The 144179-nt window shown below is 42.2% G+C and overlaps 5 protein-coding genes across 12 annotated transcripts; 2 read left to right on the top strand and 3 right to left on the bottom strand.

Annotated features, from left to right (window-relative positions):
- Positions 1 to 29126: 29126 nt before the first annotated feature.
- LOC140733038 (uncharacterized) lies at positions 29127 to 39977 on the bottom strand. Of its 2 annotated transcripts, none has more exons than XM_073055826.1 (3): positions 39859 to 39977; positions 37830 to 37891; positions 29127 to 36344 (listed from the first exon to the last, which is right to left on the bottom strand). In XM_073055826.1, exon 3 carries the CDS (start codon positions 35871 to 35873, stop codon positions 34689 to 34691), a length of 1185 nt encoding a protein of 394 aa, XP_072911927.1. In that variant the 5' UTR covers positions 35874 to 36344; positions 37830 to 37891; positions 39859 to 39977; the 3' UTR covers positions 29127 to 34688. The 2 variants fall into 2 exon arrangements, with proteins under 2 accessions (XP_072911927.1, XP_072911928.1); XM_073055827.1 differs by having other exon boundaries at positions 39929 to 39977.
- A 13882-nt stretch (positions 39978 to 53859) lies between these two features.
- Positions 53860 to 59713, bottom strand: LOC140733039 (uncharacterized). 3 transcript variants are annotated; one of them, XM_073055829.1, is made up of 2 exons: positions 59678 to 59713; positions 53860 to 57432 (listed from the first exon to the last, which is right to left on the bottom strand). In XM_073055829.1, the coding sequence occupies exon 2, from the start codon at positions 56943 to 56945 to the stop codon at positions 55929 to 55931; it is 1017 nt and encodes a 338-aa protein (XP_072911930.1). In that variant the 5' UTR covers positions 56946 to 57432; positions 59678 to 59713; the 3' UTR covers positions 53860 to 55928. The 3 variants fall into 3 exon arrangements, with proteins under 3 accessions (XP_072911930.1, XP_072911929.1, XP_072911931.1); XM_073055828.1 differs by having other exon boundaries at positions 57546 to 59708; XM_073055830.1 differs by having other exon boundaries at positions 59274 to 59708.
- A 9555-nt stretch (positions 59714 to 69268) lies between these two features.
- Positions 69269 to 77274, top strand: LOC140733034 (uncharacterized). 4 transcript variants are annotated; one of them, XM_073055811.1, is made up of 2 exons: positions 69269 to 69390; positions 73703 to 77274. In XM_073055811.1, exon 2 carries the CDS (start codon positions 74172 to 74174, stop codon positions 75435 to 75437), a length of 1266 nt encoding a protein of 421 aa, XP_072911912.1. In that variant the 5' UTR covers positions 69269 to 69390; positions 73703 to 74171; the 3' UTR covers positions 75438 to 77274. The 4 variants fall into 4 exon arrangements, with proteins under 4 accessions (XP_072911912.1, XP_072911914.1, XP_072911913.1 ...); XM_073055813.1 differs by having other exon boundaries at positions 69298 to 69390; positions 71566 to 77274; XM_073055812.1 differs by lacking the exon at positions 69269 to 69390 and adding an exon at positions 69401 to 71179.
- A 21914-nt stretch (positions 77275 to 99188) lies between these two features.
- LOC140733031 (uncharacterized) lies at positions 99189 to 109086 on the top strand. 2 transcript variants are annotated; one of them, XM_073055807.1, is made up of 2 exons: positions 99189 to 99302; positions 102797 to 109086. In XM_073055807.1, the coding sequence occupies exon 2, from the start codon at positions 103270 to 103272 to the stop codon at positions 105460 to 105462; it is 2193 nt and encodes a 730-aa protein (XP_072911908.1). In that variant the 5' UTR covers positions 99189 to 99302; positions 102797 to 103269; the 3' UTR covers positions 105463 to 109086. The 2 variants fall into 2 exon arrangements, with proteins under 2 accessions (XP_072911908.1, XP_072911906.1); XM_073055805.1 differs by having other exon boundaries at positions 99195 to 99292.
- A 26333-nt stretch (positions 109087 to 135419) lies between these two features.
- Positions 135420 to 143526, bottom strand: LOC140733033 (uncharacterized). Its single transcript, XM_073055810.1, has 2 exons — positions 143432 to 143526; positions 135420 to 139868 (listed from the first exon to the last, which is right to left on the bottom strand). Exon 2 carries the CDS (start codon positions 139372 to 139374, stop codon positions 137938 to 137940), a length of 1437 nt encoding a protein of 478 aa, XP_072911911.1. The 5' UTR covers positions 139375 to 139868; positions 143432 to 143526; the 3' UTR covers positions 135420 to 137937.
- Positions 143527 to 144179: the final 653 nt, after the last annotated feature.

The following is a 144179-nucleotide window of genomic DNA, read 5'->3' as shown; positions in this document are numbered from 1 at the left end:
ACAAAACTACACACAATTTACACATATAGAAAGCACTGAATAAACTCAGCAGTTCAGGCAGTATTCATGGAGGACAATAAATAGTTGGCATTTTGGGCCGAGATCTTTCATCACCTGCTCTCTAGGTCTCCCTATTTCACCCTCCTCCCCTAATCCCCATCTCAGGATCGCTCCCTTCCCCCAGTCTCTGGGTCACTCCTCTTACAAGTCTTTGGGTTGCTCCACACTCATCTCCCCTCTGCTTTCTCTGGGTTGATTATTTTCTTCTCCCCAAGTCTGGGGCGCTCCCTCGACTCCCCCCCCCCCCCCCCCCCCATCTCTGGATTGCCTCCATTATCCCCAATGTCTCTGTCATCCCTTTAATCCCTCTCCCTTTTGCCCTCCCTTGTCTTTTGGGTGGCTTATTCTCATACCCAATCTGCCCTTTCCTCTCCCCACCCTCTCCACCTCTAGTCACCCACTTCCTCCCAATGCCACAAGCTCCATCACTGGTCACAACTATCCCCCTTCTAGATCCCTACTCACACCAGTGTCTCTGGGACACCCCTTGCTCATCCCTGTCAACCCACAATCGCCCCATTCCCCCTCTCTCTGTTATGGTCTCCCAATTCCCTAACCCCTTCTTAACATCACCCTTTACCCCCCCCCCCCCAGCCCTGCCAATTCTGTCACCCCACCCACTTGCCTGTAGATAGCCACTCTCTATCCTTTCCTTCCCCCTGTTCAGTGTTGGCCCCTTTCCCCTACTCCATGTCTTGGGGTCACCCCTTCCATCTCCAGATCTCCAGTTCCTCCTCTCCCATCTGAGGGTTGCCCCATTCCCTCGTCTCTTAACCTCCTCCTTCTCCATACCCTGTGTCTCCTTGTATCTTTGTCATCCTTACCACTGATACTGGGACTCCCCATACACCATCCTCATCTCCGGAGCGACCTCTCCCTGCCTGTGATGAAATGGCCCCTTCCTCCTCCTCTCATCTCCAACCGCTTCTCTGGACAGCCTCTCCCTCCAGTCTCTTGGACGTTTGCTGCTCATGTCTCAGAAAAGGTTATCCCACACTATTTTTTTTGGAGAAACCCTCCCTTCTTCAGACAATCAAATACTCCCCCCCCACTTCTTTTAGGGACATGACCCCCCACACACACACATTTTTGGGATACACCCTAAACTGTGTTTTGGCATGCATCATCATTCCATGTCTCTGGAATACCTGTGGATATGCCTTCTTTTCCCAGGATCAATAACTGATGCACTGGGGCTACAGTGGAAATATCTGTTCACCCCTTCAATGACTTGAAGACGATTTACAAGGTTTATCACCACGTTGTTTCATCCAAATCTCATTCCAACACTGAACAGGAGTCCAGGTTCTCCTTGCTATGACTGATGAGGCAGCTACCTAGCATCTCCAATAGCACATTCAAAGATCGATAGAATTTAAGTGCTAGTGAACTGACCACAGCAGAACTGCAGAGTTTTTGTTTCAGATTCAAGACACATATCCATTGCCTTTTCTACCCTGTGAAAAAGGTTACGAAAGACATCAATGCGTGAAGGTCAGCATTGCAGAGGAGAAGATTTTAGTCTCGAAGGTGAACTCTGACATCTCACTGTTATAGTGAAGCTCACAGACGTGAACAAATCCTCATCTTCTTATCTGGTCACATTTCAGACATCTGGACGCAGCTTCAAATTTCCAGACTATCCACCTGCCTGCATGAGAATGGGACAACCCTGCCCGTCATCTACCTGTGATATGGCTCACTGTATCTCTGTCCATTGTTATAACTTAACAGTTCTGGACATGTCCCTTTGCCCTACTAAGAGCACACGGTATTTACACTGCTGCTCTTGGAGACTTTCTGATCACTGTGACACTGACAGTGGTGAACTGAGCAAAGCTAGGCCAGTGAAGGTCAAGGGTAGGTGATTGGACTTCGTCATTGGAGATGATCAACATGTGGTACTTTTGTGGTGGTAAATCCTAGAGTTTAGATAGTAGGATCTCATCTATGCCTGGGAGGTCCATCGCAACCATTTCCAGAGCCTTTTTTTCTACTGAATTCACACAATTCTTTTGAGACAATTTTAAAATCTCAGCACCTGCACACTTGATTCACAGTAATAGTATATTCTGAAGCTCAGGTTTTGGGGTAAGAACAGTGCCATTGAAAGCATTTACAAACATTTTCTCCTCTCTGCTAAATGGTATCAACTAATATATATATGAGAATTTGATAGCCAGTTTAACACAGTAAGCTTTCACAAGCAATATACTCAACGCCAAAAGACATTGTGGATATCAACAGTCCATATCCAACCAATTTTTTCTCTGTCAATCAGCTTCCAAATGCTGCTAGTGTCATTCTTTGACGAGCGCACCCCTCGCCCCCTGCCGCTCTATTTCCCTATTCCTCATCATAGGCTCCTACCGCTACCACTGTCCAGAGCCCAAAGCTCTGCCCCATGCTGAACAGCCTCTGGTTTCTGACCCTGCTGCATTGAACATCCAACGAATGGTTCTCCATTCTGCTTTCGGACTTTAGAGGACAGTGGTTTATTCTAACCACCCAGCTGTGTGAGATACAGCCCTTTAGAAGCAGCGAAAATGGGCTATAACATTGAAATGAGCAGGCATTAAGGTTAACTACCAATGCCATACTTCTTCGGCCAAGAGATTTGATGATCAAGTCAGGCATAACTAAACAGCTTGTTGTCATCTTCAGTCTGTAGAAAGTCATGCAAGAAGTTCAAAGGAAACCTCTTCCCCACAGAGTGGTAACTATTTGGGATCCATCACAAAGAGAGTAAGGGGCGAACAGCAGGATGAACTTAAAAGGATTATCGTGGAACAGAAACATCAGAAGGGTCCAGTTGGACTGAGTTGACTTCCTCTTATATACAGGGTGAGTTGTAATTTCAGCAACTACCTATGACACAGATTAAAATAGAACTGATTTGTCAGTCACAGATCCAGAATATTAAACTCCAGTCCCATTAAAGATGAACATCAGCAGAAACTCCTCTCATGTCCTGTGGCCAGGGTGAAGGTGCAGAACTGGGTGTGATGAGCAGAGCTCAACACCTACAGTCTCTATTCAACATGCCCCCGTATTCAGCAACCATGATGGGTCAAATATCCAACATGCAACTTATTTAAACTCCCCTCCCTCCCATCCCCTGAGTGAACTCAGTAGTGTGTCACAAGGGTGGATGACTGAGTGAATTCCTTCCCACAGTTTGAGCAGGTGAACAGTTTCTCTCCAGTGGGAACTGACTATGTAGGTGGGATGACCAAGTGCATCAAAACTCTCAATCCACAAACACCAAAACTAACAGACCATCCACACGGAAAATAGCAGATAGAACATTAATCACCAAGCCCCCAACTCTTCCCTCGCACAAAAACAGATTGTACATGGAGAATGGCAACTAGAACATCAAACCCCAAACACCTTGCTCACAAAAAACAGCAACAATAACAACAAATCCCCAACCCTCTCCCTCACAAAAAAGAACAGCAACAGTGGCATCAAACCCCACCCCCTCACACAAAAAATAGCCCACACAGAAAAAGACCAACAAGAACAGCAAACCCCAAATGTTCAAACCCTCCCTCACACAGAAAGCAAGATATCACCCACCCGCCAATTGGCAACAACAAAGAAAAACAGAAGGGTATAAACTATAGTCCAATAATCAGATAAAACTCAGAATTTTGAAAACATCCTCCCGCCGACATCGAGAGCTCTCTAATGTGAACTGACTGGTGTGCAATCAGGTCAAGTGACTGAGAAAATCCCTTCCCACAGTCTGAGCAGGTGAATGACTTCTCCCCAGTGTGATCTGATTGATGTATCTGTAGGTGATATGAGCAAGTGAATCCTTTCCCACAGTCTGAGCAAGTAAATGATTTCTCCCCAGTGTGAACTCATTGATGTCTCTGTAGGTTGTGTGACTGAGTAAATCCCTTCCCACAGTCTGAGCAGGTAAACGGCCTCTCCCCAGTGTGAACTCGCTGGTGTTTCCGTAGGTGAGATGAACAAATGAATCCTTTCCCACAGTATGAGCAATTGAAGCGTCTATCTCCAGCGTGAACTCACCGACGTGCCTTCAGATCAGATGATGAAGTGAAGCCTTTCCCACAATCTGAACAGGTGAACAACCATTCCCCAGTGTGAACTGACTGATGTGCCAGTAGGCGAGATGACTGAGTGAATCCCTTCCCGCAGTTTGAGCAAGTGAATGGTTTCTTCCTCAAGTGAACAGACTGGTGTCACTGTAGGTGTGATAACCAAGCAAATACTTTCCCACAGTCAGAGCAGGTGAACATCTGCTCCCCAGTGTGAAATGACTGGTGTGCCATGAGAGAAATAGTGTGGTATCTCCCTGTTGTCAGTTCTCCAGCAATTCAGAACGTCAGGTGTCAGACATAGGGAATCACTCAATACAGCTGAAAACCAGATCTCTAGTGAACAAATGCTGGTATGTTCTCAGCACGTCTGTTCCGGTGGATTTTACTGAGTTACAACAAAAAACTTCATTTCAGACACAAAGCACGTATGAAATGATTCTTCAGCTCAAAATCAGCAACAAATATATTGGTGTTACAAAGGAAATATCTGGTCACTCCTTAAATATCTGCAGAGACTGCAAAAATGATGTGCTCTTGCATTTGAGATTCCCGTTCGCACATTCTTTGCCTCTTCTAACCTGTAAGATTTACAAAACGGGAGGTTCAACTGAAGTTGGTGGAATTACTGTACTCCACATCTTCTAACTGGGCACAGATCAGGCATCTGGACTGTCCATCAAATTCTCTGACTGCTTTCTTGTCTGTATCAGAATGGGCCATTTCTGTCTGTCTTCAACCTGTGACTTGGCTCAGTCCGTCTCCATTAGTATTATTTCACGTTCTGGTCATGTCCCAAAGCACAACAAAGAGCACATGATATTCAAAGGTTCATTTATTATCAAAGCATACTGTTCTGAAATTCTTCTTCTCCGGGTAGCCATTACACCAACAAAGAAAAGAAAGGCATCACATGGCTGATCCTGGACACTTTCTAATTATGCTGACCCCTCCCCCCCCATTTGATTGGTGGTGGTGAACATAGAACAGTACAGCACAGCATGGCACATGAAGAGGAAACTCGGCTCACAATGTTGTGCCGAACCAGCTAAAAAGTAAATCAAAAAGCACCCAAGCACTAACCCCTCCTACCTACACCATGTCCATATCCCTCCATTGTTCTTACATCCATGTGCCTATCAAAAAATCCTCATTACTCTGAGGAAAAAAAAACTTGCACTTCACATCCCCTTTGAGCTTACCTCATCTCAACTTCCATGCAGGTATGTCTAAATGTATTAGACATTTCAACCCTGGGAAACAGATATTCTCTGTCCACTCAATCTGTGCCTCTCATAATCTTGTAAACCCTCAGCCTCCACTGTTCCAAAGAAAACAACCCAAGTTTATCCAGCCTCTTGTGATAGCACATGCCCTCTAAACCAGGCAGCGTCCCGGTAAACCTCTTCTGCACCCTCTCCAAAACCCCAACATCCTTCCTATAGTGGGGCAACCAGAACTGTATGTAATTCTCCAGATGTGGCCTAACCAGTTTTATAAAGTTGCAATATAACCTTTTGACTTTTGAACTCAGTGCCTCGACTAATAAAAGCAAGCATTCCATAAGCCTTCTTAACCATCTTATCAGCCTGTGCAGCCACTTTCAAGAAGCTATGAACTTGGATCCCAAGTACTCTCTGCTCAGCAAAACTGTTGAGGATCTTCCCCTTAACAGTGTACTGTCTCCTTGCATTCACCCTACCAAGGTGCTACACCTCACAATTATCTGAGTTAAACTCTATCTGCCATTTCTCTGCCCATATCTGCAAATGGTCTACATTTTTCTGTATTCTTTGCCAGTCTTCTACACTATCCACAACCCCAATCTTGGCATCATCCGCAAATTTACTAACTCACCCATCTCCATTTTCATCCAGGTCATTTATACACATCACAAAAACAGCAAATGTTCCAGCACAGATCCCTGTGGAACTCCACATAGACCTCCAGGTTGAATAAGTCCCTTCAATCGCTACCTTCTGTCTTCTAAGTGCAAGCCTATTTTGAATCCAAACAGCCAATGCCTCACAAATCCCATGCATCTTAATCTTCTCGATTAGCCTTCCATGAGGGACTTTGTCAAGCTCCTTACTAAAATCCATCCACTGCCCTGCCCTCATCAATCTTTCTCATCACCTTGTCAAAAAACTCAATCAAATTGTTAAGTCACGACAAGCCACACACAAACCCATGCTGGCTTTCCTTAATCAGGCCATGGATTTCCAAATGCTCATATATCCTACCCCTAAGAATTTTCTTCAGCAATTTCCCTACAACCGACATGAGAGAGGCTTATCGTTCCCAGGATTTTCACTTGTTACCTCCTTATATAGAGGTACAACATTAACCACTCGCCAGTCCTCCAAGACCTCACCTGCGGCTAGGGAGGGCATGAAGACACTGGTTAAGGGCCCAGCAATCTTGTATCTTGCCTACTTCAATAACCTGGTTCAAATCCCCACTTTACAACTCATTAGGAGGCCCAATACTTCCTCCTCATCCTGACTTCCAAAAATCCTAACATACTTATACACTAAGTCTGATCTCTTGGCCCTCCATATCCTTTTCCTCGGTAAGTACTGAAACAAAGTACTCATCAAGTACCTCAGTCGCATTCTTCACATCCAGACAAATGTTCCCCCCATTTAAATAAACAGCTTGTTTTTCAATCAATCAGTTTCCAAATGTTTCTGATCTTTCATTTGTAGCCACGTCCTCCTGGTTTGATTTGCTCCTCCCCCTCTCAATACACTCTAGCCTCCACTGTGTTTCAGAGCTCCCCAAGCATGGCGTGTACTGGCTTCTCTTTGGACTCTCAACTTTCTACAGCAAACATTTACCTACCGTTCTGCTCAGCCTTTAGAGAGCGGTGTATTGCAACAACCCAGCTGCACGAGGCACAGCCCTTCAAAATCTGTGAAAGCGACCCAGGAAAGAAAGAGTTTAACCAGCCATGACATCCTCTGTTCACCGGGAGCCCTGAGGAACGAGGAATATATGGAACAAATTGCCAGTGAACCCATCTTCTATTGCCGTCTGCAGAAAGTCATAGAGGAGATTCAATGGAAACCCCTTCACTCACAGAGTGCTAACCAGTTACAAGACAGCAGCAGGGATGGATTTAAAAACACTGATGTGGAGCAGGAGCACAAGCAAAGACCAGCTGGACTGAATGGCCTCCCTACACTACATGGGCCGTGTGGCTAAGCAGCTGAGACAGAGGATTTGAAATAGAACTGATATATTGATCATAGATCCACAATATTAAACACCAGTCTCATATAAAGCTAACATCAACAGAAAAAACCCCTCCAGTGTACAGTGACCAGGGTTCAGTCCTGGCTGTGATGAGCAGCCACAACAACTCCAGCATCTCACAATAACAACCAGTTGAGAGCTTACAACTTGATTCAGTCACTATGCAAGTTAAAAATTTAACATACAGCTTTGTTGAACTTCCTTCCTGATGTGAAGTTGCTGTAGTTTCTACAAGTGGGATGACTGACTCACTCACTCAGGATAGAAGTGTGGCCTCTACTTATTGTGAACTTACCGGAGCCTCACAAGGAGGGTTAACTGAATTCAAACCTTTCTCACACTCACAACAACCATAGCTGCTCTCCTGCGTGAACTGGTAGGTGTTTCAGTAGCTTAGGTAGCTACAATGTGCAGGGTTAGATTACCTATCAGTCAAAAGCTGCTTCTACTGTGTCGGCCATCGATTGGCCCATTTGAAGGATGCTGCAGCTCGTTCCCATCGGTTGCTTTGTGTGCCATGGCACTGACGTCCACTTTCAGGGGCCTCTGGGGCTTTCTTTGTCTCTGGGCACTCATTTCACACTGAGATCGTAACTACCTCCGAAGAACCATTGGGAGAGTATGCTGCAGTTATAGGAGGGCCAAAGCTTACTCTGTCATAAGGTGGGCTTTGGGAATGGACCCAAATGCAAGACACAGACACTGAAGTACTAGGGAGAGGACTAGGTGTATCAAGAAAGCAAGAGAAGTGGGGAAGAAAGGACGCTGGACATGACACAGGCCCTGGGCGAGACAAGGATTCCGGGCCTGGGTTAGCAGAACCAGGACATGGAACTGGGAACTAGGAGCCTGGGCTTGGACTCCGTGCCAGAGACTGGACAAGGACCCAAAACCCGGGTCTTGACGGGCTCGGACTCCAGAAGTAGGCGAGGGACAAGACGTGGCTACAGAACGAGGACAGGCAACAGGACTGGATGTGAGACTCCTGGACAGGACAAGGGAACCCCAGCACCGGGCTGGACAAGGTACTCCTGGGCTGGGCGAGGCACATGCACAAGACAAGAACACAAAGCTGTGGCTTGGACAGGACGAGGTTCTTGGATGTGGCTAGGACTGGACCAGACCCCGAAGCCTTGACTTGGTCGAGGAGAGACAAGAACATGGAACACAGAGCTGGAATCCCTCCTTGGAAACAGGACGTAGGGCACAGAATGCAGAATACGACGCGACAGTTCCCAACACAAGGTAGTGGCAGACAGCTGGACCTACCTAGCAAAGGCATGGACACAGACAGTTCCCAACACTAGGTATCAGCAAACAACCGGACCTACCTAGTGATGGCAAGGACACAAAGACGGTTCCCAATACTAGATAGCGGCAAACAGCCAGACCTACCTAGCGAAGGCGTGGACACAGAGACAGTTCAAAACAACAAAAGACAGTTCCTTATCTTGCTCCGGTGGTTGAACTTGACAGCGGTGAAGACAAGGCTTCAGGCCAGGCGAGGCTCCAGGAAGAAGGTGTAGGGAAGGGATACAGACAGGCAGTTTGAACAGGAACAATCCAACAGCCAGAGGCTGAATCCTGAAGCTATTTATGAGGCCAGCCCAAACCAGAATCAGCTGCCTCAAAAGAAACAGGGGAAAACCAGAAAACCTGGAATAAGGAACTTGGACCGGACCGTGAACTGGAATGTGGATTTCACGGACCGGACCATGACATACTCTTAGCTGTTGAATGTTTCCTTTAGTAGTTGTGTCAGTTGGGGAGACCAAATGAGGCACCTGTTGAGTTTCAGTGTACTAAATGTTTAGTGTCATAGTTTCCATAACATAGGGTAGCTTACAGTAGATGTTTGGTTGAATGTTTTATTGTTTGTCTGTAAATAAATGGTTAATGTGATCTTTCATAATCAGTGTCTTCTGTCTCACTAAACCTGTGAACCTTTTTCCTTGTAACATTTAGATAAAGATGAATACCTTTAAAAGTTTGTTTAAGAGAGGACCCCTGGTTGCCTCCTCCACCCCCGTATGAGCAATGCCGAGTCCCGGGGAGGACTGACAACGGCATGCAATTTGGGAGTGTCACCAGCCTACTGATGGGTTACAGGGTGCTCATAGATTGGTCAGACCAGTTGGATTCCCCCAGGGTTGAAACTGGATGCCAGAACCTGTCCATACTTAACATGTAAGGATTCCCCAGAGGAAAGGAATGCTTTCTGGCCGTCGCAGCCATCACAAGGCACCAGCATGCTGGCCTTAAGAATGAGATGTGGGTGCTGCATGAGCACTGTGCCACAGTGGGGAAGGTCATCAGGTTGGCCAATGCCCGGGCTGCAAACCCAGAAGACAAGTGTATGGAGATGGCCAGTCCTCTAATGGATATGGCAATTATAGGCTGCCCGATAGGCTAATTGGCAATGGGATCCCATTAAGGTCTGAGCATCGATGCTGTGGGGTGGCGATCCCAAATTGTGGATGCGGAATGGGGATGTCTGGCTGGATGTTGAGGACTGGAAAGAGTGGGCAGAGAGTGGAGTCCTAGGGTTCTCCCTTGACAATCAATAGTTAGCAATGTTATGCATACATATGTGTGTAAATATAATTCCCAAACTCGTTTAAGCTCAGATGGCAGGGTTTAAAGTCTTACAATGATACTGTAAGAAAGTTCAGTTCAATGCATGGAGTTGGGGGTGGGGTGGGGGAAGAGAGAGATATCTGTAATCCAAGGTGAAATCCACAATAGAAGAAGAACGAATAAACAGGTGCCGTTGGTCTTCTGTCGTCGGACTCCAAATCCACTCTCGAGTTAACCAAAAGTAGCTGACCACAAAGGGTACCATCTTTGAGAGAAAACTACCACCCAGGTAAGGGTAAACACACCGGTAGCCTCCAGAGGGTCAGCACTTGTCCACAGCGTGAAGGACACTGATGGATTTCCCTGATCGATCCTCTAACCCTATTAGGCACTCGAAAGTTTCACCCAGTGACTCTTCTGTCACTGGTATCTTTCTGTGGTCGATTCCAGCTGTCACACTGCCTGTGTGCTGAAAGTGTCCTTGTATAAATCCAAACAAGCTGTAAGCTTATGTAAACATCAACTGTCCATCATATAACTCCACCTCTCTCTCTATAGCAACCCAGAAGCAGGCAGCAGTACTGTAGTCTCTCTCTCTCTCTCCCCCTCCCCCCCCTCTCTATTAAAGACACAGTCCATGTCCATCACACAGTCCTTCTGCAGCGTGGGGGATGGGGGGGTGGTGGTGGAGGGTTCAGCAATCTGACACGTTGGTTCTGTTTGCATATTCTTAGGCCATCCACAAGAACGTGTTATCGTACCTCCCACCTCAGGTCAACATCATTGCCACTGCTGCCAGCACCCGCCATTTTGTCATTCTGCAATGTAAGAAGACACAAACTCACTCTATGGTGGTTAGTCATTGGGTATTCAGACACGTTGTTCCTGGTTCCCCTGGTAATGCTACCCACCACGTATTCCCGAGACCAGGTGCCATACTCACCCACCTTAGTGGACTCTAGCTCCAGTAAAATTGCCAACCGACTCTCCGACAGGACACCATACACGAATCACAAACGCTGTAACCCTTTAATTGTTTTTTCCTGATGGTCACATGGCACTGCCACAAAGACAAGGAATACTGCTTTTTATTTTGTTGTGGCAGAGGCCCAATGGAATCGATCTGACTGGCTCCTGTAGCCCTCCAAATGTGTCCCAAGGGACCTGCTGGCCAACCCCTGGCCTTAACACTGGCAGATTGGGCAGTTGCTGCTTTGGCCTCGTCATAAGTTAATGCCACCCTTTGAGCTTCCATCCACCCCCAGATGCCCACTTTTCTAGTGCTCCCAGGTCACCAGGCAACCACAATCCTTTTCCTTGGAACACGCCGTGACCATACAGGTTTGTGATGCTCTATCTACTGCAGTGTTATATAAAGCCGCTGCAGTTTCCCGAGATGTGTTGGCATCTACATGGTGCATCTTAATCTGCTGCTGGTGTGTGGAATCACCCAACCCTCAGCTTATCCAACTTCTGGACCTGGCTGCGTGTACCCTTTTCCACATACTCCAACTCTTCCAGCATGAATGGAGTCCTCTATGGTTCTGCCAACTGCTGATCCCATTAAGCACCATTCCTTTCACATCAGGATCTACTGTCGTAACCAAATCCCCTACCATGGCAGGGGTTAGTTTAGAACCCTCTGGCAGGTTATTACTATCTGTACATCATATAAACCCATAACTAAAGCTCACTCTTGTCGGGACATAGTCCTGTTCTCTACTGTACACCACTCTACCTGGGCTGTAAATTCACTCAAGTAGAGAAGCGTACCACATCTTAACTGCCACTACCACCCGATCCCATAATGAAACATTGCCCCCAAGGGAATCATGTGGCATCTTCTGGGTGTTATTATTTGTGTTTTGGGATGACAGTCCTTCCAGGATTCCTAACTCTCTGTTAGACAGGCTCGCTCCAATACCCACCTCATCCCATTGCCTCACCAACCACAACTTCTGCCAGTACCTATCCCCCAATCCTGCCAGTTCCTTTGTAGAAAACTCCCCGACCTCTGCCATCTTAGATAGACGAGTTCAGCTCCTCACTTGTCCTTGTTCCTCTTCCTCGAGGGAAGGACGAATAGAGGCCCCATGCCAGGTTTGGGACTGCTTAGGCACTGGAGTGGCCTGTGCTGGTTCGTGGTAATGGGGAGGGGTTGCTCAACTGAAACACCGCTTTTCTTCCAATTCTACATCGTCACTATCAGGCGAGATAACCCCATTCCCCAGCCACGTGTTGGTGTCGGTTCTCCGCAGTGTCAGGGCTTGGACCTTAGCGGAATCTGGCTGGCAGATAGGCCGTCGAGCTGCTTCTAATGTCTGCACCTTTATTAGTTGGGAAGCTATCACTGTGTCCCTAGTTTCTAGACCCCTGGTCTGGGTCTGTACAGTACTGTTGCAGCACTTCCACTTCATTCTTTAAACTCGTTATCTCCTGCTCTCTCTGTACGATCATCTCATGCTGGTGCCATAAGAAGACCGCCAGCAACCAAAAAGCATCCCTTTGCTCCGCCCCCCCCCCCCCCCACCACCCTTACCATCTGGGAAGGCAGACATGGTTAGCAAAGTGATGCCCTATCTTCTCCCCATGAGAGTCCAAGCTGTTTGACTAATCCACTGGCTTACCATGATCTGTCAGGAGACAGGAGGGACTACCGAACCCAGCACTATCATCAGCCCATCCCAGAATTCGGGACTCCCTGCAGGTGGAACTCTTTTGCTTACACTTAACCATGAACAATGTGAGCTCCTGTTAAAATTACTGAACCCTGCTCACAGCACCGAATGTTGCACAAAAGCAGTTTTGTGGGTTTTGTAAGAGAAAGAGCAGACACTGGTTATTCACAACAGCAACTTTTATTCACAAGCAAGCAATGAAACACTACTCATGTGTAAGTCGGACAAGCACTCATCCAAGTCACTCAAATCCTCATTACTTCACACTAAACATTCAAAATACTTGTTAACTGTGTCCTGGGGATTCTGTTTCAGCTTCTCTTTGAAATCCATTGGATTCCAGGCCCTGAGAATCATCACTAGAGATTAGATGGTCAACTGCTTGAATTGTGAGAGGGATTCACTACATCATCTGACCTAATGAGACATCAAAGAATTCAGAGCAAGGAAAAATCATTCATCTCTTCTGATTGTGTGAAGAGATTCAGTTGTTCACCTAGACTGCAGACACACCGGCGAGTTCACAGTGGGGAAAGGTCATTCACCTGCTCAGTGTGTGGGAAGGAATATATTCACTCTTCCAAGCTGCAGAAACCCCAGTGAGTTCACACTGTGGAGAGGCTATTCCTTTGCTAGGTGTGCAGAATGGGGTAAACGTAGTCATTCAGTCTGAAGATACATCAGGGAGTTCACAGCACAGACAGTACACCTGTTCTGACTGTAGGATTAAATTCATTCAGTTGTCCAACTGAAGACACATCAGAAAATTCACACTGTAGAGAAGCCATTCACCTGTTCCATCTGTGGGATGGGATTCATTCATCTGAGCTACTAACACATCAGAGAGTTCACACTGGGGAGAGGCTGTTCATTTGCTGTTTATCCATGAGGGAATTTCCTGTCACGGTAGACCGTCAGGCTCCTGAACCAGAGAGGATGACTTTAGTCAATTTCACTTGCCCCAACACCGAAATTCCCACAACCTATGGACTCTCCTTCAAGGATTCTTCCTCTCATTTTCTCGATAATTATTGCTTTTTAAAAATTATTATTTTCTATTATTTTGTATTTGCAGTTTGTCATTTTCTGCACATTGATTGTTGTTCCATCCTGTTGGGTGTGGTCTTCCATTGATTGCACTGTGTTTGTTGGATTTACCGAGTATGCCCGGAAGAAAACAAATCTCAGGGCTGTATATGGTGACATACATGTACTTCAACAATAAATGTATGTTGAACTTTGTAGTCACATCAGAGGGTTTCCACTGGGGAGGGTCTATTCACCTGCTCCAGGTGGGATGGGATTCATTTGGAGATATGAGCTACTGACACATCAGAGAGCTCAAACTGGGGAGAGACCATTCACGTGCTCCATGTGTGGAACAGGACTCCCTCAGTCATATCATCTGCTTAAACATCAGTGAGTTCACACCCGGGAGAGGTCATTCGCCTACCCTTTGTGTGTCAGTGAATTTCCTTGGTCAGCCCATCTGCAGACACACCAGTGGTTTCACAACGGGAAGAGGCCATTCAGTGGCTGAGACTGTGAGAAAGGATTCATTCGGGTATCCAACACTGAGAGGCAATAGCGAGTCCTCTCCGATCCTATGTTTACTCAGTCATCCCACCAGCTCAAGCACCAGCAGGTTCACATCAGGGAGGAAGTTCAAATAGGCTGTGTGTTAGAATTTTAACCTTCATAGCTCTTGAATCCAGTTTCAAGTTCAGTAGTGACTGTTGGTGTCAGATTGTACAGTTTTTGCTGCTGTTCATCACACTGGAAACGTGATCCTGGTTTCTAGGCACGGGGGGGGGGGGGGCGGTTACTCTGATTACATTCGCCTTTAATTATACTGGAATGTAATAGTGCGGATCTGTCATAAATAAAGTTAGTTCTATTTTAAAACTTGTGTTTTGGATCCTTACTGACTCTGGAAAACACTCAATGCACAGTAGAGAGGCCATTCTGCCCTCTGGTCCCTGCCACTGTTTCTGTTCCATCTCCTCCCATCACCATGTAGTGATGTTCTTTTCTCTATCTCTGTTCATTCAGCTTTCCCTTCAATGCGTCCCTGCTGCTCGCCTTCCGGCTGTCCCTGTGGTGATGGGTTCTGAATAGTCATCACTGTGGGTGAGGAAGTGACGTCACTGATTAACTGGTCTCTGACAACTTGCACTCATTCTTCCTTCAAACTTAATTTACCAATCTTGCCTCCAAGGGCAACAGTCCAGCCCCTCTCACCAAAATACTCTGAAACTTCTGCTCAGAATTCTCAATTATATATGGATATTGATGAATTGAAAACTTGTGCACTCCCACTCCCCATCTCAGGGCCACTCCCTTCTTCCCAGTCTCTGCGTCACCCCTCTCACCATTTCTGTGGGTCATTCTATACTCATCTCCCCTGTCCCTTCTCCGGGTCTTTAACATTCCTCTCCACTGTATCTCTGGGATGTTCCCCTCAGCTCCCCCACTTCTGGACTACTCCCAATTTCCCCGATATCTCTGTCATCTATTTAAACCCTCTACCTTCACTAGGTCATTCCCTTTCACCCTCCCCTGTCTTATTGTATTCCCATGATCAATATCGGTCTCCACCTCTAGGTCACCATCTTCCCCTCAATTTCACAAGTTCCAGCACAGGTCACAACTATCTGCCTTTTCAATCCCCACTTATCCCAATGTCTCTGGGTCAGTCCTGGGCCTATTCCCCTCAATCTATTTCAAAGAAGCCCCAACTGCCCTCACCCACCGCTATGGTCTCCCAATTCACTACGCTCCCTTAAGGTCAGTTTTCCCTCACACCTGCTGTTCCTTGGTCATCCCACCCACTTGCCTTTGGATCTCAACTTTCTACCCATTCCCCTCCCCCTTCTCTGTGTTGGCCCGTTTTGCCTTCTCCGTGTCTTTGGGTCACCTCTTCCCACCTCCCCTCCCATCTCCAGATCACCTATTCCCCTCTCCTTCATCTATCGCCTATTCCCTTTCCTCGTCTCTGGATCTCCTTACCCCTATCCTGTCTCTGAGTCCCCCTCCTCACCACCCACCTGTTGTTGGTGCTCCTCCTCACCAGTCAATGGATCTCCCCTTCCCACCTCCCCTTGTCTCTGTGTCACCCCTACTACTGGGACCTGGACTCCTCGTACACCCTCATTCCCAATCCATAATTTATTTCACAAATTTAAATATTCATTCCTATTTTACATTATAAAACTTAGGTTTTAATTCATTCATTGCCCATCACCAATGGGATGAGGAGGTAAGCCCTAAAATACTGTAGTCCTTCTTGTGAAGGAGCTCCCAGAATGTGTTAAGGTAGGGAGTTCTAGAATTGAGATTTAGTAAAGATGGGTGAATGGCGACATATTTCAAAGACAAAGTCATCAGTGGATTGAATGACAGGCAGTATGCACTAGCTATGGTGGCAGAGATCATGTCTTCAGGAGATTATGTTGATAAGCCTCGGCAAATAACAAGTTTGTTTTGTAGGTAAGTCACGATGTAGTTTCGGTGTTCCAGTAGCCATTCTGTTTTGTTTTGCAAGCTGTTGATTTTCTTGTTGTTGTTAGATCTACACTTTTACAGGCAAGTGGAGAGAATTTGATTGGATTCCCAGCGTTGTCATGTAGGTGGTGGAATGCCAGGCAGTGAATCACTCAATGTAGGGTACCCAGCTTTTGACCTGCCCTTGTGTTAATTGCATAAATGTGTCTCTCATCAATGTGAACCCAAATTGATGCTGCTGTTCATGTTGATGCCATTAAATATCATTAGTAGCTCGTCAGATTTTTTTTCTTGTTGTCAGAGGTTGCTGCCAGAGAAGTTGCAAATGAGCTAAACATTACATTTGAAGATCTGAAGGTAGGTAAGTCATGCTGGACTAGATGCTGTACACCACAGGGTTCTGAAAGAGGTGGCTGAAGAGATGGTGGAAGTATTGGTAATGATCTTTCAAAAATCACTAGATTCTGGAATGGTTCCAGGAGGCAGCAAAATTGCAAATCTCACTCCATTCTTCAAGAAGGGAGAGAGGCAGAAGAAAGGAAATTACAGGCCAGTTAGTCTGACCTCAGTGGTTGGGAAGATTTTGGAGTCAATTATTAAGGATGAAGTTTCAGGGTACATGGATGCACATAATAGGATGTAGTCAGCATGGTTCAATGGTATTCAAGTATTGGTGAACTGTCATGCAGAGCAGAACTGATGAGTTGTTGTATTTAAGACTGCTGAACATAAATCCTTTGCCTTTTCTGCACAGAGGTTTAAAAAATGGGAACAATGTACGAAGAACACAATTTCAGATGAGACAGTTTTAGTCTCTAAAGTGATTTACATCCTTCTTGCAGGTAGGCGATGATACTCCAAATTAGGCCTCACCAACGTTATGTTCAACTTCAACGTAACATCCAGTACTCAATATTTTGATTTATGAAAGTTACAATGAGGCTCCACACAAGTTAAGTTATGAGAAGAAAACCTCATCTTCCATCTGGTTACAATTCAAACATCTTCACTCAGCATCAAGTTCCCTGACTGTTCACTTATGTGTTTCATAATGAGATAATCTTCCCCATCACCTGTCTGTGATTTGGTTCAGTGTGTCTGTCCATTGCTGCAGTGTTACAGTTCTGTTCATATCCCACTGCCCTCCAGGAAATGTGTGGTATTTCACAGCTGCTTAGGGAGATATTCTGATCACTGTGACCCTGAGGTGACTGATGGTTCTGAACTCAGCAATAGCAATGTCAATGAATGTGAAGAGTGGATGATTAGACTTTCTCGTTGGAAATCGTTAATGTGTGGAACTTTTATGGTGTGAATGCCATAGGTCACTTGATACCCAAAACAGAGATGTTTGTTATCGTTATAAACCTAGACAGAATAGAAGAAACTACAGTCTCACCTTGCAGAAGAATCCAGAACAGATGACGTCCAAAAAAGTGATCTGTTCAAGAACCAAAAGTGACGCAAGGAGTTTGTTTATCCCGTGGAGCTCTAATTGATATTTTAATTCACCAGAAGTTGGACGCAGTTCTTTCTTGTAGGTTTCAGTCGCAACTATTCCTATTATCTACCAAGGTATAGACATCAGCTGATTCAGAATATCAGATCTGATCTCAATGACCCACTTCAATTGGTGGAAAATCAAGAACAAGATCTCAGTTCTGTCTGGGAGTTCAATCGCATCGATTCCTGGAGCCTTTTTCCCCAATGAATTCAAACACACCTTTTCACACAACTTTAAACTCCCAATGCATGCGTATTCAATTCACAGTGATAGTAACTTCTGAAGTTCAGAGATTTCTGGGTAAGAACAGAGTCATTGAAAGTGTTTACAAGAATTGCCCTCACTCTGCCAAATGGCACCAATCAATGTTATGAGAACTCAGTAGCCAGTTTAACACGACAAGCACTGTACTCAATGTCAACAGGCATTATGTCAACAAAGTCAACCCATTTTTTTCCTGTCAATCAGCTTCCAAATGTTGCTCTATTATTCATTGCCACACACCCACTGCTTTATTTCCCTGCTCCCTATCATATGCTCTTACACCTGAACAGAGCCCAAAGCTGACCAGTCTCTGGTTTCTAACCCTACTCTATTGAACATCCAACTAATAATTCCCCATTTTGCTTTCAGACTTTGCGGAGTCTGTGCGGAGCTTTATAGGCTCATCCAGTGCTTATGCCAGTGTGAAGCGACTGAGAGTAGGAGACTCACCCCTCCACCCAGATAGAACACCAGTCTCTTGCGAGGTTAACCCCCAGCATTTTGCTGATACCCATTTTCAGGACTGGAGCAATGTATGGTTAAGTGCCTTGCTCAAGGTCACAACACGCTGCCTTGGCTGGGGCTCGAACTCATGACCTTCAGATCGCTAGTCTAACACCTTAACCATGCACCACACTTAGAGGACAGTGGTGTATTCTAACAACTCAGCTGTGTGAGATACAATCCTTTGGAAGCAGTGAAAATGACCCAATTCATTTAAATGAGCAGGGAATAATGAGAGTAGTATATGGCTGTACCCTTGTAATAATAATCAGAGAGGCACAGAGTGTATCTGTATTTCCCAACAAGTAACCTTTATCGTCTCAACTGAAAAGCACATGGGTTCACAAACTAATTAACTTGTGCACACCCACTAGAATTCCCTAATCCTCTATGAACAGTCAATGAAGAGAAAAGGTATTACATAGGAAAGGAATCCATGCTGACTGGGCTTTCCTTGTGATCCTAACCTCCAAGTATCTGTAGGGTCTTCCTCAGCCGTGATGGTTGGTCTCTGGTTGATGGAGTGTTATTGCTGTTATACATTTGGATCTCCAGACTCTTATCGTGTTCATCATCAGTTCAACTGATGGATCTTCATCCCCGTGGCTCAAGATCACCTAACCTACCTGGTTCATGTTCTTACTGGCTCTAGTCCAGGGCTACAACCAATGTTGTTCCATGGTTTCAGCCCCCCGCCTCCCCAGCCTTCTGTATATGTGCCTTTCAACCCCGACTGATCCAAACCAATTAAACTAGGCGACTCAGACACTCAGTCTAATGAGATTATAGATTGCTTCTTTGGTAGGTCTGGCACTTTACATAATAAATAGCTACTTGTCTGAGAATGGTCTCAGGTCTAGCAGGTCATTATCTGAAGCTACACACACAAAATACTGGCGGACCAAGACATCGACAGTGCTTCTTCCTAAAAATGCTGCCTGGCCTGCACTTTGTGTGTGTTGCTTGAATTTCCAGCATCTGCAGATTTCCTCGTGTTTGCATTATCTGAAGCTCCCTGTGTCCACATTCAATTGCTCTGGTTAGATTACCCCAGAGCAAAAATCAGTTCAGAGTTCACAAAATGAGGGAAACAAAGACAATTGGTTTGTCTGCTTCCCCTGTCCTTGATTCATCCGAATCCACTGATTTGTAGACTGCTGTTCCTTCTGGCCAAGATCTCCCTGCTCTTGATTTCAAGATACAGTATTTACCTTAGGATCGTTTCCTCCTCTCATTCAGTTGACTGCCATGGAACCCCAGTAGGTGTGCAACATTTACATTCTATAAATAATACTAACATTTACTTACTAAATTTACACACTTCATACTGACAATAGACTTTACTGTTTCATGAAAATATTATCCTCTAGTTTTTGCATTATTTCAGCCTTCACCTTCTCAGCTGATATTCATTAAGCATTACAATAATACAATTTGTATTACAGCAGCATGCAATGCTATTCTAAATCATGGATGTATTTGAACATTTGTTCCCCAATTCCAAAACTTACTCCAAAAGCCTGGGTCACACAATATTTCATTTGCCTTACCAGAATGTGTTTTAATTACTTTAGTGTGTTTAGTCCATTGATGGATCATCTCCCTTGCCCCCTCCACAACACTTGTCCAGTCTGTAGTCAAGTGAGGAATTGGTGGCAATTCAGTAACAACCTGGTCTCACAGATATTGATCTGCATCAGAGCATTGGATCTTGAAGTTCTCCTTCATTACTGTCTCCTGCTGACTGAGGCAAATTTCATCCTCCAATGGCCAGATCCAATGTTGCATTCCCAATGGTGACATTGTGACTTCCCAAAGGGCATGCTTCCATCACTTCATATAACTTGTGTCCACTGTTGCTATATAATGTCTGTCCCACCAATGCAGATTGTAAGAAAGACTGATTATTCAGAGGCAAAGTAGACAACGAACAATTTTCTTAAGTACTGAAACCACAATTTGTAAGTTTCTGCTTTGTCATTGCTTCTGGACAGCACCAGTGGTCTCTTGATAAATCTATCCTTTTCCCAGTACCATTCATAACAATAGCATGTGTTGGTGGGTTACTTAAGGATATCCATGTATTCTCATGGTTACTAACATTGTGAACCCTTTTCAATGGTAGGTTATTTCCATGTCGGGGAATGTGGAATACTGCACTGACATAAAACCTTCCTTTACCATCATCGCAGGTACCTAGTACCCTGTTGGGTATTGTGAGGCTTCTAGTATGACACAATGGTGCCCTTTCTCCAACCCATTCTTCGAGCTGCTCATCGGATACCCAATTTGGTACTTCATGTGCATCAATTTGTAATAAATTAGAGCCAATCATGGTAGCAACCAACTACTATATGTAGCACATATCTCAGTTTTATGCATTTCCTTAGACATTAGGCCTATGCGGTCAATAATCAGATTTGTTGTATTCTGAAGGGTGTTATGGACACGCAATGGTTTAAAAGATCCGGCAGCAATAGAATACACCTGGAGTCTGGTTTTGATGCTAAAAAAAACACCTTTTATTAGTAACTATTTTAATATAGTAACTTAAACCAGGTAAGTCAAAAGTCAGCAGTGTTATGCACATACATGTGTGTAAATATATTTCCCAAAGTAATTCAAGCTCGAGTGGCAAGATTTAAAGTCTTATGATGGTAATGTAAGAAAGTTCAGTTCAATGCATGGAGTTGGTGGGGGGGGGGGGGGGGGGGGGCGGGGGGTGCTGAAGAGAGAGGTATCTGTAAGCCAAGGTGAAATCCACAATAGAAGAATGAATAAACAGTCTTCTGTCATCGGACTCCAATTCCACTCACAAGTTAACCAAACGTAGCTGATCACAATGGGTACCGTCTTCGACGTAAAACTACCACCCAGGCAATGGTAAACACACTGGTAGCCTCCACAGGGTCAGCCCTTCTACACATCATGATAGCCCCTGATCGATCCTCAACCCACCCTTGTGGGCACTTGAAAGTTTCACCCAGTGACTTTTCTGTCCCTGGCTTCCTTTTCCTTGACTGACCGCTTTAACTGGTGTTCCACTCTCTGTCTCTCTGCAAGACTTTCTCTCTGACCTTGCTTAAACAAACACACTGTGAAGCATCTGTAAACATCAATTATCCATCATATAACTCCACCTCTCTCACCATAGCAACCCAGAAGCTGGCAGCAGTACTGTAGTATCTCTCTCTCTCTTTTAGAAAGGCACAGTCCATGTCCATCACACCTCCCTCCCAAAAGGAAAAATTTGAACAAGGAGCAAGATTTATAACTCTGGATGAGAGAATGCGAGGCATTGCGTATGTAACTACCAGGTAACAAATTACAGAAGTGTATAAATACTTTAACTTAACACCTGGATAAACAATCTGCGATAATGTTATCAGTGCCTTTTACATATTTTACCACCATGCCATATTCCTGCAAAATCAGACTCCAGTTTAACAATCTTCTATTTTTGTCTTTTATCTTACTCAGAAACACTGATGGATTATGATCAGTGTAAATGTTGCAAGGCCAAAATGAGTGACAACAATGCTTTCTCGATAGTGGAATAACTCTTCTGATGTTCATTAAATTTCCTTGAAAAGTAAGCTACTGGATGTTCAGCATCATCATCATCCTTTTGTAACAACACTGCCCCAGCAGCTTCGTCACTGGCGTCCACAGCTATAGAAAATGGCTTTGTAAAATCATGTGCTCTGAGCACAGGTTCATAACATAGAATAGTTTTCAATTGATCAAACACCTCCTGGCAAGGTTCAGTCAACACAAATTTTTCACCCTTTAGTAGATTCGTTAGGAGAAGAGCGATATCAAACAAAGTTTTTACAAAACTTACGATAATATCCAACCATTCCCAAAAACCTTCTTAAAGCCTTCTTACCCGTCAGAACAGGAACCTCAGCAATTGCCTGAACGTTGACCTGAACCGGAGCATATTGGCCTTGACCTAGAATGTAGCCAAGATAGGTAATAGTGACATGGCTGATTTCACTCTTAGCTAGGCTGACAGTAAGATGGGCCTTGGAGAGCCTGTCAAACAGTTTTTCTACTGCCGAGATGTCCTTCCCACGTGTCACTCCCTACAACTAAATCATCCATGTAGACATTTGTATTTTCTAACCCTCGAATCACAGAATTAATCATTCTTTGGAACGTTGCTACAGCATTTTTCATTCCAAAGGGTAAAACATTATACTCATACAGTCCAGAAGGTGTCACGAACACAGAGATTTCTCTGGCTCTTTCTGTCAACGGAACACACCAGTACCCTTTTAACAGGTCAATCATAAGGAATGTAGCCTTTCCAACCTTATCAATACAATCATCCACCCGAGGGATAGGGTAAGCATCTGTCTTTGTCACTCTATTTACTTTCCTATAATCGGTACAAAATCTCACACTACCGTCATGCTTGGGGACAATAACACAAGGTGAGACCCAATCAGATGTTGACGGACTAACAATACCATTTTTCAGCATGTATTCAATCTCTTGCTCAGCCAATTTACACTTTTCTAAATTCATCCGGTAGGGGTGCTGCTTAATTGGGTCAGCCTGACCTACATAAACATCATGCACAGCAGCAGTGGTTTGCTTGGGCACATTGGGAAATAAATCCGCATACTCAAGAAGCAACCTTTTCAATTGTTTTTGCTGCCCCGGCTCCAGATGGCTTAATTTGGTGTCAATGTTTTCCAAGATAACGGAATTCATGAGCCGCACTGAGACTGTGTTTGGCTTGTTAAAGTTTTCTGACATGTCAATGACCCTTTCCTCAGGCTCTCTAGTTTCATGTATTCTCACAATACTCACAGGTGCTGTTTCTGAGTCATAATAACGTTTTATCATATTGACGTGTACTATATAGGCTTTTTACAGTCGGGTGTTTTAATAACTAATTCAAAGAATCAATTTTAGAGATTATTTGGCACGGCCCACTAAACTTTGCTTGAAGGAGATTGGTCAACATTGGAAACAGCACCAGCACTTTGTCTCCCACGTGATGTCTGCTGTAAAGCTTGTTTAACATACTAGACCTTCATTTTATTTTGAGAACTTTGTAGGTTCTACACACCCCATTTCCAGAAAAGTTGGGATATTTTCCAAAATGCAATAAAAACAAAAAATCTGTGATATGTTAATTCATGCGAACCCTTATTTAACTGACAAAAGTACAAAGAAAAGATTTTCAATAGTTTTACTGACCAACTTAATTGTATTTTGTAAATATACACAAATTTAGAATTTGATGGCTGCAACACACTCAACAAAAGTTGGGACAGAGTTAAAATAAGATTGAAAAGTGCACAGAATATTCAAGTAACACCGGTTTGGAAGACTCCACATTAAGCAGGCTAATTGGTAGCAGGTGAGGTATCATGACTGAGTATAAAAGTAGCGTCCATCAAAGCTCAGTCTTTGCAAGCAAGGATGGGTCGTGGCTCACCCCTTTGTGCCAAAATTCGTGAGAGAATTGTTAGTCAGTTCAAAAGGAACATTTCTCAACGCAAGATTGCAGAGAATTTAGATCTTTCAACATCTACAGTACATAATATTGTGAAAAGATTCAGAGAATTCAGAGAAATCTCAGTGCGTAAAGGGCAAGGTCGGAAACCACTGCTGAATGCGCGTGATCTTCGAGCCCTCAGGTGACACTGCCTAAGAAACCGTCATGCTACTGTGACAATTATAGCCACCTGGGCTCGGGAGTACTTCGAAAAACCATTGTCACTTAACACAGTCCGTCGCTACATCCAGAAATGCAACTTGAAACTGTACTACGCAAGGAGGAAGCCATACATCAACTCTATGCAGAAACGCTGGCGAGTTCTCTGGGCCCGAGCTCATCTCAGATGGACCGAAAGACTGTGGAACCGTGTGCTGTAGTCAGATGAGTCCACATTTCAGCTAGTTTTCGGAAAAAACGGGTGTCGAGTTCTCGGTGCCAAAGATGAAAACGACCATCCTGATTGTTATCAGCAAAAGGTACAAAAGCCAGCATCTGTGATGGTATGGGGGTGCATCAGTGCCCACGGCATGGGTGAGTTGCATGTATGTGAAGGTACCATTGACTCTGAGGCGTATATTAGGATTTTAGAGAGACATATGTTGCCATCAAGGCGACGTCTCTTCCCGGGACATCCATGCTTATTTCAGCAGGACAATGCCAGACCACATTCTGCATGAGCTACAACAGCGTGGCTTTGTAGACACAAAGTGAGTGTGCTTGACTGGCCTGCTGCCAGTCCAGATCTATCTCCTATTGAAAATGTATGGCGCATCATGAAGAGGAGAATCAGACAACGGAGACCACGGACTGTTGAGCAGCTGAAGTCTTATATCAAGGAAGAGTGGACAAAATTTCCAATTGCAAATCTACTACAATTAGTATCCTCAGTTCTAAAACGATTAAAAAGTGTTATTAAAAGGAAAGGTGATGTAACACAATGGTAAACATGCCTCTGTCCCAACTTTTGTTGAGTGTGTTACAGCCATCAAATTCTAAATTTGTGTATATTTACAAAATACAATTAAGTTGGTCAGTAAAACTATTGAAAATCTTTTCTTTGTACTTTTGTCAGTTAAATTTGAACAGGAAAACAGATTATTATCTGAACGGTGGCCGATTAGGAAAAGGGGAGGTGCAACGAGACCTGGGTGTCATTGTACACCAGTCATTGAAGGTGGGCATGCAGGTACAGCAGGCGGTGAAAAAGGCAAATGGTATGTTGGCATTCATAGCAAAAGGATTTGAGTACAGGAGCAGGGAGGTTCTACTGCACTTGGTGAGACCGCACCTAGAGTATTGTGTGCAGTTTTGGTCCCCTAATCTGAGGAAAGACATTCTTGCCATAGAGGGAGTACAATGAAGGTTCACCCAATTGATTCCTGGGATGGCAGGACTTTCATATGAAGAAAGACTGCATCGACTAGGCTTATACTCACTGGAATTTAGAAGATTGAGGGGGGATCTTATTGAAACATATAAAATTCTAAAGGGATTGGACAGGCTAGATGCAGGAAGATTGTTTCCAATGTTGGGGAAGTCCAGAACGAGGGGTCACAGTTTAAGGATAAAGGGGAAGCCTTTTAGGACCTAAATGAGGAAAAACTTCTTCACACAGAGAGTGGTGAATCTGTGGAATTCTCTGCCACAGGAAACAGTTGAGGCCGGTTCATTGGCTATATTTAAGAGGAAGTTAGATATGGCCCTTGTGGCTAAAGGGATCAGGGGGTATGGAGAGAAAGCAGGTACAGGGTTCTGAGTTGGATGATCAGCCATGATCATACTGACTGGCAGTGCAGGCTCGAAGGGCCGAATGGCCTACTCCTGCACCTATTTTCTATGTTTCTATGTAAATAAAGGTTCATGTGAATTAACGTATCACAGATTTTTGTTTTTATTGCATTTTGGAAAATATCTCAACTTTTCTGGAAATGGGGTTTGTATTTTGCGAGGTTATTTTGCGGGGTTTGTATTTTGCCCTGTTGAGTCTATCCTTGGATTCCAAAACATCTCAGCAAGCTGACGTGCACCTGCTCATCAGACCACTGTTCACTGAGCAAGGTCAAAGGTCCTCTAGCTCGGTGACCAAATACGAGTTCAATGGACTAAACCCCCAACGATGCCTGTACTGAGTCCCTTGCAGCAAACAGGAGCAAATGTACTCCCTCATCCCAGTCTTTCCTATTCTTAATACAGTATGTCTTAATCATTGTTTTAAGGGTAGAATGAAATCTTTCGAAAGTTCCCTGGGATTCCAGCCGATATGCAGACGATGTAGATAGATAGATAGATAGATAGATACTTTATTCATCCCCATGGGGAAATTCAACTTTTTTCCAATGTCCCATACACTTGTTATAGCAAAACTAATTACATACAATACTTAACTCAGTAAAAAATATGATATGCATCTAAATCACTATCTCAAAAAGTATTAATAATAGCTTTTAAAAAGTTCTAAGTCCTGGCGGTAGAATTGTAAAGCCTAATGGCATTGGGGAGTATTGACCTCTTCATCCTGTCTGAGGAGCATTGCATCGATAGTAACCTGTCGCTGAAACTGCTTCTCTGTCTCTGGATGGTGCTATGTAGAGGATGTTCAGAGTTATCCATAATTGACCGTAGCCTACTCAGCGCCCTTCGCTCAGCTACCGATGTTAAACTCTCCAGTACTTTGCCCACGACAGAGCCCGCCTTCCTTACCAGCTTATTAAGACGTGAGGCGTCCCTCTTCTTAATGCTTCCTCCCCAACACGCCACCACATTTGTTTAGCTCCCAGTTCATAAACTATCTGCTGGAATACTCATGAGGTAAAATTACTGCCTTGGTCGGATTGAATCTCTTGGGGCAGACCAACCAAAATAAAAAACCTAATGAGGGCTTTCACCACAGTTTCAGCCTTAATATTCCTGAGAGGGATTGCTTCAGGAAACCTAGATGCGATGCACATAATGGTTAACAAATACTGATGGTCAGCTGCAGTCTTGGCACTGGGCCAACACAATCCACTAGGATTCTGGAAAAAGGTTCTCCAAAAGCAGGTATAGGCTGAAATGGGGCCACTGGGATGGCCTGGTTAGGTTCATCAACAACTTGACGAGTGCAACAGGTCCTGCATAAGGTCATATCATCTTTCCTTAAATTAGGCCAGTAAAATTCCTTCACTACGAAGTGTCCACCTAAAGGCGTATTATGGCCAAAGTGAAAATCTCAGTCCTATAGACTTTAGGAACTATAAATTGGTGAACAATTACCCATTCCTCACTCATAGGTACAGTAGGTGGTCTCCACTTCATCAATACTCCATCCTTAATATAATACCCTACTGGCACTTTCTTAATCTGATAATCTGAGAAAGCTGTTTCTTTTACAGCTTCAGTGTCAGAATCTCAATTCTGTTCTGCTATAAACTCCTTTGGCGTCGGCAGATCTTTTAGTCATACTTCAGGTTACTGCGCAGGGGGGATAAATATCAGAATCCACATATGGATCATCAGCGGCAGGTTTGCTTGTTAGCTGCCTGCTGGATAAACTTCACCACCTGCAAGGTCATGGCCCAACAACAAAGAAACATTCTTCAGCAGTAATTCAGGTTCTATCCCTATCTTAACATGTCCTGATACTAATCCGGACTCCAAAATCACCTTATGCAGAGGCACGGAACCAGTCCCTTTCCAATACCTCTAACAATATTGACTTCACCAGTTTTTGTCTCATCACCAAACTCCAGAACACTGTCCAATATACGGGGCTGAGAAGCTCCAGTATCTCAAAAGATCCTCACTGGGACTGGTGTTGACCCCTCCTTTATGGACACAAACCCATCTGATATGAAACGATCGAATCCCTCCTTAACTCGGTCAGACCCTCCAACCTTAGCGATGCCTCAGCACACTGAACACAGGCATTCGGGACTGTCTTCTTTTCCTTTTCCTTTCTCTTCTTCAGAATGGAACAATTAGTCATCATATGACCCAGTTTCTTACAATAACAAGTAAGACTGGAAGATTTCTCCCTCGACCTCTTCCCTTCGTAATTACTTTTGTCACTAGTCCCCAATTTCTGGTTTACTCTGCGGGTTATCCCTGTTACTCTTTTGGAAGTTCTTATTCAGGGTAAACTTAAACATTGTGGGTTAAAGCATACTCATCTGCTCGTCTAGCAGACTCCTGCAAAGAGGTAGCATCCTTTTCATCTAAATATGTCTTTATCTCATCAGGGACACACACTTTTTGAATTCCTCAATCAAAACCAACTCTTTCAAGCTGTTAAAATCATCATTTACATTTTTAGAGGTGCACCAGAGATCAAAATACACAAACTTTTCATAAGCAAATTCCACATAAGCCTGGTTCACAGATTTCCTCAAATTCCTAAACCTTTGTCTGTAAGCTTCCGGAACCAACTCATAAACCTTGAGCACAGCCTCTTTAACTAAATCACTATCAGCTGCCTCTTCAAGTGATAAGAGCTGAATAAGCTTGTTGGGCTTTACCCTTAAATACACTTTGTATCAAAACAGGCCAGTCGTCTTTTGGCCACTTTCAATTCTGAGCCACTTTTTCAAAATGCAGGAAATATTTATCAACTTCTGTTTCCTCAAATGGAGCTAACAAATTAATTTCTCAACTGGCACTCAACCTATCATTAGGGTCTAACACTAGACCTCCTTGCTGCAATCTCTCTCTCTTTTCCAGCTCAAACAGCCTCTTCAGCCTTGAGCTGTTGTAATTGCAACTCATGCCATCTTTGCCTATCCTCAGCCTCTATCTTGAATTTTTCTACCTGAAGCTGAAGCTCAGCCTCTATAGGTTTATTTTCAGCAAACATTTCCAACACATCTCCCTCACACACTTTCTTGGACACGTAATACTCCACTATTAACATCTGAATCTGAGCCTTCCTCATTTTAGTGTTTACCTTAAGTTTTAACTTTTGAGCAATTTCCAACAGCCGGACCCTCTTCGCGTCATCCAATGCTTCAGGGGTTGCCTTTGCCAGAAACCTATCAACCTCCACTGCTGCTGATCTTCTACTCAAACAAATCAGAAGGGATTTCTCCAATCAGATCGATCAATAATCAATGAGGAAGCCCACAAAATTTGATCATAGCCCCGATGAGCCCCAATTATGTTACATACATGCAACGGTTTAAAAGAACCAGCAGCAGAAAAATACACCAGGAGTCTGGTTTTGATGCTAAAAAGCACTTTTTATTAGTAACTACTTAATATAGTAACTTAAACCAGGTAAATCTAAAGTTAGCAGTGTTATGCATATACATGTGTGTAAATATAATTCCCAAAGTCGTTCAAGCTCGAGTGGCAAGATTTAAAGTTTTATGATGGTAATGTAAGAAAGTTCAGTTCAATGCACGGAGTTGGTGGGGGGGGGGGGGGGGGGCGCGGAAGAGAGAAGTATCTGTAAGCCAAGGTGAAATCCACAATAGGACAACGAATAAACAGGTGCCGTTGGTCTTCCATCATCAGACTCCGAATCCACTGACGAGTTAACCAAATCTAGCTGATCACAAAGATGTACCGTCTTGGAGGTAAAACTACCACCCAGGTAAGGGTAAACACACTGGTAGCCTCCACAGGGTCAGCCCTTCTACACACGGTGACAGACACTGATCAATCCTCAACCCACCCTTGTGGGCACTCGAAAGTTTCACCCAGTGACTTCTCTGTCCCTGGAATCCTTCTCCTTGACCAGCCGCCTTAACCGGTGTTCCACCTGTGTCTCTCTGAGAGAGAGAGTCATCTGACCTTGATTACATAAACATGGTGCAAAGTATCTGTAAACATCAACTGTCTAACATATAACTCCACTTCTTTCACCATAGCAACCCAGAAGCAGGCAGCAGTATTGTAGTCAGTTTCTCTCTCTCTCTTTTAAAGGCACAGTCCACATCCGTCACAAGGGGCTTCAGAAATTTAACCACATCAAGAGTTACCTGGGATGCATCTCGACGAATAGTTTGTACCTAATCTTTATAATTTTCTCCAGTAATATCTCGCATTTTCTGCTGGAGAGACTGTATCTGGCTTTCTAATTCTGCTATGTCTAGGGTGATGACTTTTGCTACCCCTTCTACTTTTGACGGAGTTAAATTCACTACAGCTCAGCTATCTTCCAAAAAGGTGAGTAAATAATTGCTTCATGGTAGGTGAGCACCATTATTTCAGTGAGATTAAAAATTACCTGCACATGCTGGTACTCTGGTACCAAAGTGACAAATTCCCCATATCTTCCAGCACTAATCCTATCCCATTTGTATTACACTGGTTATCACTACATTTAGGCTCTGGTGTAGTTTCCATCACTTGAGGGGTGGGGTAGAGATTTTTTTCAGTTTTAAAAACCTGGAAAGGGCCTGGGCCCTGACAGAAACACTGCCCTATCTCCTTTAGAGCCTTCTCCATTCTACTCTCCTGTGGACGGTTTATAATGATAGAAGCAACCTTTGAGAAATGCTTGGAGTGGCCAGCCCAGTCGACATACCTCTTGTATGGATTGCTACTCCACTCAATATTCACTTGAGTGTGATCCCACAGAACTGTAATCTTACTGTGGCCATCATTACCTGAAGGCTACTGAGTAATTGCACCTAAAGACTGGCTTATGATTATCCCCTCTAGGATACTGAATAATGCCACCTCTAGAATTTTATTGCATTGGAATTGTAGCTTTGTACCTTCTGGAATACCTAAGGTTTTTTCAAGCAATCTTCCCCAGTACAATACAAATTTGAGTCCTCCATTTCTCCTTTGTTAGTCCACATTACCCAATTCCATTGAGTAGATTTGTTTTTGTTCACTGAGTGTTCTCCAAGCAATGACCTCACCATTGATATGTTTGTGTAATAGCTCTGGAGCAAGACTGACCATGGCCCCAGTCAGGGTTAATTCCATTGCAACAAGATACATTATTCTCTCCATGTTGAATTAAACCTGTAACACACAATGGTAATTTCTTTTCTTATTTTAAGTTTAAATCTTAAGTTATTTTAAGTCTATATTTTTGATTTGTTTTTCTAGACCATTCAATCTGGACTCCCAATTGTCTTTGGACTCAAGGCACCCATTTTTCTTTTCCAACTTAATTTCAGGATCGGAGAGACAAGCACTAGCATATTTTCCTTTTCTTTGACAAAGCTCCCCCAGTTCTCAGGATGGGGAACTGAAAATCACCCCTTGCTAGGACCTGTCCCCATCTTCTTGGAAAAGTTGTTCTATCCTCAAGTCTCCCAAATCAGGGCTACAATTATTACGTGCCAATGGTGATAATATTCCTGTTTCTCCCCCAACAATTTCAGTTGGTTGACATGGTACCACCCACTTTTATATGGAAGAGTCAGTACTTTGTACACTGAAGTACTTGCTTTGTCTATAATTTCACAGAGCCCTGCAAACCTTGGATTTAAAAATGAGGTGGGTTGGTGTATTTGAATCATCACACTTTGTCCTGGGTTTAATTCTATGAGACTGACTTTTGAGTCACAGTAGGCTTCACTTTGCTGTTTCTTTTTTTTCTATTTGGTGGGCTGCCACATAATTGGCCTCTTTCACTGTCTCTACCAATTGTTGTACCCACTTTTCCGACACAATCCCATCAATTTCGCATTCTGACAAATCTAATCCTAAAAAATCCTCCAATCCTTTCATATCCCTTCTAGTCATGAGCTTATAAAGGGTGTACCTGTTGAAGATGCCTCTCTATTCCTTATTATCATCAGGGCATAAGGCAAAACTACCTGCCATGTTTCTGCACCATTTTTGCAATCATGTTTTTTAGTGTTCAATTCATTCTTTCCACAATTCCACTAGACTGTGGCCTACAGGGTATATGAAATATCTGCTTGATCCCTTAAACTGCCATGACATCTTACATTATCTGGGCTGTGAAATGTATGCCTTGATCCCCATCGAGTGAATATCCTTCCAATACGATTTTTACAGAGGCCTTTGTTATGCTTGTCTTAGCTAGGAAAACTTCCACCAACTCCATAAAGGTCTCTATTATTACCAGAATATATTTGTACCCTCCTGGGGTGGGCAGTAAGGGACCAACATAATGTATCTGCAAATTAGTCCAAGGCCCTTCCACTGGTCTGGTGTGTTGTAGGGCTCCTTTCTTTACTTTTCTGTCAAGTTTATATGGTGCAGAGATCAAGCATTTCTTGACATAGTGCTTTACGTCATCCTTCATCTTAGGCTACCAGCACACTTCCTTTATCTTTTCCAGAGTGCTTTCCCATCCCTGGAGTCCCCACAGATTATATAGGACTACTTCATCTTTAACAAACACTCCCTCGTTGTCTTTGTATATTTTAGACCCTGCTCCTTTTACTAATTGTTTGAATTGTTTATCTTTCTCCTGCTATTTGGTTAAATCCATAGCTGTTGTTCCTTCTACCTCCCAATCTCACTAATGTAAAGTGCTCACTAATGTAAGGTAGGGTGTCGGTGAAAGTTCCTTGCCAAAATTTAAAAATTCCTGGTTATCAAAACCATTATCTAGTAGCTTCATCTGTGATATCATACCAATCAATATCTCCACATTCACCTTCCTCCCCTCTTTCATATCCAAAAGCATATATTATTCCTCGCTGTACAGCAAGTTGGTCCTGCAGCTTTTGTATCTGCTTTAAACACTTTGCATGATTACCAGTGTTATTCTTCCTTTCCTGTGCTGATTCCTGAATCACATTCATTGCCATCTTTAAATCACAGCACTGTTTCCTTAATCCTTCCACTTCACTCTTTGCTAGTTCGGGGGCTTCCTCTTGTTTACATTTTTCTTTAAGCAATTTCTCACACTTCAGCTGAAACTGGTTCATATGCATCAAGTCCATACTCCTTCAACCCTGTAAATCAGTAACCCTTTCTCTCAAGCTTTCTACCTCCTTTTGTGTTCTCCTTTCAACCTATCTCAGTCAGCTTCTGCTTTATGCCAATTTTCTAGTATTTCCTGTTTTAATCTATCTAACTTGGCTTCTGCTTTTCCATTTCTAATCTGTGCCATTCTGCCTTAGCATTCTGTGGTCATTGTATCAAATCCACAATTAAACAGCCAACTGTGTCTGGTTTTAGTACTTGTTTAAACTTCCTGTCCATCAGCTTCTTTTGAACGATTTTCCAAAGGGTATGCCCAGTAGTTTTCCCTTCATAGCCAGGGTAACTGACAATCCCCTCATATTGTGGCCACCTCCTCAACAGAAACTTTTAGAGGAATCCCTTCCAATCAAAACAATCCAAGTCCTTCGAACTTGCAGATTTTCCTGAATTCTTCATCTGGGTTAGTAACTGCTGACTACCTACCCCCATGGCCCAACTTAAACGAAGAGAAAGATTTATCCTCCAGCTGCCAATAGAGATGCCAATTTTATTATATGGATCTTGTAATACTGATCAGAGAGAATCTGTATTTACCAAGAAGTAGCCTTTATTGTCTCAACTAAAGAACACATTGGTTCACAAACTAGCTAACTGTGTGCATATCCACTGGAATTCCCTGATCATCCATGAACAGTCAATGAAGAGAAAAGGTATTACCCAGTAAAGGAGTTTGTGCTGGACAGGTGTTCTTTATGGTCCCGATCTCCACGTGTCTGTGGGGTCCTCCTCATCTGTGATGGTTGGTCTCTGGTTGCTGGAAAGTTATCACTATTTTGCATTTGGAGCTCCAGATTCTTATAGTTTCCTTCATCAGTTGAATGAATGGATTTCCATCCCATTGGCTCAAGGTCACCCGACCTACTTTGGTCACCTTCTTACTGGCTCTAGTCCAGGGCTACAACCAATGTTGTTCCATGGTTAATGCCCCTCCCACCTTTGTGTATTTGTGCCTTTTAACTCTGAATGGTCCAAACCAATTAAACGAGGTGACCCAAACACTCAGTTTAACGTGATTACAGATTGCTTCTTTGGTAGGTACGGCACTTTACATAATAAATAGCTACTTGTCTGAGAATGGTCTCAGGTTCAGCAGGTCATCACTTGAAACTCCTTATGTCCACATTCAATTGCTCTGATTAGACTATCCCCGAGCAAATGTCAGTTCAGAGTTCACAAAATGGGGGAAAACAAAGACACTTGGATTGTCTGCTACTTCTATCCTGATTCATCTGAATCCACTGATTTGTAGACTGTTGTTCTTTTTGTCTACTTCCACTGACCTCCATTCATTCAAATCCAATAATTTGTACACTGTAGTCCCTTCTGGCTAACAAGGGTAATTATCAAAGTTATTCTTTCTCAGGCAAGAGATCTGAGAGAGAAACTTAACTGCAGTCAGCTTGTCTTCTTCAGTCTGTAGAAAGTCACACAGAAAACTTCTTCACCTACAGTGGAGACAGTCTGGAACCCATCACCAAAGGGAGAGTGAGAGGTGAACAGCAGGATGGATTTAAAAGGATTATCATGGAACAGAAACACTGGAAGGGTCTAGCTGGACTAAGATGACTCCCTACTGTAAATGGGGTGACTTGTAAATTCAGCATGAACCCAAGGCAAATTTTATAATAGAACTGATTTATTAATCACAGATCCAGAAAATTAATTTCCACTTCCATAAAAGGATTAAAGGTGAACAGCAACAGAAGAAACTCCTCTCAGTTCCAGTGGCCAGGGTGTAGAACTGGGTGTGATAAGCAGCAGCAATAATTACTGAGTTCAACACCAACAGTCTCTTTTGAATTTGTCTCTGGATTCAGCAACGTTGATGGTTAAATATCCAGCATGAGGCATATTTAAATTTTGTCCTCTCTGTGAACTCGGTAGTGTGTCGTAAGGTCGCATGACCGACTGAATCGCTTCTTACATTCAGAGCAGGAGAACGGCCTCTCACCAGTGTGAACTCTCAAGTGTGTCTGCAGGCTGGATGACTGAGTGAATCGCTTACCACAGTCTGAGCAGGTGAATGGTTTCTCCCCAGTGTGAGCTCGCTGGTGTATCTGTAGGGTGGATAACTGAGCGAATCCCTTCCCACAGTCTGAGCAGGTGAATGGCTTCTCTCCAGTGTGAACACGCTGATGTACTTTCAGTTGAGATGACGAAGTGCATCCTTTTCCACAATCAGAGCAAGTGAACAACCACTGTCCCGTGTGAACTGACTGGTGTGTCAGTAGGTCTGATGACTGAGAAAATCCCTTTCCACAGTCTGAGCAGGTGAATGGTTTCTTCACACTGTGAGTTGACTCGTGTCTCTGTAGGTGGGATGACCGAGCAAATCCTTTCCCACACACGGAACAGGTGAATGGTCTCTCTCCAGTGTGAACTCGCTGGTGTCTGTACAGGTGAGATGACCAAGTGAATTGCTTCCCACAGTCTGAGCAGGTGAATGGCCTCTCCCCAGTGTGAACTCGCTGATGTATTTTCAGTTGAGATAACCGACTGAATCCTTTCCCACAATTTGAGCAGGTGAACAACCACTCCCCAGTATGAACTGACTGGTGTCTGAGAAGGTCAGATGACTGAGTGAATCTTTTCCCACAGTCTGAACAGGTGAATGGTTTCTCCCCAGTGTGAACTGATCGATGTGTCTGCAGGTGAGATGGGCGAGTGAATCGCTTCCCACAATCTGAGCAGATGAATGGTTTCTCCCCAGTGTGAACTCGCCGATGTCTATGTAAGTTGGATGAGAAAGTGAATCCCTTTCCACAGTCTGAGCAGGTAAATGGCCTCTCCCCAGTATGAACTCGCTCATGTTCCTTCAGCTGAGATGCTGAATTGAATCCCTTTCCACAGTCTGAGCAGGTAAATGGCCTCTCCCCAGTATGAACTCGCTCATGTTCCTTCAGCTGAGATGCTGAATTGAATCCCTTCCCACAGTCTGAGCAGGTGAATTGTTTCTTACTAGCGTGAACTCGTTGATGTAGCTTCAGTTGACATGACCGTGGAAATCCCTTCCCACAGTCTGAGCAAGTAAATGGCATTTTCCCAGTGTGAACTGATTAGTGTGTCAGTGGGTCAGATGACTGAATGGATTCCTTCCCAAATTCTGAGCTGAACAGCCTTTCTCTAAGGTGAACTGAACAGTGAGACAGTTGGTCAGATAACTGAGTGAATTCCTGAGAATGATATTTCCCTACTGTCAATTCTCTAGCAATTCATTAAGTCGGATGATTGACTTAGTGACTCCCTTGTACAATCAATGCAGTTGAAGACCTAGTGTTCTCAGCACGTCAGTTCTAGTGGATTTCACTGAGTCACAACAGAAAACGTCATCTCAGTCACAATGCACATTCTCAGCTGGAATTAGATAATTCTTCATCTCCAAAGATCACAATAAATATATTGGTGTAACAGAGGAAATATCTGGTCACTCCTTAAAATCTGCAGAGACAGCAAACCTGAGGTGTTCGAGTTTGAGATTCCTGTTCACAAATTCTTCGCCATTTCTCACCCTGTAAGATTTATAAAAGACATCAATGGGTGAAGGACAGCATTTTAGATGTGATAATTTTAGTCCCTACGGTGACCTCTGATATCACACTGTAACAGCGAAGTTCAACCCACATTGAAGGAACACCTCCTCCTCTTCTAACTGGGCAGAGATCAGTCATCTGGACTGATCATCAAATTCCCTGAATGTTTTTCTGTCTGTATCAGAATGGGCCATTTCTGCCCATCTTCAACCTGTGACTTGGCTCAGTCTGCCTCCATTAGTATTTTTCAAGTTCTGGTCATGTCCCACAGCACTACAAAGAACACATGATATTACATGGCTGATCTGGACAATTTCTAATTATTCTGACCTCCTCCCCCTCACATGATTGACAGTGGTAAACTCATCAATAGCAATGTCAATGAATATTGAGATGTATCACTTTTGTGATGTGAAAGCTACAGGTCATTTGTTATCCACAACAAAAGTGTCTGATGTCATTATGTACCCAGAGAGAATGGGGTAAAACACGTTCTTGTAAGTAGAAAGGTCCAGAATGTTGCCAAAACAGCTGACATGGACCACCAACACCTCGCTGCTTGTAAAAAAGGCACAACAAAGACTCTTCTTCCTCAGAAAGCTTAAACAGGCCAAACTCCCACAAAAGCTGTTGCTTAACTTCTACAAAGGCACAACTGAAACCATCCTGACCAACAGCACCAGAGTGTGGTATGCCAGCTGGCGACAAGACCTGCATCGCGTGGTGAAGGCGGCCCAGCGAATTGTCAGGATAGAGCTCCCAGGTCTGGACACCGTCTATTCCAGCCGACGCAAGAGGAAAGCAATCAGCATAACCAGAGACACCACACAGCCCGGCCTCTCCCTGTCTGACCCACTGCCGTCCAGCAAAAGGTTTTGGAGACTAAAAGCCAGAACAAATAGACTGAGGAACAGCTTCTACCCCAGAACTGTGGCCTCCATCACACCACTCCCACAGGACAATGACTGAAACTGTGAGCACACACATACAGACACAAGGGCTCAAATACTTGCACTAATGGCACTTTGTGCATTACTATGATATTCTGGTGCTGCTGCAACTTACTTTCTGCTACTTATCTATTTAATACTGTTTTTCTATTACTGTCTTATTTTTATCTACTGCTTTATTTAATTGCCTGAGAGGAAGCCAAACAGTTTCATTATACCTATGTATAATGACAATAAATATCATTCAATTCAGTAAGAGAAGATAGAGCAAAGAAGGTTTTCTCAAGAACTAAAACTAAGTCAATAACAGGAGGGGCATAACAGGACCTAGTGAAGCAAGCTATTGAAATAAAAATAGCAAAAAAGAATTTTAACAAAGACGGAGGTCTCACTCTTAAGAAAGAACTCGAATTCAATGTAAATAAGGTGGGACAGCAGAAAGCTGATTGGATAAGGACTAACCAGTCAGGAGGGACAGACAATAGGAGTATATATATAACTGGACTAAACATACCTTGCATCATTCCTGATAAAGATGGCAGAGTTTGTCATCAAAATGTCAGTTAAGATCGATACCTGGAAGCCAAAGAAGAATATAGTCATCATATACGCCAGTAAAGTACTAGATCCTTTTTCACTCTATACATACATCAAGAGCAAAAGGATAACCTGGGAGAGGTGTGACCACTCAAGGATAAAGGAGGGAATATTTGCTTGGATGCAGAAAATGTGAGTGAGGTACTTAACGAGTATTTTCAGTATTTCCTAAGGAAAAGGATTGGAAGGACCAGAAGATCAATGTCAACTGTATAAATATGTTCAGAGTTTCAGAGGTCAAGGAAGAGGAAGTTTTGGGCCTCCAAATAGGTAGTAAGGTGGGTTAATCTCCAGGGCCTGATGGGAGGGAGATCTTGGAATCCAAGTTCATAGGTTCCTGAAAGTGGCTTCACAGGTTGACAAAGTGGTTAAGAAGGCTTATGGAATGCTTGCTTTTATGTTGCAACTTTTGGCCACATCTGGGGTACAGTTCTGGTCAGTCAACTTTAGGAGAATGTTAAGGCTTTGGAGAGGGTGGAGAAGTAGTTCAACAGGACACGCCTGGTTCAGAAAGCATATGCTATCACAAGTGGCTGGATAAATTTGCGTTGGTTTCTCTGGAGCGCTGGAGGCTGAGGGGGGATTTGATACATCTTTATAAGATTATGAGAGGCATAGATAGACTGGACAGAGGGTATGTGTTTCCCAGGGTTGAAATGTCAAATAGCAGAGGTAATGCATTGATGGTGAGAGTGGATAGATTAAGTGGGAAGGGTAAGTTTTTTTACTCAGAGTCATGGATGCCTGGAATGCACTGCCCGGTATGGTGGTAGAGACAAATACATTAGAGGCTTTTAAGAGAAGTTTGGATGCACACATAGAAACAAGGAGGATGGACATGATCTAGGAGGAACTGTGTGCAGTTTTAAGGGTCATTTAAGAAAGGATGTGCTGGCATTGGAGAGGGTTCAGAGAAGATTCACTAGAATGATTATGGGAATGACAGGGTTAACATATGTGGAACGTTTGACTGCTCTTGGCCTGTACTCCTTGGAGTTTAGTAGAATGAGGGGGGACCTCATAGAAAGATTTTGAATGTTGAAAGGCATGGACAGAGTGGATGTGGCAAAGTTGTTTCCCATGGTGGGGGAGTCTTGTACAAGAGGGCATGACTTAAGGATTGAAGGGCGCCCATTCAGAACAGAGATGCGAAGAAATTTTTTTAGCCAGAGGGTGGTGAATCTGTGTAATTTGTTGCCACTAGCGGCAGTGGAGGTCAAGTCATTGGGTGTATTTAAGGCAGAGATTGACAGACATCTGAGTAGCCATGGCATCAAAAGTTATGGTGAGAAGGCGGGGGAGTGGGAGTAAATGTGGAGAATGGATCGGCTCATGATAAAATGGAGAAGCACACTCGATGGGCCGAATTGCCGACTTCTGCTCCTTTGCTTATGGTCTTATGGATTTAGGTGACTTTGATTTGCTTTCTAGCTGGTTCTGCACGATAATGTGGGCAGAATGGCCTGTTCCTGTGCCGTACACTTCTATGTTCTAAAGCTCATGGAAGGATTTTGTTCTATTTCTCCATACAGCACTAACTGGCAGTTTCAGTGACTGGAAGATTACTCACTGAAGATTAAATCGGAACGATATATTTGTTCCGAGTCCCTAATCCCTGGAATTCGGAAGCTTGAGTTCGGCACTGTTTGGGCGACCCAACCACTCATATTCCCTCCGCCTGCGCTTCCAAACACACCCTACGGACTGGTGCGGAAAGCGGTAAAATGTCAGCCATGACTGCCTCTTTACCCAGAAATCCCCACGAATAAGATACCCATCTATCCGTCACGCTTTCAGTAATGCGCACGCGCAGTAGAAATGGCGCCGCCGCCATTACAGATCAGCAGAAATCGCAGTGGAGTCCTAATAGGGAGGTGGGGCTGATAGATAGGGAAAAGACCGAGATTGTCCCGAATTTGCGAGGCCACCATATTACCGGAATTCACAGGAGTTTTCCCTTCGCCGCGGTGCCGACACCAGTACTGTTAGATCCCCAAACCACAGCCCTGCTTCTACCTGCAGCCGATTCGCCAGAGCTGTTCGTCCGCTGAGCCCTGCGCACGCGCAATTCCGGGTAAGTGTTGTGCCCCTTCCGCCTGCGCAGTTGATCGCTGGGTCACTGACGGTGAATTGTGAATCGCTGCGCTGTTGGGAGCAAGTAACACAAAATGCTGGAGAAACTCAGGCCTCGGCCTGAAATTTCAACATGCATCCTCTACCCTAAGAGAAAAAAAACCTGACTATCTAATTTATTTACACACTTAATAATATATATGATCACCCTGTGCGTTCTCAGGAAAACAATGTGACGGAAACGGAGAACACTTGGTAAACGCACTTTGCGCGCACATACACACACACACACAAATATTGTAGTTCTGCTGCCATTCTCATAAGGTTTTGGCTTTATGGTACTTCTCCGCCAAACACGGGATGTGCAAATGTGTGTATATTATTTGTGTGCTGTATACTTTGTAATATGATTGTAACTACATTATGACATGTCTAAATCGTGTGTAGTCTTAATTTAAGTTTGTGCATAATTGACAGGGTTCTTCGCTCTCAGAGATCGAGCTATGATGAGTTCACACTGGACAAATAGTATGGAATAATTTATTGTATCATGGCAGATATCTTTTTGTAAATATTGGCAGTTTTCGCTAATTTTTGTAAGCTTGATTTTTGACACATGAAAATTCAAAACGACTCCAGACGTTTTTCCCTTTGGTCAGAACCCACTCCTTTAACACAGTCGCAGCATATCCAGCTTTCCTTTATCACTCAAGCTCTCCAGACCCTGTTACAATTCTTTTCTGCACCCTTTCCAACTTAATGACATGCTTTCTGTAGCTGGGCGCCTGGAACTGTGTGCAATATTCCAGTGTGGCATCACCAAGGGTATTTATGAGAATGGCTCTAAAATTGAGAGGTTTATCATATGAAAGATGTTTGGTGGCTCTGCACCTGTACTCACTGGAATTCAGAAGAATGACAGGAGTCTCCTTGAAATCTATTGAATGGTGAAAAGCCCAGAAAAATTTGATGTGGAGAGTATGTTTCCTTCAGTGGGGGAGTACAAGACCGGAGGGCCAGCTCCAGAATAAAGGGACATCCCTTTAGAAAGAGGAGGAGGAGGAATTTCTTTATTCAGAGAATAATGAATCTGTGGAACTGGTTGCCACAGGCAGCTGTCGAGACCAGGTCATTGGGTACATTTAAAGTGGAAGTTGACAGATACTTTATAAATGAGGCCATGAAAGGTTGTGCGGAAAAGGCAGGAGAACGGAGTTGAGAGAGCAATCAGCCATAATGAAATGGCAGAGCAGACTCAATGAGCTGAGTGGACTAATTCTGCTCCATGTCTTGTGGTCTTACATCCTTAAGCCATACCATTATCCACCCTCCATTCATCTGGCCATAAGATATATAAGTATCTTTTTTAGGACACATGCAAACACTTTCCTTGCTTCTCCACAGCATCCAAGGATAAACTTGATCAGACATTGGTGATTTACATCAGAGATATGCTGGGGTAGCCCACGAATGTTGCACCACATCCAGCACTAACATAGCATGCTCACAACTTCTAACCCTGACTCATACTTCTTCGGAAGTGGGAACAGTTACTGCCCTTCAACCATTAGACTCTTGAAGAAAAGGGGATAACTATGTAACTCTTCTTGAGCCTGATTGTATGATTCCTGGGCACTTGTACCTCCTACCTGACTGCAGCAGCAAGAAAGCTGCGTGGCCTGGGTGGTGAGGATCTTCTGATGATGAACACTGTTTTCTATGGCAACATTTCATGTAGATGTGTTCAATGGTTAGGAGGATTTTGTCCGTGACATACTTGCAAAGAGTTAAACCAAACGCTGATAAAGTATTACCAGTTCAGAGAACAGAATGTGAAGTTGGAGGCTATATTACTGCATCATAGTTCTCTTACTAAAGATACTTTACCAGTTGATAAAATGAAGTTTGTGATGTTCTAACGGATGTGGTGAATTGTACTGCTCAAGCACCAAGTCGTACCGAGAAAATTAAAATTATGGTGAAAGCTGCTGAAAGGTATCTGGGTGTGACAGGTGTTATGTGGGAAGCTGTAAATGAAGCTCTAATGGATGGGGTATCTGTATTTCAGGTGTTCCCACAACCAATGGTCTCACTTTAAGGACTTCTTATCTTTTTATTTCATGCTCGTTATTTATTGCTGTAACTATGCTCATTTGATTTAACTTTAGTTTAGAACATTCTGGCTGGAGTGACTGAGAGGGATGTCATGGGAGATGAAACATTATGGAGTGATCATTTTTCTGTATTTATAACCTTGGGTTTGGATTTGCATAGGGGACAGAAGGCCACTTTTAGGAGGTGGAATCATGATAAAGCAAATTGGGAGAAGTTTACGACTTTGTATGATGAACATCTTTCAGGGCTGAATGTTGAGGATAGCGTGGATTTTTGCAATGAACAGTTGTGTCACATTATTCACCAAACTGCAGTGGAAATGATCCCTATTAAAAAGGACCTCTAATAGGAGAAAGGCTGTACCATAGTGCACTGATGAGTGTGCAGAGGCAATTAGAGAGAGAAATAAGGCATTTAGGAAAGTTAATAAGGTCACTTGGAGAGTGATACTAGTTAAGAATAAAAGGGCACAGGATGTGGTGAGAAAAGTGGTGAAAGTTGTAAGGTTTACTGGAGGCCATATTGTGATAGTATTGGAAGGGATATTAAACGGAGCTGTTCGGGGAAATCATTAATAAAATGTGCAATGGCGGGTGGATTCATAAGGCTAATAACATTCAAGTGTTAATTAAAGAAGGTAATATGATTGTTACTGATATAGAGAAGGTTGTGTTACTGGCTTGATCATTTGCTGCAATTCATAATCAAGATCATTGAAGTGAAGAGGCTAAACAATATAGGGATAAAGCTCTAAGTGAATACCCTGATGTGTTGGAAGCTGGCAGTAACAATGCTAGTGATGTAGTTTTTTTTGTGTGAATTTAATAAAATGATTAATGATACAGGCTGGACAGCTCCAGGAAAGCATGATATATGCAATTGTATATTTAAGCATGTGGCTGACAGTTCTATTGGGATAACAAAACTTTTGAATTGTATTTGCAGTTTAGGCCATCTTCCGTCCTCATGGAAAATGTCAGTAGTAGTGCCTATTCTAAAACCTGGGAAACCCCTGCTGGATCCTTCTAGTTATAGACCAATTTCATTAACATCCCATTTGTGTAGACTTGTGGAATGTATAGTAATAGAGCAGTTGAATTATATTTTGGATTAGAGGTGATACAGTGTTTTATCAAAGCAGATTTTGGAAGGGTAGTATGGCATTGGATTCAGTTTTGTGTTTGGAAGGTGATATTCAGAAAGCACACATAAATAAAGAAGTTGTAGTAGCAATATTATTTAATATTGAAAAGCATACGACACCTTTATGGAGTGATGATCTTTTGATTAAATTGTGGAAATGAGGAGTGAGAGGAAGGCTTTACAATTAAGGTTTTTTAAATTTGGACAGTCAATGCAGGTAAGGGTAGGAAAGGTGTATTCGGGCTTCTATGAGATACAGAATAGGACCTCACCAGGCAGTATTTATAGCCCTTTATTTTTAATATTATGATTAATGATATTTACTCTGAAATGGGTACTAGGGTGGGTAATTACTCTTTGCAGATGATGGAGCTTTATGGATAAGAGGTAAAATTTTTAATTTGACTGTAATTAAGATCTAGCAGCAGGCAAATATATGGGTGTTCAAGCTTTCAGTAGTTAAAATACAAGTTACGTGTTTTACAAAGAAGATCAATAGACCTGCACTTGATTTGAAATTGTATGGACAAACTCTTGAAGTGCCAGTGGTAAGATTCCTCAGCATGTGGCTGGATAATAAACTGGCATGAAAGAGCCATATCAGTAAAATAATTGATAAATCTAAAAGGACATTAAATATCCCTGGGTGTCTACGTGGGTATTCTTGGGGTGTTACATGAAGATCATTTATTTGTTTAATTAGATCTCTGCTTGATTAAGGCTGTGTGGCTTATGGATCAGCTTCATCTTCAAATGTAAAATGCATGGATGTGATACAAGCACAGGCTTTAAGACTGTGTTAAGACAGTAAGGTTGTCTCCTGTTTAGGCTTTGCAGGTTAAAATGGGACAACTACCTGTACAGTTGTGGAGGTTGAAGTTGTTGTTAACATACTGGATTAATTTGAGGGGACAGAGAAAAGATCACCGTTAAGTGTTTTGAAAACTGTTAGCAACATCACAAGAAGAGTTTTTAGTGCTGGGTGGCTGGGTTCCTATCGCGCTAGGAAAGTGGGTTTGCTGGGTTATGCAGTATGCCCCATTAGCTTTTCTCGGTAACCCCACCTTGGTTTCTTTCCAATGACTTTAGTTGATTTTTAGGCTGCATGATTTAATATGGAAGAAATTTTGTTACTAGCTAGATACTAAGGGATTAAAGAGTTTTTTTTTACAGCAGCCTTAAACTGCTTCTGCAGGACTGCTGTAAAGGGCTAACTAGCTTGAGAGGGAGTAATCAAAGCATAATCACGTGATGTTCTGTTTTTATAGCTAAACTGTGTAATTGTTCTGGCTTCAAGATGGTAGGCAGAAGTAGCTTTGAATAGGTAAAGAAAACAGTAACCTGATTATATATTTTTTACTGTGCTAAGCCACCGACCGCTCCACCACCCTTTCCCACCACGCCCACTCCTATGCCGCTATATCCCCAGATACCCCAAATGGTGTCCCAGGCCAGGAAGGATTATGGTCCCAATATAGGACCGGATGGAATGATGGACAAGGTAATAGTCACTGCCTGGCGTCAGCAGAATAATTGTGTACAAGGACAAGCAGCGCCGCCCACCTCGGTGGAGGCACAACCTCCAGAAGCACAGGAGGTGGCAGTGGGGGAGGGTCAGGTAGAAGCACGATTAGGAACTACTATGCGAAATAGAAGCCAAACCCGATATCACTCACCCTCTCCTGTCCTTCCTGATTTGTCCTCTCACCCAGTTCAGCAAGCTCCAAAAATAATGATCAGGGAGACAGCAATATTAAAGCCGTGGACCCCTGCAGAGGCGCGGGCCATGGTAGCAGAGGCACCTAACCCAGTAAAAAGACCCGCTGCATTTCTTAATTGGCTGGAACAAATGTGTGAGATTTATAAACCTCTCCTGGGTGATTTGTGAACCCTGGGTATGTATACTTGATTCCATGATTCCCCTCACCCAAAATGAGACTGATACTATTCCTCTATTTCACGGTAATGGGACAAAATGGGGTGCAAACTGTTCCAAAACAAGAAATCCGAGAAGGGACCAATGCTACCCCTGTTGTTTTGAGGGTTGGTACCTCCGGCCAACACCGAGGGATCTCTCAAAATTGAAACTTGGAATTAAAATAGATCCCTCCTCTGAGCCGGTGGATGCCACTTGTTATTGAAATCATAACCCTAGTGTCCCTTATCAACTGGGAAATAGCAGCTGTACCCTCTTTAAAACTGACGACCCTCCCCGACCAGTAAATTGCACTTACTGGGTGTGTGGGAGCAGGGCATACCCCTGGCTCCCGGGAGAGCCTGGTGATATTCTAAAATTAAGTCTTAATAAGGAATGGAGTGGGTGCTGTTATTTAGCATACCTAGCGCCTCACTTAAGGGTTATAGATCATCCCAGGGAACACCCCCATTGGACTAGGACAAGAAGGGGCATATCAGAGGCAGAATGATTCGGGATGATAATGCTTCCTAGCTATGGAGTGGGTCGGACCGTCACAGAAATAATTAAATTAGTTGCTGCCCTAGAAGAACTAGCTAATAACACTGCTGACGCTCTGGAAGAAACTCAGTCCCAAGTGTATGGCATAACCACCGAGATGATTGCCATTAGGCAGACAGTTTTGCAAAATCGAATGGCCCTTGACTTTATATCGGCTGAAAAAGGGGAAACTTGTGCTATGATAGGGAAAGAATGTTGTACCTACGTCCCTGATGTTTCGGAAAATATAACTGACTTCACCAGCACGTAATGGAAAAGGTTGTGGAGATGAGAAAAATGGCAGAACAATGTGAAAACTTTAATAGCGGAGGATACTGGTGGGAAGGGCTATGGGAATGGTTCCCCAGATGGGGAAAATGGGTCATGCATGGAATTATAATTGTGACTGCAGTATGCATTTTGGGGTATTGTGTATGTGGGTTCTTGAGGATGGGCTGTAGTCAGTTGATAAAAGGGACTTTGACCAGCCCTAAGGTACCAGTGGTGTCCCAGATGATGAACTACGGACCAAGTACAGAAAACTGGTGGGGTGAAAAGGTATACCCTGGAAAGGAACGACCCTTCCCCTATGGATATGAACCCCCTTATGATGAAGAGGAGGAATTACCATGTGAGGAGCGTTGATCTGAAAAAGATCAACAAGGAGGGAACTGTGGAAGAAATTTTGTTACTAGCTAGATACTAAGGGGTTAAAGAGTTATTTTACAGCAACCTCAAACTGCTTCTGCAGGACTGCTGTAAAGGGCTAACTAGCTTGAGAGGGAGTAATCAAAGCATAATCACGTGATGTTCTTTTTTAATAGCTGAACTGTGTAACTGTTCTGGCTTCAAGGTTGTAGGCAGAAGTAGCTTTGAATAGATAAAACAGTAACCTGATTATATATTTTTTACTGTGCTAAGACATGATTATTGAGCAAAGGAATTATCTGCTTGCATGCTGTATTTCACAAACGTGCTTGGAAGCTTTTGATAACATACACTATGTCTATATAATGAGAAAAGTCTGTGTACTCGGGGAGAGGTTTAAGAGGTTGAACTCTCCATGATACGTATCATGTTATAATAAAGACTTTCAAAAGCAATCTCCCTTCGTGTCCGAGTAATACCTTTTCCACAGCATTTAATGAAGTCTAAGATCCTGATATGTCTGACAGTCTAGGTTCATCAATATGTGAAAGAAAATTGTTATATACTAATTATTTCTACTAATGCATCAATAGATAATTTAAGTGGGAATGTTGTTGTGGGTGTTTTTGTGCCTGAATTACAGGTAACAATAAAGAAACATCTTGACCATCTATCAGTGCACACAGCAGAACTGATTGCCATAATTTTGGGCTTACAGTGGGTTGAGGAAATCTGTCCTTTCAAAGTTGCAATTTGTTCACATTCTTTTTTGGTTTTACTAGTCATTCTATCAGTAGGTGAGATTTTCTGCTGGAAGCTCTTCAAATTTCATTTCATATTCTAAGTATTGGTTTACATGTCACCTTGTGGGTCCCTACACATAGAAGGTGTTGAAGGGAATGAGCGGGTTTGGCCAAAAAAGCCATTAAAAAGTTAAACTGTGGATGTAGATTTTCCACTTAGCAATCAGAATCTAAGGTGTTGGTGAGGCTAAGAATTGGGGGATTATGGCAAAATTTGTGGGATAATGGGCATAAGTAGAGACACTACAGAATACGTAAAACTGCTGGATTAATGGGAAAAGGGGTAAAACAAGAAGGGAAGGAATTATATTGACTTAGAATTTGGCATAGTATGCTTAATTATTTCTTGTATCTTGTTGGAAAAGACCACTCTGGGGTGTGTAGGTGTTGCTATCATGAAAAAGTTGAACACATTTTTTCACAATATGAAGCATACAAGGATGAAAGAAAGCAAATGCAGGCTGCACTACTATCTTTGGGGTTGATAGGTTTCATTTAAAAATGTTACTAATTATGGAAGTAACTTTAATTCACAATATTGTCTTTCATTATTTACAATCTATAGGGCTTTTGGGGGTATCTTAGTTTTCATTTGATAAAGAACTCATAGGGGTTTTATTTCCCAACTCTACACCACACTCCAGTCCAGTTGGTGGTGGTGATACACTTCAGGTTGGACTGCCAACCGCCATTAAAAGTCGTCAGAAGGTTACATGGGGTCATTTGTTCGTGTTCTCAGGCCCAAAGAGATGCACCATGGCAGAGTATATAAAGAAAGCTCTTGCCACAGGCTTCATTCGGTGGTCCTCCTCTCCTGCTGGTGCAGGTTTCTTCTTCGTACAAAAGAAAGACAGGGGCCTGTGGCCGTGCATTAATTGCAGCGGATTAAACTGCATAACACCAAGAATCAGTACCCCCTTCCTCTTATGGATACAGCTTTCGAGATGCTCCAATAGGTGAGCATATTCACAAAATTAGACCTCTGAGAGCCTACTATCTGGTCCATATCAGGGAGGGCAATGAGTGGAAGTCAACATTCAATACACCGACAGGGCACTGCAAGTACCAGGTTATACCCTTCAGCCTTGTGAACACTCCTGCCTTTTTCCAAGCCATTATAAACTTCATGCTCTGGGACACTTCCCAAAAGAATGTCTGCATCAACTTGGATGATATCCTAATCTTCTCCAAGTCCTCCATGGAGGAGCATGTCGCTCATGTCAGAGACATTTTAAAGAGGCTACTAGATCATGGATTTTGTCAAGTTGGAGAAGTCAGACTTTCAGGTGATGACCATTTCATTTTTGGATTTCATTATCTCTAATGGTAATCTTGAGATCACCCTACCAAGACCCAGGCAGTCATAGACTGGCCACACCATCCAATATTGAACAGGTCCAATGAATTCTGAGGTTTGCTAAATTCTACTGGAAGTTCATCAAGAACTTCAGCCCTAACAGAGAAATCCATGGGCCCTTTTTTCTGGAAATCTAGCAACTGAAGTGGAGTCTGCTTTTGAAGAACTAAAACAATGGTTTACTGCAGCTTCCATCTTGGTTTCTCCTAACCTGGACCTTCGCTACATTGTGGAGGTGGACACCTCAGATATTGGTGTGGGTTCCATCTTGTCTCAACAATCTCCTTCAAACAGTGAACTGCACTCAGGTTATCCCCGGCAGAGAGGAACTATGACATCGGGAACCAAGAGCTTCTTGCGGTTAAGTTGGCTTATGGAGGAATGGTGTCACTGGCGGGAGGGGGCCAAGAATGTTGCTATCATATGGATTGGCTACAAGAACCTGGTCTCTATTCAGGAGGCCAAGAAGCTGAATTCGAGACAGGCCTGGGGTCTTTGTTTTTATAACTGGTTTAATTTCATCCTTACCTATCGACCAGGGTCTAAGAATCAGAAGCCTGATGCCCTGTCCCGTCAGTTTGAAGAAACTGAATGAGAGGAGCAGCCTACACCATTGTGTCCCAACTACCAATTCATTGAGCATTATGGGGTGAGAATGAGGGTACATGTTGGGAGGTAGAGATGTTTTTATATTTAAAAAAAGACACTCTGGTGACCAGTGGTGTGCCTCAAGGATCTGTTCTGGGACACCTACTCTTTGTGACTTTTAGAAATGTCCTGGATGAGGAAGTGGAAGAATGGGTTAGTAAATTTTCTGATGACAAAGGTTGGGGGAGTTGTGGATAGTGTGGAGGGCTGTCAGAAGTTAAAACAGAACATTGCTAGGATGCAAAACTGGGCAGAGAAGTGCCAGATGGAGTTCAACCCAGATAAGTGTGAGGTGGTTCATTTTGGTGGGTCAAATATGATGGCAGAATATAGCATTAAAGGTAAGACTCTTGGTAGTATGGAGGATCAGAGGGATCTTGGGGTCCAAGTCCATTGGACAATCAAAGCTGCTACACAGGTTGACTTTGTGGTTAAGAAGGCATATGGTGCATTGGCCTTCGTCAATCGTGGGATTAAGTTTAAGTGCCGAGATGTAATGTTGCAGCTCTATAGGACCCTGGTCAGACCCCACTTGTAGTACTGTGTTCATTTCTCGTTGCCTCACTACAGAAAGGACGCAGAGCAGATTTACAAGGATGTTTCCTTGGATTGGGGAGCATGCCTTATGAGAATAGATTGAGTGAATTCGGCCGTTTCTTCTTGGGATGACGGAGGATGAGAGGTGACCTGACAGAATTGTATATGATGATGAGAGGGATTGATCATGTGGATAGTCAGATGCTTTTCCCCAGGGCTGAAATGTCTAGCACGAGAGGGCACAGTACTAAGGTGCTTGGAAGTAGTTACAGAGGTAAGATTTTTACGCAGAAAGTGGTGAGTGCATGGAATGGGCCACAGGCAACTCTGGTGGAGGGGGGATACGATAAGGTCTTTTAAGAGACTCTTGGACAGGTACATGGAGCTTAGGATAATATAGGCTATGGGGAACCCTAGGTAATTTCTGAGGTAAGGGCACACTGCCACCAGGACAAGGAATACTACTTTTTATTTTGTTGCGGCAGAGGCCCAATGGAATCGATCTGACTGGCTCCCATAGCCCTCCAAATGTGTCCCAAGGGACCTGCTGGCCAACCCCTGGCCTTAACGCTGGCAGGTTGGGCAGTTCACGGTCGCTGCTTTGGCCTCGTCATAAGTTAACGCCACCCTTTGAGCTTCCATCCACCCCCAGATGCCCACTTTTCTAGTGCTCCCAGGTCACCAGGCAACCACAATCCTTTTCCTTGGAGCACGCCGTGACCATACAGGTTTGTGATGCTCTATCTACTGCAGTGTTATATAAAGCCGCTGCAGTTTCCCGAGATGTGTTGGCATCTACATGGTGCATCTTAATCTGCTGCTGGTGTGTGGAATCACCCAACCCTCAGCTTATCCAACTTCTGGACCTGGCTGCGTGTACCCTTTTCCACATACTCCAACTCTTCCAGCATGAATGGAGTCCTCTACGGTTCTGCCAACTGCTGATCCCATTAAGCACCATTCCTTTCACATCAGGATCTACTGTCGTAACCAAATCCCCTACCATGGCAGGGGTTAGTTTAGAACCCTCTGGCAGGTTATTACTATCTGTACATCATATAAGCCCATAACTAAAGCTCACTCTTGTCGGGACATAGTCCTGTACACCACTTTACCTTGGACTGTAAATTCCACTCAAGTACAGAAGTGTATCACATCTAAACCGCCACTACCACCCGATCCCATAATGAGGCATTGCCCCCAAGGGAATCATGTGGCATCTTCTGGGTGTTATTATTTGTGTTTTCAGATGACAGTCCTTCCAGGATTTCTAACTCCGTTGTCAGGTTCACTCCAATACCCACCTCATCCCATTACCTCACCAACCACAACTTCTGCCAGTACCTATCCCCCAATCCTGCCAGTTCCTTTGTAGAAAACTCCCCGACCTCTGCCATCTTGGATAGACGAGATCAGCTCCTCACTTGTCCTTGTTCCTCTTCCTCGAGGGAAGGAGGCATAGAGGCCCCATGCCAAGTTTGGGACTGCTTAGGCACTCGAGTGCCCTGTGCTGGTTCGTGGTAATGGGGAGTACTTAATTGAAACACCGCTCTTCTTCCAATTCTACATCGTCACTATCAGGCGAGATAACCCCATTCCCCAGACGTGTGTTGGAGTCAGTTCTCTGCAGTGTCAGGGCTTGGACCTTAGTGGGATCTAGTTGGCAGATAGGCCGTCGAGCTGCTTCTAATGTCTGCACCTTCATTAGTTGGGAAGCTATCTCTGTGCAACACACAAAATGCTGGTGGAACACAGCAGGCCAGGCAATATCTACAAGGAGAAGCACTGTCGACGTTTTGGGCCGAGACCCTTCGTCAGGACTAACTGAAAGGAAAGATAGTAAGAGATTTGAAAGTAGGAGGGGGAGGGGGAAATGCAAAATGATAGGAGAAGACCGGAGGGGGTGGGATGAAGCTAAGAGCTGGAAAGGTGATTGGCGAAAGTGATACAGAGCTGGAGAAGGGAAAGGATCATGGGACGGGAGGCCTCAGGAGAAAGAAAGGGGGAGGGGAGCACCAGAGGGAGATGGAGAACAGGCAGAGTGATGGGCAGAGAGAGAAAAAAAAACAACTAAATATGTCAGGGATGGGGTAAGAAGGGGAGGAGGGGCATTAACAGAAGTTAGAGAAGTCAATGTTCATGCCATCAGGTTGGAGGCTACCCAGCCGGTATATAAGGTGTTGTTCCTCCAACCTGAATGTGGCTTCATCTTGATAGTAGAGGAGGCCATGGATAGACATATCAGAATGGGTATGGGACGGGGACGTGGAATTAAAATGTGTGGTCACTGGGAGATCCTGCTTTCTCTGGCGGACAGAGTGTAGATATTCAGCGAAACGGTCTCCCAGTCTGCGTCAGGTCTCACCAATATATAAAAGGCCACACCGGGAGCACTGGATGCAGTATACCACACCGGCCAACTCACAGGTGAAGTGTCGCCTCACCTAGAAGGAATGTCTGGGGCCCTGAATGGTGGTGAGGGAGGAAGTGTAAGGGCAGGTGTAGCACTTGTTCCGCTTACAATGATAAGTGCCAGGAGGGAGATCGGTGGGAAGGGATGTACACCTACGCTCGGTCTGCCAGAGAAAGCAGGATCTCCCAGTGGCCACACATTTTAATTCCATGTCCCATTCCCATTCTGATATGTCTATCCATGGCCTCCTCTACTGTCAAAATGAATCCAAACTCAGGTTGGAGGAACAACACCTTATATACCAGCTGGGTTGCCTCCAACCTGATGGCATGAACATTGACTTCTCTAACTTCCGTTAATGCCCCTCCTCCCCTTCTTACCCCATCCCTGACCTATTTAGTTGTTTGCCTGTTCTCCATCTCCCTCTGGTGCTTCCCCCTCCCCCTTTCTTTCTCCCAAGGCCTCCCATCCCATGATCCTTTCCCTTCTCCAGCCCTGTACCACTTTCACCAATCACCTTTCCAGCTCTTAGCTTCATCGCACCCCCTCCGGTCTTTTCCTATCATTTCGCATTTCCCCCTCCCCCCACTACTTTCAAATTTCTTAGTATCTTTCCCTTCAGTTAGTCCTGACGAAGGGTCTCGGCCCGAAATGTCAACAGTGCTTCTCCTTATAGATGCTGCCTGACCTGCTGTGTTCCACCAGCATTTTGTGTACGTTATTTGAATTTCCGGCATCTGTAGATTTCCTCGTGGTTACCATCTAAAAAATCTCTTTCGATCTCCTGCCCTGATTTGCGTCTCCTGGGCAAAAATTGTATCAGATTGGAATTGATTGATGATTTTAAAAGTCTTTTTTAGTTTGATAGGATGATTCTAACCACACACATTCCAGCGTATTACATTAATCCGTTTAAATACCATAATAGAGTTTTATTCTACTTTACACAAGCGCAGAGCACATACCAATACGGGATAATCAAAAATGGCGGTGATGAAGAATACCACCATATAGAAAACACGCATGCTCCGGAAACACCCAATGGGAAAAGCCCCCGAACTCTAACCCCACTCCCTCCCCCCACAGCCTGAAGGATAGCAGGCACCCCATAAATAGACACAAAGCGATGGACTATAAAAAAAAAACCCAGAAAATTCAAAAAGATTTTCTCATCGCTCCCTCTAGTTAAAAGAAACAAAACTCACTGACCTTGTAAGAGGAACAGCAAAATCTCAATGAAGGAAAATGTTTACATTTCCAACATCTATAAACTATCCCATGTTTATATTTAGCCTTTTTTAAATGAAGAAAGAACCCGACAGGGCCAAAACAATAAATTAAAGATAACTATGTTATGGCTTAAAAAGAAAATCCGGCACCATCTTAAATTTAACATTAAATCCCTAAAAAAGCTTTAAATTCTGTCATATGACAGTATGACATTCTATTATATAAAAACATACTGATATATTGAAATTAAACCAAAAAAAGAAAAAAATAAGCAATTATTAAGATCTAAAATATGTCACCTAGAAAAAACTAAGCATAGCTTTTAATAACAAATCAGCACAGTTCTTCAAAAAGAGTAGGAAAAAAAGATTAATAGCATATTTAACCCAAATAAATTTTCAAAAATACCAACTAGTAATATTATGTAAGTAATTGAACCCTCCCCTAGCTATATATATATTAAAAAACCATTAAGAAAAACTACCAATAATTAAGAAACAAACAAAAAAAACATCAAACCAAATAATAGGTCAAAGGAACAAGTCCCTTTATTTTCTTTTTATTAGTCTCTCAATGAAATGTCCAAGTGATCTTCATAAATCTTCTTTCCGAAATGCTAATGAGATGTCAGATAACCAAGCAGTCTTCCACACAGTTCAATCGTCAATTACAGTGGGTATAGTGCATCTTTACGATCAAAAAATGTACGAGCAGAAGAATTAGGGGGAAAAACTTTAATTCAGGTTGGGTAACGCAAGGAGAGGTACAGTTTTTAAAAAATCATATGCCTGTTTCATTCCCAAAGCAAATTTTGATCTTTGTTCCATTACCTCCTTCGGGTAATCCTCATAAAAATGGAGCTCAGAATTCTTGAATCTGAAAATTCTCTCTTTCCTTGCCCGTCTCATAATTTGATCTTTCATTTTAAAGTGATGAAAGCAAACTAAAATAGACCTTGGTTTATTTGAATCTTGAGATCTCAAAGTAAGAGCATTGTGTGCTTTTTCTATAGCAGGAGGCTGTGATAATATAGTGTAGGCAACAAAGTATGAAAAAGCTTACCAAAGCAAGCAATTTTCGACTCCTTCCTGCAACCTGACAATTCGTATATTCCTTCAACGAGACCTAGTTTCCAGATCTATAATCTTATCGACATCTTTCCAAATGAGCTGCAGTTTCAAGCAATTTTTGCTTAGTTACCTTCAATTCTTCTTCATGTGTAATTACTTGAGTTTCTAGGTCTTTAAGTTTTCCCAGAAAAGACATTAGTATTCTTTTCCAGTTGGTCTTTAATTAAATTCAAAGTCTGAGCCATATCTTCAGCCCATGATGGCACTTCATCAGATCTTTCCTTTCCCGTTACCTTTATCACTAGGTTCAGGCAAGTTCTTCCTGCTCCTCAAAGACATGTAGTTCCACTTCAAGAATCAGCAAATAAAGATTCTAAATTCAAAGTTTAAACTAGGGGGAAAAGGAACAAAACCGGGAGCAGCACAAAAGCTGCTGCTACTCCATTTACAGAAAGGCTGAGTCCCCCCATTATGCATTTGAAGCTCCAGACTCTTACAGTTTCCCTCGTCAGTTGAATTAGAGGATTTCCATTCTATTGGCTCAAGGTCACCTTCTTACTTGCTCTAGTCCAGCACTACAACCAATGTTGTTCCATGGTTTCTGCCCCTCCCATCTTTGTGTATTTGTGCCTTTCAACTCTGACTAGTCCAAACCAGTTAAACAAGGTGACTCAGACACGTGACTACAGATTGCTTCTTTGGTAGGTCTGGAACTTTACATAATAAACAGCTACTTGTCGGAGAACAAATACAGGTTCAGCAAGTTAGCATTTGAAACTCCTCATGTCCACATTCAATTGCTCTGATTAGATTATCCCCAAGCAAGTATCAGATCAGAGTTCACAAAATGGGGGGAAACAAAGACATTTGTATTGTCTGCTACTTTTGTCCTGATTCATCTGTATCCACTGATTTGTAGACTGTTGTTCTTTTTGTCTACTTCCACTGACCTCCATTCATTCAAATCCAATAATTTGTAGACTGTAGTCCCTTCTGGCCAACAAGGATATTCTTTCTCAGGCAAGAGATCTGACAGAAAAACATAACTGCATTCAGCTTGTCTTCTTCTTCAGTCTGCAGAAAGTCATGCAGGAAATTCATGGGAAACTTCTTCACCCACAGTGGAGACTGTCTGGAACCCATCACCAAAGGAAGAGTGAGAGGTGAACAGCAGGATGGATTTAAAAGGATTATCATGGAACAGAAACACTGGAAGGGTCTAGCTGGACTAAGATGATTCCCTACTGTACATGGGGTGAGTTGTAAATTCAGCATGAACCCAAGGCAAATGATATAATACAACTGATTTATTAATCACAGTTCCAGAATATTAATTTCCACTTCCATTAAAGGATTAAAGGTGAACATCAGCAGAAGAAACTCCTCTCATGTCCAGTGGCCAGGGTGTAGAACTGGGTGTGATAAGCAGCAGCAATAATTAGTGAGTTCAATACCAACAGTCTCTTTTAAATTTGTCTCTGGATTCAGCAACTTCGATGGTTGAAGATCCAGCATAAGGCATCCTTAAATTATGTCCTCACTGTGAACTCGGTAGTGTTTCGTAAGTTCGGATGTCCGATTGAATCGCTTCCCACATTCAGAGCAGGAGAACGGCCTCTCACCAGTGTGAACTCGCAAGTGTGTCTGCAGGTTGGATATCTGAGCGAATCGCTTCCCACACTCTGAGCAGATGAACGGTTTCTCCCCAGTGTGAGTTCGCTGGTGTACCTGTAGGTTGTATAACACAGTGAATCCTTTCCCACAATCTGAGCAGGTGAACAAATACTCCCCCCTGTGAACTGACTGGTGTATCAGTAGGTCTGTTGACTGACAAAATCCCTTTCCACAGTCTGAGCAGGTGAATGGTTTCTTCACACTGTGAGTTGACTCATGTCTCTGTAGGTGGGATGACCGAGCAAACCCTTTCCCACACACGGAACAGATGAATGGCCTCTCTCCAGAGTGAAGTCGCTGGTGTCTGTACAGGTGAGATGACCAAGTGAATTGCTTCCCACAGTCTGAGCAGGTGAATGGCCTCTCCCCAGTGTGAACTCGCGTATGTCCTTTCAGATCAGATAACCGATTGAATCCTTTCCCACAATTTGAGCAGGTAAACGGCCACTTCCCAGTGTGAAGTGACTGGTGTCTGCGAAAGTCAGATAACTCACTGAATCCTTTCCCACAATTTGAGCAGGTGAACGACCACTTCCCAGTGTGAACTGGCTGGTGTTTGAGAAGGTCAGATGACCGAGTGAATCGTTTCCCACAGTCTGAGCAGCTGAACAGATTTTCCTCAGTGTGAGTTTTCTGATGTCTAGATAAGTTGGATGAGAGAGTGAATCCTTTTCCACAGTCTGAGCAGGTGAATGGTTTCTCCCCAGTGTGAACTGACCGATGTCTCTGCAGCTGAGATGATGAATTAAATCCCTTCCCACAGTCTGAGCAGGTGAACTGTTTCTTACTAGTGTGATCTCGTTGATGTAGCTTCAGTTGACATGACCGTGGAAATCCCTTCCCACAGTCTGAGCAAGTAAATGGCATCTTCCCAGTGTGAACTGATTAGTGTGTCAGTAGGTCAGATGACTGAATGGATTCCTTCCCAAATTCTGAGGTGAACAGCCTTTCTCTAAGGTGAAATGAACAGTGAGACAGCTGGTCAGATAACTGAGTGAATCCCTTCCACATGACAGAATGAGAATGATATCTCCCTACTGTCAATTCTCTAGCAATTCACTAAGTCAGATGCATGACGTAGTGACTCCCTTGTACAATCAAAGAAGTTGAAGACCGAGTGTTCTCAGCACGTCAGTTCTAGTGGATTTCACTAAGTCACAACAGAAAACTTCATCTCAGTCACAAAGCACATTCTCAGCTGGAATGAGATAATTCTTCATCTCCAAGGATCAACAATAAATATACTGGTGTTGCAGAAGAAATATCTGGTCACTCTTTAAAATCTGCAGAGACAGCAAACCTGAGCTGCTTGAGTCTGAGATTCCCGTTCACAAATTCTTCGCCATTTCTAACCCTGTAAGATTTATAAAATACATCAATGTGTGAAGGACAGCATTTTTGATGTGATAATTTTAGTCACTATGGAGAGCTCTGACATCACACTGTAACAAGTGAAATTCAACCCACGTTGAAGGAACTCCTCCTCCTCTTCCAACTGGGCAGAGATCAGTCATCTGGACTGACCATCAAATTCTCTGTTTTCCTTTCTGCATCAGAATGGGCCATTTCTGCCCATCTTCAACCTGTGCTCGGAGGTCAAGGAAGAGGAAGTTTTGGGCCTCCTAAGGGGTATTGAGGTGGATTAATCCTGAGGGCCTGCTGGGATTTACGCTAGGTTACCTAAGGTGGCCCTTGACCAGTAGTTTTGTGTCCTCTCTAGTAACAGACGAGGTCCTGGAGACTGGAATGTCACTAATGTTGGACCTCTACTTAAAAAGGGAACAAGGGAAAATCCTGGGAAGTATAGACCAGTGAGTCTCACGTTAGTCGTAGGGAAATAGATGTAGAAATTTCTGAAGGATAAAATATATAAGCATTTGGAAACCCATGGCCTAATTAGGGAGAGTCAGAATGGCTTTGTGCAGGGCAAGCCATGGCTTACCAGCTTGAATGAGTTTTTTGACAAGGTGATTTGGGAAATTAATGAGTGTAGTAGGGCAGTGGATGTTATCCTCATGGATTTCAGTAAGGTCTTTGACAAAGTCCCTCATGGGAGGCTAATCCTGAAGATTAAAATGCATGGGATTTATACAAGTTGGCTGTTTAGATTCAGAACAGGTTTGCACATAGAAGACAGAGGGTAATGGTTGAAATGACTTATTCGAGCTGGAGGTCTGTAATTAGTGGTGTTCCACAGGGATCTGTGGCGGGATCTCTGCTGTTCGTAATGTATATGAATGACCTGGATGAAAAGATAGATGAGTGGATTGGAAAATTTGCAGATGACACCATGATTAATGGAGTTGTGGATAGTGTAAAAGACTGGCAAAGAACACAGTACAATGTAGATCAGTCACAGATATGGGCTGAGAAATGGCAGATGGAGAGCTTCACCCAGATAAATGTGAGGGATTTCAGCTCAATAGGCAAATATAAGGATACAATACACTGTTCAGGGCAGGACCCTTAATTGTGTTGCTGAGCAGAGAGATCTTGGAATCCAAGTTCATAGGTTCTTGAAAGTGGCTTCACAGGTTGACAAAGTGGTTAAGAGAGCTTATGGAATACTTGCTTTTATGTTGCAACTTTATAAAACTTTAGTTTGGCCACATCTGGAGTACAATTCTGGTCACCCAACTTTCGGAGAATGTTGAGGCTTTGGAGGTGGAGAAGTAGTTCAACAGAATACTGCCTTCTTCAGAAAGCATGTGCTATCACAAGAGGCTGGATAAACTTGGGTTGGTTTCTCTGGAGCGCTGGAGGCTGAGGGGAGATTTGATACATGTTTTATAAGATTATGAGAGGCAGAGATAGACTGGACAGAGGGTATGTGTTTCCCAGGGTTGAAATGTCAAATAGCAGAGAGCATGCATTGACGGTGAGAGTGGACAGGTTAAGGTGGAGTGGGTGTGGGAGGGGTAAGTTTTTTTACTCAGAGACATGGATGCCTGGAATGTACTGGTCAGTATGGTAGTAGACATAAATACATTAGAAGCTTTTAAGAGAAGTTTGGATGCACACATAGAAACAAGGAGGATGGAGGGATATGGATATGGTGTATGTAGGAGGGAATTAGGTAACTTTGATTTGCTTTCTAGCTGGTTTGGCACGATAATGTGGGCAGAATGGCCTCTTCCTGAGCAGTACACTTCTATATTCTATTAAAAATATGAAAGATATTTTTGTTCCGAGTACCTAATCCTTGGAATTCGGTATCTGGAGGTCGGCAGTGTTTGGGAGACCCATCGACTCATATTCCCTCCGCTTGCGCTTCCAAACACACCCCACGGACTGGTGCGGAAAGCGGTAAAATTTCAGCCGCGACTGCCTCTTTACCCAGAAATCCCCACGAATAGGATACCCATCTATCCGTCACGCCTCCAGTAATGCGCATGCGCAGTAGAAATGGCGCCGACGCCGCCATTACAGATGAACAGAAATCGCAGTGGAGTCCTAATAGGGAGGTGGGGCTGACAGAGGGAAAGGACCGAGATTGTCCCGAATTAGCGGGGTCACCATGTTACCGGAACTCAGTTTTCCGTTAACCGCGGTACCGACGCCAATACTGATGGATCCCCAAACTGCAGCCCTGATTCTACCTGCGTCCGATTCGCCAGAGTCATTTGTCCGCTGAGCGCATGCGCAATTTCGGGATTTTTTTTTTTGTCTCCTCCCCCCCCCCCCCCGACGCCTGCGCAGTTGATCGCTGGGTCAGAGACGGCGAATTGAGAATCGCTGCGCTGTTGGGAGCGAAAAACACAAAATGCTGGAGAAACTCACTGAAATATCAACAGGCATCCCCTACCGAGAGAAAACAGAATACTGATCATCTGCCTTATTTACACACTTAATAATATTATATGTGATCGTCCTACGTTCTCAGGAAAACAATCTGTGATAGAGACGGAGAACACTTGGTAAAACACACACACACACATTGTTGTAGTTCTGTTGCCATTCTCATAAGGTATTGGCTTTATTGTACTTCCCCGCCCTACACACACAGGAATATTCTTTTTCTTTAGTGACCGGATGTGCAAATGTGTATATATTGTTTGTGTGCTGTATGTAACGTAGATACTTCTGTTTAATTTGTAATATGATTGTAACTACATTATGACATGCATCTAGACTAAATTATGTGTAGTCTTAATTTAAGTTGGTGCATAATTGACAGGGTTCTTCGCTCTCAGAGATCGAGCTATGATGAGTTCACACTGGACAAATAGTATGGAATAATTTATTGTATCATGGCAGATATCTTTTTGTAAATATTGGCAGTTTTCTTTTCACTAATTTTTGTAAGCTTGATTTTTGACACACAGAAATTCAAAGCGATTCCAGTCGTCTGTTCCCTTTGGTAGGAACACACTCCTTTAACACAATCCAGCTTTCCTTTATAACTCGAGCTCTCCAGTCCTGGTACGAATCTTTTCTGCACCCTTTCCAACTTAATGACATCTTTTCTGTAGCTGGGAGACGACAACTGTGTGCAGTATTCCAAGTGTGGAATCACTAAGGGTATTTACGAGAATGGTTCAAGGATTGAAAGGTTTATCATATGAAAAATGTTTGGTGGCTCTGTGCCTGTACTCACTGGAATTCAGAAGAATGACGGGGAGTCTCCTTGAAATCTATTGAACGGTGAAAAGCCCAGAAAACTTTGATGTGGAGAGTATGTTTTCTTCAGTGGGGGAGTCTAAGACCAGAGGGCACAGCTCCAGAATAAAGGGACATCCCTTTAGAAAGAGGAGGAGGAGGAATTTCTTTATTCAGAAAATAATGAATCTGTGGAATTGGTTGCCACAGGCAGCTGTCGAGACCAGGTAATTGGGCATATTTAAAGCGGAAGTTGATAGATTCTTTATAAGAGAGGCCATGGAAGGTTATGCGGAGAAGGCAGGAGAATGGAGTTGAGGGAGCAATGAATCAGCCATAATGAAATGGCAGAGCAGACTCAATGAGCACAGTGGCCTAATTCTGCTCCAGGCCTTGTGGTCTTACAGTTTTAAGACACACCGTTATCAACCCTCCATTCATCTGGCCAGAAGATTATATAAGTATCTCTTTTAGGACACATACAAACACTTCCCTTGCTTCTCCACAGTATCCAAGGATAAACATGATGAGACATTGGTGATGTATTCTCCTTAATGTGGCTTAAAGTTTGTAATGCCAATATGCACAAAGAGTTGATGATTCATTCCCTTAAATCATTAGCTTTCATCATATTCACCAGAGTAAATACAAACAAGAAGTATTCATTTAAAATCTCTTCCATCCCCTGAGCCTCCGCATGTGGATAACCACACTGATCTTTAAGGGACATGTCTCTCACTTATTAAAGATTAGCTCTCATTATTTGTCAGGTATATGTCAAAACATTAAACCATACATTTAAATGGTTACGTGCATCAGAGATATGCTGTGGTAGCCTACAAATGTCGCAGCACTTCGAGCACTAACATAGCATGCTCACAACTTCTAACACTGACTCATACATCTTTGGAAGTGGGAAGAAAGTTCAAAATGCCTTTATTAAAGTTTAGAGTAAAATTTATTATCAGAATACTTACACGTCACCACATTCAATCTTGAGATTCTTTTTCCTGCAGGGATACTTGGGAAATCTATAGAATAGTCACTGTAAACAGGATCAATGAACAACAAATTGTGGAATTATAAATAAATAGCAATAAATAACAAGCATGAAATAACAAGATAAAGAGTCCTTGAAGTGAGACCTATAGTCTCAGCAGACCATCCTTCAGGAATATCCTATTTATATACTGAGTTCACCCTGATCCAAAACACAAGTGCCTCTCTTCTCTCATCTCTAACTCTGTCACATCTGTTTCATCTCTACCTTGAAACAGTGAGTTTCTAGTTCTGTCCCTCCCTCACCATATTTCTATCATGGCTTCAATAATGCCATTGCTACGTGACACTCCTAACCATGCCAGCTTCCGAGAATTCAATACTCTAACTCTCCAGAGTATTGATAGCTGGCGCAGCCTCTTTAAGGGCTTAGGATGTTCCCGTTAATTGATAATCATTTTTTGTGCTCAGAATTGAGTACTTAAGGAACACCTGACCATTAGTTTATTGCCTGTATCGGCTCGTTGGGCTCTTTTGAGAAATCCCGTGGATTTTTTAACTCGGAGGAGTGGTGGTTGGTGGTGCTGACTGTGAATGGTTTGGGGATGTTGGGAAGTATTGTAGGTTCAGATGGGGGGGGGGAAGAGTCTGGAAAAGGAACCGCAAATGGAGGGTTCGGGTGAGTGCAGGTTGGCGGGAGGAGGTTGGAATAAAGTTGAATCTAGATATGGAAAACGGGAAAAGAAATATAATGTTGGAATGATTTCAAGTGATGGAGAGGAGGGGCAGGATATGGGGGGTGGGGGAAGAAAAGAATACTTCAAGGTATTGTTTAAGATCGATACGGAACTGCCTTCTATCAATCCCATTAAGTAATCTACAGAGTTAGAATTGGCCATCGCGGAATATAGATTGTGTTCGTACTTTAAGAGGGGGTAATGTGTTAATCATTTGTAAGGTAAGAAACAGTGTGAGAAGGCATTACTTTTGAAAACTTTACTTGGAGAAAGGATAGTATCTATGTTACCCAATGAAAACAGAGGTATTGGGGATGTCATAATGGGTGTTGTGGAGATTTCGATACAAGAGGTTAAATCTCATTTATTGGGAGGCAAGGTTAAGGGTGTAAAGAGATTGCAGGTTGTCAGAAATGCGGAAAGGATGGATGGTTTATCTCTATTGCTGTATTTTTGAGGTGAAGTTCCCTGATAAAAGTTTGGGGTATATGTTACTTGTAATGTATGAGCTTATATTCCACCTCCACTTAGATTTTACAAATATCAGAGGTCTGTGCATGTTGCAGCAGTATGTCATGGGAAACTAAGATGTAGTAAGTGTGGTGTGGAACATAAGTATGAAGATTGTGAAGGCATAAAGTTGAATTGTAATTGTGGAAGAGAACATGGTGCAGCTTATGGAGGACGTGAAGTGCTTAAGGAGGCAGCTGAGGTTCAGTAGGTTTAGGTACAGTTAGGTGTGTCTTGTGCAGAGGCCTTGCAAAGAGTTAAACCAAACGTTGATAAAGTATTACCAGTCAGAGAACAGAATGTGAAGTTGGAGGCTATATGACTGCATCATAGTTCTCGTACTAAAGATACTTTACTAGTTGATAAAATGAAGTTTGTGATGTTCATAATGGATGTGGTGAATTGTACTGCTCAAACACCAAGTCATACTGAGAAAATTAAAACCATGGTGAAAGCTGCTGAAAAGTATCTGGGTGTGACAGGTGTTATGTGGGAAGCTGTAAATGAAGCTCTAATGGGTGGGGTATCTGTACTTCAGTCTCCTTGTGAAGATACATAATGCACATAAGAATATTGCAAAGGAATGTGAGAAGCCTGATTTCTAATGGACAAGACTTTAAAAAGTTTGTTTCTGATTTATCAAATCTATCTGATGTTGTATGTATTCAAAAAACCTGTTTGTTGCCACATTTAAGTTTTTCTTTGCAGGATTATATTGTAATTAGGTGTGATAGAATAAAGAGTGGTGTTGCTAGTTTTATAAGGAATGGGGTAGGATATAGAGTTGTGGATGTGGATGATATGTATGTGTCACTGATTGTGGAAATATTTGATTCAGTGGGTAGGGGTATTGAAGTGGTAAATTTTTACAACCCTTATGGTAAGCTTTCAATTGATTTGTTGGAAAGCATATGTAGTTCAAGCTCACTAAGGTTTGTATGGTGTGGGGATTTTAACGCACATAGTTCACTGTTGTTGTTCACAGAATGATTGTAGAACGTTTTTTGGGTATTTTCAATCTTGTGCGTGTTAATGATGGGAGGGACATGCATTAATAATAGTTATGAAATTGCTATGCATTTAACTTTAGAACATTCTGGCTGGAGTGAATGAGGGATGTCATGGGAGATGAAACACTGAGTGATCATTTTCCTGTATTGATAACCTTGGGTTTAGATTTGTATAGGGGACAGGAGGCTACTTTTAGGAGGTGGAATCATGATAAAGCAAATTGGGAGAAGTGTAAGATTTTATGTGATGAACATCTGTCAGGGCTGAATGTTGAGGACAGTGTGGATTTTTGCAATGAAAGGTTATGTCACATTAATTCAGCAAACTGCAGTGGAAGTGATCCCTATTAAAAAGGACCTCTAATAGGAGAAAGCTATACCATGGTGGACTGATGAGTGTGCAGAGGCAATTAGAGAGATAAATAAGGCATTTAGGAAAGTTAATAAGGTCACTTGGAGAGTGATACTAGTTAAGAATAAAAGGGCACAGGCTGTGGTGAGAAAAGTGGTGAAAGTTGTGAATAAGGTTTACTGGAGGTCATATTGTGATAGCATTTGAAGGGATATTAAACTTGGAGCTGTTTGGGGAAATTATTAAGAAAATGGGCAGTGGGGATGGATTGATAGAGCTAATAACATTCAAGTATTAAAGATAATGATTGTTACTGAAATTGAGAAGGCTGAGTTTCTAGCTTGGTCATTTGCTGCAATTCATAATCAAGATCATTTAAGTGAAGAGGCTAAACAATGTAGGGTTAAAGCTCTAAGTGAATAACCTGATGTGTTGGAATCTGGCAGTAGCAATGCTCGTGATGTAGAGTTTTCTTTGTGTGAATTTAAGAAAATGATTAATGATACGGGCCAGACAGCTCCAGGAAAGGATGATACAAGTATATGTTATTGTACATTTAAACTTGTGGCTGACAGTTCTATTGGGATGACAAAATTTTTGAATCGTATCTGGAGTTTAGGCCATCTTCCGTCCTCATGGAAAATGGCAGTAGTAGTGCATATTCTAAAACCTGGGAAACCCCTGCTGGATCGTTCTAGTTTTAGACCAATATCACTAACATCCCATTTCTGTAGACTTGTGTAACATATGGTAATAGAGCAGTTGAATTATATTTTGGAAACTCAAAAATGAAATGGTCATCTGAAACTCTGACTTCTCCAACTTGACAAAGTCCATGATCCAGTAGCCTCTTTAAAATGTCTCTGACATGAGTGATATGCTCCACCATGGAGGAATTGGAGAAGATTAGGATATCATCCAAGTCAATGCAGGCATTATTTTGGGGAATGTTCCGGAGCATGAAGTTCATAATTGCTTGGAAAAAGGCTGAGGTGTCCACAAGGCCAAAGGGCATATGTAACCTGGTATTTATAGTGCCCTGTTGGTGTACTGAATATTGACTTCCACTCATTGCCCTCTTTGATATGGACCAGATGGTAGGCTCTCAGAGATCTAATTTTGTGAATACACTCGTAAGAAGAAGGGGTAGCGATTCTTGGTCATTATGCAGTTTAATCCGTTATAACAAATGCGCGGCCGCAGGCTCCTGTATTTCTTTTGTACGAAGAAGAAACCTGCACCCGCAGGTGAGGATGACCACCGAATGAAGCTTCCTTTATATACTCCTCCAAGGTGCATCTCTTTGGGCCTGAGAACATGTAGAAAAGACTGCATGGAACTTTCTGACAACTTTTAATGGCGGTTGGCAGTCCAACATAAAGTGCATTACCGCCACCAACTGGACTGGAGTGTGGTGTAGAGTTGGGAAATAAAACCCCTACTAGTTCTTTATCAAATGAAAACTAAGTTACCCACAAAATCTCTATAGATTGTAAATAATGAAAGACAATATTGTGAATTAAATTAAAGTCACTTCCATAACTTTGTGATGTATTTAAATGAATCCTATCAACCCCCAAAGTTAGTAGTGCAGTCTGCATTTCCTTTCTTTCATCCTTGTATAATTCATATTGTAAAAAATGTGTTCAACTGTTTCATAATTACGACAACATCTAGACATCCCATAGTGGTGTTTTCCAAGAAGATGTAAGATATACTTAAATATGCTATGCCAAATTCCAAGTCAATATAATTTCTTGTTTTACCCCTTTTCCCATTAATCCAGCAGTTTACATATTCTGTACAGTGTCTCCACTGATGCCCATTATCCCACAAATTTTGCCATCATCCTCCAATTCTTAGCCTCACCAACACCTCAGATTCTGGTTTGCTAAGTGGAAGGTTTACATCCACAGTTGGACTTTTAACAGCTTCTGTGGCCAAACAATCAAACTGCTCGTTCCCCTCAACACGTCTATGTACAGGGACCCACAAGGTGATATGTAAACCAATACTTAGAATATGAAATGAAATTTGAAGAGCTTCCAGCAGTAAATCTCACCTACTGATAGAATGACTAGTAAAACCAAAAAAGAACATGCACAAATTGCAACTTTGAAAGGACAGATTTCCTCAACCCACTGTTAAGCCCAAAATTATGGCAACCAGTTCTGCTGTGTACACTGATAGATGGTCAAGATGTTTCTTTATTGTTACCTGTAATTCAGGCACAAAAACACCCACAACAACATTCCCTGTTAAATTATCTTTTGACCCATTAGTAGAAATGATTAGCATATAATAATAATTTTCTTTAACATACTGATGAACCTAGACTGTCAAACATATCAGGATCTTAGATTTCATTAAATCATGCTACCTAAAAATCAACTAAATTCATTGGGGAAAAAACCAAGGTAGGGTTACTGAAAAAGCTAGTGGGACATATTGCATAATCCAGCAAACCCATTTTCCTAGTGTGATAAGAACCCAGCCACGCAGAACTAAAATCTCTTCTTGTGATGTTGCTAACAGTTTTCAAAACACTTAACAGGGCGATCATTTCTCTGCCCCCCTCAAATTAATCCAGTATGTTAACAACTTCAACCTCCACAACTGTACGGGTAATTGTCTCATTTCAAACTGTAAAGCCAATACTGGAGATGACCTTACTGCACCATAACACAGTCTTAAAGCCTGTGCTTGTATCACATCCAAGCATTTTAAATTGAAGATGAAACTGATTCGTAAGACACATGGTTTTAATCAAGCAGAGATCTAATTAAACAAATAAATGATCAGAGATTTTCATGTAGCACCCCAAGAAGACTCACATAGATATCCAGGGATATTTAATGTCCTTTTTGATTTATCAATTACTTTACTGATATGGCACTTTCATGCCAGTTTGTTATCCAGCCACATGCTGAATCTTACCACTGGCACTTCAAGAGTTTGTCCATACAATTTCAAATCAAGTGCAGGTCTATTGATCTTTGTAAAACACGTAACTTGTATTTTAGCTACTGAAACCATAAACACACATATAGTTGTCTACTGTTTGACCTTAACTGCAGTCAAATTGAAAATTTTAGCTCTCCTCTATAATACTCCATATGCAAAAATTGATTACCCACCCCAGTACCCATTTCAAAAAAAAATCATTAATCATAATATTAACCAATAAAGGGCTACAAATAATTCCTTGTGGGGTCCTATTCTCCATCTCATAGAAGCCCAAATACGTTTTTCCTACCCTTCCTGCATTGATGGTCCAAATTTAAAAAATCCTTATTTCCATAATGTAATCAAAAGACCATCACTCCATAAAGGTATCAGATACTTATCAATATCAAATAATACTGCTACTCCAACTTCTTTAATTACGCTTTCTGAATATCATCTTCCAAGCACAAAACTGAATCCCATGCCATATTCCCCTTCTGAAATCTGCTCTGATCAAACACTATCATCTCTTTTCCAAAATATAATTCAACTGCTCTATTACTATACCTTCCACAAGTCTACACAAATGGGATATTAGTGATATTGGTCTATAATTAGAACGATCCAGCAGGGGTTTCCCAGGTTTTAGAATAGGCACTACTACTGCCATTTTCCATGAGGACGGAAGATGGCCTAAACTCCAAATACAATTCAAAATTTTTGTTATCCCAATGGAACTGTCAGCCACAAGTTTAAACATACAATAGCATATACTTTTATCATCCTTTCCTAGAGCTGTCTGGCCTGTAACATTAAGCGTTTTCTCCTGCCTTCTCCCCATAACCTTTCAAGGCCTCACTTATAAAGAATCCATCAACTTCCACTTTAAAAATACCCAATGACCTGATCTCGACTGCTGCCTGTGGCAACCATATCTACAGATTCATTACTCACTGAATAAAGAAATTCCTCCTCCTCCCCTTTCTAAAAGGATGCCCCTTTATTCTGGAGCTGCGCCCCACTGAAGGAAACATACTCTCCACATCAAATTTTTCTGAGCTCTTCACTATTCAATTGATTTCAAGGAGATTCCCCGTCATTCTTCTGAATTCCAGTGAGTACAGGCGCAGAGCCACCAAACATTTTTCATATGATAAACCTTTCAATCCTTGAACCATTCTCGTAAATACCCTTAGTGATTCCACACTTGGAATATTGCACATAGTTCCAGTCTCACAGCTACAGAAAGGATGTTATTAAGTTGGAAAGGATGCAGAAAAGATTCGTACCAGGACTGGAGAGCTTGAGTTATAAAGGAAAGCTGGATACACTGCAACTGTGTTAAAGGAGTGGGTTCTGACCAAAGGGAAAAAACGGCTGAAGTCGCTTTGCACTTTCGTGTGTCAAAAATAAAGCTTACAAAAATTAGCGAAAACTGCCAATATTTACAAAAAGATATCTACCATGACACAATAAATAATTCCATACTATTTGTCCAGTGTGAACTCATCGCAGCTCGATCTCTGACAGCAAAGATCTCTGTCAATTATGCACAAACTTAAATTAAGACTACACACGATTTAGAGTACGCTGCACGCCACAATGTACCGTAGTTACAATCATATTACAAAATAAACAAAAGTATCTACGTTACATACAGCACACAAACAATATATACACATTTGCACATCTCATTACTAAAGAAAAAGAATATTCCCCTGTGTATGGCGGGGACGTAAAGCCAATACCTTATAAAAATGACAGCAGAATTGCAACAGTATCTGTGTGTGTATGTATGTGTATATACGCACTAAGTGCGTTTACCAAGTGTTCTCCGTTTCCGTCATAGCTTATTTTCCTTTGAACGCAGGACGCTCAGGGTGATCGTATATAATATTATTAAGTGTGGAAGTGTTGATATTTCAGTGAGTTTCTCCAGCATTTTGTGTTTTCTGCTTCCAACAGCGCAGCGATTCACAATCCACCGTCAAAGACCCAGCGATCAACTGCGCAGGCGCACGGGGTGCAAAAAAAAAGTCCAGAAGTGCGCATGCGCAGGAGTCAACGGACAAACGGCTCTGGCGAATCGGCCGCAGGCGGGCTGCGGCTTGGGGATCCGTCAGTATTGGTGTCGGCACCGCGGCGAAGGGAAAACTCCTGTGAGTTCTGGTAATATGGTGGCCTCGCAAATTTGGGACAGTCTCGGTCCTTTCTCTCTGTCAGCTCCACCTCCCGATTCGGACTCCACTTTGATTTTTGCTGATATGCAATGGTGTCAGCGCCATTTCTATGGTACTGGAAGCGTGACGGATAGATGTTGATCTTATTTGTGGGGATTTCTGGGTAAAGATACAATCATGGCTGACAACTCGCTGATACATCCTCTTATTTAGCCTTCGATCATGACCCCACTAAGGAGCACCAGGATACTGTCTCCCACACCATCATCAACCTTATCAGCTCTGGGGATCTCCCATCCACTGCCACCAACCTCATAGTTCCCACACCCCGCACTTCCCGTTTCTACCTCCTACCCAAGATCCAGCAACCTGTCTGTCCAGGTAGACCCATTGTCTCAGCTTGCTCCACCTAACTAATTTCTGCATACCTTGACACTGTTTTGACCCCCCCTTGTTCAATCTCTTCCCACCTATGTTCGTGACACTTCTCACGCTTTGAATTTTTTCAATGATTTTAAGTTCTCTGGCCCCCACTGCCTTATTTTCACCATGGACGTCCAGTCCCTATATACCTCCATCCCCCACCGGGATGGTCTCAAAGATCTTCGCTTCTTTTTGGATTCCAGACCTAACCAATTCCCCTCTACCCCCACTCTCCTCCATCTAGTGGAATTAGTTCTTACTCTCAATAATTACTCCTTTGGCTCCTCCCACTTCCTCCAAACCAAGGGTATAGTCATGGGCACCTGCATGGGTCCCAGTTATGCTTACCTTTTTGTTGGCTTTGTGGAACAGTCCAGGTTCCAAGCCTATACGGGTATCTGCCCCCCTCTTTTCCTTCGCTAAATTGACGACTGCGTTGGCACTGCCTCCTGCACGCATGCTGAGCTCGTTGACTTCATTAACTTTGCCTCCAACTTTCGCCCTCCCCTTTCTTGATCTTTCTGTCTCCATCTCTGGAGACGGCTTATCTACTGGTATCTGCTATAAACCTACTGGCTCTCTCAGCTACCTGGACAATTCCTCTTCCCACCCTGTCTCTTGCAAACATGCCATTCCCTTCTTGCAATTCCTCCATCTCCACCGCATCTGCTCTCAGGATGAGGCTTTTCATTCCACGACAAAGGAGATGTCTTTCTTTTTTAAACAAAGGGGCTTCCCTTCCTCCATCACCAACTCTGCTCTCAAACACATCTTTTCCATTTCACGCACATCTGCTCTCACCCCATCTGCTCGCCACCCCACTTGGGACAGGGTTCCCCTTGTTCTCACCTGCCACCCCACCAGCCTCTGTGTCCAACATATAATTCTCCGTAATTTCCGCCACCTCCAATGGGATCCTACTACAAAACACATCTTTCCCTACCCCCCCTTTCTACTTTCCGCCAGGATTGCTCACTACGCAACTCCCTTGTCCATTCGTCCGTCCCCCCATCCCTTCCCACCGATCTCCCTCCTGGCACTCATTATTGTAAGCAGAACAAGTGCCACACCTGCCCTTACACTTCCTCCCTCACCACCATTCAGGGCCCCAGACAGTCCTTCCAGCTGAGGCGACATTTCACCTGTGAGTCAGCTCGTGTGGTACACTGCGTCCAGTGCTGAAGGTGTGGCATTTTATATATTGGTGAGCCCCGACGCAGACTGGGAGACCGTTTCGCTGAACACCTACGCTCCGTCCTCCAGAGAAAGCAGGATCTCCCAGTGGCCACACATTTTAATTCCACGTCCCATTCCCACTCTACTGTCAAGATGAAGCCACACTCAGGTTGGTGGAACAACACCTTATATTCCGTTTGGGTAGCCTCCAACCTGATGGCATGAACATTGATTTCTCTAACTTCCGTCAATGCCCCTCCTCCCCTTCTTACCCCATCCCTTATTTATTTATTCATTCCCCCCTCTCCCTTTTTTTCTCTCTCTGCCCCTCTCACAATCACTCCTTGCCTGTTCTCTATCTTCCTCTGGTACTCCCCTCCCCCTTTCTCCCTAGGCCTCCCGTCCCATGATCCTTTCCCTTCCCCAGCTGTGTATCCCTTTTGCCAATCACCTTTCCAGCTCTTAGCTTCATCCCTCCCCTTCCTGTCTTCTACTATCATTTCGGATTTCCCCTTCCCCTCCTACTTTCAAATCTCTTACTATCTTTTCTTTCAGTTTGTCCTGACGAAGGACTCGGCCCGAAATGTCGACTGCAGATGCCTGGCCTTTTGTGTTCCATTAGCATTTTGTGTGTGATGGCTGACATTTTACCGCTTTCCGCACCAGTCCGTAGCGTGTGTTTGGAAGTGCAGGTGGAGGGAATATGAGTGGATGGGTCTTCCAAACACTGCCGACCTCCAATTACCGAATTCGTAGGAGTAGGGACTTGGAACAAAAATATCATTCCGATTTAATCTCTAATGAGGAATCTAATCTTCCAGTCACTGAAAATGCCAGTTAGTGCTGTACGGAGAAATAGAACAAAATCCTTCCTTCAGCTTTAGAACACAGAAGTGTACTGCACAGGAACAGGCCATTCTACCCACATTATTCTGCTGAACCAGTGAGAAAGCAAAGCTAACTCACCCAAGTCCCTCCGACATACACCATGTCCATATCTCTCCATCCTCCTTGTTTCTATGTGTGCATCCAAACTTCTCTTAAAATCCTCTAATGTATTTGTCTCTAACACCATACTGGGCAGTGGATTCCAGGCATCCGTGACTCTGAATAAAAACTTACACCTCCCCCCCCACCCCCAAACCTACCCACTCTTACCATCAATGCATGCCCTCTGCTATTTGACATTTCAACCCTGGGAAACACATACCCTCTGTCCAGTCTATCTATGCCTCTCATAATCTTTTAAAGATGTATCAAATCCCCCTCAGCCTCCAACACTCCAGAGAAACCAACCCAAATTTATGCAGCCTCTTCTGATAGTACGTGCTTTCTAAACCATGAACTACTTCTGCACCCTCTCCAAAGCCTCAACATCCTTTCTAAAGTTGGCTGACCTGAACTGTACCCCAGATGTGGCCAAACCAAAGTTTTATAAAGTTGCAACTCAACGTATTGACTTTAGAACTCAATGCCTCAACTAATAAAAGCAAGCATTCCATAAGCCTTCTTAACCACCTTGCCAACCTATGAAGACACTTTCAAGGAGCTATGAACTTGGGTCCCAAGATCTCTCTGCCCAGCAACACTATTAAGGGTTATCCTTATATTTGCCTATTGAGGTGAAACGCCTCACATTTATCCGGGTCAACCTCCATCTGCCATTTCTCAGCCCATATCTGCGACTGATCTATATTGTGCTGTGTTCTTTGCCAGTCTTCTACACTATCCATAACTCCATTACTTGGTGTCATCTGCAAATTTACTAGCCCACTCATCTATATTTTCATCCAGGTTATTCATATACATTACGAACAGCAGAGATCCCAGCACTGATCCCTGTGGAACTCCAGTAATTACAGACCTCCAGCTAGAATAAGTCACTTCAACCATTACCTGGTTGCACACAGGTCTTCTATGTGCAAACCTGTTGTGAATCTAAACAGCCATTTTGCTGCAGATCCCATGCATTTTAATCTTCTGGGTTAGCCTCCCATGAGGGACTTTTTCAAAGGCCTTACTGAAATTCATGTAGACAACATCCACTGCCCTACTACCCTCATTAATCTCTCTCATCACCTTGTCAAAAAACTCAATCAAGCTGGTAAGCCATGGCTTGCCCTGCACAAAGCCATTCTGACTCTCCCTAATTAGGCCATGGGTTTCCAAATGCTTATATATGATATCCTTCAGAAATTTCTACAGCTATTTCCCTACGACTGACGTGAGACTCACTGGTCTATAGTTCCCTGGATTTTCCCTTGTTCCCTTCTTAAGTAGAGGTACAACATTAGCCACTCACCAGTCTCCAGGACTCGCCTGTTGCTAGAGAGGACACAGAAATACTGGTTAACGGTAACCTGGGGTAAGTCCCATCAGGCCCTGGGAATAAATCCACCTTAATACCCCTTAGGAGACCCAAAACTTCCTCTTCCTTGACCTCTAAAACTCAGAACACAGGTTGAAGATGTTCAGAAATGGCCCATTCTGATACAGACAGAAAAACAGTCAAAGAATTTGATGGTCAGTCCAGATGGCTGATCTCTGCCCAGTTGGAAGAGGAGGATGTGTTCCTTCAACGTGGGTTGAATTTCGTTGTTACAGTGTGATGTCAGAGCTCACCATACAGACTAAAATTATCATTTCTAAAATGCTGTCCTTCACCCATTGATGTCTTTTATAAATTTTACAGGGTTAGAAATGTTGAAGAATTTGTGAACGGGAATCTCAAACTCAAGCACCTCAGGTTTGCTGTTTCTGTGCAGATTTTAAAGAGTGACCAGATATTTCCTCTGTAACACCAATATATTTATTGTTGATCCTTGGAGATGAAGAACTATCACATTCCAGCTGGGAATGTGCTTTGTGACTGAGATGAAGTTTTCTGTTGTGACTCAGTGAAATCCTGTAGAACTGATGTGCTGAGAACACGAGGTCTTCAACTGCATTGATTGTACAAGGGAGTCACTACGTCAATCATCTGACTTAATGAATTGCTAGAGAATTGACAGTAGGGAGATATCATTCTCAGGAACTCACTCAGTTATCTGACTAACTGGCTCACTGTTCACCTTCAGTAGCGGCTGTTCACCTCAGAATGTGGGAAGGAATCCATTCAGTCATCTGACCAACTGACACACTAATCAGTTCACACTGGGGAGATGCCGTTTACGTGCTCGGACTGTGGGAAGGGATTTCCACGGTCATGTCAACTGAAGCTACATCAACGAGATCACACCAGTAAGAAACCATTCACCTCAGACTTTGGGAAAGGATTCAATTCAGCATCTCAGCTGAAGGAACATAAGCGAGGTCACACTGCGGAGAGGCCATTTACTTGCTCAGACTGTGGGAAGCGATTCACTCGCCCATCTCACCTGCAGAGACATCGGTCAGTGCACACTGGGGAGAAACCATTCACCTGCTCAGACTGTGGGAAGCGATTCACTTCATCATCTCAGCTGAAGGTACATGAGCGAGGTCACACTGCGGAGAGGTCGTTTACTTGCTCAGACTGTGGGAAGGGATTCACTCGCCCATCTTACCTGCAGAAACATCGGTCAATTCACGCTGTGGAGAAACCATTCACCTGTTCAGACTGTGGGAAGGGATTCACTCAGTCATCTGACCTTCTCAGACACCAGTCAGTTCACACTGGGGAGTGGTTGTTCACCTGCTCAAGTTGTGGGAAAGGATTCAGTTGGTTATCTGCCCTTCACAGACACCAGTCAGTTCACACTGGGAAGGGGTTGTTCTGCTGCTCAAATTGTGGGAAAGGATTCAATCGGTTATCTGAACTGAAAATACATCAGCGAGGTCACACTGGGGAGAAGCCATTCACCTGCTCAGACTGTGGGAAGCGATTCACTTGGTCGTCTGACATGTACAGACACCGGCGAGTTCACTCTGGAGAGAGGCCATTCACCTGTTCCGTGTGTGGGAAAGGGTTTGCTCGGTCATCCCACCTAAAGAGACACGAATCAACTCACAGTATGAAGAAACCATTCACCTGTTCAGACTGTGGAAAGGGATTTTCTCAGTCATCAGACCTACTGACACACCAGTCAGTTCACACGGGAGAGTGGTTGTTCACCTGCTCAGATTGTGGAAAAGGATGCGTCTCATCATCTCAACTGAAAGCACATCAGCGAGTTCACACTGGGGAGAAGCCGTTCACCTGCTCAGACTGTGGGAAAGGATTCACTCAGTTATCCAACCTACAGATACACCAGCGAGCTCACACTGGGGAGAAGCCATTCACCTGCTCAGACTGTGGGAAGCGATTCGCTCAGGTATCCAACCTGAAGGCGCACTTGCGAGTTCACACTGCTGAAAGGCCGTTCTCCTGCTCTGAATGTGGGAAGCGATTCTTTCGGCCATCCGACCTTACGACACACTACCGAGTTCACAGTGAGGACAAAGTTTAAATATGGCTCATGCTGGATATTTAACCATCAAAGTTGCTGAATCCAGAGGCAAATTCTGAAGAGACTGTTGGTGTTGAACTCTGTAATTATTGCTGCTGCTTATCACACCCAGTTCTACACCCTGGCCACTGGACACGAGAGGAGTTTCTTCTGCTGATGTTCACCTTTAATGGGTCTGCAAATTAATATTCTGGATGTGTGATTAATAAATCAGTTGTATTTGAAACTTTGCCCCTGGTACTTGCTGAAATGACAACTAACCCCATGTGCAGTTGGGAGTCAGCTCAGTCCAGCTAGACCTTTCCAGTGTTTTTTTTCCATGATAATCCTTTTAAATCCATCCTGCTGTTCACCTCTCACTCGCTCTTTGGTGATGGGTTCCGGACAGTCTCCACCATGGCTGAAGAGGTTTCCCTTGAATTTCCTGCATGACTTTCTACAGACTGAAGAAGAAGACAAACTGACTGCAGTTACGTTTCTCTCTCAGATCTCTTGCCTGAGGAAGAATATCCTTGTTGGCCAGAAGGGACTACAGTCTACAAATTATTGGATTTGAATGAATCAAGTACAGTGGAAGTAGACAAAAAGAACAACAGTCTACAAATCAGTGGATTCAGATGAATCAGGACAGAAGTAGCAGACACTCCAAATGTCTTTGTTTCCCCCCATTTTGTGAACTCTGATCTGATTCTTGCTCGGGGATAATCTAATCAGAGCAATTGAATGTAGAAATAAGGAGGTTCAAGTGATGACCTGCTGAGCCTGTATTCATTCTCAGATAAGTAGCTATTTATTATGTAAAGTTCCAGACCTACCAAAGAAGCAATCTGTAATCACGTGTTTGGGTCACCTCGTTTAACTGGTTTGGACCAGTCAGAGTTGAAAGGCACAAATACACAAAGATGGGGGGCAGAAACCATGGAACAACATTGGTTGTAGCCCTGGACTAGAGCCAGTAAGAAGGTGACCAAAGTCGGTCAGGTGACCCAGAGCCAACGGGATGGAAACCCATTAATTCAACTGATGAAGTAAACTAAGAGTCTGGAGCTCCAAATACATAATGGTGATAACTCTCCAGTGTGGCGTGTCCATAGTTTTGTTTATCGGTAGTCCGCAGTTTCGTTCTACTGGGAATCCACAGTTTCGTTTTATGTGAGCGTCACTTTATGACATATGATGTCGGTATAAAAAGACATACGGACAGATTGCTGGAGTCTTTCATATCGAAGGAAAGAGTGAGGGAGTTAAGCCTGCGAAATGCGAGCCATCAGGAAACTGCTTGCTACCGAAAAGGTAAAGTCTGATACTTACCCATGCCCGAAGGATTGGGTTAATCAGCGGCACACTGTGCATTTTGGAGACATGACTGTCACTTCGTATGATCCATATGTGGATTTGTTGGAATATTTTGTGGCAACCACTTTTGTTAACCCTTACATGGTTTCGGGTATGTTATGTGGCAACCACTTGTGCTAAGAGATAGTCCGTGACTGTCACTTTGTGATATCTCTACGTGGATTTCGGAACAACTTGACGGATAAGAACTTCAGTGACTGCTACTTTGTTTACCCAGCATGGACCCTTTTGAAGACTTCGTGATCGCCTCTTCGTTGCATTGTGAATTTACAAGTTTCTCCTCTCACCCTACCTTGTGGATTACTGGAAGCTGCTAAATTGCCATTCTCAGACTGTGCTTGAGTAAGATTTGTTAAGAACTGTTCATAATCTTGACCGTTTGGGAGCTATGACGCGTAACACTTCTGTTTAAGATAGTAGTTTGTTTAATTTTCTATATTTTTGAGCAGATGTTAATAAATATAGTGATTTAACATTAAAACCGGACTCAATTTGTGATCTATTGCTGCTGTTACGTAACACCAGCAGCCAGATTCCAACCATCATGGATGAGGAGAACCCCACAGATACGTGGAGATCGGGACCACAAAGAACACCTGTCCAGCGTAGACTCCTTTACTGGGTAATAACCTTTTCTCTTCATTGACTGTTCATGGAGGGTCAGGGAATTCTAGTGGATATGCACACAGCTAGTTTGTAAATCCATGTGTTCTTTAGTTGAGACAATAAAGGTTACTTGGTGGTAAAAGCAGATTCTGTCTGCCTCTCTGATCATGCAATAATGGTCATTATTACAAGATCCTTATAACAAAATTGGCATCCCTGTTGGTGGCTCGAGGATAAATCTTCCTTTTCATTCGTCTGGCCATGGAGATAGGATAGTCAGCAGTTACTAACCCGGAGGAAGAATTCAGGAAAATCTGCAAGTTAGAAGGACTTGGATTGTTTTGATTGGAAGGGATTCCTCTAGAAATTTGTGTTGAGGAACTGGCCACAATACGAGGGGATGGTTAGTCACCCTGGCTGCAAAGGGAAAACTACTGGGGATGTACTTTGGAAAATCGCCCAAGAAAAGCTGTCGCGCAGGAACTTTAAACAATTACCAAAACCAGTCACAGTTGGCTGTTTAATTGAAGATTTCATACAATTACCACAGAATGCTAAGGCAGAATGGCACTGATTAGAAACAGAAAACGAATGTCAGCATATGGCAGAAGCCAAGTGAGATAGCTTACAACAGGAAATATTGGAAAATTGGCATAAAGCAGAAGCTGACTGAGATAGGTTGAAAGGAGAACACCAAAGGAGATAGAAAGCTTGAGAGAAAGGGTTACTGATTTACAGGGTGAAAAGAGTATGGACTTGATGCATGTGAACCAGTTTCAGTTGAAGTGTGAAAAATTACTTAAAGAAAAATGTAAACAAGAGGAAGCCCCTGAACTAGCGAAGAGTGAAGTGGAAGGATTAAGGAAACAGTGCAGTGATTTAAAGATGGCAATGAATGTGATTCAGGAATCAGCACAGGAAAGGAAGAGTAACACTGGCGATCATGCAAAGTGTTTAAAGCAGATACAAAAGCTGCAGGACCAACTTGCTGTACAGCGAGGAATAATATATGCTTTTGGATCTAAAAGAGGGGAGGGTGAATGTAGAGATATTGATTGGTATGATTTCACAGATGAAGCTACTAGATAACGGTTTTGATAATTAAAAATGTTTTAATTTCGCCGAGGAGCTCCCACCAACAACCTACCAATGGAAGCACTTTACATCAGTGTGATTGGGAGGCAGAAGGAACAACAGATCATGGATTTAATCAAGGACCAGAAGAAAGATAAACAATTCAAACAAGTAATACAAGGAGCATGTTCTAAAATATACAAAGACAACAAGGGAGTGTTTGTTAAAGATGAAGTAGCCTAAGATGAAGGATATCAAGAAATGCTTGATCTCTGCACCATATAAACCTGACAGAAATGTAAAGGAAGGAGCCCTACAACACACCAGCCCAGTGGAAGGGTCTTGGACTAATTTGCAGATAGATTATGTTGGTCCCTTACTGTCCACCCTAAGAGGGTACAAATATATTCTGGTAATAATAGAGACCTTTATGAAGTGGGTGGATGCTTTCCCGGTTAAGACAAGCACAGCAAAGGCTTTGTAAAAATCTTATTGGAAGGATATTCACTCAATGGGGATCAAGGCATCATTTCGCAGCCGAGATAATGCAAGATGTCACGGCAGTTTAAGGGATCAAGCAGAGATTTCATATACCCTGTCGACCACAGTCTAGTGGAATTGTGGAAAGAATGAAGTGAACACTAAAAAAAATATGTTGCAAAAATGGTGCAGAAACATGGCAGGTAGTTTTGCCTTATGCCCTGATGATAATAAGGAATAGAGAGGCATCTTCAACAGGTTACACCCCTTATAAGCTCATGACTAGAAGGGATATGAAAGGATTGGAGGATTATTTAGGATTAGCTTTGTCAGAATGCGAAATTGATGGGATTGTTTCGGAAAAGTGGGTACAACAATTGGTAGAGACAGTGAAAGAGGCCAATTATGTGGCAGCCCACCAAATAGGAAAAAAAGAAGCAGCAAAGTGAAGCCTATTGTGACTCAAAAGTCAGTCTCATAGAATTAAGCCCAGGACAGAGAGTGATGATTCAAATACACCAACCCACCTCATTTTTAAATCCAAGGTTTGCGGGGCTCTATGAAATTATAGACAAAGCAAGTCCTTCAGTGTACAAAGTACTGTCTTCTCCATATGAAAGTGGGTGGTACCATGTCAACCAACTGAAAAATTGCTGGGGGAGAAACAGGAATGTTATTACAATTGGCATGTAACAATTGATGTAGCCCTGATTTGGGAGACTTGAGGATGAAACAACTTTTCCAAAAAGATGGGGACAGGTCCCAGCAAGGGGTGATTTTCAGTTACCTCATCCTGGGAACTGGGGGATTTTTGTCAAAAACAAAGAAAAGGAAAATATGTTAGTGCTTGTTTCTCTTTTCCTGAAATTAAGTTGGGTGAAGAAAAATAGACGCCTCGAGTCCAAAGAAAATTGGACGTCCAGATTGGATGGTCTAGAAAAACAAATCGAACATATAGACTTAAAATAACTTTTTAATAATGTTAAAATTGATGGAAAAAATTGGTCAAGATTATGTTCTGATAGTATGAGAAATACAATAAATGTTCGACTTAGATTAATACAATATAATTTTTTACATCAATTATATATAACACCACAGAAAATAAATAGATTTAATTTAAATATGTCTGACCAATGTTTTCGATGTAGTCAAGAAATTGGTACTTTTTTACATTCTACCTGGTCCTGTTTTAAAATTCAACCATTTTGGATAAATTTAAGATTTTTATTGGAACAAATTATTGGAGTACAACTCCCACATAGTCCATTATTATTTTTATTAGGAGACATTGAAGGGACAATACCAAAACTTAAATTGAACAAGTATCAGAAAAAATTTATAAAAATTGCATTGGCAGTAGCCAAAAAAGTTATCGCAGTTAGTTGGAAATCTGATTTATATTTAACTATGGATCATTGGAATAATGAAATACATAGTTGTATTCCATTTGAAAAAATTACGTATAATTTAAGAAATTAATATGATATATTTTTGAAAAATTGGCTCCCATACTTACAAAAGATAGGATTAAATACACAGGTCCTTTGAAGATAAAATCATAGTAATTGGGGAAAGTAAAAATAAATATCAAAATTATTTTAAACTCCATGGAGCATGTGGGGGTCCTCCGATATCCAGGCAATCTTTATCTTTTTTCATTCTTTTTTTCCCTTTCTTTTCTTTAGATAAGGGTTAAGGGGAGGAGGGTTAAGAGGAGGGGGGGGAGGGTCAACATTATTTTTCTTACTATTTTATCACATTTATTCCTTATAATTTCTAAAATTTAATAAATAAATAATAATAATAAAAAAGAAAGACACATATAAAGAAGGCTGGGTGGGGTGTGGGGTGGTAGAAGCCATGGAACAACATTGGTTGTAGCCCTGGACTAGAACCAGTAAGAAGTTGACCCAGGTAGGTTAGGTGATCTTGAGCCACGGGGATGAAGATCCATCAGTTAAATTGATGATGAACACAATAAGAGTCAGGAGATTCAAATGTATAATGGCGATTACACTCCAGCAACCAGAGACCAACCATCACGGCTGAGGAAGACCCCACAGATATGTGGAGATTAGGACCACAAGGAACGCCTGGTCAGCTTGGACTCCTTTCCTATGTAATACCTTTTCACTTCATTGAATGTTCATGGAGGTTTAAGAAATTCTAGTGGGTGTGCACACAGTTCTTAGTTTGTGAACCCATGTGCTTTTCAGTTGAGACAATAAAGGTTACTTGTTGGGAAGTACAGATTCTCTCCGCCTCTCTGATCATTATTACACACAACAGTCACTACTCAACTTGCAACTGGATTCAAGAGCTATGAAGGTTAAAATTCTAACACACAGCCTATTTGAACTTCCTCCCTGATGTGAACCTGCTGGTGCTTGAGCTGGAGGGATAACTGAGTAAACCCCTTTGCTCACATAGGATCAGAGAGCACTCACTATTGCCTCACAATGTTGGAGAACTGAATGAATTCTTTCTCACAGTCTCAGCCACTGAATGGCCTCTACCCAGTAAATCCAAGAAACACAGTGCAATCAGTGGAAGACCACACCCAACAGGATGGAACAGCAGCTAATGTGCAGAACACAGTAAACTGCAAATAAAAAATAAGAGAGAATAATATATTTTTTAAAAAAGCAATAATTACCGAGAAAATGAGATGAAGAATCCTTGAAATGGAGTCCGTAGGTCTTGGGAAGTTCAGTCTTGGAGCAAGTGAAATTGACTAAAGTTATCCTTTCTGATTCAGGAGCCTGATGTTTATGGTGACAGGAAATTCCCTCACGGATAAAGAGCAGTTGAACAGCTGGTGTGAACTTTCTGATGTGTTAGTCACTCAGATGAATGAATCCCATCCCACATATGGAGCAGGTGAATGGCCTTTCTCCAGTGTGACTTATCTGATGTGTCTTCAGTTGCACAACTGAATGAATTTCATCCTACAGTCAGAACAGGTGTACTGTCTCTGTGCTGTGAACTCCCTGATATATCTTCAGACTAAGTGACTGCGTTTACCCCATCCTACACACCTAGCAAAGGAATAGCCTCTCCACAGTGAATTCACTGGGGTTTTGCAGTTTGGAAGTGTGAAAATATTCCTTCCCGCACATAGAGCAGGTGAACGACCTTTCCCCACTGTGAACTCGCCGGTGTGTCTGCAGTCTAGATGAACAACTGAATCCCTTCACACACTCAGAAGAGGTGAATGATTTCTCTTTGCTCTGAATTCTCTGATGTCTCATCAGGTCAGATGATGTAGTGAATCCCTCTCACAATTCAAGCAGTTGACCATCTAATCTCCAGTGAAGCTTCTCAGGGCCTGGAATCCGATGGATTTCAAAGAGAAGCTGAAACAGAATCGCCAGGACACATTTAACAGGTGTTTTGAGTCATTGCTTGCTTGTGAATAAAAGTTGCAAAGATACATACACCAGGATGCTCTTTATCAATTACAGCTTGGCATTTAATACAATCATCCACCCAAAACTAATCAGTAAACCTCAAGACCTGGACACCAATACCCATTTATGCAATTTGATCCTGTATTTCCTCACCTGTACAACCCCATTCAGCTCAGATTGGCAAAAACATCTTCTTCATGATCTCCATCAGCACAGGATCAATGCAGGGATGTGTACTTAGCCCCCTGTTCTACTCACTTTACACCTATGTCTGTGTGGCTAAGTACAGCTCCAACACCATATACAAATTGCAAACGACAACACTGTTGTGGGTTGTATCAAAGGAGCTGATGAATCAGCATACAGAAGGAGACTGGAAACTTGGCTGAGTGGTGTAATAACAACAACCTCTACTCAAGGCCAATAAAGACCAAGGAACTGATTGTAGACTTCAAGAGTGGGAAACCATAGATTCATCAGCCAGTAATCATTGCAGGATGAAAGGTGGAGAGGGTCAGTAATTTTTAATTCCTGGGTGTCACTATCTCAGAAGATCTGCCCGGGACTCATCATATAAATATTATTGCAAGAAAAGCACAACAGTGCCTCTGCTTCCTCAGGAGTTTGAGGAGGCTTGGCATGTCATCAAGAACCTAGTCAAATTTCTTTAGATGTGTACTGGCTGGCGGCATTATGGCCTGGAATGGGAACACCAATGTCTTTGAGTGGAAAATCCTACAAAAGGTAATGGATTCGGCCCAGTACATCACAGGTAAAACCCTTCCAACCATTGAGCACATCTGCATGAGATGTTGCCATAGAAAAGCAGCATCCATCATCAACTATCCCCATTACCCAGGCTATGCTCTTTTCTCACTGTCATAATGGGACGTGGGACTGGACCCAAATGCAGGACGCAGGCACTGAAGTCCTAGGGGCAGGACAGAACAAGCTAAAGGATAGGACGAGGTGTGGAGACTGTGGCGTTTGTGGAAATCCTGGAGTTCAGAGAAATCTTGGGGTCCAAGGTGGTCTCAGGGCTTGGCTAGAGGCAGGGGTCTTGAGGGCTTCGCTAGAGGCTGGGGTCTCGAGGCTTGCTTGAGGCTGAGGTCTAGAGGCTTGGCCAGATGCTGGGGTCTGGAGGCTTGGTTTGAGGATGGGTTCTTGAGGCTTGGCTTGAGGATGGGTTCTTGAGGCTGGTTTCTTGAGGCTTGCTTGAGGCTGAGATCTTGAGGCTTGGCTAGAGGCAGGGGTCTTGAGGCTTGGCTTGAGGATGGGTTCATGGGACTAGGAATGCTGGGAGCATAGCCACCTGGGCGGGCCGCAGAACTCTTGGGCAGGACCCAGACCTCCCAGGCAGGGCACAGTGGCCTGGGCAGGCCACGGGGCACAACCCATCGGAGGCAAGGTATAGGAAGAGGCAGAGCTCTCCGCCGGGCAGCGGCAATCTGGCCTGGCTTACCCGACGGAGGCAAAGGATAGGAAGGGAGCTAGGTCCAGGGTGACTTCAAGACTCACTGCGGCCGGAAGACTCGGGTGGGCTACGGAGCAGCCCAGTCCATAACTCACTCACAGAACTCGTCATTAACGGTGGTACTCCAAGCCCAGATGGACAGGACGACCCCCAACTATACTCAATCCCAGAGCCCCTTATATTCACAGCCAACTGATAGGCATCAGATGTGCCTCCTTGAGCCCAACCAAGCTAAGATGATCCTCAGGTGTGACTATTTGAGTTCAAGGCGAAATGAGGGGCGGTCAAAGGACCCGGAGTCCACGGAACGAATCAAGAACCGGAATGCGGACTTCAGACCCAACCCTTACACTCACTGCTGCCATCACGTAGAAGGTACAAGAGCTTCAGGACTCGCAGCACCGGGTTCAAGAACAGTTACTACCCCTCAACCAACAGGCTCCTGAACAAAAGGGGATAATTACACTCATTTAAGTAATCTGTTTGACTGTAATTTCATGCTAGTTATGTATTGCTATTTATTTATATCTGCATTTGCAGTTTGTTTACAGTTACTGTTCCATAGATTTGCTCAGTATGCCCGCAGATAAAGGATCTCAGTGTTGCATTTGGTGATATGTATGTCCTCTGATTAAAAAAATTACTTTGTATCTTTGTCGCTTTCAGCAAATTATGTTCCTGTATTCCCAGATCCCACTGTTCTACCACACACACCAGTGCCCTACCATTCACTGGGTAAGACCTACTTTGGTTGGTCCCACCTCGCATTTGTCTGCATTACATTCCATCTGCAACTTTTTAGACAATTGCTCCAGCGGTCCAGATCCCACTGCAAGCCATGATACTCTTCCACACTGTCATCCAGATCGTTGATATCGATGAGAAGCAACAACAGACCCAGCACCATTTATTGCGGCACTCCACTAGTCAGAACCCTCCAGTTGTCGTGGTTACTTGAAATGACCTGGAGACACAGACAATTCTTCAAGAAAATTAAACCTTTATTTGCAAACAAAGGCTGAGGCAATCAATGAACTTGTCACCGAAAGCCCACCGAGCTCCGGTGTACAGCATTCTTTATAGTAATTTCTTATCTCAGTTACATTTCAGTTTCATCGCCATACCCAATTAAGTTTTAATTGCATATCATCTATATATGAATTAATTAATCGCTCTTGCCTAGCCCGCGGTACGTCACCATTGTTTTTCACCCGTTCGCATTGGGGCCTTACTCGTGGCCAAGATTATGTTTTCCAGACAACCTCCCTCACAGTACATTCCTGCTCGCAGCATCCTGTCCGCCACAGTTATCTCGTACTAAACAAAGGCTGAGTGTAATACATGGGATACATTTCAGCTAATAGTGCTGCTAACTAAACAGGTGTTCTGTAAGTGCCACAGTATGCAGCTAAGAGAGTACAAAGTATCTAGTTAAAACAACACATAGCAAAATGTGTCTAGTAAAATAATACATTGTAATATTCAGTACCTGGAAGTGATTACATAGTATAGTAACTAGCTAATACATAGTGATTATATTTCAGGTATATATAATGATTATGTCAGGTATATTTCTCAATACAGTCAGAGAGGCAACCATCTACTAACACTCACTGGCTTCACCCCTACAAACCCAATGTTAAATCCAATTTACTACCTCATCTTGAATGCCTTGTGACTGAATACGATGTAGACAACATCCACTGCCTTGCCTTCATCAACTTTCTGGGTAATTTCCTCAAAAAAAATTATAAGATTGGTTTGACTCGACCTCCAATGTCACATTCAAAAGATCGATGGTATTCAAGTACTGGTGAACTGTCATGCAGAGCAGAATTGATCAGTTGTATTTGAGATTTCCGAACATAAATCCTTTGACTTTTCTACACAGAGGTTTAAAAAAGGGAACAATGTATGAAGAGCACAATTTCAGATGAGACAGTTTTAGTCTCCAAGGTGATATATGTCCTTCCCGTAGGTAGGTGACGATACTCCAAATTAGGCTTCACCAATGTCTTGTACAACTTCAACGTAACATCCCATCCCCATTACTCAACATGATGGTTACAATGAGGCTCCACAGAAGTTAAGAGAACAAATCCTCATCTTCTATCTGGTTAGAGTTCAAACATCTGGACTCAGCATCAAGTTCCCTGACTGTTCACTTATCTGTATCATAATGAGATAATCTTCCCCATCACCTGTCTGTGATTTGGTTTAGTGTATCTGAATATAACAGTTCTGGAAATGTGTGGTATTTCACAGCTGCTCAGGGAGATGTTCTGATCACTGTGACCCTGCGGTGACTGATGGTTGTGAACTCAGCAATGGCAATGTCAATGAATGTGAAGGGTGGGTGATTAGACTTTCTCACTGGAAATCGTTAATGTGTGGAACATTTATGGTGTGAATGCCATAGGTCACTTGATACCCAAAACAGAGATGTTTGTTATCGTTATAAACCTAGACAGAATAGAAGAAACAACCGTCTCACCTTGCAGAATCCAGAACCAGATGACATTCAACAAAAGTGATCTGTTAAAGAATCAAAAGTGACACAAGGAACTTGTTTATCCTGTGCAGCTCTAAGTGACAGTTTAATTCACCAGAAGTTGAACCCAGTTCTTTCCTGTAGGCCTCAGTCTCAACTGTTCCTATTATCTACCAAGGCATGGACATCAGCTGGTTCAGAATATCAGATCTGATCTCAATGTTCCACTTCAATTGGTGGAAGATCAAGAACAAGATCTCAGCTCTGTCTGGGAGTTCAATTGTTCCTGTTCCTGGAGCCTTTTCCCCAATGGATTTATACACACTTTTTTTCAATATTTTTATTAATTTTCACGTAGAAGAATACAGAGTACATGAGGATATATATTATGAACCAAAAAAAAGATAGAATAGTACTGAATACATTATATTTAAATCACACTTGCAACCACAGTACCCTATATTCATAATCAAACACATATATTAATTAAATTGTAATTTGAATTGTAATAATTTTATTATAAAAAGAATCTAAACCCACTACGAAAATCAAAGCTGTTTGGTAAAGAAGGAAAGACGGGAAAAAAATCCATATCACATAGTGATTTATGTTATTAGCCAACATCTGTACTTTAACACCAAATCAAAGGTTTTGAAAGTAGTTCAAGAATGGTGCCCACAATGTTTGATAGTCTTGGTTAGAATCAGAAATTGAACAACGGGTCTTCTCTAAATTTAAGTATTGAGCGTGAGTAAGTGGAGCAACATCCTTCCACTTAAGCAACACTGCCCTCCTAGTAACAAGAGAAAGAAAAGCCAATACATGCAAACCAGATGTCTCCGAAGTTATGCCTTTTTCTCCAACAATACCAAATAAAGGATTAGGCTTTAAGAAGTACAGCAAAAGTTTGGAATACTTTCTTCCAGTATTTTCAAGACTCGGACCTGTCCAAATCATTTGGATTTGTGAAGCCTCTCCATTGTTACATCTATCGCAATAGGGAGATATATCCGGATAAAAGGGAGATAGCTTGTCTTTGGACATGTGGGCCTGTGGAACCTTTAAATTGTAGGAGGGAACGGTGAGCACACAGTGATGAAGTGTTAACCAATTTAAACATTTCATTCCAAGTCTTCTCAGAAATTGAAATCTGTAATCTTGATCCCATGCATCTTAGTTCTGTCTAAAGGAGCCTCTCTTATTCCCAACAACATGCTATAAATATTAGATATTGAGCCATTATGAAAATGTGTCAAATTAGAAATTACATCTATCAGTTCTTATCAGCAATAGCAAAGGCTTCTAAAGCCAGATCAAAGAGCAAAGGGCTCAAAGGACATCTTTGTCTGGTTCCACGTTGAAGTTTAGAAGGTTTAGAATTCTGAAAATTAGTATGAACCCGAGCAGAGGGAGATAAATAAAGTAATTTAATCCACTGAATAAAATTAGGCCCAAAGTTAAAATTTTCTGATGTTTTAAATAAATAATTACATTCAACCTGATCGAAAGCCTTCTCAGTGTCTAGAGATATCACGCATTCTGATATCTCCTTAGAAGGCGAATACATAACATTCAGTAAATGATGAATATTAGAATGGGAGTAGTGATTTTTAATAAATCCACTCTGATCATCAGATATGATAGATGGTAAGTATTCTCAAGCCCATGAGCCAAAGCTTTGGATAGAATTTTAGTATCAACATTCAGTAAAGAAATTGGTCTATGTGAAGAGCATTCAGTAGGGTTCCTATTTTTTTTTATTAAGAATAAGTGAAATGGAAGCTTCATAAAAAGATTGTGTCAGTCTACCTAACTTAAAGGAATCCAAAAAACAGAACATAAATGAGGTATAAGCAATGAGGAAAAAGCCTTGTAAAATTATCCAGAAAATCCATCAGGACCCGGAGTCTTCCCGGAGTGCAATGAACATACAGCCTCTGCATTTTCCTCATAAGAAATAGGTTGATCCAACTGCTTTTGATTATCAACAGAAAATACAGGGATGTTTAATTGGTCTAAAAATATTCATTACAGCATTATCTTTAGGAGAGTCAGAACTATAAAGTTTAGAATAAAATTCTCTAAAGGTATCATTTATTTCTAAATGGTCAGTTGTCCTATCACCATTAGCTTTACAAATTTCTTTAATTTGCCATTTAGCAATAAACGTTTTTAATTGGTTAGCCAATAATTTACCTGTTTTGTCTCCATGAATATAGAATTGACTTTTATGTTTTAGGAGTTGACTTTCAATTGGATATGTTAAAAGAAGATCATATTTAGTTTTAATTTCAACATGTCTTTTATATAAAGCAGGAAATGGAGCCAAAGCATATTTTTGGTCTAATTGTTTCAACTGATTAGTTAAATCAATTCTCTCTTTATTAGCTTTTTTTGTAACACTTGCAGTAGAAAAAATAATTTGTCCTCTAATATAGGCCTTAAATCATCCCATATAATAAGACTAGAAGTCACTTCTAGCATATTCTCTTTAAAAAAGAATAATTTGTTTCTCCAGAAACTTGAAAAGATCCTTACCAGGTAGCAAAGTTAGAGTAAAATGCCAAAATCTATTTATTTGAGGGAGACCAGGAAGGTTTAAAGATAAAAGCACAGGAGCATGGTCTGAAACAGCAATCCCTTTATATTCACAGGATCGAACTAATGGAATCATTTGACTATCAATAAAAAATCAATCCTGGAATATGTATGGTGAACATGAGAAAAAAAACGAGTACTCCCTATCTTCTGGATGTGAAAAATGCCAAAATTCAACAATACCGCATTTAACTAGGAAAGATTGAATAAATAAAGCTGATTTGTTAAGGGTAGCTGGTTTGGAAGATGGCCGATCTAAAACTGGATCTAATCAGCAATTAAAGTCTCCTCCGAAAACTAATGAATAAAGACTCAAATCTGGCAAGAGTGAAAAGAAAACACTGAAATAATCATGGGTCATCTATATTCGGGGAATAAAGATTAGTGAATACTATTAATTTATTAGCCGATTAATATCAGACACTACTTTACATTGAACAAAAGGAACAGTATTATCTATAAAGATTGAAACCCCTCTAGATTTAGCTCGAAAAGAGGGATGAAAAGGCGTGGATTGTCACATTTGTGACATTGTCACGTTTACATACATGAGTTTCTTGTAAAAACACAATTGGGACCTTAAGTTTTTTAATATAGGCAAAAATCTTATTCTGTTTCACAGGGTGATTTAACCTTTTCACATTAAGACTAAGTAAATTAATAATTTGATCCATTTTTAGTACTATTTAAAAGAAAGCTTAGGATCATGACCATACTGGAATGTATAGTAAAACCAGACAACGAACCTTGAGATAAGGTAACCAAGCAACAGATTTGGCTGAGAACCCAACACAACTTCCAGAAAAAGAGCTTTTTTCCCCTCCCTCCTCCCAAAGCCAGAAAGCCAACCAATAGATAGCTGGCAGCTACTACTAATAACGTCATCCCCCCAAAAAATCCTGCTATTCTAGCTCCAATCTATATCAAGATTAGCTGCATTCCAACCTAGACAAAGCAACTGAGAAAAAAACTTAAACCTCATACGAAAAACACACTGAGATTAATTATTGCAATTTCAAAATAATAAAAAATACATACCCATACTAAGCCTTATTAATAGAGAAAAACATCAAAAAATATATATAAAGTATCAAAAAAAAATCAAAATGCATGAACACTAAAGTGATTAGGTATCAAGGTATTCATGCTCAAGGTATGAATTCCCAATTAAGAACAAGATTTTAGTTCTGTCTGGAAGTTCAATCAATTCCATTCCTGGAGTCTTTTCCCCAATGAATTCATACAGACCCTTTGACACAACTTTAAACTCCCAGTGCATGTGTACCCAATTCACAGTGGTAGTAAGTTCTGAAGTTCAGAGATTTCAGGGTAAGAACAGAGCCATTGAAAGTGTTCACAAGAATTGCCCTCACTCTGCCAAATGGCACCAATCAATGTTATGAGAACTCAGTAGCCAGTTTAACCCAACAAGCACTGTACTCAATGTCAACAGGCATTGTGTCAACAAAGTCAACCCAATTTTTTCTGTCAATCAGCTTCCAAATGTTGCTCTTTATTCATTGCCACGCACCCCCTGCTTTATTTCCCTGCTCCCTATCATAGGCTCTTATACCTTCCACTGAACAGAGCCCAGAGCTCTGCCCTGTGCTGACTGACCAGTCTGCTCTGTTAACATCCAACAAATGGCTCTCCATTCTGCTTTCAGACTTTAGAGGACAGTGGCGTATTTTAACAAATCAGCTGTGTGAGATACAGTCCTTTGCAAGCAGGTAAAATTATCCAAACCATTTAAATGAGCAGGGAATAATGAGAGTGTTATATGGATGTACCCTTGTAATAATGATCAGAGAGGGGGAGAGAGAATCTGTATTTCCCAACAAGTAACCTTTATTGTCTCAACTAAGAAGCACGTGGGCTCACAAACCAATTAACTGTGTGCACACCCACCAGAATTCCCCAATCCCCCATGAACAGTCAATGAAGAGAAAAGGTATTACACAGGAAAGGAGAATATGCTGACCAGGCGTTTCTTGTGGACCCAACCTCCACGTACCAGTGGCATCTTCCTCAGCCATGATGGTTGGTCTCCGGTTGCTGGAGTGTTATTGCTGTTATACATTTGGATCTCCAGACTCTTATCGTGTTCATCATCAGTTCAACTGATGGATCTTATCCCCATGGCTCAAGATCACCTAACCTACCTGGTTCATGTTCTTACTGGCTCTAGTCCAGGGCTACAACCAATGTTGTTCCATGGTTTCAGCCCCCCGCCTCCCCAGCCTTCTGTATATGTGCCTTTCAACCCAATGAGGGGAAAGAGAGAGGTATCTGTAATCCAAGGAGAAATCCACAATAGGAGAAGAACGAATAAACAGGTGCTGTTGGTTTTCCATAATTGGACTCCGAATCCACTCTTGAGTTAACCAAACGTAGCTTATCACAAAGGGTACTGCCTTTGATGGAAAACTACCACCCAGGCACGGGTAAACACACCGGTAGCCTCCACAGGGTCAGCCCTTCTACACACCGTGATGGACACTGAACGATTTCCCTGGTCGATCCTCAACCCACCCTTGTGGGCACTCAAAAGTTTTACCCAGTGACCTTTCTGCCCTTGGCTTCCTTTTTTTTTTGACTGGTCGCATTAACTGGTGTTCCACTCTGTGTCTCTCAGCAAGAGAGTCATCTGATCTTCCTTAAATAAACACGCTGCAAAGCATCTGTAAACATCAATTGTCTATCATATAACTCCACTTCTTTCACCATAGCAACCCAGCAGGCAGCAGTATTGTAGTCAGTTTCTCGCTCTCTCTTTTAAAGGCACAGTCCATATCCGTCACAAGGGGCTTCAGAAATTTAACCATATCCAGAGTTACTTGGGATGCATCTCGACCAATCTGATTAGTTTGTACCTGATCTTTATCATTTTCTCTAGTAATATCTCGTATTTTCTGCTGGAGAGACTGTATCTGGCTTTCTAATTCTGCTATATATATGGTGATGACTCTTGCTACCCCTTCTACTTTTGACGGACTTAAATTCACTACTGCTTAGTTACCTTCCAAAAAGGTGAGTAAATAATTGCTTCATTGTAGGTGAGCACCATTACTTCAGTGAGATTAAAAATTACCTGCACATGCTGGTACCCTGGTACTGAAATGACAAATTCCACATATCTTCTAACACTAATCTTATCCCGTTTGTATTACACTGGTTATCACTACATTTAGGCTCTGGTGTAGTTTCCGTCACTAGAGGCTGTGGGGTAGAGATTTTTCAAAGTTTTAAGAACCTGGAAAGGGCCTGGGCCCTGACAGCAACTCTTTCCCATCTCCTTCAGGGCGTTCTCCATTCTACTCTCCTGTGGACGGTTTATAATGATAGAAGCAACCTTTGAGAAATGCTTGGAGTGGCTAGCCCAGTCGACATACCTCTTGTATAGATCACTACTACACTCAATATTCACTTGAGTGTGATCCCACAGAACTGTAATCTTACTGTGGCCATCATTACCTGAAGGCTACTGAGTAATTGCACCTAAAGACTGGCTTATGATTATCCCCTCTAGGATACTGAATAATGCCACCTCTAGAATTTTATTGCATAGGAATTGTAGCTTTGTACCTCTGGAATACCTAAGGGTTTGTCAAGCCATCTACCCCAGTACAATACAAATTTGAGTCCTCCATTTCTCCTTTGTTAGTCCACATTACCCAATTCCATTGAGTAGATTTGTTTTTGTTCACTGAGTGTTCTCCAAGCAATGACCTCACCATTGATATGTTTGTGTAATAACTCTGGAGCAAGACTGACCATGGCCCCAGTCAGGGTTAATTCCATTGCAACAAGATACATTATTCTCTCCATGTTGAATTAAATCTGTAATACACAACAGTAATTACTGTTCTTATTTCAAGTTTAAATCTTAAGTTATTGTAAGTCTATATTTTCGATTTGTTTCGACCATCCAATCTGGACTCCCAATTGTCTTTGGACTGAAGGCACCCAACTTGATTTCAGGATAGGAGAGATAAGCACTAGCATATTTTCCTTTTCCTTTTTTTTTGACAAAAATCCCCAGTTCTCAGGATGAGGGAACTGAAAATTACCCCTTGCTGGGATCTGTCCCCATCTTCTTGGAAAAGTTGTTCCATCCTCAAGACTCCCAAATCAGGGCTACATCAATTGTTATGTGTCAATGGTGATAACATTCCTGTTTCTCCTGCAGCAATTTCAGTTGGTTGACATGGTACCACCCACTTTTATATGGAAGAGTCAGTACTTTGTACACTGAAGGACATGCTTTGTCTATAACTTCATAGAGCCCTGCAAACCTTGGATTTAAAAATGAGGTGGGTTGGTGTATTTGAAACATCACTCTCCATCCTGGGCTTAATTCTATGAGACTGACTTTTGAGTCACAGTAGGCTTCACTTTGTTGATTCTTCATTTTTCTATTTGGTGGGCTCCCACATAATTGGCCTCTTTCACTGTCTCTACCAATTGTTGTAGCCACTTTTCCGACACAATCCCATCAATTTCACATTCTGACATCTAATCCTAACTCCTCCAATCCTTTCATATCCCTTCTAGTCATGAGCTTATAAGGGGTGTAACCTGTTGAAGATGCCTCTCTATTCCTTATAATCATCAGGGCATAAGGCAAAACTACCTGCCATGTTTCTGCACCATTTTTGCAACATATTTTTTAGTGTTCAATTCATTCTTTTCATAATTCCACTAGACTGTGGTCTACAGGGTATATGAAATCTCTGCTTGATCCCTTAAACTGCCGTGACATCTTGCATTATCTGGGCTGTGAAATGTATGCCTTGATCCCCAGCAAGTGAATATCTTTCCAATAGGATTTTTACAAAGGCCTTTGCTGTGCTTGTCCGAGCTAGGAAACCTTCCACCCACTCCGTAAAGGTCTCTACTATTACCAGAATGTGTTTGTACCCTCCTGGGGTGGGGAGTAATGAACCAACATTAATCTATCTGCAGATTAGTCCAAGACCCTTCCACTGGTCTGGTGTGTTGTAGGGCTCCTTTCTTTACTTTTCTGTCTGGTTTATATGGTGCAGAGATCAAGCATTTCTTGACATCCTTTATCTTAGGCTACCAGCACACTTCCTTTATATTTTCCAGAGTGCTTTTGCACCCCTGGTGTCCCCATAGATGATACAGGACTACTTCATCTTTAACAAACACTCCCTTGTTGTCTTTGTATATTTCAGACCCTGCTCCTTCTATTCATTTTTTGAATTCTTTATTTTTCTTCTGCTCCTTGGTTAAATCCATAATCTGTTGTTCCTTCTCTCTCCCAATCTCACTGATGTAAAGTGCTCCCATTGGTAGGGTGACAGTTATAGTTCCTCAGCATAATTTAAAAATCCCTAATTATCAAAACCGTTACCCAGTAGCTTCATCTGCAAAATCATACCAATCAATATCTCCAAATTCACCTTCCTCCCCTCTTTCAGATCCAAAAGCATATATTATTCCTCGCTGTGCAGCAAGTTGGTCCTGCAGCTTTTGTATCTGCTTTAAACACTTTGCATGATCACCAGTGTTATTCTTCCTTTCCTGTGCTGATTCCTGAATCACATTCATTGCCATCTTTAAATCACAGCACTGTTTCCTTAATCCTTCCACTTCACTTTTTGCTATCTTGGCTGCTTTCTCTTGTTTACATTATTCTTTAAGTAATTTCTCACACTTCAACTGAAACTGGTTCACATGCATCAAGCCCATACTCCTTTAACCCTATAAATCAGTAACCCTTTCTCTCAAGCTTTCTATCTCCTTTTGTGTTCTCCTTTCAACCTATCTCAGTCAGCTTCTGCTTTATTCCGATTTTCTAATATTTCCAGTTGTAACCTATCTCGCTTGCTTTATGCTGACATTTGTTTTCTATTACTAATCTGTGTCATTCTGCCTTAGCACTCTGTGGTAATTGTAGCAAATCCTCTATTAAATAACCAACTGTAACTAGTTTTAGTAATTGTTTAAACAATTCTCTTGAATTTAAACAATTCCGCCAGCTTCTCTTGGGTGATTTTCCAAAGGGTATGCCCTGTAGTTTTCCCTTCGCAGCCAGGGTGACTGACAAACCCCTCATATTGTGGCCACTTCCTTTTTTTTAATAAGATTTTTTTATTGAGTTTTCAAATAGGTTACAGAAAGGAAAAAAAAAAATCAACCCTTCCCCCCTCCCCCCAGCATATCCCTATAAAAAAGAAAAGAATAAAGAAAGAAAGAAAGAAAGAATGCCTGGATATCGGAAGATCCCCACATGCTCCATGGAGTTCATAATAGCTTTAGTATATATATTTATTTCCCCAAACAACCAGTAATTTTATCTTCGGAGCATCTATATATTTAATCCTATCTTTTGTAAATAAGGGCGCCAAATTTTCAGAAATATTTCATATTTATCTCTTAAATTATAAGCAATTTTTTCAAGTGGAATGCCGCTGAAAATTTCATTCTTCCAATGATCTTTTTCTTTTGGATTAATTCTTCTCCATATATCAATCAAATTTAAATCTTTCATCAATGATAAAGTTAATTTTGCTACTTTTGATTTTGTAACAACCTTTGTTGATCTATCTAAAACTGGGTCTAGACAAAAGTTAAAATCTCCACCTATTAATATTTTGTCGTGTGCGTCAGCCAAATTGAAAAAGGCCTCATATAAATTTTACACCATTTTCATTTGGTGCATAAATATTCATGAGTCCATAGTTCTGAAAAAATTTGACAACGTATAATTACATATCTGCCCACCGAATCAATTAATACATTTTGTATTTTAATTGGTAAAGTTTTATTAATCAAAATTGCAACTCCCCTCGCCTTTGAATTAAATGAAGCTGCAATAACATTTCCGACCCAATCTCTCTTTAATTTCTGATGTTCTATCTCTGTTAAGTGTGTTTCATGTAAAAAAGCTATATCTATTTTCATTTTCTTAATGTATATTAAAATTCTCTTTCTTTTCACCGGTCCATTAAGCCCATTAACGTTAAAACTTTAAAAATTCAGTAAATTAGTCATTATTTTTAACAGGGTTACTCCAATCTATAAAAATACCTAATCTTTCAACTTTCGTAGTAACTTGGTGAATCTTTTTAAAATTCTCCATGTTGCTATGTGATCATCCAGGCAAAGAAAGAAAAATAAAAGAAAAATAGATTATAAAGAAAAAAGTAACAGAATACCCCCCTACTAATGTTGTGGATTAAAAAAAACACAACATTACCCCCCTCCGTTGTACGGGTCATGGCAATTGCCATTATTACACACGTGAATCCCGTAGCAATCGATCCGAAGTTCCCGCAGCTTCCACCGTAACATAAAAAAGTATATATAAGAAAAGAAAAAATATCACTACTCTCGATTAATATTTCTCAAATTTTTACCTTTCTCCCCCTGTATCATATAATTAAGAATATATTTAAATATTCTTCTGTTCTTAAATGTCCATCAACTCCATTCACTGTCCCTGTCTTCATCTTTAATCCATTTCACTTTTAAATCTTAGGCTGTGGTTAGCGAATATTTGGGAGTTTTTGTGCAAACTCTTACGCATCCCGATAATCAGTAAAAAATCTTCTTTTTCCGTCATCCAAAAAAATTATCAGGGTTGCCGGGTGAGGCAATATAAATTTATAACCCTTTTCCCATAAAACTTTTTTTGTTGGATTAAATTCCTTCTTTCTCTTCAAAAGGTCATAACTTATATCAGGATAAAAAAGAACTGTTTTCCCTACTATCATCAATGGCCCGATTCTCTTCCTGGCACATTGGGCAGCCGCCTTCAGGACCTTTACTTTATCTTGATACCTTAAGCATTTTATCAAGATTGATTGTGGGCTTTGATCAACTTGAGGTCTTGATCTTAAGGCTCTGTGAGCCCTTTCAATTTCAATTGTTATGAATGTGAGGCAACTCTGAGGGGCTGAAGGGTACAAAGTCGCCCCCTCCTTTTTGAGAATCGCAAGATCGCTATTAACTCGGGTCTGGGACCCAGGAAATGAGACAGAGACACTCAGAATACACAAGGATTGGAATGTGTCCTGACCTCAGCGGAACGGAACCACTGATAACGGCCATTGTCTCTTGGAGACGGAACTGTGTATTGAGTACTGTACTATTCATTGAAACCCCTCAGAGGACAACCAGAGAGGTCTGGTTGAGGGATTGCATCATCCCAACCTGATTGACATCTGAGAGCCCGTGAGTAAGGATAAAAGAGGGGTCTGGGGAACAACCCCTTTAGACACACCAGGAGAAACGCTAGAGATCCCGTGACAGCATTTTATAGCAAAAACCGGTGGGGGCTCGTGTGCGTCCTCCCTTGCCTGGGTGGCGGGCTCACCACAGAAGAATGGTTTAGCTAAAGGAGAGGCCACAATTGAACAGCCACGACAACGAGACACCTGACGGATTGAAATCATAAAGGTTGGAAAAATCCGTAGCGGTAAATGTTCCCATTATCTCTCTCTCTCTCTCCAACAAAGTGCAACACAGCGACAACCAAAAGACGGCAGCTGTATGAACTGAACAAACTATATATTTCCATCCGATAATACATTATCCCCTAGACAATGATAGAGCTTATTTCTTATTATTATTATACCCACACTTTTAGATTTAGTATTGATGACGTATATTATCTGTGTATTTGCATTGATATTAGTTTTGTGTATTTTTACTAATAAATACTGTTAAAAATAGTATCATCAGACTTCAACGGACGTCTCCATCTTTGCTGGTAAGTGACCCAGTTACGGGGCTCGTAACACAATTAACTGGGTTCCTTCTTCCATTTCCAAATTTTCCGGGATCCATTTTTGAAAAAAATTTATTTGATCCTCTCCCTCTATACCTTCTTTAAGTCCAACAATCTTAATATTATTTCGTCTGCTAAAATTTTCGGGCCGAGACCCTTCGTCAGGACTAACTGAAGGGTTTTTTTTACAGTCCATCGCTTTGTATCTATTTATGGGGTCCCTGCTATCCTTCAGGCTGTGGGGGGAGGGAGTGGGGTTAGAGTTCGGGGGCTTTTCCCATTGGGTGGTTCCGGAGCATGCGTGTTTTCTATATGTTGGTATTCTTTATCACCGCCATTTTTGATTATCCCGTATTGGTATGTGCTCTGCGCTTGTGTAAAGTAGAATAAAACTCTGTTATGGTATTTAAACGGATTAATGTAATACGCTGGAATGTGTGTGGTTGGAATCATCCTATCAAACTAAAAAAGACTTTTAAAATCATCAATCGATTCCAATATGATACAATTTTTCCCCAGGAGACACAAATCAGGGCAGGAGATCGAAAGAGATTTTTTAGATGGTAACCACGAGGAAATCTACAGATGCCGGAAATTCAAATAACACACACAAAATGCTGGTGGAACACAGCAGGTGAGGCAGCACCTATAAGGAGAAGCACTGTCGACATTTTGGGCCGAGACCCTTCGTCAGGACTAACTGAAGGGAAAGATACTAAGAAATTTGAAAGTAATAGGGGGAGGGGGAAATACGAAATGATAGGAGTAGACCGGAGGGGGTGCGATGAAGCTAAGAGCTGTAAAGGTGATTGGTGAAAGTGGTACAGAGCTGGAGAAGGGAAAGGATCATGGGACGGGAGGCCTTGGGAGAAAGAAAGGGGGAGGGGGAAGCACCAGAGGGAGATGGAGAACAGGCAAACAACTAAATAGGTCGGTGATGGGGTAAGAAGGGGAGGAGGGGCATTAACGTAAGTTAGAGAAGTCAATGATCATGCCATCAGGTTGGAGGCTACCCAGCCGGTATATAAGGTGTTGTTCCTCCAACCTGAGTTTGGATTCATTTTGACAGTAGAGGAGGCCATGGATAGACATATCAGAATGTGAATGGGACATGGAATTAAAATGTGTGGCCAGTGGGAGATCCTGCTTTCCATGGCGGACCTAGCGTAGGTGTACATCTCTTCCCACCGATCTCCCTCCTGGCACTTAACCTTGGAAGCGGAACAAGTGCTACACCTGCCCTTACACTTCCTCCCTCACCACCATTCAGGGCCCCAGACAGTCCTTCCAGGTGAGGCAACATTTCACCTGTGAGTTTTTTTCTCTCCGGGTAGGGGATGCCTGTTGATATTTGAGGCCGAGGCCTGAGTTTCTCCAGCATTTTGTGATTGTTGCTCCCAACAGGGCAGCGATTCACAATTCGCCCTCAATGACCCACGATCAACTGCGCAGGCGTAAGAGGTGCCAAAAAAAAAATTATTCCCAGAATTGCGCATGCGCAGAGCTCAGAGGAAAAACTGGTGAATCGGCCGCAGGAAGAAGCGGGGTTGCGGCTTCGGGATCCATCAGTACTGGTGTCGGCACTGCGGCTAACGGAAAACTTCCGTGAGTTCCGGTAATATGGTGGCCCCACAAATTCGGAACAGTCTCGGTGCTTTCCCTCTCTGTCCGCCCCACCTCCCTATTCGGAGTCCACTGCGATTTCGCTTATATACAATGGCGTCGGCGCCATTTCTGCTACGCATGCGCATTACTGAAAGCGTGATGGATAGATGGGTATCCTATTCGTGGGGATTTCTGGGTAAAGAGGCAGTCATGGTTGACATTTTACCGCTTTCCTCACCAGTCCGTAGGGTGTGTTTGGAAGCGCAGGCGGAAGGAATATGATAGGATGGGTCTCCCAAACACTGCTGAACTCAAGCTACCGAATTCCAGGGATTAGGGACTGGGAACAAAAATTGGAGATTTAATCTCCAATGAGGAATCATCTTCCAGTCTCTGAAAATGCCAGTAAGGGCTGTATGGAGAAATAGAACAAAATCCTTCCATCAGCTTTAGAACATAGAAGTGTACTGCAGAGGAACAGGCCATTCTACCCACATTATCCTGCCAAACCAGCTAGAAAGCAAATCAAAGTCACCTAAATCCCTCTACATACACCATGTCCATATCCCTCCCTCCATCATTCTATCTGTGTGCATCCAAACTTCTCTTAAAAGCCTCTGTTGTATTTGTCTCTATCACCGTACTTGGCAGTGCATTCCAGGCATCCATGACTCTGAGTAAAAAACTTACTCCTCCCAACCCCCCTTAACCTGCCCCCTCTCACCTTCAATGCATGCCCTCTGGAAGTTGACATTTGACATCTTAACCCTGGGAAACACATAGCCTCTGTCCAGTCTATGTCTCTCATAATCTTATAAAGATGTATCAAATCTCCCTCAGCCTCCAACACTCCAGAGAAACCAACCCAAGTTTATCAAGCCTCTTGTGATAGTACATGCTTTCTGAACCAGGCAGCATTCTGGTGAACTACTTTTGCACCCTCTCCAAAGCCTCAGCATTAAATTGAATTGAATTTCGGTTTATTGTCATTCAGATACCACAACTGCAATGCAGCGTGCCATATAAAATGAAACAACGTTCCTCTAAAATGATATCACAAAAGCACACGACAACCAGACTACACCAGAAAATCCACGTAACATTTGGCAATCCCCAAATCCAGAGTCTGGAAATGCTGCCTAAAGTTGGGTGACCAGAACTGTACTCCAGATATGGCCAAACCAAAGTTTTATGAAGTTGCAACATAATGTACTGACTCTAGAACTCAGTGCCTCAACTAATAAAAGCAAGCATTCCATAAGCCTTCTTAACCACCTTGCCGACCTGTGAAGCCACTTTCAAGAAGCTATGAACTTGGATCCCAAGATCTCTCTGCTCAGCAACACCATTGAGGGTCTTGCCCTTAATAGTGTACTGTATCCTTATATTTGCCTATCAATGCCTCACATTTATCTGGGTGAAACTCCATCTGCCATTTCTCAGCCCATATCTGCAACTGATCTACATTGTACTCTGTTCTTTGCCAGTCTTCTACACTATACACAACTTCATTAATCTTAGTGTCATCTGCAAATTTACTAACCCACTCATCAATATTTTCAACCAGGTCAACAGCAGAAATCCCAGCACAGATCCCTGTGGAACACCACTAATTACAGACCTTCAGCTTGAATAAGTCACTTCAACCATTACCCTCTGTCTTCTATGTGCAAACCTGTTGTGAATCTAAACAGCCAACTTGCTGCAGATCCCATGCACTTTAATCTTCTGGGTTAGTCTCCCATGAGGGACTTTGTCAAAGGCCTTACTGAAATCCACGTAGACAACATCCACTGCCCTACTACACTCATTAATCTTTCTCATCACCTTGTCAAAAACCTCAAATCAAGCTGGCTCTCCCTAATTAGGCCATGGGTTTCCAAATGCTTATATATCTTATCCTTAAGAATTTTCTACAGCAATTTCCCTACAACTGACGTGAGACTCATTGGTCTGCATTTCCCAGGATTCTCCCTTGTTCCCTTCTTAAGTAGAGGTACATCATCAGCCAATCTCCAGTCTCCAGGACTCACCTGCTGCTAGAGAGGACACAAAAATGCTGGTTAAGGGCCACCTTTAGTAACTTGGGGCAAATCCCATCAGGCCCTGGGGATTAATCCACCTCAATAGCCATTAGGAGGCTCAAAACTTCCTCTTCTTTGATCTCTGAAACTCCAAACATATTTATACACATGACATTGATCTTCTGGTCCTTCCTATCCTTTTCCTTAGGAAATGCAGAAAGTACTCATTAAGTACCACACTCACATTTTCTGCTTCCAGGCAGATATTTCCCCCCTTTATCCTTACAGTCACACCCTCTCCCAGGTTATCTTTTTACTCTTCATGTGTGTACAGAATGAAAAAGGACCTATTACGTCCTGGCGTATATGATGAATATATTCTTCTTGGTCTTAACCGACGTTTTGATGACAACCACCCCCCCTTCCCCATTGTCCATCCTTCCTGATTGGTTAGTCCTTATCCAATCAGCTTTCTGCTGTCCCACTTTATTTACAATTGAATTTCAGTTCTTACTTAAGAGCGAGACCCTCATCTTTGTTAAAATTCTTCTTATCTAGTTTTATTTCAATAGCTGGCTTAGCCAGGCAGTCCCAAAAGCGATTGGCGTGACGCAGTAGTTTTGTGCCCTCAAAGTTAATCCTATGGCCGTTGCCATCTTCGTCCACTTTTCCTGTACTCTGTGCAATTGATCTTTAAACACCCTCCACATGTCTGATGTCGACTTGCCAGAATAAAGGTGTTCCCAATCAAATCTTAGTTCCTGCCCAGTGCCCTCATAGTTTGTCCTACTGCAATTTAAAACTCCAACAAGGACCATACCTATCCTTATCTATAGCTATCCTGAAATATAAGGAGCTGTCGTCTCTGTTCCCTAACCGTTCATCCACTGAAAGGTCAGTCACCTGGCCAGGCTCATTATCCGACACTAGGTCCTGTTATGACCCTCCTCTTGTTGATTTAGCTTTAGTTCTTGAGAATATCTTCTTTGCTCTGCCTTCTCTTAGTCTGGACCTTTCTACTTATGAGAACGTGTTTTACCCCATTCTCTCTGGGTATTTCAAAAATTTCAATATCCATTGGCGTTGCTGTCGATGAGTTCACCACTGTCAATCACTTGAGGGGGAGGGGGTCAGAATAACTAGAAAGTGTCCAGATCAGCCATGTAATATCATGTGTTCTTTGTAGTCCTGTGTGACATGACCAGAACTTGAAATAATACTAATGGAGGCAGACTGAGCCAAGTCACAGGTTGAAGATGGGCAGATATGGCCCATTCTGATACGGACAGAAAAACAGTCAGAGAATTTGATGGTCAGTCCAGATGACTGATCTCCGCCCAGTTAGAAGAGGAGGAGTGTTCTTTCAATGTGGGTTGAATTTCACAGTTACAGTGTGATGTCAGAGGTCACCGTAGGGACTAAAATTATCACATCTAAAATGCTGTCCTTCACCCATTGATGTCTTTTATAAATCTTACAGGGTTAGAAATGGTGAAGAATTTGTGAACGGGAATCTCAAACTCGAGCACCTCAGGTTTGCTGTCTCTGTGCGGATTTTAAGGAGTGACCAGATATTTCCTCTGTACCACCAATATATTTATTGTGATCCTTGGAGATGAAGAACTATCACATTCCAGCTGGGAATGTGCTTTGTGACTGAGATGAAGATTTCTGTTGTGACTCAGTGAAATCCACTGGAACTGACGTGCTGAGAACACTAGGTCTTCAACTGCATTGATTGTACAAGGGAGTCACTACGTCGATCATCTGACTTAATGAATTGCTATAGAATTGACAATAGGGAGATATCATTCTCAGGAACTCACTCAGTTATCTGACTAACTGGCTCACTGTTCAGTTCACCTTGGAGAGAGGCTGTTCACCTCAGAATGTGGGAAGGAATCCATTCAGTCATCTGACCTACTGACACACCAATCAGTTCACACTGGAAAAATGCCGTTTACTTGCTCAGACTGTGGAAAGGGATTCTCTTTCTCATCCAACTTACATAGACATCAGCGAGTTCACACTGGGGAGAGGCCATTCACCTGCTCAGACTGTGGGAAGCGATTCACTAGCCAATCTCACCTGCAGTCACATCGGTCAGTTCACACCGGGGAGAAACCATTCACCTGTTCAGAATGTGGGAAGGGATTCATTCAGTCATCTGACCTTCTCAGACACCAGTCAGTTCACACTGGGGAGTGGTTGTTCACCTGCTCAAATTGTGGGAAAGGATTCAATTTGTTATCTGCCCTTCACAGACACCAGTCAGTTCACACTGGGAAGGGGTTGTTCACCTGCTCAGATTGTGGGAAAGGATTCTATCGGTTATCTGAACTGAAAATACATCAGCGAGTTCACACTGGGGAGAGGCCATTCACCTGCTCAGACTGTGGGAAGCGATTCACTGGGTCATCTAACCTGTACAAACACCAGCGAGTTCACACTGGGGAGAGGCCATTCACCTGCTCCGTGTGTGGGAAAGGGTTTGCTCGATCATCCCACCTACAGAGACACGAATCAACTCACAGTGTGAAGAAACCATTCACCTGCTCAGACTGTGGAAAGGGATTTTCCCAATCATCAGACCTACTGGCACACCAGTCAGTTCACACGGGAGAGTGGTTGTTCACCTGCTCAGATTGTGGGAAAGGATGTAGCTCGTCATCTCAACTGAAAACACATCGGCGAGTTCACACTGGGGAGAAGCCGTTCACCTGCTCAGACTGTGGGAAGGGATTCGCTCAGTTATCCACCCTACAGGCACACCAGCGACTTCACTCTGGGGAGAAACCATTCACCTGCTCAGACTGTGGTAAGCAATTCACTCAGATAACCATGCTGCAGACACACCTGCAAGTTCACACTGGTGAGAGGCCATTCTCCTGCTCTGAATGTGGGAAAGGATTCAGTCGGTTTTCTGAACTGAAAATACATCAGCGAGTTCACACTGGGGAGAGGCCATTCACCTGCTCAGACTGTGGGAAGGGATTCACTAGGTCATCTGTCCTGCACACACACCAGCGAGTTCACACTGGGGAGAGGCCATTCACCTGCTCCGTGTGTGGGAAAGGGTTTGCTCGATCATCCCACCTACGGAGACACGAATCAACTCACAGTGTGAAGAAACCATTCACCTGCTCAGACTGTGGAAAGGGATTTTCCGAATCATCAGACCTACTGACACACCAATCAGTTCACACGGGAGAGTGGTTGTTCACCTGTTCAGATTGTGGGAAAGGATGCAGCTCGTCATCTCAACTGAAAATACATCAGCGAGTTCACACTGGGGAGAAGCCGTTCACCTGCTCAGACTGTGGGAAGGGATTCGCTCAGTTATCCACCCTACAGGCACACCAGCGACTTCACTCTGGGAAGAAACCATTCACCTGCTCAGACTGTGGGAAGGGATTTAATTCATCATCTCAGCTGCAGAGACATTGGTCAGTTCACTCTGGGGAGAAACCATTCACCTGCTCAGACTGTGGAAAAGGATTCACTCGGTCATCTGACCTTCTCAAACACCAGCCAGTTCACACTGGGAAGTGGTCGTTCACCTGCTCAAATTGTGGGAAAGGATTCTATCGGTTATCTGAACTGAAAATACATCAGCGAGTTCACACTGGGGAGAGGCCATTCACCTGCTCCGTGTGTGGGAAAGGGTTTGCTCGGTCATCCCACCTAAAGAGACACGAATCAACTCACAGTATGAAGAAACCATTCACATGCTCCGTATGTGGGAAAGGGTTTGCTCGGTCATCCCACCTACAGAGACATGAGTCAACTCACAGTGAGAAGAAACCATTCACCTGCTCAGATTGTGGGAAAGGATGCAGCTCGTCATCTCAACTGAAAACACATCAGCGAGTTCACACTGGGGAGAAGCCGTTCACCTGCTCAGACTGTGGGAAGGGATTCGCTCAGTTATCCACCCTACAGGCACACCAGCGACTTCACTCTGGGGAGAAATCATTCACCTGCTCAGACTGTGGTAAGCAATTCACTCAGATAACCATGCTGCAGACACACCTGCAAGTTCACACTGGTGAGAGGCCGTTCTCCTGCTCTGAATGTGGGAAGCGATTCAGTCGTACATCCGAACTTACGAAACACTACCGAGTTCACAGAGAGGACACAATTTAAATATGCCTCATGTTGGATATTTAACCATCAAATTTGCTGAATTCAGAGACGAGTTCAAAAGAGACTGTTGGTGTTGAACTCCAGTAATTTTTGCTGCGGCTTATCACATCCAGTTCTACACCCTGGCCTCTGGAACTGAGAGGAGTTTCTTCTGCTGATGTTCACCTTTAATCCTTTAATGGGAGTGGAAATTAATTTTCTGGATCCGTTATTAATAAATCATTTGTATTTTAAACTTTGCCTCAGGTACTTGCTGCATTTACAACTCACCCCATGTACAGTAGACAGTCAGCTCAGTCCAGCTAGACCCTTCCAGTGTTTCTGTTCCATGATAATCCTTTTAAATCCATCCTGCTGTTCACCTCTCACTCGCTCTTTGGTGATGGGTTCCCAGTCTCCACCAGGGCTGAAGAGGTTTCCCTTGAATTTCCTGCATGACTTTCTACAGACTGAAGAAGAAGACAAACTAACTGCAGTTATGTTTCTCTCTTAGATCTCTTGCCTGAGGAAGAATATCCTTGTTGGCCAGAAGGGACTACAGTCTACAAATTATTGGATTTGAATGAATCAAGTACAGTGGAAGTAGACAAAAAGAACAACAGTCTACAAATCAGTGGATTCAGATGAATCAGGACAGAAGTAGCAGACACTCCAAATGTCTTTGTTTTCCCTCATTTTGTGAACTCTGAACTGATACTTGCTCGGGGATAATCTAATCAGAGCAATTGAATGTGGACATAAGGAGGTTCAAGTGATGACCTGCTGAATCTGAGATCATTCTCAGACAAATAGCTATTTATTAAGTAAAGTTCCAGTCCTACTAAAGAAGCAATCTGTAATCACGTTAAATTGAGTGTTTGGGTCACCTCGTTTAACTGGTTTGGACCAGTCAGAGTTGAAAGGCACAAACACACAAAGATGGGAGGGGCATTAACCATGGAACATCATTGGTTGTAGCCCTGGACTAGAGCCAGTAAGAAGGTGACCGAAGTAGGTCAGGTGACCTTGAGCCAATGGGATGGAAATCCATTAGTTCAACTGATGAAGGAAACTATAAGAATCTGGAGCTCCAAATGCAAAATGGTGATAACTCTCCAGCAACCAGAGACCAACCATCACGGATGAGGAGGACGCCACAGACACGTGGAGATTGGGACCACAAGGAACACCTGTCCAGCACAAACTCCTTTACTGGGTAATACCTTTTCTCTTAATTGACTGTTCATGGAGGGTCGGGGAATTCTAGTGGAGATGCACACAGTTAGCTAGTTTGTGAACCACGTGTTCTTTAGTTGAGACAATAAAGGCTACTTCTTGGTAAATACAGATTCTCTCTGACTCACTTTTCAGTATTATAAGATCCGTATAATAAAATTGGCATCCCTGTTGGTGGCTCGAGGATAAATCTTTCTCTTTGTTCAAGTTGGGTCATGAAGGTAGGTAGTTAGCAGTTACTAAACCACATGAAGAACTCAAGGAAAATCTACAAACTCAAAGGTCTTGGGTTGTTTTGATTGGAAGGGATTCCTCTAGAAATTTGTGTTGAGGAAGTGGCCACAGGGGGACATCACGTGATGACGTAGGATCGAGACGTGGAAATCCAGCTCTCCCGTAAAAAACCAGTAAAACAATGCGGGCTCAAGTGCATTTTGCCTCCGGCGATACAGAACAGGAAACTGCAGCAACATCAACCGTCTCCAAAAAAAAGAGCAACAGGAATTGCGCATGCGTGAAGGAAGGGACATGCGCAAACACGAGCAACTTAAACTACAAATCCCAGCTGCAATCGGAACTGAAAATGAAAGTGAATCTGAGGTAGATTCAGATTCTTTGGATAAATCAGATGAAGATGAAGAGACAAAATAAAGAAGAACAACAGGAAGAGGTTGGAGGTGAAAGTATTTCTAGAGACATAAAATCTTTGGTGCAAATAATGCATGAATTAAAAGCATTAAAAGTAAAAAAATATTAAAAATATGAACACTGTTTGATAAAATGATAAAAAGACAGGACAAAATGGACAAGAAAATTAAAAATTTGGAAGAAACAACTAGTGACATCATTGATAAAATGAATAAAATGGAAGATAATATTTCTGCCTGGACATCAGAAAGAAAACAGTTGTTGGAAAAAGTGGACGTGCTTGAAAATTTTAGCAGACGAAATAATATTAAGATTGTTGGACTTAAAGAAGGTATAGAGGGAGAGGATCCAATAAATTTTTTTCAAAAATGGATCCCGGAAAATTTTGGAAATGGAAGAAGGAACCCAGTTAATTGCGTTACGAACCCCGTAACGGTCACTTACCAGCAAAGATGGGAGACGTCCGTTGAAGTCTGATGATACTATTTTTAACAGTATTTATTAGTAAAAATACACAAAAACAATATCAATGCAAATACACAGATAATATACGTCGTCAATACTAAATCTAAAAGTCTGGGTATAATAATAATAAGAAATAAGCTCTATCGTTGTCTAGGGGATAATGTATTGTCTGATGGAAATATATAGTTCGTTCAGTTCATACAGCTGCCGTCTTTTGGTTGTCACTGTGTTGCACTTTGTTGGAGAGAGAGAGAGAGATAATGGGAACATTTACCGCTACGGATTTTTCCAACCTTTATGATTTCGATCCGTCAGGTGTCATATCGTGGCCGTTCAATTGTGGCCTCTCCTTTAGCTAAACCATTCTTCTGTGGTGAGCCCGCCACCCAGGCAAGGGAGTACGCACACGAGCCCCCACCGGTTTTTGCTATAAAATGCTGTCACAGGATCTCTAGCGTTTCTCCTGGTGTGTCTAAAGGGGTTGTTCCCCAGACCCCTCTTTTATCCTTACTCACGGGCTCTCAGATGTCAATCAGGTTGGGATGATGCAATCCCTCAACCAGACCACTCTGGTTGTCCCCTGAGGGGTTTCAATGAATAGTACAGTACTCAATACACAATTCCGTCTCCAAGAGACAATGGCCGTTATCAGTGGTTCCGTTCCACTGAGGTCTGGACACATTCCAATCCTTGTGTATTCTGAGTGTCTCTGTCTCATTTCCTGGGTCCCAGACCCGAGTTAATAGCGATCTTGCGAGGGATCTTCGGCCCCTCAGAGTTGCGTCACATTCGTAACAATTGAAATTGAAAGGGCTCACAGAGCCTTAAGACCAAGACCTCAAGTTGATCAAAACCCACAATCAATCTTGATAAAATGCTTAAGGTATCAAGATAAAGTAAAGGTCCTGAAGGCGGCTGCCCAATGTGCCAGGAAGAGAATCGGGCCATTGATGATAGTAGGGAAAACAGTTCTTTTTTATCCTGATATAAGTTATGACCTTTTGAAGAGAAAGAAGGAATTTAATCCAGCGAAAAAAGTTTTATGGGAAAAGGGTTATAAATTTATATTGCCTCACCTGGCAACCCTGATAATTTTTTTGGATGACGGAAAAAAAAGTTTTTTTACTGATTATTGGGATGCGTAAGAGTTTGCACAAAAACTCCCAAATATTCGCTAACCACAGCCTAAGATTTAAAAGTGAAATGGATTAAAGATGAAGACAGGGACAGTGAATGGAATTGATGGACATTTAAGAACAGAAGAATATTTAAATATATTCTTAATTATATGATACAGGGGAGAAAGGTAAAGATTTGAGAAATATTAATCGAGAGTAGTGATATTTTTTCTTTTATATATACTTTTTTATGTTACGGGGAAGCTGGGGGAACTTCGGATCGATTGCTACGGGATTCACGTGTGTAATAATGGCAATTGCCATGACCCGTAAAACGGAGGGGGGTAATGTTGTGTTTTTTTTAATCCACAACATTAGTAGGGGGGTATTCTGTTACTTTTTTCTTTATAATCTATTTTTCTTTTATTTTTCTTTCTTTGCCTGGATGATCACATAGCAACATGGAGAATTTTAAAAAGATTCCCCAAGGTACTACGAAAGTTGAAAGATTAGGTATTATTATAGATTGGAGTAACCCTGTTAAAAATAATGACTAATTTACTGAATTTTTAAAGTTTTAATGTTAATGGGCTTAATGGACCGGTGAAAAGAAAAAGAATTTTAACATACATTAAGAAAATGAAAATAGATATAGCTTTTTTACACGAATCACACTTAACAGAGATAGAACATCAGAAATTAAAGAGAGATTGGGTCGGAAATGTTATTGCAGCTTCATTTAATTCAAAGGCGAGGGGAGTTGCAATTTTGATTAATAAAACTTTACCAATTAAAGTACAAAATGTATTAATTGATTCGGTGGGCAGATATGTAATTATACTTTGTCAAATTTTTTCAGAACTATGGACTCATGAATATTTATGCACCAAATGAAAATGGTGTAAAATTTATACAAGAGGCCTTTTTGAATTTGGCTGACGCACACAACAAAATATTAATAGGTGGAGATTTTAAATTTTGTCTAGACCCAGTTTTAGATAGATCAACAAAAGTTGTTACAAAATCAAAAGTAGCAAAATTAACTTTATCATTGATGAAATATTTAAATTTCATTGATATATGGAGAAGAATTAAACCAAAAGAAAAAGATCGTTGGAAGAATGAAATTTTCAGCGGCATTCCACTTGAAAACATTGCTTATAATTTAAGAGATAAATATGAAATATTTCTGAAAATTTGGCGCCCTTATTTACAAAAGATAGGATTAAATATATAGATGCTCCGAAGATAAAATTACTGGTTATTTGAGGAAATAAATATATATACTAAAGCTATTATGAACTCCATGGAGCATGTGGGGATCTTCCGATATCCAGGCATTCTTTCTTTCTTTCTTTCTTTTTTCTTTTTTATAGGGATATGCTGGGGGGAGGGGGGAAGGGTTGATTTTTTTTTCCTTTCTGTAACCTATTTGAAAACTCAATAAAAAAATCTTATAAAAAAAAAGGAAGTGGCCACAATATGAGGGGTTTGTCAGTCACCCTGGCTGCGAAGGGAAAACTACAGGGCATACCCTTTGGAAAATCGCCCAAGAGAAGCTGCCGGAATTGTTTAAATTCAAGAGAATTGTTTAAACAATTACTAAAACTAGTTACAGTTGGTTATTTAATTGAGGATTTGCTACAATTACCACAGAGTGCTAAGGCAGAATGACACAGATTAGTAATAGAAAACAAATGTCAGCATAAAGCAAGTGAGATAGGTTACAACTAGAAATATTAGAAAATCGGCATAAAGCAGAAGCTCACTGAGGTAGGTTAAACAGAGAATACAAAAGGAGGTAGAAAGCTTGAGAGAAAGGGTTACTGATTTATAGGGTTAAAGGAGTATGGGCTTGATGCATGTGAACCAGTTTCAGTTGAAGTGTGAGAAATTACTTAAAGAATAATGTAAACAAGAGAAAGCAGCCAAGATAGCAAAAAGTGAAGTGGAAGGATTAAGGAAACAGTGCTGTGATTTAAAGATGGCAATGAATGTGATTCAGGAATCAGCACAGGAAAGGAAGAATAACACTGGTGATCATGCAAAGTGTTTAAAGCAGATACAAAAGCTGCAGGACCAACTTGCTGCACAGCGAGGAATAATATATGCTTTTGGATCTGAAAGAGGGGAGGAAGGTGAATTTGGAGATATTGATTGGTATGATTTTGCAGATGAAGCTACCGGGTAACGGTTTTGATAATTAGGGATTTTTAAATTATGCTGAGGAACTATAACTGTCACCCTACCAATGGGAGCACTTTACATCAGTGAGATTAGGAGAGAGAAGGAACAACAGATTATGGATTTAACCAAGGAGCAGAAGAAAAATAAAGAATTCAAAAAATGAATAGAAGGAGCAGGGTCTGAAATATACAAAGACAACAAGGGAGTGTTTGTTAAAGATGAAGTAGTCCTGTATCATCTATGGGGACACCAGGGGTGCAAAAGCACTCTGGAAAATATAAAGGAAGTGTGCTGGTAGCCTAAGATAAAGGATGTCAAGAAATGCTTGATCTCTGCACCATATAAACCAGACAGAAAAGTAAAGAAAGGAGCCCTACAACACACCAGACCAGTGGAAGGGTCTTGGACTAATCTGCAGATAGATTAATGTTGGTTCATTACTCCCCACCCCAGGAGGGTACAAACACATTCTGGTAATAGTAGAGACCTTTACGGAGTGGGTGGAAGGTTTCCTAGCTCGGACAAGCACAGCAAAGGCCTTTGTAAAAATCCTATTGGAAAGATATTCACTTGCTGGGGATCAAGGCATACATTTCACAGCCCAGATAATGCAAGATGTCACGGCAGTTTAAGGGATCAAGCAGAGATTTCATATACCCTGTAGACCACAGTCTAGTGGAATTATGAAAAGAATGAATTGAACACTAAAAAATATGTTGCAAAAATGGTGCAGAAACATGGCAGGTAGTTTTGCCTTATGCCCTGATGATTATAAGGAATAGAGAGCCATCTTCAACAGGTTACACCCCTTATAAGCTCATGACTAGAAGGGATATGAAAGGATTGGAGGAGTTAGGATTAGATGTCAGAATGTGAAATTGATGGGATTGTGTCGAAAAAGTGGCTACAACGATTGGTAGAGACAGTGAAAGAGGCCAATTATGTGGGAGCCCACCAAATAGAAAAATGAAGAATCAACAAAGTGAAGCCTACTGTGACTCAAAAGTCAGTCTCATAGAATTAAGCCCAGGATGGAGAGTGATGATTCAAATACACCAACCCACCTCATTTTTAAATCCAAGGTTTGCAGGGCTCTATGAAGTTATAGACAAAGCATGTCCTTCAGTGTACACAGTACTGACTCTTCCATATAAAAGTGGGTGGTACCATGTAAACCAACTGAAATTGCTGCAGGAGAAACAGGAATGTTATCACCATTGACACATAACAATTGATGTAGCCCTGATTTGGGAGTCTTGAGGATGGAACAACTTTTCCAAGAAGATGGGGACAGATCCCAGCAAGGGGTAATTTTCAGTTCCCTCATCCTGAGAACTGGGGATTTTTGTCCAAAAAAAAGGAAAAGGAAAATATGCTAGTGCTTATCTCTCCTATCCTGAAATCAAGTTGGGTGCCTTCAGTCCAAAGACAATTGGGAGTCCAGATTGGATGGTCGAAACAAATCGAAAATATAGACTTACAATAACTTAAGATTTAAACTTGAAATAAGAACAGTAATTACTGTTGTGTATTACAGATTTAATTCAACATGGAGAGAATAATGTATCTTGTTGCAATGGAATTAACCCTGACTGGGGCCATGGTCAGTCTTGCTCCAGAGTTATTACACAAACATATCAATGGTGAGGTCATTGCTTGGAGAACACTCAGTGAACAAAAACAAATCTACTCAATGGAATTGGGTAATGTAGACTAACAAAGGAGAAATGGAGGACTCAAATTTGTATTGTACTGGGGTAGATGGCTTGACAAACCCTTAGGTATTCCAGAGGTACAAAGCTACAATTCCTATGCAATAAAATTCTAGAGGTGGCATTATTCAGTATCCTAGAGGGGATAATCATAAACCAGACTTTAGGTGCAATTACTCAGTAGCCTTCAGGTAATGATGGCCACAGTAAGATTACAGTTCTGTGGGATCACACTCAAGTGAATATTGAGTGTAGTAGTGATCTATACAAGAGGTATGTCGACTGGGCTGGCCACTCCAAGCATTTCTCAAAGGTTGCTTCTATCATTATAAACTGTCCACAGGAGAGTAGAATGGAGAACGCCCTGAAGGAGATGGGAAAGAGTTGCTGTCAGGGCCCAGGCCCTTTCCAGGTTTTTAAAACTTTGAAAAATCTCTACCCCACAGCCTCTAGTGACAGAAACTACACCAGAGCCTAAATGTAGTGATAACCAGTGTAATACAAACGGGTTTAAGATTAGTGTTCGAAGATATGTGGAATTTGTCATTTCGGTACCAGGGTACCAGCATGTGCAGGTAATTTTTAATCTCACTGAAGTAATGGTGCTCACCTACAATGAAGCAATTATTTACTCACCTTTTTGGAAGGTAACTAAGCAGTAGTGAATTTAAGTCCGTCAAAAGTAGAAGGGGTAGCAAGAGTCATCACCATATATATAGCAGAATTAGAAAGCCAGATACAGTCTCTCCAGCAGAAAATACGAGATATTACTAGAGAAAATGATAAAGATCAGGTACAAACTAATCAGATTGGTCGAGATGCATCCCAAGTAACTCTGGATATGGTTAAATTTCTGAAGCCCCTTGTGACGGATATGGACTGTGCCTTTAAAAGAGAGAGCGAGAAACTGACTACAATACTGCTGCCTGCTGGGTTGCTATGGTGAAAGAAGTGGAGTTATATGATAGACAATTGATGTTTACAGATGCTTTGCAGCGTGTTTATTTAAGGAAGATCAGATGACTCTCTTGCTGAGAGACACAGAGTGGAACACCAGTTAAGGCGGCCAGTCAAAAAAAAGGAAGCCAAGGACAGAAAGGTCACTGGGTAAAACTTTTGAGTGCCCACAAGGGTGGGTTGAGGATCGACCAGGGAAATCGTTCAGTGTCCATCACGGTGTGTAGAAGGGCTGACCCTGTGGAGGCTACCGGTGTGTTTCCCCGTGCCTGGGTGGTAGTTTTCCATCAAAGGCAGTACCCTTTGTGATCAGCTACGTTTGGTTAACTCGAGAGTGGATTTGGACTTTGACGAGGGAAGACCAACCTGATTATTCATTCTTCTCCTATTGTGGATTTCACCTTGGCTGACAGATACCTCTCTCTTCCCCCCCTCCCCCAAACCAACTCTGTGCATTGAACTGAACTTTCTTACATTACCATCATAAGACTTTAAATCTTGCCACTGGAGCTTGAACGACTTAGGGAATCATATTTACACACATGTATATGCATAATACTGCTATCATTTGATTTACCTGGTTTAAGTTACTAAATTAAGTAGTTACTAATAAATAGTGGTTTTTTGCATCAAAACCAGACTCCAGGTGTAGTCTATTGCTGCTGGTTTTTTAAACCGTTGCATGCATGTAACAAATTCGGGGGCTTATTGATTGATTAATAATTTGAGTAGAAGATCAGCAGCAATGGAGGTTGATAGGTTTCTGGCAAAGCCAGCCCCTGAAGCATTGGATGACGCTAAGAGGGCTGGGCTGTTGGAAATTGCTCAAAAGTTAAAACTTAAGGTGAACACTAAAATGAGGAAGGCTCAGATTTAGACGTTAGTAGTGGAGTATTATGTATCCAAGAAAGTGTTTGAGGAAGATGTGTTGGACATGTTTGCTGAAAGTAAATCTACTGAGGTTGAGATTCAGCTTCAGGTAGAAAAATTCAAAATGGCAGCTGAGGATAGGCAAAGATGGCATGAGTGCAATTAAAACAGCTCGAGGCAGTGGAGGCAGATAAAAAGAGGCAGTTGGAAAATATAGAGATTGCAGCAAGGAGATCTACTGTTAGACCCTGGTGATTGGTTTAGTGCCAGTCGAGAAGTTAAGTTGGTACCTGCGTTTGAAGAAACAGAAGTTGATAAATATTTCCTGCATTTTGAATAAGTTTCTCAAAATCGAAAGTGATGGAAAGACGACTGGCCTGTTTTGTTACAAATTGTATTTAAGGGTAAAGCACAACAAACTTATTCAGCCCTATCACTTGAAGAGACAGGTGATTATGAATTAGTGAAAGAGGCTGTGCTTAAGGCTTATCAGTTGGTTCTGGAAGCTTGCAGATAAAGGTTTAGGAATTTGAGGAAATCTGTGAACCGGACATGTGGAATTTGCTTATGAGGAGTTTGTGTATTTTGATCGCAGGTGCACTTCTAAAAATGCAAATGATGATTTTAACAGCTTGAAAGAGTTGGTTTTGATTCAGGTTTTCAAAAAGTGTGTCCCTGATGAGGTAAAGACAAATTTAGATGAAAAGGATGCTACCTCTTTGCATACGTCTGCTAGACTAGCTGATGAGTATGCTTTAACCCACAAGGTTAAGTTTACCCCAAATAAGAGCTTCCAAAAGAGTAACAGGGATAACCCGCAGGGTAAGCAAGAAATTAAATCAGGGACTAGTGGCAAAAATAAGGACGATGGGAAGCAGTTGAGGGAGAAATCTTCCAGTCTTACTTGGTACTATTGTAAGAAACTGGGTCATATGATGACTAATTGTTCCATTCTGAAGAAGAGAAAGGAAAAGGAAAAGAAGACAGTCCTGAATGCCTGTGTTCAGTGTGCTGAGGCATCGCTAAGGTTGGAGGGTCTGACCGAATTAAGGAGGGGTTCGATCGTTTCATATCAGATGGGTTTGTGTCCATAAAGGAGGGGTCAACACCAGTCCCAGTGAGGATCTTTTGAGATACTGGAGCTTCTCAGCCCCTTGGACAGTGTTCTGGAGTTTGGTGATGAGACAAAAACTGGTGAAGTCAATATTGTTAGAGGTATTGGGAAAGGAACTGGTTCCGTGCCTCTGCATAAGATGATTTTGGAGTCCGGATTAGTATCAGGACATTTTAAGATAGGGATAGAACCTGAATTACTGCTGAAGAATGGTTCTTTGTTGTTGGGCCATGACCTTGCGGGTGGTGAAGTTTATCCAGCAGTGCAGCTAGCAAGCAAACCTGCCACTGATGATCCATATGTGGATTCTGATGTTTATCCCCCCTGCGCAGTAACCCGAAGTAGGACTAAAAGGTCTGCCGACACAGACAGTTCTGGGCAATTTGATTCTGATGCCCATGATAGGGTTCAGGTTATGATGATTGACTTTTCAACATCTTTTCTACCCTCTATTTTTCAACAGGATGTAGGTAGTAAGTCTGATGAGAAAGGTTTGTCTGGGAAGGAGTTTATAGCAGAACAGAATCGATATTCTGAGATTGAAGCTTTCAAAGAAACAGCTCTCTCAGATTATGAGATTAAGAAAGTGCCAGTAGGGTATTATAGCAAGGATGGAGTATTGATGAGGAAGTGGAGACCACCAACTGTACCTGTGAGCGAGGAATGGGTAATTGTTCTCCAAGTTGTAGTTCCTAAAGTCGATATAGGACTGAGATTTTAACTTTGGCTCATAATATGCCTTCAGGTGGACACTTCGGAGTGAAGAAAACTGTGAACAGGATTATGAAGGCATTTTGCTGCCTAATTTAAGGAAAGATGTTGTGACCTTTTGCAGGACCTGTCGCACTTGTCAAGTTGTCGATAAACCTAACCAGGCCATCCCAGTTGTCCCAATTCAGCCTATACCTGCTTTTGGAGCAACTTTTTCCAGAATCCTAGTGGATTGTGTTGACCCAGTGCCAAAGACTGCAGCTGGCCATCAGTATTTGTTAACCATTGTGTGCACTGCATCTGGGATCCCTGAAGTGATCCCTCTCAGGAATACTAAGGCTAAAACTGTGGTGAAAACCCTCATTAGGTTTTTTATCTAGGTTGGTCTGCCCAAAGAGATTCAATCCGACCAGGGCAGTAATTTTACCTCATGAGTATTCCAGCAGATAGTTTATGAAGTGGGAGCTAAACAAATTACATCATCTGCATATCACCTGGAATCCCAGTGAAATTTAGAAAGATTTCATTCTACCCTTAAAACAATGACTAAGACATACTGTATTGAGAATAGGAAAGATTGGGATGAGGGTGTACATTTGCTCCTGTTTGCTGTAAGGGACTCAGTGCAGGTATCGTTAGGGTTTAATCCATTTGAACTCATGTTTGGTCACCGAGCGAGATATTATGACTCAGAAACGGCATCTGTGAGCTAGATAGATAGATACGTGATTCATCCCCATGGGGAAATTCAACTTTTTTTCCAATGTCCCATACACTTGTTGTAGCAAAACTAATTAGATACAATACTTAACTCAGTAAAAAATATGATATGCATCTAAATCACTATCTCAAAAAGCATTAATAGCTTTTAAAAAGTTCTTAAGTCCTGGTGGTAGAATTGTAAAGCCTAATGGCATTGGGGAGTATTGTGAGCCCACGTGCTTTTTAGTTGAGACAATAAAGGTTACTTATTGGGAAATACAGATTCTCTCCCCCTCTCTGATCATTATTACAAGGGTACAGCCATATAACACTCTCATTATTCCCTGCTCATTTAAATGGTTTGGATCATTTTACCTGCTTCCAAAGGACTGTATCTCACACAGCTGATTTGTTAAAATATGCCACTGTCCTCTAAAGTCTGAAAGCAGAATGGAGAGCCATTTGTTGGATGTTTAACAGAGCAGACTGGTCAGTCAGCACAGGGCAGAGCTCTGGGCTCTGTTCAGTGGAAGGTGTAAGAGCATATGATAGGGAGCAGGGAAATAAAGCAGGGGGTGCGTGGCAATGAATAAAGAGCAACATATGGAAGCTGATTGACAGAAAAAATTGGGTTAACTTTGTTGACACAATGCCTGTTGACATTGAGTACAGTGCTTGTTGGGTTAAACTGGCTACTGAGTTCTCATAACATTGATTGATGCCATTTGGCAGAGTGGAGGCAATTCTTGTGAACACCTTCAATGGCTCCGTTCTTACCCAGAAATCTCTGTGCTTCAGAATTTACTATCACTGTGAATCGAGTATGCATGTGCTGGGAGTTTAAAATTGTGTCAAAGGGTGTGTATGAATTCATCGGGAAAAAGGCTCCAGGAATGGATGCGATTGAACTCTCAGACAGAACTGAGATCTTGTTCTTGATTTTCCACCAGTTGAAGTGGAAAATTGAGATCAGAACTGATATCCTCAACCAGCTGATGTCCATACCTTGGTAGATAATAGGAATAGTTGATAATGAGGCCTACAAGAAAGAACTGGGTCCAACTTCTGCTGAATTAAAATGTCAATTAGAGCTGCACAGGATATACAAACTCCTTGTGTCACTTTTGGTTCTTTAACAGATCACTTTTGTTGGATGTCATCTGGTTCTGGATTCTTCTGCAAGGTGAGACTGTTGTTTCTTCTATTCTATTCTATTCTTATATTCTGTCTAGGTTTATAATCACCCACCCTTCACATTCATTGACATTGCCATTGCTGAGTTCACAACCATCAGTCACCTCAGGGTCACAGTGATCAGAACATCTCCCTAAGCAGCTGTGAAATACCACACATTTCCTGGAGGGCAGTGGGATATGACCAAAACATAACAGTGGGATAAGTGGGGTTTAAAAAGGGAGATAGTTGTGACCTGTGCTGGAAGTTGTGGAATTGAGGGGAAGAGGGTGGCCTAGAGGTGGAGACCCAGATTGATCATGGGAATGAGCCCTCCAATAGACAGGGAAGGGTAAAAGGGAATAACCTAATGAAGGGTGAGGGGTTAAATAGATGACAGAGATATTGGAGAAATTAGGGTCAGTCCAGAGGTGGGGGATCTGGGGGGGGCATCCCAGAGATGCAGGGGCGAGGAAAGTTAATGACTTGGAGAAGGGACAAGGGAGATGAGTGTGGAATGACCCAAAGAAATGGTGAGAGTAGTGACCCAAAGACCAGGAAGAAGGGAGCGGCCCTGAGATGGGGAGTGGGAGTGCACAAGTTTTCAATTGATCAATATCCATATGTCATTGAGAATTCTGAGCAGAAGTTTCAGAGCATTTTGGTGAGAGGGGCTGGACTGTTGCCCTTGGATGCAAGATTGGTAAATAAAGTTTGAAGGAAGAATGAGTGCAAGTTGTCAGAGACCAGTTAATCAGTGACGTCACTTCCTCACCCACAGTGATGACTATTCAGAACCCATCACCACAGGGACAGCCGGAAGGTGAGCAGCAGGGACGCATTGAAGGGAAAGCTGAATGAACAGAGATAGAGAAAAGAACATCACTACATGGTGATGGGAGGAGATGGAACAGAAACAGTGGCAGGGACCAGAGGGGCAGAATGGCCTCTCTACTGCACAATAGTGTTTTCCAGAGTCAGTAAGTTTCCGAAACACAAGTTTTAAAATAGAACTATATTTATTTATGACATATCCGCAATGTTACATTCCAGTATAATTAAAGGCGAATGTGATCAGAGTAAACCCATCCCGTGCCCAGTGACCACGGTCCAACTCCCAGTGTGATGAACAACAGCAAAAACTGTACAATCTTACAACAGTCACTACTCAACTTGCAACTGGATTCAAGAGCTATGAAGGTTAAAATTCTAACACACAGCCTATTTGAACTTCCTCCCTGATGTGAACCTGCTGGTGCTTGAGCTGGTGGGATGACTGAGTAAACCCCTTTGCTCATGTAGGATCAGAGAGCACTCACTATTGCCTCACAATGTTGGAGAACTGAATGAATTGTTTCTCACAGTCTCAGCCACTGAATGGCCTCTACCCAGTAAATCCAAGAAACACAGTGCAATCAGTGGAAGACCACACCCAACAGGGTGGAACAGCAGCTAATGTGCAGAACACAGTAAACTGCAAATAAAAAATAAGAGAGAATAATATTTTTTTTAAAAAAGCAATAATTACCGAGAAAATGAGATGAAGAATCCTTGAAATGGAGTCCGTAGGTTTTGGGAAGTTCAGTGTTGGAGCAAGTGAAATTGACTAAAGTTATCCTTTCTGATTCAGGAGCCTGATGTTTATGGTGACAGGAAATTCCCTCACGGATAAAGAGCAATTGAACAGCTGGTGTGAACTCTCTGATGTGTTAGTCGCTCAGATGAATGAATCCCATCCCACATATGGAGCAGGTGAATGGCCTTTCTCCAGTGTGACTTTTCTGATGTTGCACAACTGAATGAATTTCATCCTACAGTCAGAACAGGTGTACTGTCTCTGTGCTGTGAACTCCCTGATATATCTTCAGACTAAGTGACTGCATTTACCCCATCCTACACACCTAGCAAAGGAATAGCCTCTCCACAGTGTGAATTCACTGGGGTTTTGCAGTTTGGAAGTGTGAAAATATTCCTTCCCGCACATAGAGCAGGTGAACGACCTTTCCCCACTGTGAACTCGCCGGTGTGTCTGTAGTCCAGATGAACAACTGAATCCCTTCACACACTCAGAAGAGGTGAATGATTTCTCCTTGCTCTGAATTCTCTGATGTCTCATCAGGTCAGATGATGTAGTGAATCCCTCTCACAATTCAAGCAGTTGACCATCTAATCTCCAGTGAAGCTTCTCAGGGCCTGGAATCCGATGGATTTCAAAGAGAAGCTGAAACAGAATCGCCAGGACACATTTAACAAGTGTTTTGAGTCATTGCTTGCTTGTGAATAAAAGTTGCAAAGATACATACACCAGGATGCTCTTTATCAATTACAGCTTGGCATTTAACACAATCATCCACCCAAAACTAATCAGTAAACCTCAAGACCTGGACCTCAATACCCATTTATGCAATTTGACCCTGTATTTCCTCACCTGTACAACTCCATTCAGCTCAGATTGGCAAAAACATCTTCATGATCTCCATCAGCACAGGATCAATGCAGGGATGTGTACTTAGCCCCCTGTTCTACTCACTTTACACCTATGTCTGTGTGGCTAAGTACAGCTCCAACACCATATACAAATTGCAAACGACAACACTGTTGTGGGTTGTATCAAAGGAGCTGATGAATCAGCATACAGAAGGAGACTGGAAACTTGGCTGAGTGGTGTAATAACAACAACCTCTACTCAAGGCCAATAAAGACCAAGGAACTGATTGTAGACTTCAAGAATGGGAAACCATAGATTCACCAGCCAGTAATCATTGCAGGATGAAAGGTGGAGAGGGTCAGTAATTTTTAATTCCTGGTGTCACTATCTCAGAAGACCTGCCCGGGACTCATCATATAAATATTATTGCAAGAAAAGCACAACAGTGCCTCTGCTTCCTCAGGAGTTTGAGGAGGCTTGGCATGTCATCAAGAACCTAGTCAAATTTCTTTTGATGTGTACTGACTGGCGGCATTATGGCCTGGAATGGGAACACCAATGCCTTTGAGTGGAAAATCCTACAAAAGGTAATGGATTCGGCCCAGTACATCACAGGTAAAACCCTTCCAACCATTGAGCACATCTACATGAGATGTTGACATAGAAAAGCAGCATCCATCATCAACTAGCCCCATTACCAAGGCTATGCTCTTTTCTCACTGTCATAAGGGGACGTGAGACTGGACCCAAATGCAGGACGCAGGCACTGAAGTACTAGGGGCAGGACGGAACAAGCTAAAGGATAGGACGAGGTGTGGAGACTGTGGCGTTTGTGGAGATCCTGGAGTTCAGAGATGATCCTGGAGTTCAGAGAGATCTTGGGGTCCAAGGTGGTCTCAAGGCTTGGCTAGAGGCAGGGGTCTCGAGGCTTGGCTAGAGGCAGGGGTTTCGAGGGCTTGGCTAGAGGCATTGGTCTCGAGGGCTTTGCTAGAGGCTGGTGTCTTGAGGCTTGGCTTGAGGATGGGTTCATGGGACTAGGAATGCTGGGAGCATAGCCCCCAGGGCGGGCCTCAGAACTCTTGGGCAGGACCCAGACCTCCCAGGCAGGGCACAGTGGCCTGGGCAGGTCGTGGGGCACAACCCATCGGAGGCAAGGTATAGGAAGAGGCAGAGCCCTCCGCCGGGCAACAGCAATCTGGCCTGGCTTACCCGACGGAGGCAAAGGATAGGAAGGGAGCTAGGTCCAGGGTGACTTCAAGACTCACTGCGGCCGGAAGACTCGGGTGGGCTACGGAGCAGCCCAGTCCATAACTCACTCACAGAACTCGTCGTTAATGGTGGTACTCCAAGCCCAGATGGACAGGATGACCCCCAACTATACTCAATCCCAGAGTCCCTTATATTCACAGCCAACTGATAGGCATCAGATGTGCCTCCTTGAGCCCAACCAAGCTAAGATGATCCTCAGGTGTGACTATTTGAGTTCAAGGCGAAATGAGGGACGGTCAAAGGACCCGGAGTCCGCGGAACAGATCAAGAACCAGAATGCGGACTTCAGACCCAACCCTTACACTCACTGCTGCCATCACGTAGAAGGTACAAGAGCTTCAGGACTCGCACCACCGGGTTCAAGAACAGTTACTACCCCCCAACCAACAGGCTCCTGAACAAAAGGGGATAATTACACTCATTTAAGTAATCTGTTTGACTGTAATTTCATGCTCGTTATGTATTGCTATTTATTTATATCTGCATTTGCAGTTTGTTTACAGTTACTGTTCCATAGATTTGCTCAGTATTCCCGTAGATAAAGGATCTCAGTGTTGCATTTGGTGATATATATGTCCTCTGATTAAAAAAATTACTTTGTATCTTTGTCGCTTTCAGCAAATTATGTTCCTGTATTCCCAGATCCCACTGTTCTACCACACACACCAGTGCACTACCATTCACTGGGTAAGACCTACTTTGGTTGGTCTCACCTCGCATGTGTCTGCATTACATTCCATCTGCAACTTTTTAGACAATTGCTCCAGCGGTCCAGATCCCACTGCAAGCCATGATACTCTTCCACACTGTCATCCAGATCGTTGATATCGATGAGAAGCAACAACAGACCCAGCACCATTTATTGCGGCACACCACTAGTCAGAACCCTCCAGTCAGAGAGGCAACCATCTACTAACACTCTCTGGCTTCACCCCTACAAACCCAATGTTAAATCCAATTTACTACCTCATCTTGAATGCCTTGTGACTGAATATGATGTAGACAACATCCACTGCCTTGCCTTCATCAACTTTCTGGGTAATTTCCTCAAAAAAAATTATAAGATTGGTTTGACTCGACCTCCAGTGTCACATTCAAAAGATCGATGGTATTCAAGTACTGGTGAACTGTCATGCAGAGCAGAATTGATCAGTTGTATTTGAGATTTCCGAACATAAATCCTTTGACTTTTCTACACAGAGGTTTAAAAAAGGGAACAATGTATGAAGAGCACAATTTCAGATGAGACAGTTTTAGTCTCCAAGGTGATATACGTCCTTCCTGTAGGTAGGTGACGATACTCCAAATTAGGCTTCACCAATGTCTTGTACAACTTCAACGTAACATCCCATCCCCATTACTCAACATGATGGTTACAATGAGGCTCCACAGAAGTTAAGAGAACAAATCCTCATCTTCTATCTGGTTAGAGTTCAAACATCTGGACTCAGCATCAAGTTCCCTGACTGTTCACTTATCTGTATCATAATGAGATAATCTTCCCCATCACCTGTCTGTGATTTGGTTTAGTGTATCTGAATATAACAGTTCTGGTCATATCCCACTGCCCTCCAGGAAATGTGTGGTATTTCACAGCTGCTCAGGGAGATGTTCTGATCACTGTGACCCTGCGGTGACTGATGGTTGTGAACTCAGCAATGGCAATGTCAATGAACGTGAAGGGTGGGTGATTAGACTTTCTCACTGGAAATCGTTAATGTGTGGAACATTTATGGTGTGAATGCCATAGGTCACTTGATGCCCAAAACAGAGATGTTTGTTATCGTTATAAACCTAGACAGAATAGAAGAAACAACCGTCTCACCTTGCAGAATCCAGAACCAGATGACATTCAACAAAAGTGATCTGTTAAAGAATCAAAAGTGACACAAGGAACTTGTTTATCCTGTGCAGCTCTAAGTGACAGTTTAGTTCACCAGAAGTTGAACCCAGTTCTTTCCTGTAGGCCTCAGTCTCAACTGTTCCTATTATCTACCAAGGCATTGGTGGAAAATCAAGAACAAGATCTCAGCTCTGTCTGGGAGTTCAATTGCTCCTGTTCCTGGAGCCTTTTCCCCAATGAATTTATACACTTTTTCAATATTTTTATTAATTTTCACGTAGAAGAATACAGAGTACATGAGGATATATATTATGAACCAAAAAAAAGATAGAATAGTACTGAATACATTATATTTAAATCACACTTGCAACGGTGACATTCAGACTTTCCAAAGGGCATGCTTCCATCACTTCATATAACTTGCGTCCACTGTTGCTATATAATGTCTGTCCCACCAATGCAGATTGTAAGACAGACTGATTATTCACAGGCAAAGTAGACAATGAACAATTTTCTTAAGTACTGAAACCACAATTTGTAAGTTTCTGCTTTGTCATTTCTTCTGGACAGGACCAGTGGTCTCTTGATAATTCTGTCTCTTTCCCAGTACCATTCATAACAATAGCATGTGTTGGTGGGTTACTTAAGGATATCCATGTATTCTCATAGTTACTAACATTGTGAACCCTTTTCAATGGTAGGTTGAGTTAATTCCATGTTGGGGAATGTGGAATACTGCACTGACATAAAACCATAAAACCTTCCTTTACCATCATCGCAGGTACCCAGTACCCTGTTGGGTATTGTGAGGCTTCTAGTATGACACAATTGTGCCCTTTCTACAACCCATTCTTCAAGCTGCTCATCAGATACCCATTTTGGTACTTCATGTGCATCAATTTGTAATAAATTAGAGCCAATCATGGTAGCAACCAACTAGTATATGTAACACATATCTCAGTTTTCTGCATTTCCTTAGACATTACTTCTATGCGGTCAATAATCAGATTGGTTGTATCTTGAAGGGTGTTATGTACACAAAATGGTTTCAAAGAACCGGCAGCAATAGAATACACCTGGAGTCTGGTTTTGATGCTAAAATCCTCTATTTATTAGTAACTACTTAATATAGTATAAAGTCTTATGATGGTAATGTAAGAAAGTTCAGTTCAATGCACGGAGTTGTTGGGGGGGTGGGGTTGGGAAAGTGAGAGGTATCTGTAAGCCAAGGAGAAATTCACAATAGGAGAACAATGAATAAACAGGTGCTGTTGGTTTTCCATAATTGGACTCCAAATCCACTCTTGAGTTAACCAAACGTAGCTTATCAGAAACAGTACCGTCTTCGAGAGAAAACTAAGGCCAAAATGAGTGACAACAATGCTTTCTCGATAGTGGAATAATTCTTCTGATGTTCATTAAATTTCCTTGAAAAGTAAGCTACTGGATGTTCAGCATCATCATCATCCTTTTGTAACAACACTGCTCCAGCAGCTTTGTCACTGGCGTCCACAGCTATAGAAAATGGCTTTGTAAAATCATGTGTTCTGAGCACAGGTTCATAACATACGTTTGTAGAATAGTATTTAATTGATCAAACGCCTCCTGACAAGGTTCAGTCCACACCAATTTTTCACCCTTCTTAAGTAGATTAGTTAGGGGAAGAGCGAAATCAGAAAAGTTTTTACAAAACTTACGGTAATGTCCAACCATTCCCAAAAACCTTCTTAAAGCCTTCTTACCTATTGGAATAGGAACCTCAGCAATTGACTGAACTGGAGCCAATTGGCCTTGACCTACTACATAGTCAAGACATGGAACAGCGGCATGGCCAAATTCACTCTTAGCTAAGTTGACAGTAAGGTGGGCCTTGGAGAGCCTGTCAAACAGTTTTTCTACTGCCAAGATATGTCCTTCCCACGTGTCACTCCCTACAACTAAATCATCAATGTAGGCATCCGTATTTTCTAACCCTCAAATCACAGAATTAATGATATTTTGGAATGTTTCAGCAGCATTTTTCATTCCAAAGGGTAAAACATTATACTCATACAGTCCAAAAGGTGTTACAAACACAGAGATTTCTCTGGCTCTTTCTGTCAACGGAACACACCAGTACCCTTTTAACAGGTCAATCATCATAAGGAATGTAGCCTTTCCAACCTTATCAATACAATCATCCACCCGAGGGATAGGGTAAGCATCTGTCTTTGTCACTCTATTTACTTTCCTATAATCAGTACAAAATCTCACACTACCATAAGGCTTGGGCACAATAACACAAGGTGAGACCCAATCAGATGTTGACGGACTAATAATACCATTTTTCAGCATGTATTCAATCTCTTGCTCAGCCAATTTACACTTTTCTAAATTCATCCGGTAGAGGTGCTGCTTAATTGGGTCAGCCTGACCTACATAAACATCATGCACAGCAGCAGTGGTTTGCTTGGGCACATTGGGAAATAAATCCGCATACTCAAGAAGCAACCTTTTCAATTGTTTTTGCTGCCCCGGCTCCAGATGGCTTAATTTGGTGTCAATGTTTTCCAAGATAATGGAATTCATGAGCCACACTGAGACTATGTTTGGCTTGATAAAGTTTTCTAACATGTCAATGACCCCTTCCTCAGGCTCTCCAGTTTCATGTGTTCTCACAACAATACTCACAGATGCCGTTTCTGAGTCATAATAACGTTTTATCATATTGACTGGGCTTTTTACAGTCAATTGTTTTAATAACATATTTCAGAGAATCGATTTTAGAAATTATTTGGTATGGCCCACTAAACTTTGCTTGAAGCGGATTCGTCAATATTGGAAACAGCACCAGCACTTTGTCGCCCACGTGGTATGTCTGCTCTTGAGCTTGTTTACCATACCAGATCTTCATTTTATTTTGACAACTTTGTAGGTTCTGTTTTGCAAGATTACATACCCTGTTGAGTCTATCCTTGAATTCCAAAACATAACAAGCTGACATGCACCTTCTCATCAGACCAGTGTTCACTGTGCAAGGTCAAAGGTCCTCTCGCTCGGTGACCAAACATGAGTTCAAATGGATTAAACCCTAACGATACCTGCACTGAGTCCCTTACAGCAAACAGGAGCAAATGTACCCCCTCATCCCAATCTTTCCTATTCTCAATACAGTATGTCTTAGTCATTGTTTTAAGGGTAGAATGAAATCTTTCTAAATTTCACTGGGATTCCAGGTGATATGCAGACGATGTAATTTGTTTAGCTCCCACTTCATAAACTATCCGCTGGAATACTCCTGAGGTAAAATTACTGCCCTGGTCGGATTGAATCTCTTTGGGCAGACCAACCAAGATAAAAAGCCTAATGAGGGTTTTCACCACAGTTTTAGCCTTAGTATTCCTGAGAGGGATCATTTCAGGGATCCCAGATGCAGTGCACACAATGGTTAACAAATACTGATGGCCAGCTGCAGTCTTTGGCACTGGGTCAACACAACCACTAGGATTCTGGAAAAAGTTGCTCCAAAAGCAGGTATAGGCTGAATTGGGACAACTGGGATGGCCTGGTTAGGTTTATCGACAACTTGACAAGTGCGATAGGTCCTGCAAAAGGTCACAACATCTTTCCTTAAATTAGGCAGCAAAATGCCTTCATAATCCTGTTCACATGTCTTCTTCACTCCGAAGTGTCCACCTGAAGGCATATTATGAGCCGAAGTTAAAATCTCAGTCCTATATCGACTTTAAGAACTACAACTTGGAGAACAATTACCCATTCCTCGCTCACAGGTACAGTTGGTGGTCTCCACTTCCTCATCAATACTCCATCCTTGCTATAATACCCTACTGACACTTTCTTAATCATATAATCTGAGAGAGCTGTTTCTTTGAAAGCTTCAATCTCAGAATATCGATTCTGTTCTGCTATAAACTCCTTCCCAGACAAACCTTTCTCATCAGACTTACTACCTACATCCTGTTGAAAAATAGAGGGTAGAAAAGATGTTGAAAAGTCAATCATCATAACCTGAACCCTATCATGGGCATCAGAATCAAATTGCCCAGAACTGTCTGTGTCGGCAGACCTTTTAGTCCTACTTCGGGTTACTGCGCAGGGGGGATAAACATCAGAATCCACATATGGATCATCAGTGGCAGGTTTGCTTGCTAGCTGCACTGCTGGATAAACTTCACCACCCGCAAGGTCATGGCCCAACAACAAAGAACCATTCTTCAGCAGTAATTCAGGTTCTATCCCTATCTTAACATGTCCTGATACTAATCCGGACTCCAAAATCACCTTATGCAGAGGCACGGAACCAGTTCCTTTCCCAATACCTCTAACAATATTGACTTCACCAGTTTTTGTCTCGTCACCAAACTCCAGAACACTGTCCAATATACGGGGCTGAGAAGCTCCAGTATCTCAAAAGATCCTCACTGGGACTGGGGTTGACCCCTCCTTTATGGACACAAACCCATCTGATATGAAACGATCGAATCCCTCCGTAACTCGGTCAGACCCTCCAACCTTAGCGGTGCCTCAGCACACTGAACACAGGCATTCAGGACTGTCTTCTTTTCCTTTTCCTTTCTCTTCTTCAGAATGGAACAATTAGTCATCATATGACCCAGTTTCTTACAATAGTACCAAGTAAGACTGGAAGATTTCTCCCTCAACTGCTTCCCATCGTCCTTATTTTTGTCACTAGTCCATGATTTAATTTCTTGCTTACCCTGCGGGTTCTCCCTGCTACTCTTTTGGAAGCTCTTATTTGGGGTAAACTTAACCTTGTGGGTTAAAGCATACTCATCAGCTAGTCTAGCAGACACATGCAAAGAGGTAGCATCCTTTTCATCTAAATTTGTCTTTACCTCATCAGAGACACACTTTTTGAAAACCTGAATCTAAACCAACTCTTTCAAGCTGTTAAAATCATCATTTACATTTTTAGAAGTGCACCTGCGATCAAAATACACAAACTTCTCATAAGCAAATTCCACATAAGTCCGTTTCACAGATTTCCTCAAATTCCTAAACCTTTATCTGCAAGCTTCCAGAACCAACTGATAAGCCTTAAGCACAGCCTCTTTCACTAATTCATAATCACCTGTCTCTTCAAGTGATAGGGCTGAATAAGTTTGTTGTGCTTTACCCTTAAATACAATTTGTAACAAAACAGGCCAGTCGTCTTTCCGTCACTTTCGATTTTGAGAAACTTATTCAAAATGCAGGAAATATTTATCAACTTCTGTTTCTTCAAACTGAGGTACCGACTTAACTTCTTGACTGGCACTAAACCAATCACCAGGGTCTAACAGTAGATCTCCTTGCTGCAATCTCTATCTTTTCCAACTGCCTCGAGCTGTTTTAATTGCACTCATGCCATCTTTGCCTATCCTCAGCTGCCATTTTGAATTTTTCTACCTGAAGCTGAATCTCAACCTCAGTAGATTTACTTTCAGCAAACATGTCCAACACATCTTCCTCAAACACTTTCTTGGATACATAATACTCCACTACTAACGTCTAAACCTGAGCCTTCCTCATTTTAGTGTTCACCTTAAGTTTTAACTTTTGAGCAATTTCCAACAGCCCAGCCCTCTTAGCGTCATCCAATGCTTCAGGGGCTGGCTTTGCCAGAAACCTATCAACCTCCATTGCTGCCGATCTTCTACTCAGATTATTAGTCAATCAATAAGCCCCCGAATTTGTTACATGCATGCAACGGTTTAAAAGAACCAGCAGCAATAGACTACACCTGGAGTCTGGTTTTGATGCTAAAAACCACTATTTATTAGTAACTACTTAATTTAGTAACTTAAACCAGGTAAATCAAAAGTTAGCAGTGTTATGCATATACATGTGTGTAAATATGATTCCCAAAGTCGTTCAAGCTCCAGTGGCAAGATTTAAAGTCTTATGATGGTAATGTAAGAAAGTTCAGTTCAATGCACAGTGTTGGTTTGGGGGAGGTGGGGAAGAGAGAGGTATCTGTCAGCCAAGGTGAAATCCACAATAGGAGAAGAATGAATAATCAGGTTGGTCTTCCCTCGTCAAACTCCAAATCCACTCTCGAGTTAACCAAACGTAGCTGATCACAAAGGGTACTGCCTTTGATGGAAAACTACCACCCAGGCACGGGTAAACACACCGGTAGCCTCCACAGGGTCAGCCCTTCTACACACCGTGATGGACACTGAACGATTTCCCTGGTCGATCCTCAACCCACCCTTGTGGGCACTCAAAAGTTTTACCCAGTGACCTTTCTGTCCTTGGCTTCCTTTTTTTTGACTGGCCACCTTAACTGGTGTTCCACTCTGTGTCTCTCAGCAAGAGAGTCATCTGATCTTCCTTAAATAAACACGCTGCAAAGCATCTGTAAACATCAATTGTCTATCATATAACTCCACTTCTTTCACCATAGCAACCCAGAAGCAGGCAGCAGTACTGTAGTCAGTTTCTCGCTCTCTCTTTTAAAGGCACAGTCCATATCCGTCACAAGGGGCTTCAGAAATTTAACCATATCCAGAGTTACTTGGGATGCATCTCGACCAATCTGATTAGTTTGTACCTGATCTTTATAATTTTCTCTAGTAATATCTCGTATTTTCTGCTGGAGAGACTGTATCTGGCTTTCTAATTCTGTTATATTTATGGTGACTCTTGCTACCCCTTCTACTTTTGATGGACTTAAATTCACTACTGCTTAGTTATCTTCCAAAAAGGTGAGTAAATAATTGCTCCATTGTAGGTGAGCACCATTACTTCAGTGAGATTAAAAATTACCTGCACATGCTGGTACCCTGGTACCGAAATGACAAATTCCACATATCTTCTAACACTAATCTTATCCCGTTTGTATTACACTGGTTATCACTACATTTAGGCTCTGGTGTAGTTTCCGTCACTAGAGGCTGTGGGGTAGAGATTTTTCAAAGTTTTAAAAACCTGGAAAGGGCTTGGGCCCTGACAGCAACTCTTTCCCATCTCCTTCAAGGCGTTCTCCATTCTACTCTCCTGTGGACAGTTTATAATGACAGAAGCAACCTTTGAGAAATGCTTGGAGTGGCCAGCCCAGTCGACAGACCTCTTGTATAGATCACTACTACACTCAATATTCACTTGAGTGTGATCCCACAGAACTGTAATCTTACTATGGCCATCATTACCTGAAGGCTACTGAGTTATTGCACCTAAAGACTGGCTTATGATTATCCCCTCTGGGATACTGAATAATGCCACCTCTAGAATTTTATTGCATAGGAATTGTAGCTTTGTACCTTCTGGAGTACCTAAGGTTTTGTCAAGCCATCTACCCCAGTACAATACAAATTTGAGTCCTCCATTTCTCCTTTGTTAGTCCACATTACCCAATTCCATTGAGTAGATTTGTTTTTGTTCAAGCAATGACCTCACCATTGATATGTTTGTGTAATAACTCTGGAGCAAGACTGACCATGGCCCCAGTCAGGGTTAATTCCATTGCAACAAGATACATTATTCACTCCATATTGAATTAAATCTGTAAATGTGTATGGGACATTGGAAAAAAAGTTGAATTTCCCCATGGGGATGAATAAAGTATCTATCTATCTATCTATCTATCTATCTATCTATACACAACAGTAATTACTGTTCTTATTTCAAGTTTAAATCTCAAGTTATTTTAAGTCTATATTTTTGATTTGTTTTTCTAGACCATCCAATCTGGACTCCCAATTGTCTTTGGACTGAAGGCACCCAACTTGATTTCAGGATAGGAGAGATAAGCACTAGCATATTTTCCTTTTCCTTTTTTTTTGACAAAAATCCCCAGTTCTCAGGATGAGGGAACTGAAAATTACCCCTTGCTGGGATCTGTCCCCATCTTCTTGGAAAAGTTGTTCCATCCTCAAGACTCCCAAATCAGGGCTACATCAATTGTTATGTGTCAATGGTGATAACATTCCTGTTTCTCCTGCAGCAATTTCAGTTGGTTGACATGGTACCACCCACTTTTATATGGAAGAGTCAGTACTTTGTACATTGAAGGACTTGCTTTGTCTATAACTTCATAGAGCCCTGCAAACCTTGGATTTAAAAATGAGGTGGGTTGGTGTATTTGAATCATCACTCTTTGTCCTGGGCTTAATTCTATGAGACTGACTTTTGAGTCACAGTAGGCTTCACTTTGTTGATTCTTCATTTTTCTATTTGGTGGGCTGCCACATAATTGGCCTCTTTCACTGTCTCTACCAATTGTTGTAGCCACTTTTCTGACACAATCCCATCAATTTCACATTCTGACATCTACTCCTAACTCCTCCAATCCTTTCATATCCCTTCTAGTCATGAGCTTATAAGGGGTGTAACCTGTTGAAGATGGCTCTCTATTCCTTATTATCATCAGGGCTTAAGGCAAAACTACCTGCCATGTTTCTGCACCATTTTTGCAATCATGTTTTTTAGTGTTCAATTCATTCTTTTCACAATTCCACTAGACTGTGGTCTACAGGGTATATGAAATCTCTGCTTGATCCCTTAAACTGCCGTGACATCTTGCATTATCTGGGCTGTGAAATGTATGCCTTGATCCCCAGCAAGTGAATATCTTTCCAATAGGATTTTTACAAAGGCCTTTGCTGTGCTTGTCCTAGCTAGGAAACCTTCCACCCACTCCGTAAAGGTCTCTAATATTACCAGAATGTATTTGTACCCTCCTGGGGTGGGGAGTAATGAACCAACATTAATCTATCTGCAGATTAGTCCAAGACCCTTCCACTGGTCTGGTGTGTTGTAGGGCTCCTTTCTTTACTTTTCTGTCTGGTTTATATGGTGCAGAGATCAAGCATTTCTAGACATCCTTCATCTTAGGCTACCAGCACACTTCCTTTATCTTTTCCAGAGTGCTTTTGCACCCCTGGTGTCCCCATAGATGATACAGGACTACTTCATCTTTAACAAACACTCCCTTGTTGTCTTTGTATATTTCAGACCCTGCTCCTTCTATTCATTTTTTGAATTCTTTATTTTTCTTCTGCTCCTTGGTTAAATCCATAATCTGTTGTTCCTTCTCCCTCCCAATCTCACTGATGTAAAGTGCTCCCATTGGTAGGGTGACAGTCATAGTTCCTCAGCATAATTTAAAAATCCCTAATTATCAAAACCGTTACCCAGTAGCTTCATCTGCAAAATCATACCAATCAATATCTCCAAATTCACCTTCCTCCCCCCTTTCATATCCAAAAGCATATATTATTCCTCGCTGTACAGCAAGTTGGTCCTGCAGCTTTTGTATCTGCTTTAAACACTTTGCATGATCGCCAGTGTTACTCTTCCTTTCCTGTGCTGATTCCTGAATCATATGCATTGCCATCTTTAAATCACAGCACTGTTTCCTTAATCCTTCCACTTCACTTTTCGCTAGTTCGGGGGCTTTCTCTTGTTTACATTTTTCTTTAAGTAATTTCTCACACTTCAGCTGAAACTGGTTCATATGCATCAAGCCCATACTCCTTCAACCCTGTAAATCAGTAACCCTTTCTCTCAAGCTTTCTACCTCCTTTTGTGTTCTCCTTTCAACCTATCTCAGTCAGCTTCTGCTTTATGCCAATTTTCCAATATTTCTAGTTGTAACCTATCTCACTTGCTTTATGCTGACATTTGTTTTCTATTACTAATCTGTGTCATTCTGCCTTAGCACTCTGTGGTAATTGTAGCAAATCCTCAATTAAATAACCAACTGTAACTAGTTTTAGTAATTGTTTAAACAATTCTTTTGAATTTAAACAATTCCGGCAGCTTCTCTTGGGCGATTTTCCAAAGGGTATGCCCTGTAGTTTTCCCTTCGCAGCCAGGGTGACTGACAAACCCCTCATATTGTGGCCACTTCCTTTTTTATATAAATTGTTTTTATTGAGTTTTCAAATAGGTTACAAAAAGAAAAAAAAATTATCAACCCTTCCCCCCTCCCCCCAGCATATCCCTATAGAAGAGAGTAAAAAAGAAAAGAAAAAAGAAAGAAAGAATGCCTGGATATCGGAAGATCCCCACATGCTCCATGGAGTTCATAATAGCGTTAGTATATATATTTATTTATTTCCCCAAATAACCAGTAACTTTATCTTCGGAGCATCTGTATATTTAATCCTATCTTTTGTAAATAAGGGCGCCAAATTTTCAGAAATATTTCATATTTATCTCTTAAATTATAAGCAATTTTTTCAAGTGCAATGCAGCTGAAAATTTCATTCTTCCAACAATCTCTCTTTTAGATTAATTCTTCTCCATATATCAATCAAATTTAAATCTTTCATCAATGATAAAGTTAATTTTGCTACTTTTGATTTTGTAACAACCTTTGTTGATCTATCTAAAACTGGGTCTAGACAAAAGTTAAAATCTCCACCTATTAATATTTTGTCGTGTGCGTCAGCCAAATTCAAAAAGGCCTCTTGTATAAATTTTACATCATTTTCATTTGGTGCATAAATATTCATAAGAGTCCATAGTTCTGAAAAAATTTGACAATGTATAATTACATATCTCCCCGCCTAATCAATTAATACATTTTGTGTTTTAATTAGTAAAGTTTTATTAATCAAAATTGCAATTCCCCTCGCCTTTGAATTAAATGAAGCTGCAATAACATTTCCGACCCAATCTCTCTTTAATTTCTGATGTTCTATCTCTGTTAAATGTTTTTCTTGTAAAAAAAGCTATATCTATTTTCATTTTCTTAATGTATGTTAAAATTCTTTTTCTTTTCACTAACATTAAGCCCATTAACGTTAAAACTTTAAAAATTCAGTAAATTGGTCATTATTTTTAACAGGGTTACTCCAATCTATAATAATACCCAATCTTTCAACTTTCGTAGTACCTTGGGGAATCTTTTTAAAATTCTCCATGTTGCTATGTGATCATCCAGGCAAAGAAAGAAAAATAGATTATAAAGAAAAAAGTAACAGAATACCCCCCCACTAATGTTGTGGATAAAAAAAAACACGTTACCCCCCTCTGTTGTACGGGTCATGGCAATTGCCATGATTACACACGTGAATCCCATAGCAAACGATCCGAAGTTCCCCCAGCTCCCCCATAACATAAAAAAGTATATATAAGAAAAGAAAAAATAATAACACTAATCTCAATTAATATTTCTCAAATTTTTACCTTTCTCCCCCTGTATCATATAATTAAGAATATATTTAAATATTCTTCTGTTCTTAAATGTCCATCAACTCCATTCACTGTCCCTGTCTTCATCTTTATTCCATTTCACATTTAAATCTGAGGGTGTGGTTAGCGAATATTTGGGAGTTTTTGTGCAAACTCTTCCGCATCCCGATAATCAGTAAAAAATCTTCTTTTTCCGTCATCCAAAAAAATTATCAGGGTTGCCGGGTGACGCAATTTAAATTTATAACTCTTTTCCCATAAAACTTTTTTTGCTGGATTAAATTCCTTCTTTCTCTTCAAAAGATCATAACTTATATCAGGATAGAAAAGTACTCCTTTCCCTACTATCATCAATGGCCCGTTTCTCTTTCTGGCACGTTGGGCAGCCGCCTTCAGGATCTTTACTTTATCTTGATATCTTAAGCATTTTATCAAGATTGATTGTGGGTTTTGATCAACTTGAGGTCTTGATCTTAAGGCTCTGTGAGCCCTTTCAATTTCAATTAACTGGGTTCCTTCTTCCATTTCCAAATTTGAAAAAAAAGTATTGGTTCCTCTCCCTCTATACCTTCTTTAAGTCCAACAATCTTAATATTATTTCGTCTGCTAAAATTTTCAAGCACGTCCACTTTTTCCAACAACTGTTTTCTTTCTGATGTCCAGGCAGAAATATTATCTTCCATTTTATTCATTCCATCAATGATGTCACTCGTTTCTTCCAAATTTTTAATTTTCTTGTCCATTTTGTCCTGTCTTTTTATCATTTTATCAAACATAGTCTTCATATTATTAATTTTTTTTATTACTTTTAATGCTTTTAATTCATGCATTATTTGCACCAAAGATTTTCTTATGTCTCCAGAAAACCTTTCACCTCCAACCTCTTCCTGTTGTTCTTCTTTATTTTGTCTCTTCATCTTCGTCTGATTTATCCAAAGAATCTGAATCCACCTCAGATTCACTTTCTGTTCTGATCGTAGCTGGGATTTGTAGTTTAAGTTGCTCGTGTTTCCGCATGCCCCTTCCTTCACGCATGTGCAATTCCTGTTGCTTTTTTTTTGGAGACGGTTGATGTTGCCGCTGTTTCCTGTTCTGTATCGCCGGCAGTAAAATGCACTTGAGCCCGCAGCTCTTTCATGGCAGCCGGCCTTGATTCTTTTCCAACTTGTGTTATCTTCAAGGTAGTAGTTTTCTTCTGCTTCTGTTTATGAGACAAATCTTGGGACAATCCTGAGTAGTTAATATAAATAACTTTCAGTAAGTATTTACTAACTTTTCTTCACTTAAACATTGTTTTACTGGTTTTTTACGGGAGAGCTGGATTTCCACGTCTCGATCCTACGTCATCACGTGATGTCCCCTTGTGGCCAGTTCCTCAACACAAATTTCTAGAGGAATCCCTTCCAATCAAAACAACCCAAGACCTTTGAGCTTGTAGATTTTCCTTGAGTTCTTCATGTTAGAAACTGCTAACTACCTATCTTCATGACCCGACTTGAACGAAGAGAAAGATTTATCCTCGAGCCACCAGCAGGGATGACAATTTTATTATACGGATCTTATAATACTGAAAAGTGAGTCAGAGAGAATCTGTATTTACCAAGAAGTAGCCTTTATTGTCTCAACTAAAGAACACGTGGTTCACAAACTAGCTAACTGTGTGCATATCCACTAGAATTCCCCGACCCTCCATGAACAGTCAATGAAGAGAAAAGGTTATTACCCAGTAAAGGAGTCTACGCTGGACAGGTGTTCCTTGTGGTCCCGATCTCCACGTGTCTGTGGCGTCCTCCTCATCCGTGATGGTTGGTCTCTGGTTGCTGGAGAGTTATCACCATTTTGCATTTGGAGCTCCAGATTCTTATAGTTTCCTTCATCAGTTGAACTAATGGATTTCCATCCCATTGGCTCAAAGTCACCTGACCTACTTTGGTCACCTTACTGGCTCTAGTGCAGGGCTACAACCAATGCTGTTCCACGGTTAATGCCCCTCCCATCTTTGTGTGTTTGTGCCTTTCAACTCTGACTGGTCCAAACCAGTTAAACTAGGTGACCCAAACATTCAATTTAACGTGATTACAGATTGCTTCTTTGGTAGGACTGGAACTTTACTTAATAAATAGCTATTTGTCTGAGAATGATCTCAGATTCAGCAGGTCATCACTTGAACCTCCTTATGTCCACATTCAATTGCTCTGATTAGATTATCCCCGAGCAAGTATCAGTTCAGAGTTCACAAAATGGGGGGAAACAAAGACATTTGGATTGTCTGCTACTTCTGTCCTGATTCATCTGAATCCACTGATTTGTAGACTGTTGTTCTTTTTGTCTACTTCCACTGTCCTTGATTCATTCAAATCCAATAATTTGTAGACTGTAGTCCCTTCTGGCCAACAAGGATATTCTTCCTCAGGCAAGAGATCTGAGAGAGAAACATAACTGCAGTCAGTTTGTCTTCTTCTTCAGTCTGTAGAAAGTCATGCAGGAAATTCAAGGGAAACCTCTTCAGCCCTGGTGGAGACCGTCCGGAACCCATCACCAAAGAGCGAGTGAGAGGTGAACAGCAGGATGGATTTAAAAGGATTATCATGGAACAGAAACACTGGAAGGGTCTAGCTGGACTGAGCTGACTGTCTACTGTACATGGGGTGAGTTGCAAATTCAGCAAGTACCTGAGGCAAAGTTTAAAATACAAATGATTTATTAATAACAGATCCAGAAAATTAATTTCCACTCCCATTAAAGGATTAAATGTGAACATCAGCAGAAGAAACTTCTCTCAGTTCCAGAGGCCAGGATTTAGAACTGGGTGTGATAAGCAGCAGCAAAAATTACTGGAGTTCGACACCAACAGTCTCTTTTGAACTCGTCTCTGGATTCAGCAAATTTGATGGTTAAATATTCAGCATGAGGCATATTTAAATTGTGTCCTCACTGTGAACTCGGTAGTGTTTCGTAAGTTCGGATGTACGACTGAATCGCTTCCCACATTCAGAGCAGGAGAACGGCCTCTCACCAGTGTGAAGTTGCTGGTGTGCTTGCAGCCTGGATGTCTGAGTGAATTGCTTACCACAGTCTGAGCAGGTGAATGGTTTCTCCCCAGTGTGAACTCGCTGGTGTGTCTGTAGGTTGGATAACTGAGCGAATCCCTTCCCACAGTCTGAGCAGGTGAACGGCTTCTCCCCAGTGTGAACTCGCTGATGTATTTTCAGTTGAGATGACGAGATGCATCCTTTCCCACAATCTGAGCAGGTGAACACCCACTCTCCTGTGTGAACTGACTGGTGTGTCAGTAGGTCTGATGATTGGGAAAATCCCTTTCCACAGTCTGAGCAGGTGAATGGTTTCTTCTCACTGTGAGTTGACTCGTGTCTCTGTAGGTGGGATGATCGAGCAAACCCTTTCCCACACACGGAGCAGGTGAATGGCCTCTCCCCAGTGTGAACTCGCTGGTGTCTGTACAGGTGAGATGACCAAGTGAATCGCTTCCCACAGTCTGAGCAGGTGAATGGCCTCTCCCCAGTGTGAATTCGCTGATGTATTTTCAGTTCAGATAACCGATAGAATCCTTTCCCACAATCTGAGCAGGTGAACAACCCCTTCCCAGTGTGAACTGACTGGTGTCTGTGAAGGGCAGATAACGAATTGAATCCTTTCCCGCAATTTGAGCAGGTGAACAACCACTCTCCAGTGTGAACTGACTGGTGTCTGAGAAGGTCAGATGACTGAGTGAATCCCTTCCCACATTCTGAACAGGTGAATGGTTTCTCCCCGGTGTGAGCTGACCGATGTGACTGCAGGTGAGATTGGCTAGTGAATCGCTTCCCACAGTCTGAGTAGGTGAATGACCTCTCCCCAGTGTGAACTCGCTGATGTCTATGTAAGTTGGTTGAGAAAGAGAATCCCTTTCCACAGTCTGAGCAGGTAAACGGCCTCTCCCCAGTGTGAACTGACCGATGTGACTGCAGGTGAGATTGTCTAGTGAATCGCTTCCCACAGTCTGAGCAGGTGAATGGTTTCTCCCCAGTGTGAACTCGCTGATGTCTATGTAAGTTGGATGAGAAAGAGAATGCCTTTCCACAGTCTGAGCAGGTAAACGGCCTCTCCCCAGTGTGAACTGACCGATGTGACTGCAGGTGAGATTGGCTAGTGAATCGCTTCCCACAGTCTGAGCAAGTAAACGGCCTCTCCCCAGTATGAACTCGCTCATGTACCTTCAGCTGAGATGCTGAATTGAATCCCTTCCCGCAGTCTGAGCAGGTAATTTGTTTCTTACTAGTGTGAACTTGTTGATGCAGCTTCAGTTGACGTGACCGTGGAAATCCCTTCCCACAGTCTGAGCAAGTGAATGGCATTTTCCCAGTGTGAACTGATTGGTGTGTCAGTAGGTCAGATTCAGATGACTGAATGGATTCCTTCCCACATTCTGAGGTGAACAGCCTCTCTCCAAGGTAAACTGAACAGTGAGACAGTTGGTCAGATAACTGAGTGAATCCCTTCCACGTGACAGAACGAGAATGATATCTCCCTACTGTCAATTCTCTAGCAATTCATTAAGTCAGATGATTGACGTAGTGACTCCCTTGTACAATCAATGCAGTTGAAGACCTAGTGTTCTCAGCACGTCAGGTCTAGTGGATTTCACTGAGTCACAACAGAAATCTTCATCTCAGTCACAAAGCACATTCCCAGCTGGAATGTGATAGTTCTTCATCTCCAAGGATCACAATAAATATATTGGTGTTACAGAGGAAATATCTGGTCACTCCTTAAAATCCGCACAGAGACAGCAAACCTGAGGTGCTCGAGTTTGAGATTCCCGTTCACAAATTCTTCGCCATTTCTCACCCTGTAAGATTTATAAAAAACATCAATTGGTGAAGGACAGCATTTTAGATGTGATAATTTTAGTCCCTACAGTGACCTCTAACATCACACTGTAACTGCGAAATTCAACCCACATTGAAGGAACACTCCTCCTCTTCTAACTGGGCGGAGATCAGACATCTGGACTGACCATCAAATTCTCTGACTGTTTTTCTGTCCGTATCAGAATGGGCCATATCTGCCCATCTTCAACCTGTGACTTGGCTCAGTCTGCCTCCATTAGTATTATTTCAAGTTCTGGTCATGTCCCACAGGACTACAAAGAACACATGATATTACATGGCTGATCTGGACACTTTCTAGTTATTCTGACCCCCTCCCCCTCAAGTGATTGACAGTGGTGAACTCATCGACAGCAATGCCAATGAATATTGGAGTGTAGCACTTTTATGGTGTGAAAACTACAGGTCATTTGTTACCCACAACAAGTGTTTGATATCATTATATACCCAGAGAGAATGGGGTAAAACACGTTCTCAGAAGTAGAAAGGTCCAGACTAAGAGAAGGCAGAGCAAAGAAGATATTCTCAAGAACTAAAGCTAAATCAACAAGAGGAGGGTCATAACAGGACCTAGCGTCGGATAATGAGCCTGGCCAGGTGACTGACCTTTCAGTGGATGAACAGTTAGGGAACAGAGACAACAACTCCTTATATTTCAGGATAGCTATGTTCCTTGTCGGAGTTTCAAATTGCAGTAGGACAAACTATGAGGGCATTAGGCAGGAACTAAGATTTGATTGGGAACACCTTTATTCTGGCAAGTCCACATCAGACATGAGGAGGGTGTTTAAAGATCAATTGCACAGAGTACAGGAAAAGTGGACGAAGATGGCAACGGCCATAGGATTAACTTTGAGGACACAAAACTACTGCGTTACACCAATCGCTTTTGGGACTGCCTGGCTAAGCCAGCTATTGAAATAAAACTAGAGAAGAAGAATTTTAACAAAGATGAAGGTCTCGCTCTTAAGTAAGAACTGAAATTCAATTGTAAATAAAGTGGGACAGCAGAAAGCTGATTGGATAAGGACTAACCAATCAGGAAGGACGGACAACGGGGGAGGGGGGGTTGTCATCAAAACGTCGGTTAAGATCAATACCTGGAAGACCAAGAAGAATATATTCATCATATACGCCAGGACGTAATAGGTCCTTTTTCATTTTCTACACACATGAAGAGTAAAAAGATAACCTGGGAGAGGGTGTGACTGTAAGGATAAAGGGGGGAAATATCTGCCTGGAAGCAGAAAATGTGAGTGTGGCACTTAATGAGTACTTCCTGCATTTCCTAAGGAAAAGGATAGGAAGGACCAGAAGATCAATGTCATGTGTATAAATATGTTTGGAGTTTCAGAGATCAAAGAAGAGGAAGTTTTGAGCCTCCTAATGGCTATTAAGGTGGATTAATCCCCAGGGCCTGATGGGATTTACCCCAAGTTACTAAAGGTGGCCCTTAACCAGCATTTTTGTGTCCTCTCTAGCAGCAGGTGAGTCCTGGAGACTGGAGACTGGCTGATGATGTACCTCTACTTAAGAAGGGAACAAGGGAGAATCCTGGGAAATGCAGACCAATGAGTCTCACGTCAGTTGTAGGGAAATTGCTGTAGAAAATTCTTAAGGATAAGATATATAAGCATTTGGAAACCCATGGCCTAATTAGGGAGAGCCAGCTTGATTTGAGGTTTTTGACAAGGTGATGAGAGAGATTAATGAGTGTAGTAGGGCAGTGGATGTTGTCTACGTGGATTTCAGTAAGGCCTTTGACCAAGTCCCTCATGGGAGGCTAACCCAGAAGATTAAAATGCATGGGATCTGCAGCAAGTTGGCTGTTTAGATTCACAACAGGTTTGCACATAGAAGACAGAGGGTAATGGTTGAAGTGACTTATTCAAGGTGGAGGTCTGTAATTAGTGGTGTTCCACAGGGATCTGTGCTGGGATCTCTGCTGTTGACCTGGTTGAAAATATTGATGAGTGGGTTAGTAAATTTGCAGATGACACTAAGATTAATGAAGTTCTGTATAGTGTAGAAGACTGGCAAAGAACAGAGTACAATGTAGATCAGTTGCAGATATGGGCTGAGAAATGGCAAATGGGAGTTTCACCCAGATAAATGTGAGGCGTTGATAGGCAAATATAAGGATACAGTACACTATTAAGGGCAAAACCCTCAATGGTGTTGCTGAGCAGAGAGACCTTGGGATCCAAGTTCATAGTTTCTTGAAAGTGGCTTCACAGGTCGGCAAGGTGGTTAAGAAGGCTTATGGAATGCTTGCTTTTATTAGTTGAGACACTGAGTTCTAGCGTCAGTACATTATGTTGCAACTTTATAAAACTTTGGTTTGGCCATATCTGGAGTACAGTTCTGGTCACCCAACTTTAGGCAGCATTTCCAGACTCTGGATTTGGGGATTGCCAAATGTTACGTGGATTTTCTGGTGTAGTCTGGTTGTCGTGTGCTTTGGTGATATCATTCTAGAGGAATGTTGTTTCATTTTTTAAGGCACGCTGCATTGCAGTTGTGGTATCTGAATGACAATAAACCGAAATTCAATTCAATTTAATGTTGAGGCTTTGGAGAGGGTGCAAAAGTAGTTCACCAGAATGCTGCCTGGTTCAGAAAGCATGTACTATCACAAGAGGCTTGACAAACTTGGGTTGGTTTCTCTGGAGTGTTGGAGGCTGAGGGAGATTTGATACATCTTTATAAGATTATGAGAGGCATAGACTGGACAGAGGCTATGTGTTTCCCAGGGTTGAAATGTCAAATGTCAAATAGCAGAGGGCATGCATTGAAGGTGAGAGGGGGCAGGTTAAGGGGGGTTGGGAGGAGTAAGTTTTTTACTCAGAGTCATGGATGCCTGGAATGCACTGCCAAGTACGGTGATAGAGACAAATACAACAGAGGCTTTTAAGAGAAGTTTGGATGCACACACAGATAGAATGATGGAGGGAGGGATATGGACATGGTGTATGTAGAGGGATTTAGGTGACTTTGATTTGCTTTCTAGCTGGTTTGGCAGGATAATGAGGGTAGAATGGCCTGTTCCTCTGCAGTACACTTCTATGTTCTAAAGCTGATGGAAGGATTTTGTTCTATTTCTCCATACAGCACTTACTGGCATTTTCAGTGACTGGAAGATGATTCCTCATTGGAGAATAAATCTCCAATTTTTGTTCCCAGTCCCTAATCCCTGGAATTCGGTAGCTTGAGTTCAGCAGTGTTTGGGAGACCCATCCTATTATATTCCTTCCGCCTGCGCTTCCAAACACACCCTACGGACTGGTGAGGAAAGCGGTAAAATGTCAACCATGACTGCCTGTTTACCCAGAAATCCCCACGAATAGGATACCAATCTATCCGTCACGCTTCCAGTAATGCGCATGCGTAGCAGAAATGGCGCCGATGCCATTGTATATAAGCGAAATCGCAGTGGAGTCCGAATAGGGAGGTGGGGCGGACAGAGAGGGAAAGCACCGAGACTGTTCCGAATTTGTGGGGCCACCATATTACCGGAACTCACAGCAGTTTTCCGTTAGCTGCAGTACTGATGAATCCCGAAGCCGCAGCCCCCTTCCTCCTGCGGCCGATTCACCAGTTTGTCCGCTGAGCTCTGCGCATGCGCAATTCTGGGAAAAAATTTTGGGCACCTCTTACGCCTGCGCAGTTGATCGTGGGTCATTGAGGGCGAATTGTGAATCGCTGCGCTGTTGGGAGCAACAATCACAAAATGCTGGAGAAACTCAGGCCTCGGCCTCAAATATCAACTGGCATCCCCTACCCTGAGAGAAAAAAAACTGACCATCTGCCTTCTTTACAAACTTAATATAATTTTATATGATCATCCTGAGCGTCCTGCGTTCTGAGGAAAACAATCTGTGACAGAGATGGAGTACACTCGGTAAACGCACTGTATGCACACACACAAATATTTTGTAGTTCTGCTGTCATTCTTATAAGGTATTGGCTTTATGGTATTTCCCCGCCACACACGGGGGAATATTCTTCTTTAGTGGTCAAATGTGTATATATTGTTTGTGTGCTATATGTAACGTGGATACTTTTGTTTATTTTGTAATATGATTGTAACTACATTATGGCATGCATCGTAGTCTAAATCGTGTTTGTCTTAATTTAAGTTTGTTCATAATTGACAGGGTTTTTTGCTCTCGGAGATTGAGCTGCGATGAGTTCACACTGGACAAATAGTATGGAGCTATATCGTGTCATGGTAGATATTTTTTTGAAAATATTGGCAGTTTCTTTTCACT

Source organism: Hemitrygon akajei, chromosome 9 (genome assembly GCF_048418815.1).
Source record: "Hemitrygon akajei chromosome 9, sHemAka1.3, whole genome shotgun sequence".
NCBI classification, from domain to species: domain Eukaryota; kingdom Metazoa; phylum Chordata; class Chondrichthyes; order Myliobatiformes; family Dasyatidae; genus Hemitrygon; species Hemitrygon akajei.
Note: the sequence above shows the minus strand (reverse complement) of the source record. Positions and strands in the feature narration are given on the sequence as shown.

Coding starts and splice junctions, on each gene's coding strand:
- LOC140733038 (XM_073055826.1), bottom strand. CDS start 35,873: ATGCCATTTACTTGCTCAGACTGTGGGAAGGGATTTCCACGGTCATGT.
- LOC140733039 (XM_073055829.1), bottom strand. CDS start 56,945: ATGCCATTTACTTGCTCAGACTGTGGGAAGGGATTTCCACGGTCATGT.
- LOC140733034 (XM_073055811.1), top strand. CDS start 74,172: ATGCCGTTTACGTGCTCGGACTGTGGGAAGGGATTTCCACGGTCATGT.
- LOC140733031 (XM_073055807.1), top strand. CDS start 103,270: ATGCCGTTTACTTGCTCAGACTGTGGAAAGGGATTCTCTTTCTCATCC.
- LOC140733033 (XM_073055810.1), bottom strand. CDS start 139,374: ATGCCATTCACTTGCTCAGACTGTGGGAAGGGATTTCCACGGTCACGT.